This window comes from Pipistrellus kuhlii, unplaced genomic scaffold, assembly GCF_014108245.1.
Source record: "Pipistrellus kuhlii isolate mPipKuh1 unplaced genomic scaffold, mPipKuh1.p scaffold_m20_p_19, whole genome shotgun sequence".
Classification (NCBI taxonomy): Eukaryota; Metazoa; Chordata; class Mammalia; order Chiroptera; family Vespertilionidae; genus Pipistrellus; species Pipistrellus kuhlii.
The window spans coordinates 21,369,155-21,513,333 of record NW_023425504.1 but is presented as its reverse complement, the minus strand read 5'-3'; the positions used below and the strand labels follow the sequence as shown (position 1 = coordinate 21,513,333).

At 42.7% G+C, this 144,179-nt stretch overlaps 5 protein-coding genes across 15 annotated transcripts in view; 1 reads left to right on the top strand and 4 right to left on the bottom strand.

The window, feature by feature from the left end:
• STEEP1 (STING1 ER exit protein 1) overlaps positions 1 to 19,236 on the bottom strand; it is a 22,432-nt gene extending 3,196 nt beyond the window's left edge. The window contains exons 1-5 of the mRNA XM_036443575.2: positions 19,032 to 19,236; positions 13,980 to 14,097; positions 2,976 to 3,017; positions 1,505 to 1,643; positions 437 to 526 (exon numbers count right to left, since the gene is read on the bottom strand). Of these exons, the coding sequence (XP_036299468.1) occupies positions 437 to 526; positions 1,505 to 1,643; positions 2,976 to 3,017; positions 13,980 to 14,097; positions 19,032 to 19,155 (513 nt within the window). The 5' untranslated portion in view covers positions 19,156 to 19,236. The remainder of the gene's footprint in view (positions 1 to 436; positions 527 to 1,504; positions 1,644 to 2,975; positions 3,018 to 13,979; positions 14,098 to 19,031) is intronic.
• Positions 19,237 to 25,706: 6,470 nt separating this feature from the next.
• On the bottom strand, positions 25,707 to 26,263 carry LOC118722196 (40S ribosomal protein S11-like). Its single transcript, XM_036443576.1, is given in 1 exon segment — positions 25,707 to 26,263. A coding segment is annotated over 1 exon segment (477 nt). The 5' UTR covers positions 26,221 to 26,263; the 3' UTR covers positions 25,707 to 25,743.
• A 4,063-nt stretch (positions 26,264 to 30,326) lies between these two features.
• On the top strand, positions 30,327 to 40,941 carry UBE2A (ubiquitin conjugating enzyme E2 A). Of its 3 annotated transcripts, XM_045583572.1 has the most exons (7): positions 30,327 to 30,577; positions 30,723 to 30,803; positions 31,258 to 31,283; positions 32,340 to 32,372; positions 37,494 to 37,583; positions 39,219 to 39,307; positions 39,505 to 40,941. In XM_045583572.1, exons 1-7 carry the CDS (start codon positions 30,534 to 30,536, stop codon positions 39,631 to 39,633), a joined length of 492 nt encoding a protein of 163 aa, XP_045439528.1. In that variant the 5' UTR covers positions 30,327 to 30,533; the 3' UTR covers positions 39,634 to 40,941. The 3 variants fall into 3 exon arrangements, with proteins under 3 accessions (XP_045439528.1, XP_036299471.1, XP_036299470.1); XM_036443577.1 differs by lacking the exon at positions 32,340 to 32,372 and having other exon boundaries at positions 30,331 to 30,577; XM_036443578.2 differs by lacking the exons at positions 32,340 to 32,372; positions 37,494 to 37,583.
• Positions 40,942 to 44,034: 3,093 nt separating this feature from the next.
• NKRF (NFKB repressing factor) lies at positions 44,035 to 60,915 on the bottom strand. 3 transcript variants are annotated; one of them, XM_036443566.1, is made up of 4 exons: positions 60,230 to 60,365; positions 58,497 to 58,611; positions 48,033 to 48,163; positions 44,035 to 46,996 (listed from the first exon to the last, which is right to left on the bottom strand). In XM_036443566.1, the coding sequence occupies exons 3-4, from the start codon at positions 48,145 to 48,147 to the stop codon at positions 45,039 to 45,041; spliced, it is 2,073 nt and encodes a 690-aa protein (XP_036299459.1). In that variant the 5' UTR covers positions 48,148 to 48,163; positions 58,497 to 58,611; positions 60,230 to 60,365; the 3' UTR covers positions 44,035 to 45,038. The 3 variants fall into 3 exon arrangements, with proteins under 3 accessions (XP_036299459.1, XP_045439526.1, XP_036299458.1); XM_045583570.1 differs by lacking the exon at positions 58,497 to 58,611 and adding an exon at positions 53,839 to 53,923 and having other exon boundaries at positions 60,230 to 60,361; XM_036443565.2 differs by lacking the exon at positions 58,497 to 58,611 and having other exon boundaries at positions 60,230 to 60,915.
• Positions 60,916 to 66,737: 5,822 nt separating this feature from the next.
• On the bottom strand, positions 66,738 to 143,864 carry SEPTIN6 (septin 6). Of its 7 annotated transcripts, none has more exons than XM_036443572.2 (11): positions 142,895 to 143,196; positions 123,291 to 123,405; positions 115,152 to 115,347; positions 99,911 to 100,097; positions 97,142 to 97,303; positions 89,203 to 89,299; positions 85,727 to 85,895; positions 82,124 to 82,256; positions 78,363 to 78,553; positions 76,022 to 76,066; positions 66,738 to 67,802 (listed from the first exon to the last, which is right to left on the bottom strand). In XM_036443572.2, the coding sequence occupies exons 1-10, from the start codon at positions 142,922 to 142,924 to the stop codon at positions 76,063 to 76,065; spliced, it is 1,284 nt and encodes a 427-aa protein (XP_036299465.1). In that variant the 5' UTR covers positions 142,925 to 143,196; the 3' UTR covers positions 66,738 to 67,802; positions 76,022 to 76,062. The 7 variants fall into 7 exon arrangements, with proteins under 7 accessions (XP_036299465.1, XP_036299462.1, XP_045439524.1 ...); XM_045583568.1 differs by lacking the exons at positions 66,738 to 67,802; positions 76,022 to 76,066 and adding exons at positions 69,952 to 70,509; positions 143,846 to 143,864 and having other exon boundaries at positions 142,895 to 143,003; XM_036443573.2 differs by lacking the exon at positions 66,738 to 67,802 and adding an exon at positions 69,952 to 70,509.
• Positions 143,865 to 144,179: the final 315 nt, after the last annotated feature.

Here is a 144,179-nt window from a genome sequence, read left to right as displayed (position 1 = left end):
CAACTCTTCAGTAATCCAGGAGAGTTCAGGTTTCAACTGAAACCATTAAAAAAATAATAGATAACATCTCTCCCTCTATAAACATCATTATACTGAAGTACCATAAAGGTAATTGCTGCTATTGCTAAGGGCAGACTCAGAAACCATCAGAGCTGGACGGGAAGGGACCTGCAATCGTTGTAGTATTCAAACTGAAGAGGGATGAGGGATTTGCCCCTAGGGCATCTCAAAAACAATATAAAAAAAAACTGATTTAGTCCAACCCCCGGGTTCTCATTTACAGATGGTGCTAGGGATCCAGGGACACAGGAACTAGCCGGCATCACAGTTGCTTACTGGCAGAGCAAGGTCTATGAGCATTCTCTAATTATTATAGTTCTAGAGCCCCTTTCCTTTCCTGCCCCCGTCCAATTCCCTTGAGAGCCGAAGCACTTACAGCCTCAATCTCCTCTTCCTCTTCATCAATAGTAGACACAGTGACAGAGCTGAACTTGCCCATGTCTTTAGTCCGTTTGGTCATCATCACCTAGAGTCACAGAAGAGAAATCAGTGTAGAAACAGCAAGAGGCTCTGTGAGCTGTTTGCGTGTGTGGCGCACGTGGGTGCACACGTGTCTGGGTGCTGGGGAATGTAGTTTTTGGGAGTGGACATTCACCTTTTTTTTAAAAAAAAAAATATATATTTTACTGATTTTTTACAGAGAGGAAGGGAGAGTTAGAAACATCGATGAGAGAGTCATCAATCAGCTGCCTCTTGCACACCCCCTACTGGGGATGTGCCCGCAACCAAGGTACATGCCCTTGACCGGAATCGAACCCAGGACCTTTCAGTCCGCAGACCGACGCTCTACCACTGAGCCAAACCGGTTTCGGCGGACATCCACCTCTTTGAAACAGGGTGGTCTGTCTAAAAGTGCCAATGTGTTTATTTGCATTATATTTTTCTAACATTTTCCATCAAGGGTTTTTAAAGTATATTTAAAAATTAGCCTGATTCAGTCCGTTTTTAATTTTTTTCACTGGAAAAAGAAGAAATTGGAAGGAAATAAATGTGAATAAAAAATGATACAATTTCTAAGTTTACTTATAGGGCAGCTGTAGGAAAAAAAAGAAAACAATATTATGCACAAAAATGGCATTCTCTTAATAAAGAATGCTTTCATAAAGGACAATTTCTTGCACACTATAATTTAAAATTTAGGGCTAAATCCATTGCCATGTAATATATATCTAACCCTCACCCAAGGATTTATTTTTGTTTGTGTTTTTGTTTTAGAGAGGAAGGGTGAGAGAGAGAAACATGGATATAAAAGAGAAACATCGATTAGTTGCTTCCCATACAGGCCCGAACAGGGACCAAACCCGCACGCCAGGAGAGTGCCCTAACCAGGAATCCAGCCAGCCACCCTTTGCTGTACAAGATGACACTCCAACCAACTGAGCCACCCAGCCTGGGCAAAACCCATAGCTATGTTAACCAGTCTGTCTCCTTCAATGACAATTACCTTCTTAGGAGGCTCTTGCTTCTGAGTATATATATTCGTTTTGCCAAAACCCTGGCCAAACTTGACTACTGCTCCATCCACAATGAAGGTCACGGGGGCATTCTTTGGCTGGGACTGGTAGAAGAGTGGCAGTCCACACCTGGGAACAGGAGGGTGAGTCTTTGGGAGGCCTCAGAATCCGGATTTGCAAAGTGATTTGCAAAGTGTGCTGAGATTTCAGGAATATTTTTGTTTGTGGCATAAATGAATGGTGCGCTCTTTCCAGTGTTTCCCAAAACTACTCAGTAAGAATCACTGAGGGTGCCTGTTAAAATTGCTGATCAGATGCCTATCCCCCATCCCCAGAAGATCCTAATTCAGCAAATCTGGGGGTTGTGGCCTTGGAATCTGTCATTTTCCTCGGCATCCCAAGTGATTCTTATCACCACACAAATCTGGCAACCCTGGCTCCTGCTATTGATTGCTTTCTAGTCAAAGCAGCTGCAACTCTTCCCTGGTGACTGGGTAACTAGTTTGGGCGTTTTTCTAGTTTTGTTTGGTTTGGTTTTTGTATTGTCAAGAGGGTATGTAAAGGCTCCACTGCAGTGATCGGCTCACAAATGCCTGTGATTATTGAAACAAGATTAAACTTACTATTGTTTAATGTTCTATTCATCTAAAGCTGGAAATACGTGTATTTATATTGCATTAAAGAAACTTCTGAGGTCTGGGGTCCTATAGCATGCTTTATAAATGGACCTGTTCTATTTACCATAAGACCCAGCAAAACCACTTCAAGAGAAAAACACATGTTCCCACCAAGATTTATATTAGAATGTTCATAGCAGCTCTATTTGTAACAGTCAAAACCATTAACAACTCAAATGCCCTTCACCAAAGGGAGGGTGAGACAAGCTGGTGCAAAGGACTACTACTCAGCAATAAAGAAGGACAGGTTGCTGGTATACATAGCAACTTGGATGAATCCCAAAAGCATTATGGTTCATGAAAAAAATCAAATGTAAAAGATACAGATTGTACTAGTAAAACACATAATGTAGAAATTACGTAAACTTTTAGAAAAGGCAAAAGCCACAGTAACAGAAGGCAGATTGGTGATTGCCCAGGGAGTGGGGTGAAGAAGGGGACTAACTGCCAAGGGAACATGGGGTCCCGGAACTGTTCTGTATCATGATAGTGGTGGCATTACATGACTGCATGCTTCTGTCAAATGGTACACTTGAAAGGGCAAAATTTATTATATATAAATTATTCCTCAACTTAAAAAAATTATATCATGTTAAAAAACTTATTTTTGTGGCTTGCTGGTCAAAGCTATAACTCTGACTGGTCACACTGAGAAGCATATTGTTATTATATAGAGACTATGAGGATAAAGATACAACAGAGAATTGGATCCAAACAATTCTGGTCCTAACACATTGTTGACGCTACTTACTTATGCTCAGAGAAATCCACAGTTAATACTTACTTTGCACACTTCTTCCTGTACTGTCGTTCAATACCTTCAGGCCTGCACAAAAACGCAAGTTAAAGGAGAAAGATATGAACAAATCTCATAACCTATCAACATCACTATCTCATTTCTTCAAATGCTAAAAGGGCCTTTCGAAATTTTCCATTTCGCACTGACCAGTGTGGTTCAGTTGGTTGGGCATCATTCCGTGTACCAGGAGGTTGCTCGTTCAATTCCCAGTCAAGGGCAAATGCCAGGGTTGTGGACTTGGGCCCCAGTGGTGGCCGATGTTGTGCTCCCACATCAATATTTCTCTCTCTCCCTTCCCTTTCTCTATCTAAAAATTGGTAAGATTTCTTTAATTTTTTTTTCATTTCATAGATCAACTGGTTATGAAACTTGTATTGATTTTAAAGCATTCCTTCCTTCCACAAATATTTACTGATAGCAGCCAAGCATCTCCCTGACAGAAAAACAAGAGGAGCAGTTGTAGTCATAGCAACAACTTAGTGGCAATAATAAGAACAACAACTATAAAGGTAACTATTTATATAGCTTTTACTACGTGCCAGGCAGCTGTTCTAAGGGTACATGTGTTAACCCATTTGATCCTTACAACAATCCTGTGAGGTAGGACATATTATCATTCCCATTTTACACATGAGGGCTCCTAAGTTCAAAGTAATCACATGATTTTCCCAAGTTCATAGAGTTAGAAAGTAGAACAGGTTGAATTCAAGCCCAGGCCATCAGGCTCAAGAGCTCCCAGGACAGTGCTTTAGATAACCAATTCTTCCACCCACCATTACTTAACAGAAACCTGGCACTCATCCTTGATTCTTTGCTTCCCCTCATCTCCCACTCCTCTGCATCAGCAAATCCTGTGCATTTTATCCAAAAAAAATCTTAGCCCAGACAGCATGGCTCAGTGGTTGAGCATCGACCTATGAACCAGGAGGTCACAGTCTGATTCTGTCAGGGCACCTGCCCAGGTTGCAGGCTCGATCCCCAATGTGGGGCATGCAGGAGGCAGCCGATTAATGATTCTCTCTCATCACTGATGTTTCTACCTCTCTCCCTCTCCCTTCCTTTCCAAAATCAATAACAATATATTAAAAAATAATAAAATTAAAAAACCCCTTAAACCTGTCTACTTTTCTCCACCTTCCTGCCACCATCTTAGCCCAGACCACTGGTAACTCTTGCCTGGACTACGGTCACAGCTTCCTGACTGTATCCTCCCTATTCATCCTCCACTCAGTTTTATTTCCCAGAGGCAAATACCGTTTCTGGTGAGGTTTTTTTTCTTCTTCCTGTTCCTCCAAGAGATAGTGGATGATACAAGCAAGAAATCCTTATTTGTACACAGAGAAAATACATTTTTCTTTGCCTTTTTAAACAAGTGTAGTATATTTTAAACTGTATATCAATTAGTAAAACGTGTATTGACTTAAAAATATTGTCCAGCCTGGCTGGCATGGCTTAGTGGTTGAGCGTTGACCTATGAAGCAGGAGGTCACAGTTCGATTCCCGGCCAGGGCACATGCCCGGGTTGTGGGCTCAATCCACAGTTGGGGGCATGCAGGAAGCAGCCGATAATGATATTTCTCTCTCATCAATGTTTCTATCCCTCTCCCTCTTTCTCTAAAATCAATAAAAGCACATAAAAAAGTATATATATGATCCTTCCCCATCACCAATAAAGAGCTGCTTCATTCTTTACAAGGTCTGTACTGTATGCCTTTGTATGGATGAACCAAAATGGCTTTTACTTGTTGGATAAATTCCTAGAAGTGCATCTACTTTAAATTCTGATAGACACTGCCAACATCATTATCTCATTTCTTCAAATGCTAAAAGGGCCTTTCAAAACTCTAGAGAAGTTGAACCAATTTACACTCCCACCACCAATGTGAGAGTTCCTGTTTCCCTTCAGTCTCACCAACACAGCATGCTATTAAAGCACACTGCCAATCTGGCATGTAAAAAATGTGATCTCATAAATTGTAGTTCTTTTTTTTTTTTTTAAAGAGTAAAGCTAGGCATCTTTTCATATATTTAATAGGCATTTGTATGGGGTGGTGAACTGTCAGTCTCTACCTTTTGTCTACTGAGTCGATTTTATTATATACTAGTGACTTAGTGCACAAAATTTGTGCACATTAAAAGGGAATTAGAGGATATATTTTTTTAATATATTTTATTTATTTTTTACAGAGAGGAAGAGAGAGGGATAGAGTTAGAAACATCGATGAGAGAGAATCATCGATAAGCTGCCCTCTGCACACCCCCACCCGGGACGTGCCCTCAACCAAGGTACATGCCCTTGACTGGAATCGAACCCAGGACCCTTTAGTCTGCAGGCCAACGCTCTATCCACCGAGCCAAACCGGTTTCGGCTAGAGGAAATATTTTAATATTGCTATTTGCCTTTCTCTATAATAGAAGTGTCAAAGATGAAAGAAAATTAGTAAAATGTATATGAAAATTTCCCTCCTGTCAGAATCTGGGGCTCACTGCGGGACCCAGAGTCAAGTCCCTGCCCACCCGCACACGCCTGGAAATCACTCAAGACCCAGATCCAGCTGGTCCCACCCCCATCAAGCCCCACAGGGCAGGGAGCACAGCCTCAGGCCCCATGGCCTGCTGCCAGGTGGGGGGCGCAGCCTCAGGTCCCCCATCAAGTCCCGCTGGGCGGAGGTCACAGGCTCAGGTCCCCCACCCGACCTCAGGTCCCCTGGCCCGAGCACGGGAGTGCGGGATGGGACCTCAGGTCCCCCAGCCTTGGCACGAGGGTGTGATGACCATTTGCATATTAGCTCTTTATTATATAGGATTAGGAGACTTGCAAATATTTCTTCCCCAGTTTTACATTTCTCTTAGACTTTCCCCCCCACATAGAAACTTTAGATGCTTATGTGGCCAAATAAATAGTGAGAGACCTTTCCCATTCCAAATTCATATCTAAAATAAAAACTACGAATGCTTATTCTAGAATCTGCTTCTACTACTGTCTCACTCCAAATCAGTTTCTAAGTGCAGTCAAGAGTGACTTCCCAAGACACCCAGAATAAAATCCAAACTCCTTACCATGGCCTATCAGGCAGCAACTGGGCCCACAACTGGGGCCCTGCCTCATCTCACACATTCCCTCCCCCTCTCGCTGTACACTAGCCATGCCAGCCTTCCTTCTCTTCTTTGAACCAACAAGTGTTTTTCCACCTCTGACCTTTCACACGTGTTCTCTGCCTGGAATGCTCTTCTTACTACTTTGCCACAGCTGTGCCATTCTTACCTTTTTTGGACTCAGTTCAAATATCACCTAGTCATAGAGGCCTTCCCTGACCACCTTTTTAAAGAGGTTCTCGTGTGGTTCTCTGTATAAGCCCTTTGTTTCATGCATATGACCTTTCATAATCATAATTACTTTATTTTTTCTGTCATCCCACTAGACTGTAAGGTCCATGAGATCAGAAATCAGTGGAGACCACGCCTGTCTGTCTCACCACTCTATCCCCAGAGCTGAACAAAGCACTGGAAACAAAATAAACATGGAATAAATATGGGTTGAATTATTTTAAGAATTCAGTTTAGTGAGTAAAATTAAAACCATGGAAGTAAGTTCTTAAATGGAGGAATGTATACAGTATAATTAATGGAAACACAGAGGTTGGAGCTATCAATCTGTCTGAAGCAAGCATGGAAGGCTTCATGGAGAGGTATGTTCAAGCTGACAGTCCTGATAGAAAATGGTATTTCAGGCAGAGGGAATACAATGTGAAAAGGCAAAACAACACAAACTATTGAGAGAATTACAAATAAGTCTGTTACTAGCCTTAAAAAAAATCAAAGGAGTACAACAGATCTTACAGACAGAAAGATTTTAAGATCAATTGTATACCAACAAATTAGATTACCTAGATCCATGGTCGGCAAACTGTGGCTCTTGAGCCACATGCAGCTCTTTGGCCTCTTGAGTGTGGCTCTTTCACAAAATACCATGGGCTGGGCGAGTCTATTTTGCAGAAGTGGCATTAGAAGAAGTTTAAGTTTAAAAAATTGGGCTCTCAAAAGAAATTTCAATCTTTGTACTGTTGAAATTTGGCTCTGTTGACTAATGAATTTGCCGACCTCTGACCTAGATAAAATGGACAAATCCTAGAAAAGAATGACACAAACTACCAAAACTCATGGGCAAAGAAATAGAACATCTAAATAAAGCACAAGCAATCATAAAATAGATAAATGGGACTTGATTAAAATTAAAAAACATTTGTGCTTCCAGGAATACCATCACGAAAGTGAAAACACAACCCACAGAATGAGAAAAGATACAGTGGTGCTGCTTAGAGTGTTAACGCCAAAGATTGTGATCGCCACCTTCTTTAACACGTTGCCTCTCTGCTTACAAGTATTACTTATGCCAAATGTGCCCCCATTTGCTAACATCACTAAACTAGGGCACTGGCAATATTTCCTGTTTTGTGTACCCCATCTGGTTCCTGCCAGGATTCTAAATTCTACCTCAGAAATTAACTACAATAAAAATAACCCAAAGAAATCAAACACATGGAGACTAAACAGCATGTTATTAAACAAGGACTGGGTTACCAGAGAAATCAAGGAAGAAATTAAAAACATCCTGGAAACAAATGACAATGAAAACACAACAATCCGAAATCTATGGGACACAGCAAAAGCAGTTTTGAGAGGGAAGTTCATATCCCTTCAAGCCTACTGCAAAAAACAAGAAAAAATGGTAACAAATTATCTAACTCTACAACTGAAAGAGTTAGAAAAAGAGCAACAAGAAAAACCCAGTGTAAGCAGAAGGAAGGAAATAACAAAAATCAGAGCGGAGATAAATGACATAGTGACCAAAGAAACAATACAGTAAGAACAACAAAACCAAGAGCTGGTTCTTTGAAAGGATAAACAAGATAGATGAACCTCTAGCCAGGCTAACCAAGAAACAAAGAGAGAGGACCCAAATAAACAAAATCAGAAACGAAAGAGGTGAAATAACAACAGACCCCGCTGAAATATAAACGATTGTTACAAAATACCAAGAACAACTCTATTGCAACAAACTGAACAACCTGGAGGAAATGGACATATTCCTAGAAAAATACAAACTTCCAAAACTCAGTCAGGAAGAATCTAAAAATCTCAATAGACCAGTGACTTGGGAAGAAATTGAAACAGTCATCAAAAAGCTTCCAGCAAACAAAAGCCCAGGGCCAGATGGCTTCACAGGAGAGTTTTACCAAACATTCAAGGAAGAACTAAAACCTATCCTCCTCAGACTATTCCAAAAAATTCAAGAGGAAGGAACACTTCCAAACTCCTTCTAAATTCTACCTCAGCTTGAGGGGAAATATTCACCATGCAACTGACTTCTAGAATCCTACAGTCAGCCAATCTTATAAACTGGAGCTTTCAAAGTACAGGAATATCAAACAAAAGGGACTGTATATTTCCGAACGAGTTTATTTTCAAATACCTATGGCAAATTGAATTTTGTCAAGTTTATAAAAATTGATCCGGTGCAAGGCAGTGTTCTTACTCTCAAAAAGTTTATCTTTTTGAGATATTGAGACTCTAATGTAAATGAGACAAGGCTTTTAAGTGCTTTGATTATTAAAAAGTGATTAAATGAGCTGAAGAGTTAGACTCAGTAACCTTGCTGTCTTTCCCATTGTTTTAAAAATATTTTTTTAATTGATTTCAGAGAGGAAGAAGGGGGAGAGACAGAAACATCAGTGATAAGAGAGAATCACTGATCGTCTGCCTTCACACGACACACACTGGAGATCGAGCCCACAACCCAGGCGTGTGCCCTTGATCAGAATTGAACCCGGGACCCCTCAGTCCAGGCTGGCACTCTATCCACTGGGCCAAACCAGCTAGGGCTTTCCTATTTTTAATCTCTAGGAATACATGTGATAGGGAAGGCTGAAAACTAAACCAAACATTCTCCCTGATTGTGGCAGACAGCAGCCTCTAAGGTGGCCCCTAACGATCCTTGCTCCCTCGTATTGTCACTCTGATACTGTCCCCTCCCGCAGTGAATAGGGCTCACCTGTGACCCCAGTAGGACACTGAAGAAATGATAGTCTGTGACCTGAGTCTTGAACATGAAAGACATTGTAATTTCTGCCTTGCTTTCTCTGGGATGACTCATACTGCGGAAAGCCAGCTGCCATGTCACTGAGGTTACTCAAACAGCCTTATGGACGACCCCTGTGGTGAGAAACTGAGGCTTTTCCCCAACAGTGACACTCAGCCCCCAATCATGCAAGTGAGCCACCTTGAAGTGGAACCTCCAGCACCAATAAAAACTTCAAATTTCTGCACCGATAGTCAATCTGTTTATATATATATATATATTTTAATTGATTTTTTACAGAGAGGAAGGGAGAGAGAGAGCTAGAAACATCGATGAGAGAGAGTCATTGATCAGCTGCCTCTTGCACACCCCCTACTGGGGATATGCCCACAACCAAGGTACATGCCCTTGACCGGAATCAAACCCGGGACCCATCAGTCCCCAAGCCGACGCTCTATCCATTGAGCCAAACCAGGTTCGGCCAATAGTCAATCTCTTAACCTCAGCCTCATGAGAAACCAGAGCCACCCAACTAAGCTGCTCTTGAATTTTTGACCCAAAGAAACTATATGAGATGATGTTTCTCAGTTATTTTAAAAAAAAAATCAAGGGCATACAAGGCAGGCCATGACCAGATCATAGAGATTTTTAAATCTTCTGGCTTAGATTTTATCCTGCTAACCAGTATTTTTTAAATTGTGCTCCACAGTGCCCCTAAATGAAATCAGATAGGGTAAGGGAAGGGAGTCCTTAATGGGTTGGCCTCACCTCCTCCCAACAGAGAGCAGCTTCCCGATTTATACTTTTGGGTAAGAATTTAATTTTAAGAAAGGATTCACTGTCTAAAAATGTTTGAAAGGCACTGCTATAGGTCATGAAGAATCACTGAAAGATTTGAAGCAGGAGATTGAAATAATGTGCATTTGAGATCATTCAGGCAGAAGGACAGTAAAAGTTAAGGCCAAAGACCAGCGAAAAGGCCACTTCAACAGCCCAAGCAAGTGAAATTGGGTACCACAATGAAGGCAGGGTAGCAGGGCCAAACATGAGGAGGCACCCACAAGAGAGATTATAAGGTAGAACAGATAGTACATGGTGAGCGGATGTGTGCAGGGGATTGTGGGGGCAGGAATGGATGAGAGAAAGAGGACAGGCACCCAGATTTCTGCCTTGGGCCACTGCATGAATGGTGGCATCAGCATAGGAAGGGGGGGGGGGGAGAAGAAATTGTGTTTGTCTGATAGTTACAGAGACCTGACTGCAGTGGCTTCAACACAAGAGTTTGTTCTCATGTAAAACAAGCCTAGAGGAAGGCTCCTGGCAGTGGTTGAGCCCCAAGAATAGCATGGCAAGAGCTGTGCAATTCCTGTGGCCTTTCTTTCCCAGTCCCAGGGCGGCTGTTGGTGCTCCAATTATCAAGTCCATTTTCCAAAACAGCAAGAAGAAATAAGAGAAGAAAAGTTATTCCTTGGAAGCCCCACCCAACAATTTCTTTTCTTCTCTTTTTTTTTTTAAATATATTTTTTATTGATTTTTTACAGAGAGGAGGAGAGAGGGATAGAGAGCTAGAAACGTCGATGAGAGAGAAACATCGACCAGCTGCCTTTTGCACACCCCCTACCGGGGATGTGCCCACAACCAATGTACATGCCCTTGTCCGGAATCGAACCCGGGACCTTTCAGTCCGCAGACCGACGCTCTACCACTGAGCCAAACCGGTTTCGGCCACCCAACAATTTCTACTTCCACCCTTTTTACTTGGCAAAAGCTAAGTCACATTCAGAATATTAGAGGTGTTTTTTTTGTTTGTTTTGTTTTGTGGGGAGAGGCTGGAATATGTACTACAATAACTTTATAGACTCTAGTATTTAGGCTGGTATGAGAGCAGATTTGGAGTGCTGCTGATTGAACCAATCTGCAATATCTTCCACATTAGAGAAATAATGAGTTTGGATCTGAGGTAGAACATCAGGTGAGGAGGCAGAGTAGGCAGATATACAGTTCTAGGCGCAGGAGAAAAATGTAGGCAAATCTAGATTTTGTGAGTCCTCGGCATGTAAATGTAACTGATACCACAAAAGATGGTGAGAATGTCCAAGGACAGTATAAAGAGGGGGGAAAAAATCAAGGTCAGAGCCCAAGGGAAGACCAACATTTAAGGGCAGGAAGAAGAATACAGAAGACCTATAAAGCCAAAGAAGTAGAAGAACCACCACCAGAGCAATTTCACAGCACTCAAGGAAGGAGTCAGCATCAAGGAGGCACAAGGAACAAAGATAGAGACAGAAACTCACCCACTGATTTGTAACTGGGCGAGTGCTAGATAAGGGAAAGAGAGGACTAGGGAACAATGTTAAAGGAGTCCAGCCAGTATGGCTCAGTGGTTGAACACTGACCTATGAACCAGGAGGTCACAGTTCAATTCCTGGTCCAGGTTGCAAGCTCCAACCTCAATGGGAGGTGTGCAAGAGGCAGTTGATCAATGATTCTCTCTCATCATTGATGTTTCTTTTTTTTAATTTTTTTTATTTTAAGATATTGGTTTTTTGGTTTTTTTTTAAATATATTTTATTGATTTTGTACAGAGAGGAAGGGAGAGAGATAGAGAGTTAGAAACATCGATGAGAGAGAGTCATCGATCAGTTGCCTCTTGCACACCCCCTACTGGGGATATGCCCGCAACCAAGGTACATGCCCTTGACCGGAATCGAACCCGGGTCCCTTCAGTCCCCAAGCCGACGCTCTATCCATTGAGCTAAACCGGTCCCGGCTCATCATTGATGTTTCTCTCTCTCTCCCCGACCCCCTTCCTTTCTGAAATAAATTTAAAAATATATTTTTTTAAAAACCTCAAATTGTGGCCTTATCTGAAAAGAGGGTTGTTGCAGATATAATTATTTAAGATGAGGTCATGTAGATGAGTAGAATGTGCCCTTAATCCAATGTGATTGGTGTCTTTATAAGAGAAGAAACATAGGGACAGGGGCACACAAAAAAAGCCATATGATGCAGACAGATATGAGAGTGATGCATTTACAAGCCAAGAAATGAGAAGCACGGCTAGCAAACACTAGAAGCTAGAAAGGGACAAGGAAGGATCCTCCCCTAGAACCTTCTGAGAGAGCATGGCTCTGCTGACACCTTAATTTTAGACTTCTAACTTCCAGAGCTGTGAGAAAATTCATTTCTGTGGTTTTAAGCTATCCAGTTTAGCACATTTATATACTAGGATATCCCGGGCTTCTAGGTCAGCACATGGCACATAGTAGAAGATCAATAAATGAAATATTTGCTGAATGAAATGACGGACTTTTTAATTCACTAGGATTGACCTCTCAGTGGCATCGGGCACCTGTTGATGATCACCCTCTCTCCCCACACACACTTCTTGAAACTCTGTCCTCTCCTGTTTTCCACATCATCAAGTTCTTCTGGCTATGTTCCAATTATGATGTCTGCTTTTTAAATGTCAATGTTTCCCCGGATTGTATCTTCAGTCCTCTCTTCTTCTTGCTCCACAACCTTTCTATGTAATTTTATCCCTTCCCAAGTTTCAATTCCCCATATATGTCAAGCACTCCCAAAATTAAAACAGATCTAACCATGTCACCGCTCTGCTTAAAAAAGGAGATGGTGTTCAGCTGCCATGGCTCAGTGATTGAGCGTTAATCTATGAACCAGGAGGTCAGGGCCATGCCCGGGTTACAGGCTCGGTCCCCAGTAGAGGGTGTGCAGGAGGCAACCAATCAATGATTCTCGCTCATCATTGTTGCTTCTGTCTCTCTCTCTCCTTCTTCCTACCTCTCTGAAATCAATACAAATATATATTTCAATAAAATAAAAGATAAAAAAGGAGATGGTTATTGCCTGCAGATAAGACCCAAACTTGTCTGCTTCAGCATTTTATTGTCCTCACCCCAGGAGGCATGAACCTCTTCTTCCTGTAGCTCTTCCTGGGCTCTAGATACAAAGGACTACCGTATTTTTCGGACCATAAGACGCACTTTTTTCCCCCAGAAGTGGGAGGAAAAAGTCCCTGCGTCTTATGGTCCAAATATAGCCTCCACATATACTTTAAAAAAAAGATTTTTTACTTGCCCGGCTCTGTGTGGTCTCTGTGTGCTTGCCCGGCTCTAAAATGGTTCTAAATGCTGCTGTTTACTTTACAGGGTTGATTACATGTGTTTATGACTGTGATGTTGGGTTTTAATGCACATAAAATATTTTAGGACACTATTTGTTTCAGAATCTTTTTTTCTTCATTTCCCTTCTCTAAAAACTGGTGCGTCTTATGGTCTGAAAAATACGGTACTCAGATTTCCCCAGGACACATACCTGATGCTTTTAATGCTTTCACATTCCCTCCATTTGAAATGTTCCTCATTTACCTCATTTACTTTGTAAAATCCTAGTTCAAGGCCAAACACAAATGCCACCATCTATTTCTGCCTTTCCTGACCACTATTCAGGCAGGATGAGCCACTCCTATATGTCTTCCTGTAGCCTTTTGTTCACCATACCAGTATTTATCCCATCACAATAGGTAGTCTGTTTCCTCGCTGAGCCACAAGCTCTTTAATGGTTAGGATGGTACTTGATTAATCCTCATAGATGCAGTCCCTAGATCAGTGCCTACATATAGTATGCTCCAAGAGATTACAGGTTAAATGAACTCACTCTACTTTAAAAAAAAAAATTACAGCTCTCAAATGGCAAAAGGATCACATCTCAGCACCAGTTCAACAAAACACAATAGAGCTACTGCTGCATTAACAGAAATTGGAGATCTACCACAAACATCAATTATTGGGCCCAAAAGACCTGTTCAACGCTAGACAGAGTATTTATAGTCCTCAGACTATACCCCAACACAATAAGGAAATCCTAGACAGAGAACATCGACCTCTTACCTGCGAAGATACATCGTTTCCTCGTCTTCTGTGTTACAGAACTTGTGCGCATGTTTGGCAGCATCAATCACACGGGACCTATCCCGGGGCCTCATAGGCAATTTCTCCAGCTGACAGTCTGAAGGAATGAAGGAAGATTTGGTCACTAGAGTCACTGGAAAACACCCCAAGGCAATCAGAAGTTTTCAGTGTAATTTTTACTCAATTACTATGCTTATTGAAGCCTATTATTGAATTTTCCAACTAAAAATGACTTGGTATCAGGACACCTAGATTCAGTCCCAGTGCTGTTACTACCCTGGTGATCTTTGGCAGGTCACTTCTTTTTGTGGTCTTTTACTTTATTTGAAGGATGAATAGATTGCATTATCCCCAAAGTCTTTCCCAGCACTACAATTCAAGTTTCCTGATATTTCTGTGATTCAAGCATCATGGTACAGTTAGTTTGTATCACAATGCAATAGAAATAATCAAGCATACTCAATGCCTATGAGGAAAGCATTGAGAAAAGTGGATAAGTGCTTAGAAAAGGACAGTGAGGGTAGGTGGTATGCTATACATACTACCGTGTTTCCCCGAAAATAGGACATCCTCAGAAAATAAGACCTAGCGCCTGGAAAGATAAGACATCCCCTGAAAATAAGACCTAGCGCAACTTTGGAAGAAAAAATTAATATAAGACACTGTCTTATTTTCAGGAAAACAGGGTATGTAGATGACCCATCCCAGTTAGGGAAGTTTTAATACAAAAACACATGGTAAATAAATTATGTGCAATTATAAAGCAGGTGGAAAATTGATATAATGCCAATTAAGTACCTAAAGGATCACAGAGAAGTCAAGTGATCAGAGGGAATTGAGATTAACAGAGGAGAAAGAGGGGGTAGTTAGAGATCACCAGGTATTTTGCACAATAGCTGGTTGCTATTCACATTGACCTGTTAGAGTAGATATTTACTATTCCTAGTTTAAAGATGAGGAACTTGACCTGGCCAGTGTTGCTCAATGGTTGAGTGTTGACCTATGAACCAGGAGGTCATCATTCTATTCCCAGTCGGGGCACATGGCTGGGGTTACAGGCTCTACCACCAATAGGGACCGTGCAGGAGGCAGCTCATCTCTCTCATCACTAATGTTTCCATCTCTCTCCCTCTCCCTTCCTCTCTGAAATCAATTAAAATGTATTTTAAAAAAAATAGAAATGAGGGACTTGAGGTTTAGAAAGGTAAGATATGCCACACATTTAATAAGAAGCAGAACAAAAATTCAGACCCAACTCTAGGTGATCAAAAGAGAATTCATTTATTCAATAAATATGTGAGATTCCTCCATATATACTCAGGCACAATTCCAACAATGTGCTGGGGATTCAGTAAAGAGCAAAGCAAAGTGCCTGACCTGATTAATTTAGTCTAGTCGAGGAGGCAGAAAATTTTTTTTAAATATATTTTATTGATATTTTACAGAGAGGAAGGGAGAGAGAGAGAGCCAGAAACGTCAATGAGAGAGAAACATCGATCAGCTGCCTCCTGCACATTCCCACTGGGGATGTGCCCTCAACCAACGTACATGCCCCTGACCAGAATCGAACCTGGGACCCTTCAGTCCGCAAACCGACGCTCTACCACTGAGCCAAACCGGTTTCGGCAAGGAGGCAGAAAATTTAAAAATAATAATTATATAATGTGATCTTGGAGAATAAGTGCTAATAAAAAATTTAGACAGAATATTAAGAGGAAGAACAGTGATCTCAGAAAGTATTAAGTGCTACCAAGAAAAATGAGGCAGGGTAAGAGGACAGAGAGTGACAGGAGTGCTATTTTACATAAGGTAGCCAGAGAAAAGCTTTCTAAGAAAGTGACATTTTAGCAGAGACCTGAATAAAGTAAGGAAGCACTGGGGGAAGAGTGGAGGAGACAGACTAATTACAAATCTCCAAGTCCCTGCCTGGGGGCAGAAACATTTTGACATGAAGCAGAAGCATCACTGTGGCTGGAGAGCAGAGAGGAAGGGGAGGAATGTTATGAGATAAAATCTGAGAGGTAGCTGTGTGTCTGAGCGCACATGGCCTTTGAATGGACTTTGGTTTTACTCTCAGTGTTATAGGGAAACACTGGTTTGAAACAGGACTCTGGCTGCTGTGTAGAAAATACACCACTGGGGACAAAGTAGAGAGCAAGAGACTAATGTAGCAATCCAGGTGAGGGATGATGGTAGCTTGGACTTCAGTGTAGAAGTGGAGGTGATAAGAAGTAGTCCTATTCTAGATAGCTTTTCTAGGAGGCACCTGCCAAATTTGTTGATGAACTGGGTGGGTGTAAGGTGAAGAAAGGGAGAATTGGGCCGGGACCAGTTTGGCTCAGTGGATAGAGCGTCGGCCTGTGGACTGAAAGGTCCCGGGTTCGATTCCGGTCAAGGGCATGTACCTTGGTTGCGGGCACATCCCCAGTAGGGGGTGTGCAAGAGGCAGATGATCAATGATTCTCTCTCATCGATGTTTCTAACTCTCTATCCTTCTCTCTTCCTCTCCGTGAAAAATCAATAAAATAGGTTAAGGAAAAAAAAAAAAAAAAGAAAAAAAGAAAGGAAGAATTGGGCTCTCTACTCCTCCTGTTCATCAGACAGCCGTGCCCTCCTGCACAGCACAACCCTGAAACATGATGGTGGAGGTCAGAATGAACAGATTTGGCCGTATTGGGTACCTGTCACAAGGGCTGTTTTTAACTCTGGCAAAGTGGATATTGTCACCATCAATGACATCTTCATTGACCTCAACTACATGGTCTATGTGCTCCTAATTCTATTCATGGCAAGTTCAAAGGCACAGTCAAGGCTGAGAATGGGAAGCCCCTCTCCATCTTCTAGGGGCAATATGCTGCCAACATCAAAAGGGGTGATGCTAGGATCGGTGCCCTCTGCTCTTTCTTCCACCCACTGCAGGGACTCCCTTCCAGGTGCTCCGCTCAGAAATAAGAAGGTGACTTGCATCCTAATGGGCAACAGACACAGGCCAGCGGATATGGAGACTGCCCCGAGCCAGCTCCTTCTGCCTCATCTGATTTGAAGCCGGCTCAGGGACAGTCTCCATACTCGCCCCCTAATGTGTCAGTTGTGGATCTGACCTGCCATCTAGAAAAAGCTGCCAAATATAATATAAAAAAGGTAGTGAAGCAAGCAGCAGAGGGCCCCTCAAGGGCATCATGGGCTATACTGAGGACCAGGTTATCTGTCTCCTGCGACTTTAATAGTGACACCCACTCCTCCATCTTCGATGCTGGCGCTGCATTGCCCTCAATGACCACTTTGTCAAGCTTGTTTCCTGGTATGACAATGAATTTGGCTACAGCAACAGAATGCTGGACCTTATGGTCCACATGGCCTACAAGCAGTAAGAGCCCCCTGGACCACCAGCTCCAGTGAAAGGAAGAGAGGCCCTCAGCTACTGGGGAGTTCTCGCCCCAAATCAATCCCCCAAAATATTGAAAATCTCCTGATCTCCACAGTCTTTATCCCAGACCCCATGAAGAAAGGGCGGGGCTTAGGGAGCCCTACCTTGTCATGCATCAATAAAGTTCACTGTACTCAGCTGAGAAAGAGGGAGAAAGGAAGGGAGGGAGGGAGAGAGGGAGGGAGAGAGGGAGAAAGGGAGGGAGGGAGGGAGGGAGAGATTGAGATTTCAAGAATGAGTCTGAGCCCTATCCAGGTGTCTCAGTTGGTTGGAACATGGTCCTGTACACCAAAAGGTTTCGGGTTTGATCCCCAGTCAGGGCATGTATGGGAGGCACCCGATCGATGGTTTTTTTCTCTCTCTCTTTCTCTCTCTCTCTTTCTCTCTCTCTCTTTCCCCTCCCTCCTGCCCCCTCCTCCCCCTTCTTTCTCTCTCTCTAAAAATCAATGAAAACATATCCTCAGAGCCCCAGCCAATTTGGCTCAGTGGATCGAGTATCGACCCACAGACGGAAGGGTCCCTTGTTCAATTCCGGTCAAGGGCACATACCTTGGCTGCAGGTTCAATCCCTGACCCTGGTCAGGGTACATGTGGGAGGCAACCAATCTCAGTGTCTCTCTCACATGGATGTTTCTTTCTGTCTCTCCCCCTCTCTTCCACTCACTCTAAAATCAATGGAGGAGGGGAACAGTGAAGAGCAAGGAGTAGGGCATCATGAAATCAATGATATCTTTGAGAGGCTCTTTAGACATCCAAATAGAGACATGGAATTGGCAGGTGGAGTTTGAGAAGTGCAGGTTAAAGATGAACATTTGGGAGTCATAAGAGTATGGTATTCAAAGCTTGGGAATGGTTGAGATCACTTAAGGAGTGATTACAGGTTGAGAACAGGTCAGGGAACTGAGCCCCAGGGCCTTGCAAGGCCAAAGTATGAGACAGAAAAGGGAACCAGACACTCAAAGGAGGAAAAAAATCGAGATAGGAGGAAAATCAGAAGAGTGTAGAGTCTTGGGAGCAAATAAAGTGTTCCTAGAAGGATGGAGTGCTCGGATCTGTCAAATGGTGCTGAGAGGACTAAAGTGACCATTGATTGACCACTGGAACTGATAATATGTTCAGTTATTAACTTTGATATATATGGCTTAGATGGTGAGGTGGGAGGGAAAGCCTGTCTGAAGTGAGGTCAAGTGGGAAGTGAGGTTGCAGAAACAGCCAATATAGGCAACTCTTTTGAGAAGTTTTGCCATTTTAAAAAAGCAAAGAAATAGGGTGATAGCTGGAGGAGAATGTCAGATCACGGAAGGGTTGTTTTCATTTCGTATAAGAGCTATTTCTGCATCCGGAGGCGAAGTCAGAGGAGGGGAAGATACAATGTGTCGTTTTTCTGAAGGAGTAATTAGTTTTCGCGGATGTTTGGATGCAAAGTCAGAAACGCCGCCTTCCGAGGCGGGGATCTGTAGGGAGGATTTTGATGCAGAGGGAAAGCCTCTCAATCTTCAAATAGACGGCTCCCAGATCACAACAGGAAGAAAAATCACACTTCAGAACCGTAAGTTTTGCTCCTTAAAGCGCCTCCACCCCCCGCGCTCCACTTCCCCACTCACCCAGCACCAGAACCATCTGGCCACACAGACAGTAGTACACATGGAGGGGCTTCTCGCCGTCGTCATACTCCTCCCGGTCCCGGGTGTCGGAGCAGACAACAGATCTGGACACAACTTTAGGCATAGTTTAGAGAAATAGGGAAACGCAGCGCCGAAAAACAAGAGTCGCGCATAAATTACGTCAGAGACGCGCGCGTTGAGCCTTTCCCGGGCAGTCACACTAATCACGTGTCAGCAGCAGTCATGTGAACTTCCGGGTTGTCTCATTAGGCTAAGATGCTGGGGGGAGTGGAGAGAGGAGTCGTCCAGAGTCGCCCGGAACCTCCTTTGCCTTGCCTCTTAGCTGGGCTGCTTTGCTTGGGACACCCTTATTATTATTTAAATTATTTAGTTATATTTCTATACATGTATGTATATGTATATGCATGTACATGTATATATAAAACGAAGGACTATATTTACACAATATGCATAATACAGATTTTAGGTGTGCCTCTGATTTTTTTTCTTTGATTTTTTTTTTCATCTTTATTATTGAAAGTATTACATCCTCCTTTTCTGCCCATTAACCTCTTCCAACCCGCTCCCGACTGTGCCTCTATAATTTTAATGGCTATATTCAGGATTAGTACCTAACAAAGTAGAGATTTTTTAAAGCTGAGATGTAATTCACATAACATAAAATCGCCCTTTTAAGCGGAAACCGGTTTGGCTCAATGGTAGAGCGTCAGTCTGTGGACTGAAAGGTCCCAGGTTCGATTCTGGTCAGGGGCATGTACATTGGTTGTGGGCACATCCCCGGTAGGGGGTGTGCCAGAGGCAGCTGGTCAATGTTTCTCTCTCGTTGACATTTCTAGCTCTCTTTCCTCCTCTCTATAAAAAATCAATAAAATGTATTTTTTTAAAATCGCCCTTTTAAAATGTTTAATTCAGTAGTTTTTAAATATATTCACACAGTTATACAACCACCACCACTATCTAACTTCAAAAAATTTTCATCATCCCAAAAAGAAATCCTGTGTGGTTAGCAGTCACTCCCCACCTCTTTCCCAGCCCCTGGCAATCCCTAATTTACTTTCTGTCTCTATGGATTTGCCTCTTCTGGACATTTCATATGAATCAAATAATACAATATGTGGTAGTTGGTGACTGGCTTCTTACACTTAATGTTTTCAAGGTCCATGTTGTAGTGCGGATTAGTAAAAAGTAGTAATGAATCAGTAAAAAGGAACTTCATTTCTTTTTATAGCTACATAATATTTTCTTGTATGAATATAGTATATTTTGATTATTCATTCATCAGATATGAATATTTGTGTGGTTTCTGCTTTTTGGAGATAATGACTAATGCTATATGAACATTGGTGTACAAAGTTTTTGTGAGGACACGTTTTTAGTTCTCTTTGGTGTATAATTAGGAGTGGATTTGCTGGATCATATAGTAACTTGATGTTTAACCTTCTGAGGAACTGCCAAGAGGGTTTTCCAAAGTGCCTCTACCATTCCCATCAGGAATTCGATGGGGGAGAGGCTTCTGATTTCTTCATGTCCTCACCAATGATTCCTTTTGCCTGTCTTTTTTATCATGGCTATCCTGATGGGTGTGAAGTGGTATCTCATTGTGGTTTTGATTTCCCTTTCCCTGATGGCTAATGATATTGAGTACCTTTTTACATGTATTGGTCATTTATTGGAGAAATTTCTACTCAAATATTTTGCCCATTTTTAATTGGGTTGTCATTTTATTGTTGACTTGTACAAATTGTTATATATTCTTGTTACTAGACTGTAACCATATAAATTATTTGCAGCCCTACCTGATTTGGCTCAGTGGATAGAACGTCAGCCTGTGGACTGAAGGGTCCCAGGTTCGATTCTGGTCAAGGGCACATGCCAGGGTTGTGGGCTTGATTCCCAGTAGGGGGCGTGCAGGAGGAGGCCAATCAATGATTCTCTGTCATCATTAATGTTTCCATCTCTCTCTCCCTCTCCATTCCTCTCTGAAATCAATTAAAAATATATTTTAAATATATTTTATTGATTTTTTTTTTACAGAGAGGAAGAGAGAGGGATAGAGAATTAGAAACATCGATGAGAGAGAATCATCAATCAGCTGCCTCTTGCACACCCCCCTACTGGGAATGTGCCCGCAACCAAGGTACATGCCCTTGACCGGAATCGAACCTGGGACCTTTCAGTCCGAAGGCCAACACTCTATCCACTGAGCCAAACCGGTTTTGGCTAAAAATATATTTTAAAAAATAAATAAATGATTTGCAAACAGAGGCATCTTAATGATCTTCTTTGCCACAGGTGTAAGTGAACACCTTCCACTCTTCCTTTTCCCCTTCCCAGAAACTCTCCCAGAATGCTTTTTGCAGAGGACAGATCCTAGAGCCATCCAGAATAAGAATATTGAAACAGTTTACATTGAATAACTTCAATAATCAAAGTATTGACACCAAAATAGTGGATTTTTAACAGGGAACGTACTGAAGATAGCAGGAGTTTATGACTAGAAAATTGACAGGTTGTCAGGAAGAAGTGTACTGTTCAAGATATTTTGTACAAGATATAAAAGAAAATATAAAAGAAATATCAATGCAAGTTTTAAAGAATCATAGTGTTTGCTCCTTGGTCTTAGTCCAATGTCATCATTATGATTCTATGTTATTTGGTATTTATTGATCTCCTACTGTATGTCAGGCACTGCTATATACTGATTGTTTAGTAATCAATTACAAATAGTCTCACCTCCTCATGTGGCTTTGTTTAGTGCAAGGGTGGCTAAATTTTTTTTTGTAAAGGGCTAGAGAGTAAATATTTTAGGCTTTGAGGGCCAAGAGGTAAAATCAAGATCATATAGGTACTTGTATAACAAGAGAGAGAACAAATTTCCACAAATATTTTATTGATGAAATTAAAAATATAATAATTGAGTATAAATTTTTGTAATACAGGTCCACTAATGATCAGATTGGCATTCTTTAATGGATGGGAATAACATTTCACTTACTTAGGGTTCAAAGTGAGTGTTCTCTGTCATCAAAATTACCTGCAATCTCAATACATCTTTAAAGGTTTTCAAATTGCTTCATATGACCAAACTGACATTTTTAAGAACCTAAGTTTTACTTTGTAATAAAGTTTATAACTTGATTTCTCAAGAGTCAACAAGCTGTATGCACCTGTCAATAAAGGTATTAAATACTTTTAAAAACACATTTGCAAATATTCATCTATTAATGCTTATCTGTAATGAGAGTTTGTGTATTTCATCTTTGAACAAATAGAACAAAAATAAGTACTATCAAATACTGATACCCATCCACAGGCAATTGATTTTAATTGATCATATTCATCTCTTAGAAGGCATTTTGAGAATTCAATTAGATTCTTCTTTTAATATTTGCCTTTAAGCATGTCATTACATTGCAGAGTAATCACCTCCAATTGAAATTTAGGTGGAAGCTCCTCAAATGAACAGATTAATTTTAAAATATAGAAAGTTCCTTTGCACTTTGCATCAAGGTTCGAAAAATGCCACTGGAACTGTAATTTGAGCTCAGAAAATATATCCACTGCAAATTTGTGTGGGAATACAAATCTTGATTTTTGTTTTAACTTTTTACAGCACAGAAGTGATTAAAATAACTTGACATTACTTTTGATTCAAACAATATTAGTAGTTGTCAATGAAATGAATTTACTGCAATATAATTTTCCACATATAAGCAGTGGTTTGCCTTGTAATTTGGGGTTAAATTCATTAAGTAACATTATCAAGTATAGAGTAAAAACTAATTTAAAAAAACTTTCAGTATTCAATAACAGTGGTTGAGAGTGAACCTTCTCATCCAGAAAATGTTCAGTCTCAGCCCTGAGCTTTTAAATAACTTTTTATAAAACCACTGCTAAGCTAGTAAACTGCAGTTTGTAGGGCAAGTCACAATATTCAGCTTTTATTTCTTTTTTTCTTTTTAAAATATATTTTATTGATTTTTTACCGAAAGGAAGAGAGAGGGATAGAAAGTTAGAAACATCGATGAGAGAGAATCATCGATCAGCTGCCTCTTGCACACTCCCTACTGGGGATGTGCCCGCAACCAAGGTACATGCCCTTGACCGGAATCGAACCCGGGACCCTTCAGTCCGCAGGCTGATGCTCTATCCACTGAGCCAAATCGGTTTCGGCTCAGCTTCTATTTCTGACAAAAAAATTAATGAAACTGACAATGGTTTAATTCATGAGAGTGAATAAAGTACGTTGTTGACACTAAGGGTTGAATAATACAAGAGAGATCCAAATATTTTCCTGCAAAGTACCTGCTGTTTAATAATGAAATGAATAATCATGAGATTTAAACAACTTACATTTTCTCAAGCTTTGTTCATTTGTCCAACTAAGCTGTTTTCTGCTCTGTGCATATTTGTAAATTACATTAGCAAATTCTACTTCGGGTTGTATTGAATCAGGGTTTTCTTGATTTCTTTGGAAATGTTCTCATTGGTAGTTGTTCCACACAGACTACCCATACAGGTCAATCCTTACATCACTTTAAACTCAGCATTGACTTTTGAGTAAACACCTGAGCAGTATTGGAAACATCTGTGAACTCATCAAGAGTTAAGGAAAACCACTTGAAATTATTTGCCCTGTTTATGTATTTATATTAATTTGAGGGGGAAGAAGGAGAGAGAGAGAGAGAGAGAGAGAGAGAGAGAGAGAGAGAGAGAGAGAGAGAGAGAGAGAGAGAGATTTCTTATTCCACTAATTTATGAATTCATTGGTTGAGTTTTGTATGGGCTCTGACTGTGGATCGAACCCACAAACTTGGTATATCAGGACGACACTCTAACCAACTAAGCTAACCATCCAGGGCTGCCCTGTTTTTTTTTGTTGTGTGCATGTGTGTGTGTGTGTGTGTGTGTGTGTGTGTGTGTGTGTGTGTGTTTAATGACTATTGATGTTGCTTCCAATGTCCTTCAGTATTTGGGTCACTGTTCTTGTTGAAAGGTTAATAGTCTTTAAAATGTTTATTTTCCCTGGACACGTTTCTTTGGCTTCTGCAATCAAACACAATTTAATTAACTGATGATCAGTAAATGGCCTGCCTTTCTTGGCTAACAAATAAGCCACTCAGAAACTCACTTTGGCCAAAGCCACATTTTCATCTTTTATTTTTGTGAAGAATTCTGCTATGATAACATGTTCCATTTTAAACTTTCTAACGTTTCTATCCATTGCTTTCTTGTGAGTTGGGAACATTGCAATGAGTGCTGAGTTTGTTAATGTTCATGTATATTACAATATATTGTTTTAGCAACACTACAGTATGACTGTGTAATAAACAGTGCTTTGACATCTAATAGATAACCAAGTAGACTACACTTAAAAGGCTGATATTCAGCCCAGCAGTGTGGTTTAGTGGTTGAGTGTCAACTTATGAACCAGGAGGTTAAATTGGCTTCCTGGTTAGAGCAGATGCCTTGGTTTTGGGCTCAATCCCCAGTAGGGGGCGTACATGAAACAGCTGATCAATGATTCTCTCCCATCATTGATGTTTCTATCTCTCCCTCTCCCTTCCTCTCTGAAATCAATAAAAATATATATTTTAAAGAATGATATTAAAATCCACTTTTATTTTCTTGTTTTGAGATGATAAGTATGCAGTTCTAATATTTAAAATGCCACAATATGGTGATATTTCTTCAAGATGTAGAGGTGATATGAACCAGGAAGTTACGCTTCTATTCCCAGTCAGGGCACATGCCCAGGTTATGGGCTCGATCCTCAGGAGGAGGTGTGCAGGAGGCATTCTCTGTCATCGTTGATGTTTCTATATCTCTCTCCCTCTCCCTTCCTATCTGAAATCAACAAAAGCATATTTTTAAAAAGATATAGAGGTGATATTTCACCAAGTTTCAGTTTTTCTTTCTCTTCTCCTTTCTCTCCTCCCCTCCCTGCCCCCCTCTATCTCTCTTTCTCTTTCACTCTGCTCTCTCCCTTTCTCTGTCCTAGCAACTATAAGTGAACAGCATACTACTATGTTTTTTTTTAAAACATGTTTTTGTTTTTTATTTTGAGAGAGAGAGAGAGAGAGAGAGAGAGAGAGAGAGAGAGAGAGAGAGAGAGAGAGAAACAACAACATTAATTTAAGAGAGAAACACTGATCAGCTGCCTCCTGCATACCTCCTGCTGGAGACTGAGCCCCAAACGCAGGCATGTGCCCTGACCGGGAATCAAACCCTGTGACCTTTTGGTGCACAGGATGACACTATTGTCCAAAGCCACACTGTGACAATTTGTTTCCTATGTGATTCTCTTGACTTGTTTTCTGAGATTATTAGAATCAAGAAAGACCTTTTGCTTTATTTTCTGTTGTTTCTTGGTTTTCATTTGTACTACATTTTATCAACAGAAGTGATAATAAAATTGCTTGCCTCCACTGGCGAACAGAAATACAAACTCACAGCCTCATAGGCAGGAAATGGTCAGTTATCCAGTCTCTCCTTCCAACCCCAAATAGTTCAGGAAAATCACAATCCACTGTGCATTTTGGAAGTTGCATGAATGAACTTCTACAATCTCCCTAGTCATATACGCCTATATTTCACAGTCCTACTTTTATTTATTTATTTATTTATTTATTTATTTATTTATTTATTTAGGACAGAAAATAGCTTTATTGGTGGGGGCGGGGCGGGCAGCTTAGAACTTCTGGAACTGCTTCTTGGTGCCAGCGGCCTTGGTGACCTTGAGCACGTTGAAGCGCACCGTCTTGCTCAGGGTCCGGCACTCGCCCACGGTGACAATGTCGCCGATCTGGACGTCTCTGAAGCAGGGGGACAGGTGCACGGACATGTTCTTATGGCGCTTCTCGAAGCGGTTGTACTTGCGGATGTAGTGGAGGTAGTCCCGGCGGATGACGATGGTCCTCTGCATCTTCATCTTGATCACCACGCCAGACAAGATGCGCCCTCAGATGGAGACATTACCGGTAAAGGGGCATTTCTTGTCAATGTAGGTGCCCTCAGTGGCCTCCTTGGGCGTCTTGAATCCCAGGCCGATGTTCTTGTAGTACCGAGGTAGCTTCTCTTTGCCGGTCTCTCCCAGCAGGACCCTCTTCTTGTTTTGGAAGATGGTGGGCTGCTTTTGGTAGGCTCGCTCCGTCTGAATGTCCGCCATCTTCGCGCCGCTTGGGAAAAAAAAAAAAAAAAAAAAAGCCACAGTCCTACTTTTAGGAAAATTCTCAAATCTTTGCCTATAGACAATTTTTATGTTTCCTGAAGCTGCATTGCTAACACACTTTCAACTGAAAAGGACTTGGTTTCTTTTAAAAAGATAGATGGTAGGTAGGTAGATAGATAGATATATAGATAGATTTCAGAGAGGAAGAGAGAGGAGAAAGGAGAGAGGAGAGAGAGAATATCATTGATTGGCTACCTCCTGTACGTGCCCAACTGGGGATTAAGTCTGAAACCAGGCCATATGCTCTGAACAAGAAATGAACCTCCTGGTTCATAGTTGACGCTAAACCAAAGAGCCTCGCTGGCCCGGTCAGAGCATGGGTTTTGCCTCATGTCCTTGTTGTTGCTGTCGCCCTGCCAGAAACTGTGTGAGTTTTTCTCTTCCAAGTCCTGCTTTCATCTCTTTTGAAACAAAGTTGATATAGATCCTTTCCAGGAAACTTGTTCTAACCAGACCAAACCAATGAGTCACCTGCTGGATTCACATGCTTCTGCTATGTATCTTACTGCTGCTTTTGTAGGCAGAATTCTCCAATGCCACCTCCCCCCCCCCCCCCCCCCCGCCCCAGGATTCCTAGCTATTGATGTACACACACCTTCTTTCAGTTATTCAATCAGACACTAATTTAGGTTCTGCTTTGAGGGAATTTTGCAGGTGTAATTAAGGCTTCAAGTCAGATGATTTAAAAAAAATATATTTTATTGATTTTTTACAGAGAGGAAGGGAGAAAGATAGAGAGCTAGAAACGTTAATGAGAGAGACACATTGACCAGCTGCCTCCTGCACACCCCCCAACGGGGATGTGCCCGCAACCAAGGTACATGCCTTTGACCAGAATCGAACCCGGGACCTTTCCGTCCGCAGACCGACGCTTTACCACTGAGCCAAACCGGTTTCGGCAGTCAGATGATTTTTTAAAAATATACTTTTATTGACTTCAGAAGGAAAGGAGAGCGAGAGAGATAATCACTGATCAGCTGCCTCCTACACACCCCACACGGGATTGAGTCCACAACCGGGTCCTGACCAGGATCGAACCATGACCTCCTGGTTCATAGATCAACCCTCAACGGAAAAGTCATGCCGTCTGGGCCCAAGTCAGATGATTTTAAGATAGGAGATTATCTGAGGTGAGCCTGTCCTAATCAGATAAACCTTTAAAGTGAACTGGGCTCTTTGTGAAGAAAGACATTCAGAATGTGAGAGGGATTTGATGAGAGGAAAATTCTCTGTTGCTGATTTGAAGATAGAATAGGCCACATGGCAAGCAATATGGGAGACGTCTAAGAGCTGAAAATGGTCCCTGGCTGGCAGGCAGTGCGAAAATGGGGAGCTTAGTCTTATAAGAACACAGAACTGAATTTGGCCAACAGTTTGTGGTAATTTGTTCAATATCAGTAGAGAATGAATGCATTTTCTTTTCTAGATCATGCTTTTGTTGATTTCATATGTGTCCATGTTTCTAGGTGAGAGGAAAAGGTTTTTAAATTTTATTTTTGTCCCCCCTTCACACCACAGCCATAATGTGAAGTTACTGGGGAGATTTGCCTTGATCGACATTTTGGAGTTAATAGGGGATATAAATCCTTGGCATGAAGGTACCAGTTGTTAAGCAGCAACTACAATTACTACCATTCTCAAGTGTCTCCTACCTCCCATATTAGAAACAAATTTCTACACATCTGATATCTTGCGGATATCTTCATCTGTATGTCTCACCAGTCCCATGAACTCAGTAAATTCCCAAATTTCCTTTCCCAAAGCTGCCCCACCCCCTCCATTTTCTAATTGTGTTCGTGGTACCTTCAAACCTCCAGTTGCCTTTGAATTTACAACTCCAGCCATTGTTGACTGCTTCCTCTGTTTATTACACACACACACACACACACACACACACACACACACACACGTCACTCTGTTGCCAAGTCCTTTCCATTCTTCCCCTCCTTTCCATTTTTCTAAAAATATATTTTATTGATTTTTTACAGAGAGGAAGAGAGAGGAAGAGAGAGTTAGAAACATCCATGAGAGAGAAAAATCGATCAGTTGCCTCTTGCACATCCCCCACAGAGGATGTGCCCACAACCAAGGTAATGCCCTTGACCGGAATCGAACCTGGGACTTTCAGTCCCGCAGGCCGACGCTCTATCCACTGAGCCAAACCGGTCTCAGCCCCTCCTTTCCATTTTTATTGTCAGTGTCTCTCACCTAGAATATTTCAGGAATCTCCTAGGTGCTTTCCAGGGACCAGTCTCTGATTGGCACAGTTGTAATCATGTCTCTTCTCTGCTCACCCACCTTCCAAGAAATCCATTGGCTTGGCATTCAAAACTCTTCAGGACTTAACCCAGACCTACCTTTCTCATATTTTTAAAAACTTTTTTTAAAATAGTATTTTTATATTTATTGATTTGAGGGGGTAAGGAGAAAGAGAGAGAGAGAGAAAGAGAGAGGTGAAGGAGAGAGAGGGAGAGGGAGAGGGAGAGGGAGAGAGAGAGAGAGAGAGAGAGAGAGAGAGAGAGAGAGAGAGAGAGAGATTTGTTATTCCACATATTCATTGGTTGATACTTGTTATGTGCCCTGACTGGGATCCAAATGGGCATCCATGGCCAATCTGGATGATGCTTTAACCAACTGAGCTACCTGGTCAGGGCCTCAAAAATTGTTAAATGAGTATTTTGCCTACCTTTTCAGTTATTTGGAGTTAACCTTTAAAAATCATTCTTTAGGCTGAGACTGGTTTGGCTTAGTGGATAGAGCGTCAGTCTGCAGATTGGGGGGTCCCGGGTTCGATTCCGGTCGAGGGCATGTGCATTGGTTGCGGGCACATCCCCAGTGGGGTGTGTGCAGGAGGCAGCTGGTCGATGTTTGTCTCTCATCGACGTTTCTAGCTCTCTGTTCCTCTCCCTTCCTCTCTGTGGAAAATCAATAAAATATATATTTTTTAAAAATCATTCTTTAGGAGCCATGGGTCAGACTGTTGGACCTCAAAGGGAGGGTGGGGATAAAAGGGAGAGATCAACCAAAGGACTTACGTGCACACATATGAGCCTAACCAGTGGTCAAGGACAATAGGGGGATGGAGGCATGAGTGGGGGGAGTGGGGACTGGAATGGGGGGTTGAGGACAAATATGTGATACCTTAAAGAAATTTAAAAAATAAAAATAAATAAAAATAAATTTTAAAAAATAATTCTTTAAAACTATTATTGTTTTTGCAGGTCTGCATCCCAACTCTGACTCTTCCCTGAAATCTGCAGCTTCTTCCAATTACTTTTACTTCAGACCCACTGCGCTTGCAATTCTCTGCAGTCCATCGTTCTCAGACCTTGGATTTTTCTGCACATATAGTAGCCGTTTGGTTTGTTGAACTGCCAAGGGAAAATGTGGTTCCAGAACCAAATTGTGAGTGCCCAGAGCTAAAACCTCATTCTTGTCTTAAGCTCTCATTCTCAACCCCCCTCCCCCCACCACCACCACCTAGGACACACACCACCATCTTATTCTGCTTGGGAGTGATCATCGGCCTAAATGTTGGGACTCAAATCGCTCATATTCATCCCACAGAAAAGGGACCCACAGCCCCTTTCACAGTAGAGGCCAATTTACTGTTTGGATTTTCAGTGATTTTAACGGGGCACACACATCCTTCCCCCGTGTTCTGTGTCCGCAGGGAATGTGCATGCATTGTTCCCGCTTTATGAAAACCTGGTTTGCCTCCGCCCACTCCTCTAGTTGGAGATTTTATCCTTTCCCCCCCGCCCCCAGTCACAGGGAGCACTTTAAGTGATCTGGTCTTTTTTAAAAGAAAGAGAAAAGAAGATAACCGGGGAAAAAAGCTTCCCAGGATTCGTCTTAGACTTGACAAGTGGTGGTGAAGCCCATTCCAGCACCCAGCCCGGGAACTGGATGCTTCCTTTGGCCAGTGAGCCCGCCTCAGCCCGCGAGCCTCGGGCCGGGCTTTAATGACCTAAGCAACTTTCCTCCCACGCCCCCCCCTCCCGCCTTGGTACGGCCCGTCCGGCGTTCGACGTTCCATCCCCCCTTCCTTCCAGGTTGGTTCAGCCCCTGTCTACTCCGGGGTGGTGCTTAGCCGGCGCCAGACCGACCCTCGACTTCGGAGGGGCAGCGCGGTGCCGCTGGGAGCTTCCTCCTCGGCATCTTCGGCTTCTTCAGCCCCGTCGGCCTCCTTACCCTCGGCTGGGCCCCGCGATCTCGGTGTATGCCCCAGCGCTGACCCCGCTCGAGATATGTCTACCCCGGCTCGGCGGCGCCTCATGCGGGACTTCAAGAGGTAACCGGCGGGGACCGCGGCGGCCGCGGGCTGGCCGCCGGACTCAGGGCGGGTCCCGGGGCGGCCCGGGGGCCGGGGGGAGCCCTGGAGTAACCGGCAGCACCGCGGCTGCCCGGTAACGGGGCCCCTGTGGCTTTCTCTAAAGGTTGCAGGAGGATCCTCCTGCCGGAGTCAGTGGGGCTCCGTCGGAGAACAACATAATGGTTTGGAACGCGGTCATTTTCGGGTGAGTCTGCTTTCCGGGCGTTGGCGAGAGATGGGGGATGCTAGGCGGCTCTTCCGGCCCTCGGGGAGCGGCCCCTGGTGCGGGTGGAGTGGGAAAGGGGCAGTGTTGGGGTCTGGTGGGGCCTAGGCGCCTCCCCGGAGCCTGTGCCTCGATTAGCTCGATTAGCTCGGTTCCCGCTGCCTGGGGAACCGTTTGGGGTTCTCAGGGGGGCGGGGCGGGAATGGTGACGGTTAGGCGCGGCGGCCTGTACTCGGTTTCTGAGCCTGAAACAGCTATTTGTAGTGGCTTTCCATCCAAACAGCTATTGGTAGTGGCTTTCCATCCAGGAACCGGGGTTTTACCAGAGGGGGCGTTAGCAATGCTTGGCAGAGCCCGGAATAGCCATCTCCTAAAATGAACCAGGGAGCAGGGGACCCCTTAAACAGGAACTGACATGTTTTTCTCTGTATTTCAGGCCCGAAGGGACCCCGTTTGAGGATGGTAAGAGAGTTTCTTTACACACACCTTTCAGGAGCCTGACCATCTGGGGAAAGGGTTCCCAGTCATCCTGGAAGTGCCTCCTGCTTAGGAACCTGCTTCTCTCTAGCCTCTGCCTACTAAAGGCTTGAGTGGAATCCAATATGTGGCAGGTTGTTCTGTTGCCTGCTTGACTAGGATCACACCTTTTTTCTTGCTTGCTTCTTTAAAAAAAATCTGGGTAAGGCAATCCCTTTTTAAAGGAGCATCATAGCACTGAGGGTAAAGACTCCTGAGGTCTGGGCTGTGATCTGTAAAATTCAGGCCCCCATCAAGATACTGAGATAGTGTCAACCCAAACATGTGCTGATAGACTCAGAGACCATCTGGTTAGCATTCTACCACAGGGCAGGTACTGTGTACAGCAGGTGCTTAATAATAAAAGCTCTCAGATGTTGAATGGATGCAAGCATCCCTTGCACACAACAATCTAGTTTCTACAGTCTGGCATTGAATGCCTGTCAGCTTCGCTGCTTGGTCTAAAATGGTTTTTAGTGGCCAGTTTGAATATAATATTGTTTGTTATTTTAAATGAGTTTTCAGAGATTTAGATTTGACTTTTAAAATATTCATGTATTCATTGCTTTTTAAAGATTTTTTTTTTAAACTTCCTATTTTGAGGGAAATATAGATTCATGTGCAGTTGTAATAAATAATAATACAGACTGTGTGTATCCTTCACACACTTCTCCACCCCATTCTTTGGTAACATCTTGAATGACTATATTACAATATCACAAATAGGAAATTGACAATAATATGGTTTTATGTGCACTCAGTTGTGTGTGTATAGTTATTTTTTGAGAGTTTAAATCATTTAAAAGATGATTAAAAGTATTTGAACTGTTTGACATCTTTAATATTTGAGATGTTTTTTTAAAGAAAAGGATCTATTATTCTTTCTCAGTGACTTATCTTCCTTTAGTCATGTAGCATTATATACATATTCACATAATTCAGTTTGAAGGTAGGAACAAAAATGTTGTTGCAAGCTACTGACTACATACTTATATTGTCAAGTTGGACCACTCTTGGATGCTACCAGTCTACAAGGTAGGTCAATATCAACCAATTCTATAATTTGTCTCAAACACTCAGATTTCCCTAGGAGGCTGCAGACAGTCATCTAAGTACTTTTAGCTTCCTGTCTACCTTCATTCCATGGGTAAATAACACTGCTCTTCAGTCCTGCAATAAAAGGAAATGACAGCAGAAGAGAGGGGTCCTAAAGGCACACTACTTTGGTACAATAAATTATTTGAACTGATCCATAGCAAGACTTAATTTTGCTGTACAGCATTGGTACTACCCTGTTTCCCCGAAAATAAGACAGTGTCTTATATTAATTTTTGCTCCCAAAGATGCGCTAGGTCTTATTTTCAGGGGATGTCTTATTTTTCCATGAAGAAGAATACGGTACACATTTATTGTTAAATGAAAATAAAGGAAATTTATTACCTGTATACGGTACGGTAGTATGGTAGTTGTCAACACAAACCAGACAAACTGAATCCTACAGTATCAAGAATTTACTCATTTATTCAATGACAATCATATCTTCTGGAACATCATCATAACAATCCAATTCCTGAATTTCCTGGTGAATTTCTTGTGACTCCATTTCTTTCAGAATCAGTGGACCAAATCTCATGTTTAGTCTAGGGGGGGCCTTATTTTCGGGGGGATGCCTTATATTTCACTCGGAAGGAAACCTGTAAGTAGGTCTTATTTTCGGAGGATGTCTTATTTTCGGAGAAACACGGTAGTTCTTCCTTACTTAAGCTTTATGTGCAGATTAACTGTGTATTTGCTTTAGCAGGCTTTGTTTTCATTGGGTTCTTTTTGTTCCCTCCCTATTTTACTGACTTCTTTATCCTGGGCACAGGTTTATTAATAGTACATCACTTTGCCAAGGGGTGACTACTTAAATATTTCAAGGGTACTTCTCTTGTTTTAAGTGGTAACAATTGAAAAGGTACTTATGGAATCCATTATCTATCTGGACTTTCCCTCTTGACATTAATGACTCTGTTTTTGATGATGTGTATCTCCATGCTGGCATTACTGAAAGGAATTACTCAAGCTAAATGACAGTACTCTTTTCTGATTCATTCTGTTAGGCAGTCTGCTATCCAAGAATGCTTCCTCAGGTGTCTGCAAATATATTTGACTGACTGTTAATACCCCTCATATATGGTTAGGGAATTTACTGGAAAACACTGATTAGGGACAAGTAGCATAGTTGATTTTGCCCTGTTTCCAATGTATTAATATAAATTAATAGCCTCCAAACTATTTTTGCTGCTTCCTTGTAAACCGTTTGTAATGGAAGTTTCTGGAATAGCCAGGCCCTAGTTAAAGAGATGGAATCTTAAGAAAAAAACTCTGATTTAATTTCACACATTTGAAGTAAGAGGACAATGTTCCCAAGAGCTTATATTACCAAACAGAGCACTGGGGGCATGAGAGCAATGCTTCCTCATCAAAATATTTGGTTATGTATGCTCAATACAGAGGCTATGGAACAAAGCATTCTCCATCACATATACAATTTGTTAATAGAAATAGTAAGATAAGAGTATTTGTTTTTCATAATAGATGTATTCTTAAGAATTTGGGTGTTAGATTTTTCCAAAGAAAATGAATCACTTAAAACCCACTGAGGATGTTTTTAAGCCAAATAAATCCTATGATAGAGTACTTGAGTGTTATCTTAAAAATTAGAATTTTCAATCATCAAAAAATGTTTTAATGTACTTTGCTTTATTTTTCTCTTTGTTTTATTTTATCCATCACCATTTATCTCCCCTATACCCTCTTCCATCTCTACCCCCTCCCCCCCCCGAACATAGACACTGTTGTCTGTGTCCATCATTTTTACTTTGTTTTCCTTTCAGGGGTCATAATCTAATGGCCAAATGACAGGAAATGTCTGCAGAGGTGTTTCTTTGGCCAACACAATGTCTTTAAAAATTTGATTTTTTGAATTATCTGTAGAACACACACTATTTAACCATATCACTCCCTTATTGCTATACACTCAGTCATTTAACACATTTATATAATTTTCCTGGTTCCTATGTATAGATGGAGTGATACTTTCCTTAAAATGTTTTGGCCTCCTCAGGTTCTTGAGCAAAATCAGTACAGATCGTGTGCTATTCTGCGGCTTAAGTTTTCAGTGATTTTAAAGCCTAGCCTCCTAAATATTCAGAGATAAGCTCTAGCCTCAATTGCATGATATTAATTCTAAGATTTTACATTTCTTTAATATTTGTTTTGGATCTCAGGAATTGCATAAAGGTTATACTAAAGAGGTGCTGATTGTTTAATCTGGCTAGCAATATGAAATATACTTTCTTAAATATGTGCTTTGAATAAAATTTGGGTACGTTCTAATTTATATTCAAGTAGACATAGCAGATTGCTTTAGCTCTCAAGATATTAAATGAGCTGCTTTATTTTTTTATTTTTTATTATTTTTAAAAATATATATTTTATTGATTTTGTACAGAGAGGAAGGGAGAGAGATAGAGAACTAGAAACATCGATGAAAGAGAGAGTCATCGACCAGCTGCCTCTTGCACACCCCCTACTGGGGATGTGCCCGCAACCAAGGTACATGCCCTTGACTGGAATCGAACCCAGGACCTTTCAGTCCCCAAGCTGACGGTCTATCCATTGAGCCAAACCAGTCTCGGCTAAATGAGCTGCTTTAAACGACTTGACTCTTTTGTAGCTAGGTAAGCACCTTGTTGAACTTCTAGGCAGATATTAGGCAGAAAGCTCACGGGTTTTGAGAACCACACAACATAGATACTCAACTTGCATTTAACTGAGTGTTTGATGTAGATCACAAACAAAGTACTATTTAATATTTGAATCCATTAATTGTATATTTCTTTTTTTAAATAAATTTTTATTGTTCATATTATTACAAATGTTCCTTTTCTCCGCCCCACCATTGCTCTCCTCCACCAGGTTCCCACCCCAGCCTCTGCCCTTTGAATCCATTAATTGTATATTTCTTACTAAAACTAAAGCTTACTAAAACTAAAAATTTTGAGGTTTTTGCCTCCTTTAGCTGGGTATCAAGATATGAAACTAAAGGACTATTAATATTTATATTTAATAATATTTACATTTAATAATATCTATAAATAATAATATTTATAGAGCACTTATTTGTGTCACTGCATATTTTCCTCATTTAAACTTCACAACACAACAATGTTACGTGTTGGGTACTATTATTAACTCCATTTTACAGATGAGGAACTTGAGGTTTAGTCAAGTTGAGTGGCTTCCCCAAGGTTTCACAACTAGTCAGTAGCAAAGCTAGGATTTGAGCCTAGGTCTTTGTGACTTCAAAGTTCCACTTATGCCAGCCTTATGTGTTGTTTTACTACCTTTAGGTATTATATTTAATGGTGGTTTTAATTTAAAGTACGTGAGAGCTCCATCTGCTATGAAATCTGCCCAATTGTAGAGCAATTCCTTAATGATAAATCTCTTGCCTATAATTTTATCAGATTTCAGCATTGAGCCAAATGTTACACTCTAGATACATACAGAAGCTCAAAGTTTTGAACTCTCTTTAACACTGATTCCCACTTTTTCTTTTTTAAATATATATTTTATTGATTTTGTACAGAGAGGAAGGGAGAGAGATAGAGAGTTAGAAACATCGATGAGAGAGAGTCATCGATCAGTTGCCTCTTGCACACCCCCCACTGGGGATATGCCCGCAACCAATGTACATGCCCTTGACCGGAATCGAACCTGGGACCCTTCAGTCCCCAAGCTGACGCTCTATCCATTGAGCCAAACCGGTCTCGGCGATTCCCACTTTTTCTTACATATTATATCAATAATACTGAAAAGGAAGAATATGCTTTCTTCTCAAAAAAGGAAAGATTTATGACCAGGTGGTGATTAAGGGGAAGTATGTTCTGAAGGATTATAGCATGTTTATCCATTCCAAAATACTTTACCTTTTGTCCTTAGGGAGGTTTAACGATCATTTGGGTACTATTAATGGAAGCAAGAAGGAAATAAATTGCCCACTCTGAAGGAAACAGTACCAAATTATATCCTTATCTGAAGTGTGATCTATTATATTAGAATAAGTGATTTATTTAATATACCAGAGTAATATGGTAGAATATGCATCACCTTATACCAGATAGTAACTGATTTCACAAGTTTACTTGAAGAGATTTCATTAGGGAAAAAATAGTTGCCCAATTGTTTTCTTGAATTTATTAAACCAAATTAAAAATAATATTTTTAAAGGAAAAAATCTTCCCAAATCACATCATCCTACAATTCTTGAATGAGATCTATTTTATCCTTTTCTTATAAGTCTATAATCTAGTGTGCTTTAGGGCCTTCTGCTACCTTAGATGACATGTATTCAAGAAAAATAAATTCACCATTAGATAAATTTTCCGGAGACATGAATGTAATCAAATGCGATTTTTAAATTACTTCTGCCATTAATTCCCTCCATTAGTGTGAATGATTAAGTTGATTTTATAGTGAAGTACTTTGTGAGTCATACTTAAGGGTTTTTAGAGGGACTATTAAGTTTTTTTTTTGTTCACATTCAATTATATTTTCATTATAGAGTTGCTATTATATATGGAAAGGAATTAGTGAACACTTTAATGCCTATTCCCTTCTATTTTAAAAATAATTTGATTATTGATTTGTGTTTCTAGCATTGATTTTTGAACCTTTGTAATCCCATTCTCTCTAGTCCATTAAAAAATCTCCGGAGAGCTTACAATGGCAGTTGATTCAAATGGGCTTTTAAGATCTTCCAATTTTCAAAAGGAAGGCCACATTTTGGCTTTAGTTTCTTGTCATTTTAAGGCTGTCTTCAATATGCACAGTGGTTAAAGTTATCCTACAGGTAGTAATTTTTAGTTTAAGGGGCTGTGTTTAAGTTTGAAGGAAAATAATGTCAAAACAAAAAACAAATCACCTTTGGGTGGCGGTTCTTAAAATATCTATCCATTTTTAGAGCCAGTTTCTGGAGATGTATCCCTTAACCGGTCTCTCTCTTGGCATTATTTAACAATTGGGAAAAAGTCACATAGCATTAAAAACAAAATACTTCTGAACAAAGTGATAACTATGTTTTCTTAAACCTGTCTCTTCTAACTACAGGAACATTTAAGCTTATAATAGAATTCACTGAGGAATATCCAAATAAACCACCTACGGTTAGATTTGTCTCTAAGATGTTTCATCCAAATGGCAAGTATCACTTTTAATTCAGTATTTTAAACGACTGCACTGTTTATTAGGGAGGTGTTCCACGTTCCTATGGGTTTGTCTGTGGTACCTGAGTATTTAGGCATCCTGCTGTTTCCTGAAAACTGAACTTGTTCATGGTGTGCTATTGGGTCTTCAGCTATAGTCCCAGAACTAAAGCAAGGAAGCTACTTGGCCTTTGCTTGGAGTCTGAGAGCCTCCTGATTTTGATGATCTTTGTGTCATTAATGTATTAAACAAAAGTAAGGATGCTCTTGAGGCTTCCTTTTATTTTTATTTTTTTCATTTTTTTTTCAAAAATATATTTTTATTGATTTTGTACAGAAAGGAAGGGAGAGAGATAGAGAGCTAGAAACATCGATGAGAGAGAGTCATCGATCAGCTGCCTCTTGCACACCCCCTACTGGGGATATGCCTGCAACCAAGGTACATGCCCTTGACAGGAATCGAACCTGGGACCCTTCAGTCCCCAAGCCGACACTCTATCCATTGAGCCAAACCGGTCTCGGCTTGAGGCTTCCTTTTAATGTTAGGCCAGATTGGGGTAGTCTTAGGTTGTAATTTTTCACTAGTGTTTTTATTTTTTAATATTGGGAGGGAGGAAGGGAGAGGGAGAGAGAGAAAAACATGAGGCCTGGCTGGCATTGCTCAGTGATTGAACGTCGAACTATAAACCAGGTCACAGTTTGATTCCCAGTCAGGGCACATGCCGGGTTGCAGGCTCGATTCTCAGTGTGGGGTGTACAGGAGGCAGCCAGTCAATGATTCTCTCTCATCGGTGTTTCTGTCTTTCCCTCTCCTTTTCTGAAATCAATAAAAGTGTGTTGTTGTTTTTTAAAGAAACTTTAATAATAAGATAGAATCATCACTTGGCTGCCTCCTACAAGCCCCACCCTAGGGATGGAGCTCGCAACCAAGGCATATGCCTTGACAGGGAATTGAACCTTCTGATTCTTAGGTCAACTCTCAACCACCGAGCCACACCAGCTGGGCTCACTAGTATTTAAGACAATAGTTTCCAACTTTGGTTACAGATCAGAATTACCATGGAACATTTTAAAAAAATACAGATGCTCTAGCCCCAATCCAGACCTACTGAATATCAGATACTGTGGTTGAGGGCCAGGTATACAGTATTATATTGGAAAAGCACCGTTTTCTTTTCTTTTTTTCCCTAGCAGTAAGCCTATAGAACAGCTTGCCTTTTATTCAGGTTAATAAAATGTATTTTCCAGGTTATCAAATATTATCTTTATGCCAATATGAAATCTTGTGAGCTATCTTTTGTTATTTCATATAGGAGGTATAGGTTACTAATTTGATGGGATGAGTTTCTCACAAGTCTCTGGATGGTTGGGGACCCTGTTAGAAAATGTTTATGATTTCCTGGATAATGGGCACCCTTTTCAGAAGGAACACTAAGTATCTTCCGGTTTTATATTCTCTGATCCTGATTATTTCATTAGTCATGATTCTGTTTTTAGGAAAATAACTGAGGAGTAGCTGAGAAAATCTTGTTAAACCTCAAAAACAAAATATTCATTTGTTTGTCTTGATTATGCTGTTAAAACCGTATTGGTTTTGTTATGTTTAACATACATATTTCTCTGCTCTTAGTCTATGCAGATGGTAGTATATGTCTGGACATACTTCAGAACCGCTGGAGTCCAACTTATGATGTGTCTTCCATTTTAACATCAATACAGGTGAATTTTTCCTTCATGTAACTAACTGGCCTTTTATGTGTTTATATTAGCAACTGAATTGTTTTGAAAGTTATATCTTAAGGTAAAAGGTTGGTCTCAAGACCTCAGCCACCAGAATGTGTATATTTGTCTAGATACTAGCAAATATATATATATACTGCATCTAGGAACTGACCTTTTACAAATTGTCTTTGTAGTCTCTATTGGATGAGCCCAATCCCAATAGTCCAGCAAACAGCCAGGCCGCTCAGCTGTATCAGGAGAACAAGCGAGAATATGAGAAACGTGTTTCTGCGATAGTAGAACAGAGCTGGCGTGATTGTTGATTTGGGTGCAGCAAGTGAAGAGGCTGGGCAAATGAAAACTATATATTGATGTGTTTGTCTCCTTATTCTTCAGTGTCATCACATTTACTTCCATTAAAAGCAAAATAGTTATTCTGCTGTTTCCATCTTCCCTCGCCAAACTTTTCCTACCCCTTCTATCTTCTTATTGAACATCAAAAACACCCCCTATGAGATCAAATGTACTGTACCTGGGTTACGTGCAAAAATTATTAATGCTTAATTCCTTTTCTGTTGTATCTCACCTCCAGCTGTGGGGCAGTATTTTGTTAACGTACTTTACACTAAGTTCCTTAAACGAATTGTTATACAAGTGGTGCTTCTGCATAGCTTGATAACCGGGATGTTATTTTTAACAAAATGATTTAAGTGTTTCATCCTGGCTGAGACACTTGTGTTGGACTTAGAAGTGAACATTTGGAACATGGCCTATAGAAAACAGGGAAACAAATCCATATAAACATCCATTTGGAAGAGATGAAAGTTTTAAAACGCATTATTTCTAAGATCTAGCCAATATGCATTACAAGGTGGTTTTCGTTGGTAGGAAGGAGAGTGTTAAAGGACTCAGCCAAAGGAGTACAGTCACTGTAGTAACCGACACATCCCCTCCTTGCAAGATATTCACTGGACACACCCATGCTAAGTTTCAGACTACAGTCCGCCTTCTATATCTGCAGGTACCATATCCATGGATTCAACCAACCCCAGATCGAAAATATTTGGGGATGGGGGGAGTTTTGTTGATGTATACTAGGTAGTTAAGCCTCTGATGGTTGTGTCTGTTCTGTTGAATACTTAGGGATGAATGTACTGGAAGTCTTCCGAGTTTTACCTTTTAAAGAGGTGTGGGAGCAGAGGAATGGAAACAAATTTTTAAGGTGGGGAAGGTTGGTGATCCTTTAATCTTTTAAAAGTAGTGCTACCTTAGATGAACAAATTTATAATCTCCCCTCATTGTTTAGAGTTTTAACCCAATGAAAAGAGCGTGTCTGTGGCAAACTGTTTTCCACGAAAATCCTGAATTAATGCTGCATGCTTTAGTTTCTTCTTTCCTTTCAGTATTATAAGAACCTTAAAGTCAATGTTTGCAATCTTTCTTTGGATATTTATACTTTTAAATAGTAACCTTTTAAGTAGCAGTGTGGGACAAGGCTTGTAAATGTTTTGTCTAAATGTTCCATTGTCACCTTGTGTGCATTTATCACTCTTCTAAATCTAACTTTGCACAAGTAACCCATGTAAAAAATGTACATTTTTCAAAAGTTGTAAATAAAAATAAACTTAAAATTTTGTAGTCAAAGTATAATTATATTTTAGCTCAGTATGAACTTTTGGTATTATTGAAATCGTATATCTACTCTTTCCCCCCTTTGAAATAAACATGGTAAAAGTAAAAGTACAGATTCTGGGAAAAGAATAGATACTGTTAGAACCTTTTTTCCTTTCAATCATGAGAAATGCTTTATAAAAAACATTTTAACAGTATGTAAAACTTAAATAAAACAAAGCTACCTTAGCATTAATATTATGATCAATCAAAGGAATGAAATTGAGATAAAGAGAATAAACAAACCCAGATCTTTACCAGCACCCTCAGAGACCAACACCTAACTTCTTGTCCTGACATCCACCTCTTTTTAAAAGCCCTAGCTTAAAAACAAACAGTACCAAACTATTATAAAATAGTATTTTCAGTTCTGTGTAAAGTTTGGCAGTACAAGTATCCTCAAGTTATCTTGCTTAAACAAAACTCTTCTGAGAAACATCCTATTTCTTTTTAAATAGATAAGAACAGTGACTTTGTGGAAACTCCCCTCTTTACTTGTTTGGGGGAGGGAACTAAGTAAAATTAAATCCTTAAGGTATTGTACCCATTCATCAATTAAGACAATGGCACTTTAAGGAATGCTCAATGTGGGGTGAGTTCATTCGACACTGACCACATTAACTGGTTTGTTTCACTTAGCAGCAGTATTCTTATATGTACTTAAGTCCACTTCTGCTTCAAAGTAGAAACATTGTGTCTCCACTTGATACTAGTTTTAAATTTACTTTTTTATCCCATTGTGGCTGGGTATCTTATTGACATTGCTAACCACACTTTATTTATTTTTTTATTAATATATTGATTTGCCACAGAGGGGGAGAGGGACAGAGAGCTAGAAACGTCGATGAGAGGGAAACATCGACCAGTTGCCTCCTGTACATCCCCCACGGGGGATGTGCCCGCAACCAATGTACGTACATGTCCTTGACCAGAATCGAACCTGGGACCCTTCAGTCCGCTCTATCCACTTAGCCAAGCCGGTTTCAGCTGCTAACCACACTAAATTAAGGTGAAATCAGGAATGTGAAGATCAATTTTTTTCCTTTTGTACACCTGAGAAACATATTCCCAATTTCTCATGGGATAACCCTTTCAAAACCTTACAAGTCAACAAGCTGACCTCCCAAAGCAATCATACCCATGGTAAAAGGTACCAGAAACCATTCATTTGACATTTAATGCTAATTTACCTTTTTTCTTTACCATTTTTTTTTTTTTTTACAAATGCCTCAGCCTGCCTGCATATGACAATTATTTTAAAGTTAAAACAGGTTATGTGAGGTCCCTTTTAAAATGACAGATCTGAACTTGAGTCTTCAATTCTGCACCTGCTAATGTGTGGAAACGGGCATGATAAGGAAGAAAAGTTGTAATTAGAGTCCTTTATTTAGAACCCATCTCCAGCTTCAGGGGCTATTAACAGTCAAGTTTTGCATTGTAATAAAAAAGAACCCGACAGAAGGCATAGAATTCCATTCATTTTGCAGTCAAAAGGGAGTGGGAAATTCTAATATCTGTGAAACTGTGTGTGTGTGTGTGTGTAACAACAATTTCTTAGTATAATATTTAAGTAACTCAAAACTTGAAACTGCTCATATATTGTGCAAGGTTACTGTGTTAAAAATGACTATTTCAAAGGAAGGGAAAATATAGGAACCATTAGGGGACAAAACAGAATAGCAAGGTTGTCAGCAGCTCATTGCCAAACCCATTTCCCAGCATATCGATACAGTATGTTGTTTTCAGAGTTAAGCGATGTCACTCTATTTCCACATCAATACCGAAGCTGATCTAAGAAGTTGGGAAATCTTGCACCCTTAAATCCAGAACCAAATACATACTTAGCCCAATTACTTGGGAGTCTTAACTTTAGATACATTAACATTCTGCTCTGTTGAACTTACCTAAATAAGCCAGATTTACATGTAACATTACCCTACTCCGCCCCCCCCCCCCAAGAACAAACTAATTTTGGGAAGAGGAAAGAAATGTAGAGAGAAATGAATTTTTACATTCCTTAATCCCCAAAGCCATTCTTACTCAAGAGAACTCAAGGATGATTTTTCTAACTCACTAATTGAACCACAGCTTCTCAAGGTTGGTATGAGCCTTGTAGGTAAAAAAAACAAAACAAAACAAAAACACACACACACACACACACACACCAAAAACGATTAGCTTAGTTCCCTTTGCCATTAAAACATTAAGTGTCCAATAAAATGCACACCTCACTTCTCTTCCTACCAACATTAGGAATGGACCACACACTAGGCAGAGTCTTGGTGAAAAGCAAGTATATACTGTGCCAATCATTGTAGGTAACTAAAGGTTAAGAGATCCAGGTATAAAAGTTAATCCCTTTATATTTTTTATATATATATATTTTTTTAATATATTTTATTGTTTTTGTACAGAGAGGAAGGGAGAGAGATAGAGAGAGCTAGAAACGTCGATGAGAGAGAGTCATCGATCAGCTGCCTTTTGCACACCCCCTACTGGGGATATGCCCGCAACCAAGGTACATGCCCTTGACCGGAATCGAACCCGGGACCCCTCAGTCCCCAAGCCGACGCTCTATCCATTGAGCCAAACCGGTCTCGGCTATATTTTTTATATTTTTAAAATATTGATTTAACTACAATGGACAGCATCTTAATGTCAAATATAAAAAATAGGGTTAAAGAAATTATTGTGGGGCAGTTAATGTCAAGCACAGTGCTAAATGTTTTAAGATACTGCAAACAACCTAACTGTTCTAAATATTTCATTGGAGGTATTTAATATTCACTTCTGAATATCAATAGTGTGAATATTAATACTTGATTTATCTGAGATACAAAAACAGAATTAAACAGCCTGAGATTTGGTTGCAGTCAGCATATTGGTCCATAGGAAAAACCTGAGTAACTGATGAGCCATTCCTATCTGCTAAGTCATTTAAGTTCATCCATATGTGCTCTCGTGTTGAAATACTTTGTGCAAACACCACTTCCCCTCTCCAGATCCCCAAAGTGTCACCACTAGGCTATTGCCCAGAAATAAGCACACCACCATTTTGATCAACTTCGGCTCCTTTTTATTCAGGAAGCACACACATTCTTTTTATATACTTTCTTTTTACATTCCAGAAATAAGCGAAAATAGCTGTTTTAAATATGTTACAAAGTTGGCTTTTGAGCTCAATAAGCTTTTTGAGAGAGTGACCAGCCAACAGACCTTTTCATCAAAGCACCAATGTATCTTCAGTCTTTTACCAAGTTCTACCACAGCTCCGGCCGCCCTGGATGCGCCGTACATCCAAACCGCACGAAAGCTACAGCGGAGAGTTGCTGAGTCTCTGCAAGGCACCAAGAACAAACAGTTCCAGCTTCCTTTCTTCAGGTTAAACCAAAGTCTCTGAAAGTTTTCAAGTACTCTCTCAAGTAGTGCTCGTTCAGCATGAAGACTAGAATTTGTTAAAATTGATATATCACAAGGTACAATACACACTTCCAATATGCTGAAAACCACATAGTAGAAGTTATAAATAAGCGAACACTAAATTCACTTTAAGAAAGTTTTACATCATTTAGTCGATAAGGACATTTACACATACAGCACAAGTTACTGTTAAACATTCTATAACTGGCTTCACACAAAGATGAAAATAGATAATACAAAATGATCTGACATTTTAAGTGTGGAATTAAGTTTTATTGTTGTTAATATCAACTTTACATATTGTTGCGGGTTGCTGTGCTATGCCCTTCAAGATGGGAATTTCTTTCTCTAGGGTGAAATTCATTTGGATATGCGCTCTTGCTTTGTAGAAACTACTAAAATCTGAGGGACACAGCAATATCAAAGACACAAACAGTAACTGCACAATATCATCTGCTGGATTAAGCTAATACAAGTAGACATAGTTTTTCAGGTTCCAATATCTAATAAAGCTCTATATGAAATGAACAAGGTGAAACATCTTAAGAATGAATATATTCTGCAACTGGAACATGTAGCATTTCTGTAATTCACAGATATGCCTCATTAGGCATTTACAAAATAAATTAGTAAGATCTCAATTTGCTTGAGGCATCACAAGCTCATAATGCCCCACTTGGCCTTCCTGTTTGAGCTGATCTAGTAGGTCTTCCTTCCGTCTTTTTCTACCTACCACCAGGTACCTGTCATGGCCTACCCCGTGAGACTTACTCTTAAGACCATACTTCTGGGCGATTTGATGTATTTGCTTCCGCTCGTCGTTAGTCAGCTCTGTAGAGAAAGTCAAATCGCTGTGGCTCTCAGAGCGGGCGTAGTTTCTGATGATCTGTTCAATATCTCTCTTGGCAATTCTATTTACCCTTTCTACATCAAGACCAAGCCCTTCCCGCTTATGCTGCTCTTTGACAGAGATTGGCTCCCGAATGCCCTCACCAGATTTACCTAAACCACCACCCGTCCAGCCCATCTTTCTCAGCAGCTGATTCCCTATGTTATCTTCTTTGATTTGTTGTTTGTAAGCCTCCTCTGCGGAGCGGCCCTGAATCTCATTTCTTGAAATCACATCTTCAATAGCTCCTTTCTTCAAGTTGTTAATGACAGTCGGCTGGGTCTTTTTGAGGATTTTCACAGCTTCCCCGGCAGCTTCATATTTGACGGTTTTCTTCACCCCAACTGCTTCTGCAATGACTTCACTCTCCAGAATCACCTTGCATTTCCATCGGAGGCCTGTCATTCTTTCATAGACGTATTCAACGGTCATTCGGTTAAACTGAGCTGTGTCGTTCAGCGTGCACACAGGATTTGAAGAATTCTCGTAAACCACAAGATCCTTTATATCTTTCTTCTTGCCAGATCCCCTGGGTGAAGAACCTGTTTGGCATTGTGAACTTTTGACAGATGGGTAAGTGGGTTGTGTTTTCTGAAGGATTTTCAAAGCCTCGTCAGCAGCTGCATGTTTACTTGTTTTTTTGGTTCCATAACCTTCAGCTAGGCAATGATCTTGCAAAAACACTCGACAACGCCATGTGCGATTTGGCATCATCTCATATTTGTATTCAACTGACATTTTGTTGAATGAGGCAGAATTGTTAAGGATACCAATAGCATCATTTGCATTTTCTGTAAGGACAAAATTGGTCCAGTGTTTGGCAGAAGCATTATAAATTGGCTGCCCAGAGGCATCCTTAGCCAGCACCACCAGCTCTTCTGGCGGCTTCAGAGCTGGAGGAAAGTCATACGAAGGCATGCCAATCTGACACACCACAAGGTCCTCTCCATACGTGTGTTTGAATTTCCGCCGGATAACCCTAACTTCAATACGCTTCTGCAGGAGTTTTACAGCTAGCTCAGTAGCTCGATCCCTGGACCCATTCTTGCTGCCAGCATACCCTGTAGTTAAGTAGATATTTTGGCATCTAACTTCACAAGCATAACCATCTGTCAGAAGTTTCTTATTTTTGGGGATGTCAGCAGGGGGGATTTCTTTTAAAGGAACATATATATACTCAGGATTTGTCTTACATGCCTGAATACAACGAGTTAACATGTATGTATAATTAATTTTATCAGATCCGGAAGTCATCTCTGGATTAGAAAGGTTGCTCCAGATGGTCGCTGTTAATTTTTCAATAAAATACTGCTTCTTGGCTACCACTGACTCAGGAAATGTCTGTGATAGTGAAGGCTCAGGAGCCGACTGCATGTTTGCCTGCTGTAATGTGCTGCTTGGGGCAGGGTTCCCACGGTCAAAATACACGTTGGATGTTACAGGCTGGTCTTTTGTGAAAAGAAATCCTGCTGAATCACAATACTGAGCATTCCCATCTGGTGCACTGAAAGAGTCTTGAGTATAATCTTGGTAGTTTCTCGGCATTCTGGCAAAATGTGTTTGTTCATTTACCTCTTTTGTTTGAGAGCCATAAGGATCTTCCTGTCTTTCAAAATCTTTTGAACTACTAGCTACAAAATGTACAGGCTCAAAACGAGGTCTCACATGGAATTTGGAACCGGCTTGCTTTTTAGGAGGATTTTGACCTATAGAATGAGTGAAATTTACAGTTCATTAAAGACGGAATATTTCAAAAGAACCAAGCAGGAAAATAGTATCAACTGTATTATTTGCAAGCTGCATTGTTGGTATAAGATACTTCCTGTCACAGAAACTTCAGATCACTGAGGTGATGGAATTCAAATATCAATGTAAGGTTCCAGCATAAGGTAGGATGATTCCTGTCCTTTTATGTGTAAGGGAAGGGACTTGATAGAAAATATGCCTTTGAATCAAATATGCAGGTCACCACCATGCACGATGGTAGCTGTTTTTGCGTCTAATGAGTTATAGCACAGGAGATGTGTACAGACTAAGAAGTTGTTTCAGTGTTAATCTCATACCACCTGTGCTGAAAAGCTCCCTTAAGGACTGCAATTGGAACAGATGGCTCTACTGCAACACAGATGATGACCGGAAGCATTTGCAAAGCTTCTCTTTTTTGTGTGTCAGAGGTGAGTGACTCTGTGATGGTGCTTTACACATAGTGTGACTAAAACTCAAATAAAATAATTCTCAAAAGATCCCAAAGGTTTTCAACTTCAAAATCTTAGTTCTGACCTGTTATGCACCAAAGTGTTCGCTATATTTTATTTCTAGAACAAGCAACAGCTGGAAACTAATGTTTTATGAGGTATATCAAATTTAAAGCTATGGAAGAACTCTGTTGAGGCTATACCAGACACTAGAGCTTCTTCCCTAGAACAGTATTCAGTAGAAAGCTGGTCCATCTTGAACCCATCCAAGAGGATTTAGTTACTTAGATGCTCAAATGATCAGAGTATAAGGTTTTTCTATTTAGAGGGAGATTCATGGCGTGGAATTTAAGGATAGCATTATAGTGTGACTTCAGTTCTATTTAGCATCCTCAAAAAATACCCAACTGTGAACAACTAAAAGTTAATTATTTTACATTTGTATAAGATCCAATGTTATGAATGTTATACCACTCTCATATTGTCAAAAAAAAAAAAAGCCATGTTGTTTCTTCAAATCCCATCTTCCAGAAACAAGTATACTCACCATCATATGTTGAGAGGTGACGTTTATGACCCTTAGAAGGTTTGGACAGCATCAGATCATATGAAGGCATCTCCCCAATATCAATACCTTCAGCCATTTGGAGAATTTTTTCCATCAAGCGTGGGCTATACCTATTTAAATTAATATAATCTACCATTAAAACAGATAAGAATATAGTTTTTTAAAAAGCTTCTAAATGAGCCAATTTTATAACTGTTTCCACAGGACATTTTTAACAGAGTATCTTGGCTATAAAGCTGAAGAATCGGCCCTAAAATACTTACCTATCAAATGAGTAATTATGGTACTGTCATTTCAAGCCATATAAACATAAAATCAAGAAATTTAAGCCAATATCATCAATGAATCCACAAACAAGTGCCGGCAAGGATGTGGAGAAAAGAGAACCCTCTTGCACTGTTAGTGGGGATGCAAATTGGTGCAGCCACTATGGGAAACAGTATGGAGGGTCCTCAAAAAACTAAAAATGTGCCTGGCCGGTGTGGCTTAGTGGTTGAGCATCAACCTATGAACTGGTCACTATTCAATTCCTGGTCAGGGCACATGCAGGGTTGTGGGCTTGATCCCCAATAGGGTTGTACTAGGAAGCATCCAAAAGATGATTCTCTCTTGTTATTTATGTTTTTATTTTTATTTCTTTATTGATTATTTCTTTATTGATTTGTCCTCATCCCTCCATTCCCATTCCAAACCCCTCCCCACGTATATCATTTATGTTTCTCTCTCCCTCTCTGAAATCAATAAAAATATATTAAAAACAAAAACCTAAATATTTAACTGCCTTATAACCCAGCAATTCCACGTCTGGGAATATATCCAAAGAAATCTAAAACACTAATTCAAAAGAATATATGCACCCTTATGTTCATTGTAGCATTATTTACAATAGCCAAGATATGGAAGCAATCTAAGTGCCCATCAATAGAAGAATGGATAAAAAAGTGGTGATATATATATATATATATATATATATATATATATTCCTCAAAAATGTATATGCAAACTTTGAATAATTATAAAGGCAGGGTTTATTAAAATGCATTTCATTTTCAATGTTGAGCTATCAGCTGTTAAAGTATGTATACATTTTTTGGGACACCCTGTATATGCAATGAATATCACTCATCCATCTTAACATTTGTGATAGGATGGATGGACCTAGAGGGTATTATGCTAAGTGAAGTCAGTCAGACAGAGAAAGACAAATACCACAAGATTTCACTTATATGTGGAATATAAAAAAACAAAATAAATGAACAAACAAAATCGAAACAGATTCACAGACACATTAAGTGGACTCTTGGTGGCCAGAAGGGAGGGTGTATGGGAACTGGGTGAAAAAGGATGAAGGGATTGAGAAGTACAAATTGTAATTACAAAATAATCATGGGAATGTAAAGTACAGCATAGAAAATTCTATAACTATGTATGGTGCCAGGTGAGTACTAGAAATATTTAGAGGAACACTTTATAAAGTACATGACTGTTTAACCACTATGCTGTACACCTGAAACTAATACAAAATAATGCTGAATGTGCCTGGGCATGGCTCAGTGTTTCAGCGTTGACCTATGAACCAGGAAGTTAAGGTTCAATTCCAGGTCAGGGCACATGATTGGATTGTAGGTTCTGTCCCCAGGGTGGGGTGTGCAGGAGGCAGCCAATCAATGATTCTCTCACTCACTCTCTCTCTCCCCCCTCCTCTCTGAAATCAATAAAAAATAATACTGAATACAAACTATAATTAAAAAATAAAAATGTAAGTTCTTAAAAAAAGAAAAAAGAAATGTAAGCCCAGCTGGTGTGGCTCAGTAGTTGAGTGTTGACCTATGAACCAGATTCCCAGTTAGGACACATGCCCGGGTTGCAGGTTCAATCCCCTGTGTAGGGTATGCAGGAAGCAACTAGTCAGTGATTCTCTCTCATCATTGATGTTTCTATCACTCCACCTCTCTCTGAAATCAATAAAAGAAAAAAGAAATGTAAGCCAAGACCTTATCTTTAAGTTTGAATTGAAAGTATCCATATAAATTCATGACTGATTTTTCCTCTATGATATGTGTATATTATATGCAAATAATTACACTGATATATTTATTAAAGTACTAAGAGTGTTAAGAGCTGCTGGGTTGTTAACATCCAGATTGTGATCTCTATCATTTCCATGAAAAAGAATCAGAGTCCTGAGAGAATGGCTGATTCCAAGTCTGGGGCAAGAAATTTATAAGTTGAACCTGGCAGTTACTCTTATGCCTGAGAACAGGGAAGCTGTCAAAGACTTCAGGAATTGGATCAAATGGACTCAGAAGCCAACTTGAATAGCCTCCCACTGGCAAAATAAGCCAACTTGAGTATCAATAAGAACAATAACAGCAGTGAATTGAGACATATCAAATATGTTAAAAATCCATTAGCTCAAAAAGGTACTTACAAACTCATTATTAGTCACCTTTGGAGGATGGTAGGAAATCAAGTTATTATTCCGAAAATGGGTAATATTAAGGAAGAAAGCAAGTATTTATTTGTCAATTTCCATATAAATTACACCTCAGAGCAACTAAAGAGTTGATGAAGAAAATCTCTTTTACAGAAGCAGCCCAACTAATAAGTGTAGGGATGAAAGACTACTACCATTTTGCAACCCATAATGCAATAATAAATGATCATCAATAGCTGCTAAGCCTATTAGGTGAAAAGTTGATGGGGAAAACTCCCGAAATAGACCTGCACAAACATGCTCAAATGATTGTTAACAACACTACAAAAGCAATTCAACAGAGGAAGGATAGCCTTTTCAACGTATGGTACTGGAGCAAGCGGGCATCCACAGGCAACAAAATCTCAACCTACACCTCAAACTTTATACAAAGATTAATTCAAAGTGCATCACAGACCTCAATGTAAAATGTAAACCTATAAAACTTGTACCAAAAAAAAAAAAAACGCACAGGAGAAAATCTTCAGGATCTGGGTCAGCCAAACAGTTCTTACACTTGACAACAAAAGCACGATCCATAAAAAGAATAGCTGATAAAATGAACTTCATCAAAACTAAAAACTTTCACTCTCAAAAAACCTTGTTAAGAGGATGAAAAGCTACAAACTGGGAGAAATATTTGCAAACCACACAGTTGACAAAAAAAAAACTAGTATCTAATAAAAATGCCTCTCAAAACACAATAGTAAAGAAATCATATTTAAAAACAAAAGACATGAACAGAACATTTTACCAAAAAGGAAATACAGATTGCATATTAGCACACTGAAAACATTAACCACCAGAGAAATGCAATTTAAAACCACAACAAGATATGACTACACACTTTATCACAATGGCTAAAATAAAAAATAGTGGCAACACCCAATTCTGGCAAGGATGCAGGGAACCTGGATAACTTACACATAGCTGGTGGGAATGTAAAACAGTTTGGTCACTTTGGAAAAGAACTTGTAAGTTTCTTACAAAATTAAGCATGTAATTACATGACCTACCAATTACACTCTTAGGCATTTATCTCAGAGAAATGAAAACATGGTCATGCAAAAACCTGTACATGAATGTTCACAGCAGCTGTATTTGTAACAGTAAAAAATTGCAAGCCCTAACTGGTTTGGCTCAGTGGAAAGAGCATTGGCCTGTGGATTGAAGGGCCCCAGGTTTGATTCCGGTCAAGGGCATGTACCTTGGTTGCAGGCACAGCTGCAGGAGGCAGCTGATTGTTTCTCTCTTATCAATGTTTCTAACTCACTCCCCCTCTCCCTTCCTCTCTGTAAAAAATAAAAAAAAATATTTTTTAAAAATTACAATCAGTACAGATCTTATTCAACAGGTAAATGGTTAAACTCTGATATACACTGAGTGGCCAGATTATTATGATCTCTGAACGCATAATAATCTGGCCACTCAGTGTATATCCTATAAAATAAAAGGCTAATATGCAAATTTCCCCCTCGACCGGGAGTTTGACCAGCAGGCAGGCCGGCCAACTGCCCATGTCCCTTTCCCCTGGCCAGGCTGTCCGGACCCCACCCATACACGAATTCATGCACCGGGGATCATAATAATCTGGCCACTCAGTGTATATACACCATGGAACACTACTCAGTAAAAAGGAATAAACTATTGATGCACGCAATACTGTGTATGAATAGGAAGAAAATAGATATGGTTATAAAATGTAAGGGATTCTTATGGTATTGGAACTGTTCAATATCTTGACTGTGGTAACGGATGCAGAAACCTACACATGTGATATATATTGTATAAAACACACACACATAAGTACTAGTAATAGTTGGGGGAATCTGAGTAAAATCAGTGGATTCTAATAATGTCATTATCCTGGTTATATTATGCAATAATTTTACAAAATGTTATCATTGGGAAAACACTATTATTTATTACAACTACATGTGAATTTACAATTATCTCAATAAAAATTTCCATTAAAATATGACAGCTTACTTTTTAAAAATATTTTATTGACTTCAGACTTGTGCCCCAGATGTCCATATCACATAACAGGACAAAGAACTATCTATAAAGTGTACTTACCCACCAAATTAATTAAACCTGAACCTAATCAAGCCCCTAACTCCCATGAACATGTTAAAAACCAAGCTAAGAACCTAGCCAGCCAGCCCTAGCCAAGTGGCTCAGTTGGTTGGATTGTCATCTCATACACTAAAAGATTGTGGGTTTGATTTCCAGTCAGAGCACATACCTAGGTTGTAGGTTTGATCCCCCATCAGGGAGCAATGAGAGGCTCACCTTCTCTCAATCTCTCTCCTCTCTCTCTAAAAACAATAAAGACATATCCTAGGGTGAGATTTAAAAAACAAGAATTCAGCCAGCCAAATCCAGAATGAAGGAAACACTATGTGACAACCCAATTTCTTCATCAAATAAGTAAAATGAAAATAAAAGGAAAGGGGGACTGTTCCTAATTTAAAGGGGACAGATCAACTAAATACTATGTGTGAACTTTGTTTGGATCATGAATCAAACAAACCAACTATAAATATAGAGTTTGAAACAAATGGGAAAAAACTGAACCTGGACTAGACTTTGGATGATTTCAAGAAATTATTGTTAATTTTATTAAGTGCGAATAAAGGTACTGTGACTCTATTTTAAAAAATTCTTACTAGCCGAGACCGGTTTGGCTCAATGGATAGAGCGTCGGCTTGGGGACTGAAGGGTCCCGGGTTCGATTCTGGTCAAGGGCATGTACCTTGATTGCGGGCATATCCCCAGTAGGGGGTGTGCAAGAGGCAGCTGATCGATGACTCTCTCTCATCAATGTTTCTAACTCTCTATCTCTCTCCTTCCTCTCTGTACAAAAATCAATAAAATATATTAAAAAAAAATTCTTACTCACAGAGGAAATGCTGTCAAGATTTTCTTTAATATGCTCCAGACTATCTCCCACAAAGAACTGGGAGCAAAATAGATGAAATAAGGAGGACTGTTATAATTGCTGAAGCCGAGTGATGGGCACATGGGTGTTTATTAAACTCTTCTACTATTGAATGTGTTTGATTTTTCCATAATAAAGCGCTTTAAAGCACACGATTTTAAAAAGGATTTCTTAAGCAGTGGATTGGCTACTTGAAAGGATATCATTTCACTGCAGAGAAACAAAAATATGGGCTCAAGTGAAATTTTTATTATTAGGGGAATCTACTCACCCTTCCTACCTTCAGCCTGACTTTCCCAGCCTAAGACCAAAAAAGAGACTCCTGGTGGCATTTAGGAAGAAAGTTCTGAAAATAAATATCACACCTTTATATGAATAGATTCTGAACTTGAAGGAGGATAGCATTTTCCATTTTCAGCACAATAGTTTCCATACCCTCAGATGTCTTTCCTTGAAAAGCAGAGAAGTCAAGACAGGTTACTAGAAGTAGGCCCAGTTGTAATCTGCACTTCAAATTGTAAATTGCTACTGCTGCTGCTAACACCAGTATTTAAATGCCAAGAGTAATTTTATTTTCATTTACTCTTATCCAAACATAGCCTAAAATGTTCTATATATCACTTTCATTCAGATTTGGGAGTACAATTTCCAAGGTATGAGATGAAAATAAGAGATTATGAAAATGAGATAACAATCTACAAATCCTAAACTGGAACGCCACCTTTACTACCAAAATTGGTACTATAACCAAGCCACTCACTTTGAATTGCAGTAGAAATTCTCCAGGCCTTCAATTATAGCTGATTCCAAAAAGGGTATAAAACTGTAAATGGCCAAAACCGGTTTGGCTCAGTGGTAGAGCATCAGTCTACGGACTGAAAGGTCCCAGGTTCGATTCCGGTCAAGGGCATGTACATTGGTTGCGGGCATATCCCCGGTAGGGGGTGTGCAGGAGGCAGCTGGTCAATGTTTCTCTCTCATCGACGTTTCTAGCTCTCTATCCCTCTCTCCTCCTCTCTGTAAAAAATCAATAAAATATATTTTAAAAAAACCTGTAAATGGCAAGCATGTCATAATCCAGTGTGCATGAATGATGCATTTGCGGTTCACTCCATTCACACTCAACTTTTCCCTCGGTTTCTTCCAGCATTAGTAATGATTATACCTACTTACTGTTTCCTATTCAGTACACTTGCCACAAAATTCAACATAATCCATAGGCTACAAAAATAGACCTTTGTATAGATTGCCAGCACAGTCAGCTTCTGAGTCCTTTATTAGAAAGTCCTAATAATGAAGAAGCCCAACCAGCTCAAACAATAATGGAAAAGACTTTATAGTGCCTAACACTTGACTAAGGACAATGAAAACAGCAATCTGGAGTCTTTACTAAGACCACTAGGATTTCATTCCCATTTCTAAAATTCTCCAGAGAGTAGCTATCTAGGGGTAAAGAAGTGGTTTCACAAATTTGAAATGAACCAAGACAATAAAGCTTTCAGTACTCAGTTTTCTATAGTGTATTTTTTTGTAGTGGATTTAAAAGTAATACCTTTACTCCAGAAGTTTTAGAGCATCCACCTAGAAAAACACCTATAAACCCAGTCACTTATAATTTCACCAACATTTTGGAGGTTTATGTTTTATTCCTGTTTCTATATTTTCCATACTTCTCTCCCCGCCCACCACCTAATCACTATCAGATCATCTATGTTGATTTGCACTCTGGTGAGGGGTTTTTTTGTTTGTTCTCCCTCCCCCTCCCCCCCCATTGATTTTTAGGAAGAGTGGAAGAGAGAGATAGAAAACATCGATGTGAGAGAAACACATCGATTGGCTGCCTCCTGCATGAGCCCTGAACAGGGCTCAGGCTAGGGAGGAGCCTGCAACCAAGCAAGGTATGTGCCCTTGACCAGAATCAAACCCGGACCCTTTGGTCCACAGGCCAATGCTCTAACCACTGAGCCAAACCAGCTAGGGTTGTTTGCTCTTAATCTATTATATCATAAGCTTTTTCTCCATGTCATTACCATATGAGATTTAATGGCCATACAGAATTCTCTTTGGAGGGATCATGATGAAAAGTATCATTAAGGCAAGTATAATACATTTTAAGATACATGCATATTATATATTTAAGTCTGTTAATTTACCTATTTGGTTGTAAATGTTTACAAAAGAAAACCAAAAATCTCCAGCAGGTCTTTAAGGTTTTCAAAGGTAGCTTATTATGTACCAAGCTTTTGGAAATCAGGATGCTATTCAACTGTCCCACCATGCCTAGCACATAAAAAATGATTTCTAATGGACAAAATCATCTGAGTTCATGAACTTACATTCTTGAATAAAAATAGGTATACGTAGGTGCATATTTATGATATATGATGGCACCTGAAATTTAATAAATATTCAGTAATAGAGGCTTTAAAAATTTTTTTAATATATTAAACCAGGTCTACTAAATCCAAGTAAGAAAGCTGAGGTTTGAAAACTCAGCAAGATTAGGATTGCCAATTATAAAATTACTAGAGGCCCAGTGCACAAAATTCATGCACTGAGGGGAGCTGGTCCCTCAGCCCGGCCTGCACCCTCTCGTAGTCTGGGGAGCTCTAGGGGATGTCCAACTGATGGCTTAGGGGGAGTGGGCATAAGCCGACAGTGCGACATCAGAGAGGCTCCTGTCACTGCTGCTATGCTCGTCAGCTATGAGCCTAGCTTCTGGCTGAGCAGCACTTCCCTTGTGGGAGCACACTCACCACCAAGGGCCAACTCCTGCCTTGAGTGTCTGCCCCCTGGTGTTCAGTGCGTGCCATAGCGACTGGTCGTTCCGTTGCTTTGCACATTAGCCTTTTATTATATAGGCTTTATTAAAAACCATTCATAAAATTCCTAACATATATGAATAACAAAACCAGATTATTGATAAATCTTTTGAATGTTCACACTCCCATTTCATTAGTGATAACCGATGCCCTCTACCTACTATGCGCAAAGTTAGTTTTACAGCATGAGCCCATTGACATCTGCAAAAGCCTCACATCAACAAGGAAAAGAAGAGACGAATAATCAAGGTAGTAAAGCTGGTTGCATTTTAAGATACATTTTCCTGATTAATTAGTATCACATCAAAGATCAATAGTCCAGGATTCTGATTCTAATCCTGTCGATGAAGAATGATTGGAAAACTGAATGCTCCAGTTAACCAAACATTCTGCTTTATTAAATATATATATACATTTATCCATATTATGCAGATCCCTAGGCATTCATATGAATTATTATTTAAGTGCTAAAGATATAGTTGATTAGAAGACTGTACTAACTTTTCATAAGCCACAAGATATTTTTTTTCTTTTCCTTTTTTTTCTTGGGGTGGGGGTCAATCCTCACCTGAGGATATTTTTCCATTGATTTTTAGGAGGAGTGGAAGAGAGGAAAGACAGAAACATCAATGTGTTTGGTTGCCTCCTACATGTGCCCCAACCAGGACCCAGGCCAGGCAAGAGCCTGCAACCAAGGTATGTGCCCTTGACTGGAATCAAACCCAGGATCTTTTGGTCCCTAGCCACTGAGCCCAACCGGCTAGGGCACAAGATATATTTTAGAAATGGCTTGCAGAAAAAAATTCTTGACACGTTTTTTTTTATGAAACAAATAAAAAAAGTGAAGAGAAATAGTTTCAGCTATTTAAGCTTCCTAGTTGCCTAGACTATGATGGAAAAATGATGAAAAGGCAGATTGGAAACATTGTTTTATTTTATCCTTTATTATAAAGCAGTGGCTCTCATAGTATAATCTCTGGATGGCATCGCTTGATCATCAGCATTACCTCGAACTTGTTAGAAATGCAAATTCTGAAATTCGGGGGCCTCACCTCAGACCTACTGAATCAGAAAACCTGGGGATGAGGCCCAGCAATCTGTGTTTTAATAGGCCTGACTGGTGGTTCTGATGCCTGCTTATATTTGAGAACCACTGTTAGAGCTAAAGAGATAAAGTATTCAAATTTGTGCCTTGAGAATCCCCATTACCGCCAACAGAATGAAACATGCTTTGCCTTCCTCCACATTTGTGCCCCTCCCGGCTTTGTCTTATAATTACGAAATGTTTAAGATATCCTTGTCCGAGGAGTTACTTCAGAACTGAAACAGAACACAAAAAGTTCTGCCAGGTGGGGGGAAAATTGCAACAAGTTCCCTTCTTGCTACTGTTTACAACCTGTTCTTAAAGGCTGTAAGTTTAGAATAGGCGCTTTCACCATGTATTCTGCAGTTCCCTTGAGAGAAAGAAGAGTCTTCTGTCACAAAATAGACCATAAAACAAGAGCTCTGCCAACATCAACATCAACAGCACATAGATTTTCCCCACCTGAAGATGACAGCTAACACAAAGTGGAAGACTAAAGTGGAAGACTGCACTTGGTTCCTGGCTTCCAAAATTCTTTACTGCCTCTTCTTTTTCCTATATCTATAGTAGATATAATGCAAACATTACTTTTCTGTTATGCTATATATTTTTGGTGTTTTTTGTTTTTTGTTCATCTTCGTCTGAGGATATTTCCCATTGATTTTTAAAGAGAGTGGAAGGAAGACAGAAACATCAATGTGAGAGACACATTGATGTTTTTTATTGATTGGTTGCCTCCTACATACGGAGGGGCCATGGATGGAGCCTGCAACCAAAGTACATGCCCGTGACCAGAATCGAACCCAGGACCCTTCAGCCCACCTATGCTCTAGCCAGCTAGGGCTGTTAAGCTATTTGACAACGTTATGGCAACTTGTATCATCTGAACTGACTTAACTACAATGTAACATGGTGACTATAGTATATATACTATACACAGGTGATAGGCTTTGGCAAGTGTACATACACACATAGAATGCCCTGGAAGCTTGAGCTCTTAACACTGACTACCATTGGCCTGGCTTGTGTTTTTAATGCCCTACTTATGTATAAGGCTGCTGTTTTTGGAATGAAATCCTGATGCACAATAATGATGTGGTTTGTGTCAGTTACTTGCTTTCATTCCTGGTCCATCCTTCCCAAATATAGCAGGTGTATCTCAGTGGAAAGAGTATCAGAAGACTGTGGGACCTTGGAAAAGTCACTTAACTTCTTGGCCTCCATTGATTCAGCTGTAAAAAATGAGACACCACCTAATTCCCAAAGCTGTTGTATTAAGTGAGATACAAAAATTTTAAAATATTTTGTACATTATAAACCTATATTTATCCATTCACTACCCCATATTTATTGAGCAGCCATTATATAGAAGGCATTCTTCTAGGCTCTGAGAATAAAGGTGTGAACAAGAAAGCATAAACCCTTTCCCCAAAGGAACTTACATTCTAGTGGGAAGGTCAGATTTATTAACACAAAGGATATTATCCTACCATGTAAGATATTTTTTAGGATTCAGATTCCCCATGGCCCTCTTTAATATTAAGATCTATGATAAAGATACCTTTTTAACTGTAAAAACAACATTATTAAATGAAGGTCAATTAGATTTTTCTGACTTGATTAATAACTGAGGCTTCCCCAGTTGTAACCAGCTCCTCAAGTGAAATAATCATTACCTCTGGAGGCAGAAATTACACTAACCTAGAGAAGATAAAAAAAAAAAAACACATTAATTTTTGTGATGAGTTCAAAGTATCACACTGAATACCATGTTGGACAATTAAGGATAAAAGGGGATAATCCTATTTTTCTGTATCTGTTATAGTAATTTCTGGACCTGAATTGGCTGATTTTGATCTGATAATTTCCCAAAATATCTCATCCTTTCTAATAAAAAATTCACTGTGAGACAAGTGTGAAAAAAAAAAAAAGCCTCTCAGTAGATCAAAGGAATGATTAGTCTAAGACAGATTTGGGGGTTCTGAAATACGGGGTTCCTAGTAGCCCTGTTTTTTAAAAAATGCGTTGGAACCATACTGCAGTCTCCAGTCTCCATCACATGTGAAGAGCTTTCAAAGAGGCCTGTTCAGAATGCGCACTAGGTTTTAGAAAAAGGGGGAGGGGCAAACACACACACATAAACGCACACCTAAAATCTCACCCAATGCTAAATGTTAATCGTTCTGATCATAATTAAGGTGAAAGGAGGGCAACCCATTTTTATGGTAGATATATCCTTTTCTTTGTTTGCTTCCACACATATTATACGCAGATCCACAAGCAAGGCAGACCAGACCCTGCAGCTGAGACACCTCATACAAACCGCCTTCCCAGGAGGAGACAGTAAAACCCAGGTGGGGGGGCTGTTGTTTTATTTAATGGGGACGGAAAAACAGTGGTCAGGGGATTAGGATTATAACCGCAGCGCCCCCACCCCCGCGGACCCTAGAAACCGCGACTGTAGGATGTTCTCTGCGGATACCGCATCCTTGGAAGATCCTACGCAGGTCCGAGGTTCTGCTATTTGTCATTTCCCATGCCCTCCAGAATCATCACCACAATGTTCACCTCTATAATGGTGATGATTCCTCTTCCAAGCACACCTCTATCTCCATTCCTGGTCTTGAAGGGGTTTCTCCCGCGACCCCTCACACCCTTCTAGCCGTTATGTCATCATCCCCTGCCACCTCACTCGGCAAACCCCCTCCCCAAGACAACAGTGTCCTCCGGCATTTCCAAATCTCCAGTCCCTAAACCCTCGTCTGTATGTATCCTGCCCCAGTCCCTGTCCCAATCCCCATCCCGATGCCCTACCCCTGTTCCTTAACCGGCCCCGCGCACCTTCCTCACCTGCAGCCCAGGAAAACGTGGTTGGTCCAGGCGGCGGAGAGCGCTAGGAGCTGGTCGAGGGCAGCCCCGGGATAGCTGTGCAGGTGCCGGCAGATGAAGCTGCGTCGCAGAGCCCACTGCCAGTCACTTTCGTGGCTATAGCGCCACTGCTCCAGCACTGGCTCAGGCGGGGGCGGCGGGAGGGGCGGCAGCGGCGGCGGCGGGAGGGGGAGCAAAGGCGGAGGCGACAGGAAGTCGCCCCCCAACAGCAGACGTCCTCCAGCCATCTTCTCCGCCCCCAGGCAGGGCCACCGGGGAAGAAGCCAACTATGGAGCTGGAGCGAGTTGGATCGGGGGGCCGGTGGGAGGGACCGGGTGAGGAGGGGCGCGCCGTGGCGCGAAGACCAACTCTCGGGGGACTAGGGTGTGTGCACGGAGGGCGAATACTAAAGAGGAAAAGGCGCTCGGGTCCCGATGCCAGGGCGCGCGCCGGCTGCACTCCAACTCGTGGAGAAGCCAGGAGGGTGCCCACTGCAGTCTACGCGTATCGGGAAGCCGAGCCAGGCCCCGCGCTCCGCACTTCCAGCCACCCGCAGACCCACGCTCAGCGCGGGGAGGGGGGGAGACACCAGCACGCTCTGCTCCCCCTCCTCTGAGTTCCTGCCTACCTCCCCGCGTGCAGCCCAGCGGTAGCGAGCCAGTGCGCATGCGCTGCGGGCGATCCCTAACTTTCAAATCTCGTGGCCAAATATCGCGTGATGTACATTTCCCCCTTCTGTGACGACTACGGGCCTTTGACGCACTCCTGTGACTAGCGGAAGGAGGGGACTCTGGGAAGGAAATTTTGGGAGGTTCTCCGAGGTTCTGGAACATGTTTCCATTGAATTCCTGGAAGACGACCTCAGGTGATTGTTGGCTGCAATGACTCATCTGACACTTTCCCCTGTGTTTCTGAGCAGCATGACAAATGCGGTGTTTTTTGGGAGGGACTTGGGTTTGTGATGGATTTTACACTTTTTTTTTAATGTCAGCTCTCCTTTTCTTTAGAGGATAGCTTGAAAAGCTATGTTAGCTTTGCATTTTATTGTGAGAACAAAGGAGAGATTAAATACTTGCAAAGAAAATCATCCACAATGCCACTTCTCATACATATTCCATTCCAGTTGCTGACAAATAGACACCGTGCTTACACAGTTCTGATCATGATTGCAAATAATTTTGCATTTTCTGTACCAATTTAAAATGTGAAAAATATCACAAAATACAAAAGGGCCCTCAAAAGAGGCTTAAGAGCTGCACAGCAAAGAATGGCAAAATCACTGTATAGCTGAACACAACGCTCTAGCAGTGCTCCAGTCAGTTCCCTCAATCCCTGTCTGCCAACCTGTGATATATAAATAGTTCATCAATGAGTATCTGTCAACAGGAATTTACACAGCACTTGTGTGCTCAATACAGGATGGGACAAAGTAGGCTTACAGTTGTTTGTATGGAAAAGAATACAATAATAATAAACTGTGTTTCAAGTACTCACAACAGTAAGCCTACTTTTGCCCCATCCCGTACAGTAATAAAAGGAAAAAGAAACTGGGTTTTCTGTCATCCTAGAACTCATTACAATCTTGGTGGGGAAAAATAGTCCTGTATGAAACTCAATGTCCCAGTGGCAGCAGGTCCATTAGATGAGGTAGCTTTGACCCACTGCCCTGTTTCACATTTTAATGACACATTTTCATTATATGACATATTGTATGTGTAAGGTGTTATTGGATTGAGAAGAGCAGCAGATAACATCACTTTTCATACCATTTCATAATTATTTATTTCTGTGTTTGTCTTGCCTATTTCCTAGTGAGTATTATGTCTTTGACTCTATGGCAGGCATTCATGTTGACTGAAATAAAGACATTCTTTGAACCACAAGATCAAAAGATGATATGAGCCGAAACCGGTTTGGCTCAATGGATGGAGCGTCAGCTTGGGGACTGAAGGGTCCCGGGTTCGATTCCGGTCAAGGGCATGTACCTTGGTTGCGGGCATATCCCCAGTGGGGGATGTGCAAGAGGCAGCTGATCAATGACTCTCTCATCAATGTTTCTAACTCTCTCTCTCTCTCCCTTCCTCTCTGTACAAAATCAATGAAATATATTTTTTAAAAAAAGATGATATGAAGTAGGAAGCTTAGAGATCATAAAGTCATTGCTGTATGAGTGAAAAAATTAAGGCTGGAGAGGTGAATGACTTGTTGAAGACTGTAGAGGCCATAGCAAAGCTGAGATCATAATCTGGATCACTTGACTCCTCATCCAGTGCTTCTCCAGCCATTTGCCATTGCATTACCCTGTTGTTGTTTTTAAACATTTTTCTTCACAGCATGTATCATCTTTTTAACTCTTTAAAAAAGTTTGGTGAACAAAAAGATAGATACAGAGACAGTAAAGCAACAAACAGACTGTCAAATTACAGCAGGGAGGGGAGGGAGATCTGGGGGAGATAAGAGATCAACCCAAGGGCTTGTATGCATGCATATAAGCAAAACCAATGGACAAAAACTCTGAGGATGGAGAGCATGTATAGGAGTGGGGGGGGCAATGGTAACATATGTACACATATAATACCTTAATTAAAAAAAAGAAGAAAAAAGTTTGACTGCCCCCTGCCCAGTGTCAGCTCCATGAGAACAAGGAACTCACCTGCCTTGCTTTTTGCACCTATGCCTGACTACTGTGGGTACTCAACAGATATTTCTTGAGTTGAATGAATGAAATGAATAAATGAATGAGTTAGTGAGTGAGTAAAGGCTCTTTCCATTGTCCCGATCTTGTGAAATTCATTTTCTTGGAATCTATATTTTAAGCTGATTTATTTTACAGTTGGATTAATTTCAGCGTAAGCTGCCAACCTTCAGCAGCAGCAGCATTGTCATCAAAAACACATTGTTCCTAGAAAAAGATTTGAGAAAATAAAAGCTACATCCTCTTGGCTTTGATGAAAACATGTTCATCAGGTAGGAACATATAATTGCAATCTGACTTTTGAACTTGGATTACAAAATGAAAGGCAATGAAACTGATGTTAGAGACAGGCTATTTACTTTACAACAGCCATAACTGGACTCCATTTGAAATTTCCACTGTGGAATATAGTTTCATCTCTAGAAAGCAAAACAAAAATTTGCATGATTATCCATGACCTTTCAATAGTAATCCTTCTGATCAAAAAAATCCTTCAGCCAGCTTATCTCAACCCATTCCTTTTTTTTCAAGCCACATATTTCTCTGTGATCAGGAATTGAAACCCTAAGCTAAAGTAGATTATCTGAAAATGATTAAAGATAGGTATAGAAAGGAATGGTGATAAAAGCATCCATTGCAATCCTAAAACAATCCAGAAATCGGTAGTCATCCATCCTACACACACATACACACACTGACAGCTCTGAGCTTCTCTCCATGCCCTATCCCAGTGGTCGGCAAACCGCAGCTCGTGAGCCACATGCAGCTCTTTGGCCCCTTGAGTGTGGCTCTGCCACAAAATACCACGTGTGGGCGCACACGTACAGTGCGATTGAAACTTCGTGGCCCATGTGTAGAAGTCGGTTTTCGGCCTGGGCGAGCCTATTTTGAAGAAGTGGCGTTAGAACACTCAAGGGGCCAAAGAGCTGCATGTTGCTCATGAGCCACAGTTTGCTGGCCACTGCCCTATCGTATGGGGGATTCAGTGAGTGATCATAGGAGGAAAACTTGGAGACTGGTTAAGCAGCCCCCCATAAACTATCCCAGAAATCAGACTACCAAAAGTTCTTGACCAGTATACTCTGCACTACAATATTCTCTTGGGGAATGTTTACTAACAGATTAAAAGCAATAGCTAGGAGCTCCCACTGGTCAAATCTTGGTAATTTGAGTACAAAAATTATTAAGGACAGTAAGGAACCATTGCAACAATAGGAAACTATAAGTCAACAATGACACCAAGTTGACAAATAACAAGGGGAAAGGGAGGGCCCCTGCTTACAATAGAATATCATAAAATTTTATGGTTGTCAAGCTCAGACTATGGACTTTCTAAAGCTCAAGCCAAATAAGCTAAGAGGTAGTGGAGGAGTTGGAGGAGGAATACTGATGGAAGGTAGGTCTAGGTGGCAAAACCTCTGTACTACTGTTCAAATGCACAACTCTTTGAAGGGTTACCCACATTTTAAAAGAATGGTCTTGCAAGAAAGCTGTCCTTTCAGTAAAAGATTTATCTCTTGAAGTGGGGGCATTTCAGACAGGAGAGGACACTGCTTCACCTCAATGCTTAAACAGGAGCCCTAGTTGCTTGGTATTTTTGAGGGTCTTAGAGGCCCAGTCCTCTATCTAGAAGCAGTTGGGGTTCTCACCTGCTCAGTACCCCAGGAGCAGGATCTCATCGACACAGCAAGCCCCTGCCTCCCACCTAGAGCAAAACTGTATGCAAATTTTAGTTAATTACTCCCCACTCAACTTGCACTAAAACTTCATCCACTTGTCTTCATTTCTGATTTATTTTGACCAGCCAGTCGTTTCTAACACCTTTAGTCTGATGATGCATCAACAAGCACTAAAATGCGTTAGAGGTGGGGTAAGCACACAGACCAAATCTGGTCCCACTGCCTGTATTTGTATGACCACCATGCTAAGAATGCTTTTTACATTTTTTTATAGTTGAAAAGAATAAAAATAATAATTTAGGACATGTGAAAATGAAATTCAGGTATGAATGTTAAATTTCAGTGCATGTAAATGAACGTTTTTTTAAATATATATTTTTTATTGATTTCAGAGAGGAAGGGAGAAGGAGAGGGAGAGGGAGAGGGAGAGGGAGAGAAACATCAATGATGAGAATCATTGATCGGCTGTCTCATGCACACCCCTTACTGGGGCTTGAGCCCGCAACCGGGTATGTGCCCTTGACTGGAATCAAACCTGGGACCCTTCAGTCCATAGGCAGACACTTTGCCACTGAGCCAAACCAGCCAGGGCTGTAAATGAAGTTTTACAGCCACGCTCATCCTTTTACATACATATTATCTACGACTGCTTTTGAGCCATAGTAACAGTTGAATAGTTGCAGAGACCATCTGGCCTGCAAATCCTAAAACATTTATCAGCTGGCCTTTTACAGAAAAAGTTTGCTGATCCCTGGCCTTGAGTAATAATTGTCAACATGGGGCTATTTTGTCCTGCAGGAGACACTTGGCATTGATAGGAAACATTTTTGGTTGTCACAATTGGAAGTGGGATAGGGTGCTACTGACATCTAGTGGGTAGAGATGCTGTTAAACATGCTACAATGAACAGGTCCCTACAGCAAAGAATCATCTGTCCTCAAATGTCAGTAGTGCTGAAGTTTAGAAACGGTGGATTAAAGGGACCCAAGATACTTCTAGCAAAGAGGAAACTTCATCCTTAAATAAAGGGTACCGTTTGTGGAGCACCTGGGTCTTTAATTTACATAAGCTCATGTAGCCTTCATGGTCATCCTGCAAGGGAGTTGCTGATAGTCTCCTTTTACAGGGAAGTTTTTAATACAATTTTCCCATAGTGCACACGCTAGCAAGGCTGTCTGGCTGCAGAGCCTGTATTTTTCCACACCTCAGAGCCTGCAGCTACTCAGTGACATCAGAGGCTAGTGTTGTCTTACTCGGCTGCCCTCTAGTGTGCAAACTATGCAGACACAGGCCAGTGTCGCTTCCTTCAGGCCTGGGCACCAAGAGGATATGGACCACTCTTCTGACCCCAGCATCTGGCCATCTGGGATATGGAGCCAATGAAAGGAAACCCCACGCTTGCAAGCACTTATGAAAACTGACCACTCTCCCTCTTGCCCACTTTAATGCTAGGGGTGGGGACTGAGGACAGGAGCTTCCCTTCCTGGTGGACCCAAGACACAAAATACTGCTTGCTGTCTTTTGAGTCACAAAGAACAGCCATATGCATGACTTTTGGGGATGTTCACATCACAGGATTAAATGAGAGGAGAATCTTGTTTTGTAGGTTCTGGCACTTCACTTCCTCCCTCTGTTATCCTAGATTAGTGGTCGGCAAACTCATTAGTCAACAGAGCCAAATATCAACAGTATAATGATTGAAATTTCTTTTGAGAGCCCAATTTTTTAAACTTCTAACGCCACTTCTTCAAAATAGACTCGCCCAGGCCGTGGTGTTTTGTGGAAGAGCCACACTCAAGGGGCCAAAGAGCCATATGTGGATTGAGAGCCTCAGTTTGCCGACCACGGTCCTAGATAATAAGGAGCTCAACCAGTCAGATAAATCTATGCTAATAAAGGAAAAATAGAAGACTTCCTGTCCACCCCATCCCACTCCACTGTGGGAATTTCAAGCTCAAATAGAGGAAGGAGGGGGCACCGCAGCCCACCTAGGAAGGTTGCATATGGGCTCCCTGAGCCCTCCATACCATCCACTTGGAAGGCAGCCACCCACTCCTAAAGCAAACCATGTTGGTTCGAATCATCTTTAGATTTGAGATCAGATCACAGAGCCAATGAGCATTTCTTTGAATTTTATTGAAAACTGACATGGACATTAGAAAGGTATCAAGCTAAACAGTGCTGGTTTGGGGATGTTTTTCCTGGTGAATGAAAGCCCCAGAAGGGCAGTGAATGGTCACACTGTTGAGCAAAAAGAACAAAGGAAAAGAAAGGAAAAACAAACACGGATTCTGGAAAACATGCAAAGAGGCTCTCAAGAGACACTGGACAGTGGGATGGCGATGGTTGTAGGGCTATATGGGAAGGAGCACACTTACGTGGTATTTTGATGCAAGTTAAACCAACAAATTCAAGGCAGATTTATCAACATCAAAGCTCTCCAGCCAGATCCCAGGTTGAGCAGAAACCTCTCTCAGTACCCCAGCTAGCCTTGGAAGGTTGAATGGATTAATTTTGCTATCACTAAGCTTAAACCCCCTCCCATCTTTCCTTTCTCAACTGGTCGTTAAATCCATGCTAATAAAGAAAAAGTAGAGGATTTTCCCTCTACTTTTGAGTGTTAGTGGATCCATTTACCCCTTGGTGGGGGTCTGCAGAAAGTCTGTGAATGCTGAAGACGATACAAATGTCAGTTGACTTTCTCTTCCATATTCAGAAATGTTTACTAGTGGCTGTAGACAGTCAACCCACTGAACAGGAGAATTCATGTTTAAAAAGAAAAACAAACACTCAAACGAAAAATTGTGAATGGCACTTCCGCACCCACAGCTGTCTCCTGCCCCAGTCACTTACACTTGGGTGAGTCATCCTGCAGTTGTCTCTCTGAGGTTACACTTGGTCCATTCTCCAGCTCTGACGGTTCTTTGCCTGCCTTGTTAGGCTAGGACAAGACACTTCTACTTAAAATACCATGTAAGTCAGGAGAGAGCTTCTTGCCTGGACACAGGGACACATGAACACTTGCTGAGTGTGTAGTGTGTGTGTGTTTGCACACGCGCGTGGGGGGGAGAGGGAATTGGTTGGTTTCTGGTTTGAGACAATGTGGAACCCTAACTCTTCTATAATGGCAGTCTTCTCCTTTAGACTTAGTGCAGCTGCTGAAGACAAGATTAAAAAAAGCTGGAGAGGGAGAGAGAAAGAGAAAGAAAACATGAAATTAGCCAAAGAAAAAGGATATTCAAAGTAAGACAGGGCGAGGGGAAGGGGCAGTGTGAGGCAGAACAGATTATACTTGCAGAAGACAGGCTAGAAATGGGGTCACTGATGGACCATCACCACCCGGAAATCTGTTGACAAGGGTTTAAGAACAACACACACCAGTTTAAAGCTTCTTGTTTTAATTAAAAAACAAGCACACATTAACAGCCACGTGGGAATACCATATGATTAAAACGGGAAACAAAAACAAAAACTAAAGTGATCTGCACTGCAGCTAAGTAAAGCAAACTTCTTGGCTTAAGAAATGAGGTGTGTGCGTGTGTGTGCACACATGGGGATTTTTTAGGAGAGCCATTCCATTCCAGAATGGAAAAATAAAAGCACAGACCATTTCTAATGACGGGTTTTGTATCACCAGAAGTAAACAGAGTAGTTAGGGTATTTTTAAAAAACAGCAACAGCCTGGCCAGTGTGCTCCAGTGGTTGATCATCAACCTATGAACCAGGTAGTCACAGTTCGATTCCCGGTCAGAGCACATGTCTAGGTTGCTGGCTCGATTCGATTGCGCAGGAGGCAGCTGATCAATGATTCTCTCTCATCATTGATGTTTCTTTCTCTCCCTCTCTCCCTCTCCCTTCCTCTATGAAATAAAAAATATTTTTAAAAATAATTAAAAAATCAAAAACAGCAACACTTTTACTAATTAGAAAGCCTTTTCACTGAAGGGGGGAAAAAACTTTTCTGTCTTACAGTGAGAAAACTACCATTAATCAATATCACCCCAATCAATGCCATAAAATTTTAAAAAAGAAAGAAAACTATACAATAAAATAACGATTTTAATTTTTCTCAATGTGTTAACTTCCTGAAGGCGTTATGATCACTCACAGGTTAGATTTTTGTTTACTAAACTTTCTTGATTATGAGCATCATCTAGGGCACCAGTTAAACGTATGCATGCCTAGGCCCCATTCCAGACTTCTAGAAAAGCTGACCAGCTAACAGGTGCTAGTGACCCCTTCTGCCAGCAGAAGCCTCCCTGCAGGAGTTGCTCTGGGGTCTTCAGCTTTGCCCGCTCCTACCTATCCATCCTTGAATATTTTTCTATGGGAAAAAAAATCTCAAAGGCCTTCTAAGAGCAACTATGCAGCTTCTCTGAGCATCAAAAAACCTTGTCTCAGCCCTAGGTGGTTTGGCTCAGTGGATAGAGTCATTGGCCCGCAGACTGAAGGGTCCTGGGTTCAATTACAGTCAAGGGCACATGCCTCGGTCCCCGGTGGGAGGGCGTGCAGAAGGCAGTCAATCAATGTTTCTCTCTCATCATTGATGTTTTTCTCTCTCTCTTCCTTTACCTTCCTCTCTCAAATCAATAAAAATATCTTAAAAAAAAAAAAAAAAGAAAGAAAGAAAAAAAAGAACTCATCTCCAGAAACATGAACAGATTGAAGCCCTTTGTAAAATGGATCTGGAGTCAGGAGACACTGAGTTTGGCCTGGCTCTACCAAGAAACAGCACTGGGACCTCTGGCAGGTCCATTCATTTCTATGGGTCTCAGTTCTCTTATGAAAAAGTGGGGCCTGACCGGTGTGGCTCAGTGGTTGAGCATCAACTTATGAGCTAGAAGGTCGTGGTTCCATTTCTGGTCAGGGCACATGTCTGGGATGCAGGCTCAACTCCCAGTGGGGGGATTCCACTCTGAAATCAATAAAAATATATCTTAAAAAAAAAAAAGAAAAAAATTGGTCATGTCTGTCTTGTGGACCAAAATTTCTCCCTTGATACAAAAATCCCTGCCTAGGCTCTGAAGGTCTTTTAGGCTGCATGGCTTAAAACTTTTGAAGTTTTCAGAGCTCTTCATGCCTCAAGTACTTAATCTGTAAACAAATGCAAATGAAGGGGCTCTATTTGTGACACAAATAATTACCCGGAGGGGATAGAAACCAGTTGGTTGTTTTAAGTTTGGTATTTGTGCAGAAGCATCTGTGAAACTGGACTGGGAACATCAAAGATGCACTTAAGAAGCCTTTCTCTAAAAGGCTTGACAGCCCTAACTTAGCACCTCTATGATCCACTGGCTGAGCATCCAAGTTTTTTTTTTTTTTTTTCTTCAAACTGCTAAGCATAGAGTCTCCTAAAAATGCACCATGAGACTTGGATTTTTCAAGAAACTAGTTTAAGCTTTGGCAGCAACCCCTTCCTTTTTTTTGCCTGTGGCCACTAACAAATCAGTGACTCACCAAACAATACATATCAAAGCTGTACTCTTGCTTAACCAACAAGAAAAGGTAAAGTGTGCATATGTTTGCTTTTCATTTTTTCTCTTTTCGCTTCTGCTTATCTAATATTGAAGATAGAAACTCTCTTCCCACTCTTAACTCTTCAAAACGGCCTATTTGACATAGCCTTGATAGACTGTGTTTCCCTCAAAAATACCCTCAAAAAGAAAAAGAAAAAGAAATTCGTGGTCAGTGCGGGTGACACTGGAAGGCAGAACTCAAAAAAAGAGGTGATGCTTGGAGTGGAAGTACATGGTAGGGGCAGGGGACCCAGCTTCCTGGCACCGCGAAGGAAAGCTGTCAGTTAAAATAGGAACTTTGGCTTAAAAGGCTAAATGGAGTCCAGTCCAGCTGTAGCCGGGAATACTATTCAGTACACAGCCATAGATTACTGCAAAGGAAGGGCAGAGAAAGGGCGTGTTAGCCACAGAGTATTGCCAGCTCACCTCCAGCTCTCACTCTTGCACTGGCTAAACACCAAAGGCCACTGTGCCGGACAGTGGAGCACTCTACTTTAAAGGGTTTCCCAAAGCCATCACCAGAATTAGGACTGGAATATGTAAAAAATATCAAATCCTTAGACTGCAGATAAAATTAGGGACCTTCTGAGGATTAACACTTCTTTTCTCTTCTCCAGCTGAAAGATCCACGTCTTCTTATTGGGGGGGTACATGCAAAATACAGATTAAAACTCATCACATTCACCAAATAGACAGGAAGACTCATCAAAGCAGAACTGAAAACATTGATTCTTTGAGCATTCAGTTTGACAGTTTCTGATAAGGGTTATTGTACCTGCTACTGGCTCTGCTTTTGGGGGATGGTGTGGACCCTAAAGGAGATTACAGAGGAGATGCCCAGACACCTCAGAATTCCTTAAGCCCATCATTCAAGACACTAGGCAGGCAATAATATGCAGGTTTATTTCCCCTTCTGCATCTGTGGGGTACTCAGAGTTATAGGGAAAGGAAATTTATGCTATTTTCTTCAGCAGTCATTTTCAGGGGTGCGGGGCGGAGGACTTGGTGTAAACTAATTCTGGATTTTTAACACAGCTTGGGTACAGTTACCTTGAGTGAATCAAAACTGGAAAGGGCTGGGCTGGGGGACCAAAAGGAAAAGGCATCAAAGGATCTCCTTCTGGAGCCCTCTGAGAAGGAACTGTGGCTCTGTTGGGAGGTGGTGGATGCTCAGGGAGGCCCAGTGACTAGGGACCAATAGGGAAAGCCTTGTTGACTGGTGCTTACCCAGCCATGGTGGATGCAAATACTTCGGGGAAGCAAGCAGCCATCAGAGTTCCAACAGGTAAACTGGTGGTGGAGAGTAGCAGATAAAACCCCTGAACAAGTCACACTATGGCAAAGTTGGAGATGGGGAGTGACTGGCTGGGAACACTAGGAGGGGAAGTGGGATGCAGGATGCATCTCTAAGCCACAGAACTGCCGGCTTCTTAACCAGAGGCCAGACACCATCCTCAGACTCTCAGGCTTCTATAAACTGGCAGGAAGAGAGGAGAGGGCACGGGTTGTGTGCCCCGGTCGTGGTAAGGGGTAAAGATAGGGAGGCCCAGCTCTGTTGTGCAGGAAAAGTGCATCTACAGGAAGCCCAAACTGAAAATGAAAAGAGAAGTTGGGTTAATGAATGGGTGGATTAATATACCCAAAATAAGAAGGTTAGAAGAAAACCGCCATGGTGACTAGTAGACAAATTAGAATATATAGCTATGTTAGATGGTCTTAAGGTTCTATATTGCATTGGCTCCTGGGAACATGCTTTCTCACCCGTACCTCTGAGTGACAGCAGTAGTGGCATTAGCTAGCAAAATAATTGTCAACAGTCTCAAGAAGACATTCTCTCCTTAATTACTAGGTCCTGACTAATGTCCCCCACCCAGACACCTTGTGCAGGAATACCTTCAGCAAATAGCCAGGTGGCCTCAGGCTCTCAGCTATTAATTGCCTTGTCCCATAGGGGAAGCAGAGGAGGTTGAGGGTTCACCTCAGGTAGCCTTTGGAGTAGTCCCAGTCAACTAAGTGGTACCCTGGGACAAGCGCTGTTTGAGATGTGTCTGGTTCAGACCACAGTTATCTGAAAAACTGAACTACGGAAATCCATTATTGGTTTGTGTTCACATAGCACTTTGACCTTTTTTTTTTTTTTCATTTAAATTTCATCCTTGTGACATAAACAGGGCAAGTAGTATCCATCCCCATTTGACATATGAGGAAATTGAGACACAGGAAAATCAGCTGTCTTGCCCAGATCACAAAGAAAAAGATGCAGCCAGCCGAAACCGGTTTGGCTCAGTGGATAGAGCATCGACCTGCGGACTGAAAGGTCCCGGGTTCGATTCTGGTCAAGGGCATGTACCTTGGTTGCGGGCACATCCCCAGTGGGGGTGGGGGTGCAAGAGGCAGCTGATCGATGACTCTCTCTCATCGATGTTTCTAACTCTCTATCCCTCTTTCTTCCTCTCTGTAAAAAATCAATAAAATATGTTTTTAAAAAAAGAAAAAGAAAAAGATGCAGCCAGAATCAGAGCCTGAAACCCTTAGTTGTTTAATCACACCACAGTATCCCTGAGAATGCCTTGGCTGTGAATCTAAGCTCCCTTTTTTTTTACCTGAAGAATATATTTATTCCATTAAAGACTATTAGATATTTGGGAGGGATAGTTAAAAGCATACACATACATGAGTATATACAGTCAGTTTCTCAGAATGAATACATCCAAACACTTCAACACCACACACACACACACACACACACACACACACACACACACACGAATAACCATATACACTAAGAATTTGGAGTTCTACATTCTTAAATAGTTTTTCCCCCCATATGTTTTTAAATTGATTTCAAGGAGGAAGGGAGAGGTAGAGAGTGATAGAAACATCAGTTATGAGAATCATTTGATCAGCTGCCTCCTGCACGCCCCCAATTGGGGGTCGAGCCCACAACCCAGGCATATGCCTTGACTGGGAATTAAACCACGACCTCCTGGCTCATAGGTTGATGTTCAACCACTGAGCCACACTGGTTGGGCAGGAGTTCTACATTCTTGTTCCAGTTCTGCCACTAACTCACTCTGTGATCCTTGTTCAAATCTATTAAATTCCCTGCTCCTCTATGTATTCATTTTGTCAACGGAAGATTATTTCTTCCATACCTCACATGACTGTTGTAAGGCAAAAATGAGATATCATGTGGAAAAGCACTTTGAAAAGTATTAGAATGTTATATGAATACTCCTTTCTTATTTTATTCTTTGCCTAATTCCTAGGGGAAGGGAAACCTAAACTACACAGCAACAGCCTATTTTCTGTGCTTCACAGGAAAGCTGATATATTTTGATACACGTACACTCTTCCCTATACTGTGTACCCCCAAGAGTCAAGGGCCAGTAACCATTCAGATATAGTATCACAGCTGTGTCCAGGTCACAGGAGTTATTTTCCATGACAGTTTCTGACTGCTACAAGTAGTGCCTCAAGCAGTTTCAAGATCAGTGAGTAACAGTAAGCCTCACTCAGTTAATGAGAGGTAGACTTTGCGATCCACCCCATGAATGAGGGCTCTGGGGAGGGACAGGCTGCCTTTGCTGCTTTCAGATCCCAGGAAGTCAGGGCTTCCCTCCCCTATTTGGTTTGGAAACGCTTTTGTGGTCTTCTGGGGAGAAGCCTGCCAGAAAGAAACAACCTACTTGGGTTGAGGTTGGCTGTTCCCGCCGTTTGCTAATTGCCTCTCACCTATAAAGGAAGGCTTTAATGATAGTTTTGCCAGAATTCATTTTAGTAATGGCCACTAACAATGGTTCACTCAGGGAAACCTGAACCAAACTGTGTCAAACCACATTAATTCAGTTTCAGTAACTGAAAGCTAACGTACCAGAATACAGTTTCTCCTCTCCTCACTGACAATGGGGAACGAAGAGGATACACATGAATTGCGCTTCTACAGGTGTCAGACCTTTTGCAAGGCGCTGGGACCACAGCAGAGGACAGACACTCTAGGAAGTGATAGTCTTCCTTAATGGAAACCTGCTGTTTAATTCTAGTCAACTACCAGGGGCTCTAAAGACTTGCCTTTAAGCTAGACAATAAATCTTTTCACTGTTCTTTTAAGGTTGTTTCCTTTGGCCCCCTTTCATGGGCTTATGTTTCAGAAGCCTCTATGGACTTCCTCTTTGGAACTTGCTTGAAAATAGGATGTTTTGCCAGTTGCCCAAAGTCCCCAGTGCAATAGCTTTAGCACTATTTGGTGATGAATAGCAGGCTCTCCATTAGAATCATAGACTAGCCATGGCTGGTTTGGTTCAGTGGATAGAGCGTTGGCCTGCGGGCTGAAGGGTCCTGGGTTCAATTCGGATCAAGGGCACATGCCAGGGTTGTGGGCTCAATCCCCATTGGGGGGCATTCAAAAGGCTGCCAATCAATGATTCTCTCATTGATGTTTCTAGCTCTCCCTCTCCCTTCATCTTTGAAATCAATAAAAAGGTATTTTTTTAAAATCATAAACTACATTGGTGAATGGGGAGAAGCCCTCTCAATATTTTATATTCCCTCCCTGATTCAAACAAATCAAATGTAAAAGCAATTATGAGACAACTGGGGTATTCTGAACATGGACTAGGACTTTTATGTTAATGATTTGTTAATTTTGTAGGTATCTTAATGGTGGCATTGTGGTTATGGTGTGTGTGTTTTTTTAAGATGCATGCTAATGTATTTGCAGATGAAATAATGTGGGTTTTGCTTTATAATCATCCAGCAGGTTTGGGCTAAGAGATGAAATGGGATTGACCCTGTGCTGACAGTTGTTTGGGGGCCAAGTTGTGGGTATCTGAGGCTGCACTGTGCTACCTCCCTCTTCTTTTGTTCCTGTTTGAAGGTTTCTATGGTAAAGTTTAAAAATAGTAATAAGCTTAATATGTTAACCATATTCATTTTCCCTCCCTATCTACTACTTGAGTCTAATACAGATAGAAGGTGCTTAATCATTGCTATAATCAACCTATAAATTACATGATGCCAGAGACTGCTTTATCCTTTTCTGTAGATACAGCTTGCAGCCCCCAGGAACCCATCTTATCAAAGGTAGGTGTTTATGAAGCTGGTACTTGTAGAATTAAATGTAAGGCACTTTTCTATAATATCTGATAGCTCTTCAGTTTCTTCCACTTTCATAATGGTTTTGGAAAGTTACATAACTAAAGGAAATTTGAGAATTTGAGCCCTCTGGATAAAAAATAGACACCAGCCTGGCTGGCATTGCTCAGTGGTTAAGCGTTGACCTAGGAACCAGGAGGTCACAGTTCGATTCCCAGTCAGGGCACATAACTGGTTGTGGCTCGATCCCCATTGTGGGGCGTGCAGGAGGTAGCGATCAATGATTCTCTCCCCCTCCCTTCCTCTCTGAAATATATATATTTACATATATTAGCCACCAGAGGGAAACAGAGAGGCAAGTTTCTGTTATTTTGGAACATTCCCAACCTGGAGTTCAATGCCACTGTGACAATTGCAGGACAGGGCTGCTGGACCCAGCAGTTTCCCTCCTCACTATAGCCTAGTTAATTTTGAAACTAATAATTAAGGCTCTTTAAGGAAAAAATGGCCAAAACTGAACCTCAAATATTAACCCACTTATGCTACCCAGCTGTTTAGGCAGCAGAAGTCTGAAAATACTTGGCTTTTAATCAGGCAGGCAAGCACTGCACATGTACCGGTACACTTGAAACCACATCCGTCTACTTAATATTCTAACTCACAAGAGGAAACCAGCTAGGACAATGAAGTAGCTTCTTTTATGATGAGATATGTGTCTTGAGGGGTGGGATTTGGGGAGATGTGTTCTAGGAGCCACTGCCAGTTCTATTTAGAGTTAATAAAGCTTACCAGGACCCTGGGTCTCATGCAGCATGCAGCAAACAGCAGAGTTAACTGTAAAATAGTTAAGAGCTGATGAAGGTGGAGTGAGCTTGAAGGAGAAATAATGTATTATGAGTTCACACCAATAATGAAGAGTTAGAGGTCAAAGGAGATTAGGAGGAGTAGGAGGGGAGGGTGGGACGGTGGGAGGGTACGAAGGGGGGCTGGTACTCGTTCTTAATCTCTTTAAGGGCAGCCAAAGGAAATTCTAAATATGTGACTCTGTTATATCCAACCACCATCTCTCCAGAAGAAATACTTATCATCTCCACTTCTATTCTCATACCCCACCACCTCCATCATCACTATGGACTAGAGGGACACAGGTGTCATGATGGGTCTTCCAGAAGTTAGCTGACTATAAGGAATTATATAAGAAGCCCAGGCCGGGGGCCACCTACACTTCTGGAAGTAAGAAAGAGGGCGATCTATTTGGTCAGGTTTTCACCCCCTGAGAATATAAAGAGTACCTCCACCAACCCCAAATATTCCTAGAGACTGTAGAGAGGGTCTTCTGTCTGGAACTGGGGTGATATCAAGTAATTTGAGGCAACTGGGGGAAAACTTGGTCTGGGATAAATTTCTACTCACCCCCGAATAGAGAATATTTAGAACTTAGTGTTTGTTAGTGGGGTCTGAACAAATGAATCTTCTAATTCCTACAAGCAAGCTGTTCAACTACCCCAGGGATCGAGTTAACAAATACCAAAGGGCTATGAAGGCAGCAGGTTAGAGCTGGGAGACAAATTTAGACCTTTCTGATCTTAAAAATAGGAATCCATGCCTGCTGGCACAACTGACATACTGTGACTGATCAGTTAATATGCATTGTTTCCAAAGAGGCTTCTTTTCTGGCTAGTTGAACTTTATCCATTAAGTAATACCAAAAAGAGTTCATTCGTCAGTGAATTTGACATATAGTGTTATGGTCCACTAACAAAAATCTTTATACTAATTGGTGAAAATGTTCAAATTATATTATGAATAATGAATAATCGAATTGAAAAACTGAGTGTCTTCAAATATATTTTAGTACTGTACAAAAATCACAGTTTTATTCCTAAGTGATGAGCCAGGCTCTGAGGAAAGGAAGAAGTTCCCTCCTGGCTAATATCCAATAATTGAGCCCTGGCCAATTTGGCTCAATTGGTTGGAGCATTGTCCTGTGTACCAAAAGGGTTACAGGTTCGATTCCCAGGCAGAGCACATACCCAAGTCATGGGTTTGTTTTCTGGCCCGGGCATGTACAGGAGGCAACCAATTGATGTTTCTCCCTCACATCTATGTTTCACTCTCACTCTAAAAAAAATCCAATAGTTGGATCAGGAACAAGTAGGTAAGAACAGAGGGCAATGACCATGGACATCTTTCAGATCCTCGGTATCTTTAATAAGGACATTGCCTAACACTCCACCTGAGGGATTCCCTGGGCACACAAACAACTTCAGAGCCCAAGGGACCACTGGGCTTTTTCTTGCTGTTGTATAAGTTCTGTCAAAAATGCTTTTCTCTTCTCTGGTTCTGGGATGAGGAATGGGTTGGGTCTGGATAATCAGCCCACATGGTAACCAGGAGCCCATGCTATCCTGCCTTACCAAATACCAGGGGAGAGAGATAGATTGTAAAATCATTCCCCAGGTTGAGGATGGGGCACCTAGAATATACCAACATCTGAAGGCTCCCCACCAAGTTCTTAGTTGTACCCCAGGCCAGGGACAGCTAAGTAGTCAATGGGATGGACAGTAAAGAGGTGAGAAATCAGACCTGGGCTACAGCCTTCAGCAGCAGCAGTTAAATTCTGCTGGCTGCCCCTAGTGAGAACTGAGGCAGAGAGAGGGTTGGCCTGCAGGCACGAGAGTTCACCTCAGGTATGGGGCAAGCAAGCGAGCGAGCATGCCTGGGAGCCCAATTGATTCCAACCTCTTAAACTCTCTCCCACCACCCTCTATCTGCCCTCCTTTTTGTTTATCTATTTCTTACAACTTTGTAGTGTTTATTGTTTCCGCCCTTCTTCTTTCTACTCTCCCACATTCCTTTTGCTTTTCCTGTCCTTTCCCTCCCTCTCCTTCTGAGTTTGCAGGACTTTCCCACGCAGGCCAAACAGAGGGGGCTGAGCTTCTGGGACCTACTCTCAATTGTCCAAATTCAGGAAATCCGAAAATTGCGTGAGAACACAATAGACACCCAAACTGGTCTGACAGCCCACAGCTCACCTCTCTCTGCTGCCCATCCTTCAGACCCCTCACCCTCCAGGTCCTGCCCTGAGGAGCAGAGAGAAGCCAACACCCCAGAGCAACCTCGCACTTACTTTTTCTTCTCTTTGTCCCTTTTCAGAGTCTGTGAGCCTCCAGCCTGGGAGCCCTGGGACTGGAGCAGCTCAGCCGCCGACTTTCTCTGTTTGAAAGCGTTCACTTCATCATCCAGGGATTTCTTCTTATCCTCCAGCTTCTTCTTCTCATCCTGGTGTAGTTTCTTCAGACGGTCAAACTTCTCATGCAGCTGGCAAGAAAGCACAGGGAGTTTGGGGGGAGTCCCCTGTCAGCAGCTCCCAACTGAGTCGAGTCCTGGGCGACAGGGGACTAGCAGGGTTGCAACCCTTCAGGAGCCTGGGAACTTAGGAGACATTTCTGCTAGAGACAGCTATGATGGCACCAAAGGTCTCCATGTTCTGGATAGTCTCCTTCTTCCGCCGTTTTACCTCCAAATTTCTGCTCCTGAATATGGTCACGGAACTGTGCATTCTGCTTAATAAAACATTTTATCTAAAAGAGTCACCACACACGGTTAGTAATAATCCTATCCTATGTAATAAAAGCCTAATATGCTAAGTGTCCAACCATTTGTTCAATTGTTCTACCAGTCTCTATGATGTGCACTGACCACCAGGGAGCAGATGCTCCGACCAGTAGGTGAGCTTGCTGCTGAGGTCCAGCCAATCGGGACTGGGGAGACAGGCTGGACACACCCTGGAGCCATCCCTCTGTCTCTCCCCAGCCCAATCATGAATGAGTAGGGTCCCTCAGCCTGGCCTGCGCCTTCTCACAATCCAGGACACCTTCACATGTGTCAAACACAAGGCCCGCGGGCCAAATCCGTCCCGCCAGGCCTTGCAATGTGGCCCGCACCGCGCTGTCATCACTGCACTCCGCTGCGTTTCCATCACAATGACAATTTATGACTGTTCAGTAAACCATTCGGCCCGCGATTTAGGCTGGATTTTAGATTTTGGCCCCTTCTCTGATTGAGTTCGACACCCCTACTGTCGGGGAGCCAGTTTCAGCCTGATTCCTGCAGGCCAGGCCAAGGGACCCCACCCATCTCTGCAACAGGCCTCTAGTATCAGTTACAATAGTATAACATCTATTGAGTGCTTATTGTAGGCCAGGCATTGACTTTTTAAAGCACTTTATATGTATTAACTCATTTAATCATCACAACACTCCTATGAGATAGTTTCTGTTATTATCTGTAATTTATGTGGTGACAGAAGTTAAGGAATTTGCCCAACCAAGATCCATCCATTATATAGAGGATTATAGAGTGAGGTCTCCCAGCATGTCTTGGGTCCTGCCATTTCTTATCCTCTCCAGTCAGGGAGGACCACCATGGAGCACAGAGCAAACTGAAGCAATGCCAAAGCTGTTCAAAGGAAGTGCTTGGCCCTAGCTGGTTTGGCTCAGTGGATAGAGTGTTGGCTTGTGGACTGAAGCGTCCTGGGTTTGATTCCAGTCAAGGGCATGTACCTAGGTTGCAAGCTCAATTCCTGGTCCTGATCGGGGCACTTGCGGGGAGGCAACCAATCGATGTGTCTCACATTGACATTTCTCTCTGAGTCTCTCCCCCTCCCTTCTACTTTCTCTAAATATCAATGGAAAAATATACTCAGGTGAGGATTAACCAAACAACAACAACAAAGGAAATACTTGTTCTTGGACATGAAAGGAGATATTAAAAAGTTTTATAACATGGCATAAATGTGGAGACCTCAGCCTTGACCAAAGAGAGGTTTAACTATCCCTGAATAGAGTCAGAGACCAGCAAGAATATCCTGGCATGCTATTGTAGTCAGTGGATCAAGAGGTAGAAGTGGGGCCCAGCCAGTGTGCTCAGTGGTTGAGGTTGACCACTGATTGAACCAGGAAGTCATGGTTCGATTCCAGGTCAGGGCATGTGCATGCATTGCAGGCTCAATCCCTGGTAGGGGGCGTGCAGGAGGCAGCTAATCAATGACTCACTCTCATCATTACTGTTTCTATTTCTCCCTTCCTCTCTGAAATCAATAAAACTACCGATATGTATTTTTAAAAATAGGTAGAAGTGGTATGTGATAAATTACCCTGAATAGTAAAGCAGACCAAGCATAATTTCACTTTCTTTTGAGGGTTCAGGAGATGTTGGGATTCTGTAGCACTTGCAGCACACCATGAAGGTATTTGGGATTGTCACTTGGTAAGGGATGGTGGATGACAGACTCGCAGGGTAAGCCAGCTTTTATTAGTCATTTGGGGTTGGGGGATGGAAGCTCTGCCAGTCAGTTGCTTCCACTTGGCTTTTGTCCATTGGTTTTTCATTCATTTCTCTTTGAGGTTCCTTTACCCCTCCTCCTAAAAGTACCGGGTGATATTTTTCTTTTGAAAAGTAAAATTGAAGTAAGATCAACAGCCTTGTCCTGGACTTTGTTGATAACCCTAGAGTAGGGGTGTCGAACTCAATCAGAGAAGGGGCCAAAATCTAAAATCCAGCCTAAATCGCGGGCCGAATGGTTTACTGAACAGTCATAAACTGTCATTGTGATGGAAACGCAGCGGAGTGCAGTGATGACAGCGCGGTGCGGGCCACATTGCAAGGCCTGGCGGGACGGATTTGGCCCGCGGGCCTTGTGTTTGACACATGTGCCCTAGAGAGTCACAGCAGATTACAGGAAAAAGATACTTGGGCAGTAATTAAGTGCTTCCCTTCATCATAGGCTCTGAGGCCCAGAGAGTGAAGCAGTTGTTAAAGTCACCAAAACTGTAGCTGCGGCCACTTTAATCAGGCAGCAGTGGGTGCATTGGTAGGGGACCTGGAATACAAGGCAACAGTTGGAGGACTAACTGCACTCTATTAGGCACGACTTCAGTAATGAAAACCTCAGGGGGATCATCAAACTTTAGTTTACATACTCTCTAGATGCGCACAGATGTTTTTTTAATGCCACCATGAAATGGAACAGAATATCCAAATGACTGAGGAAGTGCCCAGCTGTTACTGTTTTAGGTTTCAACAAGGTACCCAGGATTGCCTGGGACCATCTTTCCCCATGGCCGTCAGAGAGCAGTTGGGTTGGGGCAGAACAGCCAAGAATCAGTTTGCACCTGACCTCAAGTGGCTACGTGAGGTCTTTTGTTGCTGTTAATCCTCACCTGAGGAAATTTTTCCCACTGATTTTTTTTTTAGAGAAGAGAGTAGAAGGGAGGGGGAGAGATAAAGAGAAACAATGATTTGAGAGAGACACGTGCCTGACCGGATCAGGGATGAAACCTACAACCAAGGTATGTGCCCATGTTGGGAATCGAAACCGAGACCCTTCAGTCCACAGGCTCATGTCTAACCACTGATCCAAACCAGCTATGGCAAGATCTTGACTCTTGAGCAGTGCTGCCCAATAAAACTTTCTGTGGCAATGGAAATGTTCTTTATCATTCTGTCTAATATGATAGCCACCTCAGATTAAGCATTTGAAATGTGGCTAAGGTGACTGAGGAAATAAGTTTTAAACTTGTTTATGTTTAATTAATTTCCGTTTAAATAGCCACATGTGGCTAGTGGCTACCATATGGCAGTGCTGCTCTAGAGGATTAAGTATCACAGAATGAGGAAACGTCCCGGTCTTGGGGAATGAGGGATCAAGGAGACAAAGATGCCTCGCAGCTCCCCCTGTGCCAGCCGAGGCAGGGCTATAGATGCTGTGCCCCATTTCTTCCTGGAGGCTGCAAGGCTCTGGCTGGCAGTGCTCTCAGGGCAGAAGTTCCTGCCATGCCCAAGCTCAGCTTCCTTTTCCTTTCCCCCTAACACCAAGCTCCCATTTACCTCTTTCTCTGCCTCCTTGAGTTCAGCTTCTTTCTCCTTGACTCTCTGGACGAACATCTGTCTCATCTCCTCTTCTTTTTTCTGGAGCTCCCCTAGGAACTCATTCCTTTTGGCCTCATACGTCTCCTGCAAACTGGGAACATTGTCAGGTTAATTCTCCTGCCTTTGGAATGGCTCCTATTGGATGAAAACTGACCCCAATGATCCTCCCTGGGTTCCCCCATCCTCCTCTCTCTGATTTTGGGAGGGGTGCAAACACAGAACCACAAAGCTGTGGGCAGCTGGCTTGGCATGTGACAGCAGAATCACAGAGCAGCTTGAGGGTGGTGGAACAGTCCTGGTGAACTGGAGAGATATTTAGAACTGGGAGTGACTTAGAACATCTGTCTCTATGCTCTCATTTACAGGTGAGGAAACAGGCCCAGAGAGGTGAAGAGACTTGCTCACGACCACACAGCTAGTTAGAGGTAGAACTGGGACTGGAAGCTGGGTATTTTGTCTTTTACTCTGGGATCCTCCTATTCCACTTTGCTGCCAGGCCCTGGCTCTGAAATTGACCACGTTAATAAAATATTGCAATACACACTTGATGAGACTCCACTACCTGCTAGACACAGGACTGAGTGACACGAATACTAGTCACTCAACATCTAGAGCCAACAGCCACTGGGCCTGCCATCAAAGAGCTTACACTAGTGGGAAATGCCTGGGCTAAGTCTCCCTGCCACCAGCCTCGGCTTAGTTTAAAAAAAAAAATAGGAGTTAGCCTGGTAAAAAAAGAAGGAATTGGGCTCTGAATAGAGCAACATGTGCAAAGGCACATGTGGAGAGAGACTAGCATACTCAGGGAGTCAGGCACAGATCCACATGGCTGGAGAATCTAGTGTGAGCTGCGGAGTGGTGGGATAGGAGGTCCCTGAGTCTGGCAAGAGAGAGCAAGCGTTGGATGCCATATTAGACTGGGACATTTATCTATACTGTAAGGTTTTAAGTCAGAGGTCTGACTTGACCCAACTTGAAAATGAGAAAGAACACTCTGGCTTTCGCATAAAGGACAGACTTTCCAAAAATCCAAGTAAGAAATGGCAGGCTCTTTTTTTAAAAAATATATATTTTATTGATTTTGTACAGAGAGGAAGGGAAAGAGATACAGAGTTAGAAACATCGATGAGAGAGAGTCATCGATCAGCTGCCTCTTGCACACCCCCCACTGGGGATATGCTCGCAACCAAGGTACATGCCCTTGACCGGAATCGAACCCGGGACCTTTCAGTCCCCAAGCCGACGCTCTATCCATTGAGCCAAACCAGTTTCGGCAGAAATGGCAGGCTCTTAATATTAAGAGCTTGTGAGGAATGGGGGACCTGAGAGACCTGGAGGAACAATAAGGGAGACAGAACTCCCAGGACTTGGGAGGACTCAAAGATTATTCCAGTTTTTGGCTCAGAAAACCAGGTGAATGGTGGTACCGTGAGCTGCGACAGGGAACACTGGAGAAGTATGGTTAAGAGGGAGAAGTTGACTTAAATTTTAGACAGCCCGCCTTTCAAGTATGCCACTTATGGAATGTCTGAGTGAAAATATACAGTATGCACTTAGCGCAATGGGTTTGGAGCTCTGGGTTTGGAGCTCAAACATAAGATTTTAGCTTGGGATTCATCTATTTCTGGGTGGTAATTAGGTCAGTGAGAGGAGAAATAACCAGCTACAAAGAGAATAGAGGTGAAAGGAGCAGAGACCCTAGAAAAGAATCCTGGGGCACAACATTTCAAGTAAGCTGAAGAAAATGAGCCTGCTGATGAAGCTGAAAAGGAGTAGCAAGAGAGATAGGACTAAAACCAGCCAGACCAGTGCTAGAAAAGCCAAAGGAGAGAGAACTTTGGGAAGGAGGCAACAAAGGAACATCAAATGACGAGATTTTGAAAAGATGGGACTTAGCCCCAACAGGTGTGGCTAAGTCCCATTTTGAGAATGTGTGCCCATTTTGAGAATGGGCAGGAAGGTAAAGAAGACACCACAGCAATAAAAATATATTTAAGCCCAGCTGCATGGTTCAGTGGTTGAGCATCAACCTATGAACTAGGAGGTCATGGTTTGATTTCTGTTCAGGCTTGCAGGTTTGATCCCCAGTAGGGGGCATGCAGGAGGCAGCTGATCAGTGATTCTCATCATATTCTCTCTCTCTCTCTCTCTCTCTCTCTCTCTCTCTCTCTCTCTCTCTCTCTCTCTCTCTCTCCTCCCCCTCTCCCTTCCTCTCTGAAATAAACAAAAAATATAGTTTTAAAACCATATTAAAAAAAGAAAAAGATGGGACTTAAAGGCCACACTGTACTTGGCCATGAGTGTGTAATTGCTGTTCTTGGAGGGAGGCATTTCAGGAGTGTGGTAAGATCATTAGTCAAAAAATAAGAGCAACTCTTTCTCCTTCCTGTCAAAGCCGAATCTCTTGACAGAGCAGAGGCTGGTGAAGAAGAGCAGTTAAGCGTGAGTTTCTTTAGGATGGGAATATTTACATGCAACATTAAAAGGAGAAGGCAGAGAAGTGCAGAGGGTGAAGATGCAGGTAACAGGTGTTCAGGATGGAGCAAATGAGGAGGGGAGGGGACTAGAAGAACAGGTAGAAGCACACCTCTTCCTCCACAGATGCGATTAAAGCTGGTGGAGGGGAAGGACAGAGAAAGCTAAGGAAGCACCCACTGGAGAGACAAGCATGCATTCCTCCAACCCCAAGAGCTCCAGTGGCCCTTGTCTGCGCTGAGGACTGAGTCTGCCCCTCCAAAACCAAGCAACCCTGAAGGACTGGCTATGCTTTGCTTCCTGGCCGGGTTTCCACTGTGAGCAGGTACTGTGGATCTCTGACAGCCTTCTTAGCCTACAACCTTCCCTATCACTTGCTTATGAAGGCCTGACATTTCCTAAAATAAGACCGAGCCCTGGTAAGGGCAACACATGGTCATTTAAAATGTGAGGCTTATATCAGACATCGTGCATAGAGATCAGACACTTGGGGGACATTGGCTCCTATTAGCATAGTAAATGCATTCAGAAGCATTCCTCTTCTCTGGAAGCATTTTAGATTCTGATTTAAGAAGTATGTCAATGACAATTAGCATCCTTGGGTCAAAACAAAACCTGCACTTGACGGTGAATGAAGAGCCTCAAGTTCACCAGAGCATGTGCAGTGACTGCTACCTGAACCCGTCTGGTTTTGAGAATGGGCAGGACGGTAAAGAAGACACTGGACATCTGACAGAGCAGCAGCAGCCTGATGAAGAAAGTGGAGCATAGAACAGGGACAAACTGCTCCAGCTCAGGGCCTCCTCTGGTATAGCTGGCTGCAGCTGCTGTGTGTACAGAGTGAGACCATTGGCCTTGCTGGGCCTCTAGGCCTCCTCCATGGCCCACTGCTTACCAAGTCCGCCTGGCCACAACTCCCCCAGGAAGGCAGAGAGGGACTGGCAAGTAAAACTGGCAAATGACTGAGTCCTGACGTTCTTGGTCTCAGCTCCTGTGTCTGATTCCCTTGTGGATGCTCTAGGGGTAAAGCCTCCATACCCCCTGGGTTGGCTCAGCTGAGTTTGGCAGAGGTGGCATGAGAGATACCTGAAGGGTTTGCTATCGGGGTCAGTGTCCTTGAAGCCCATCTCCTCCAGCTTGCAGCGGCGGTACAGCTCATAGTGCCGGCTGTGGGTCTGCTCCCGGAGGTCCTCCATGTTGACCCGAAGCAGCATCTCCCGCAGCTTCACAAAGTCGCAGTGGGCCTCATTTTCAACTGCATAGTAGGGGTTGGGGGGTTGAAAGTATATTGAAAGGAAGGCTTAAAGAAGCAGATATGGTCAAATAAGCCCAGCCGATGTGGCTCAGTAGTTGAGCGTCGACCTATGAACCAGGACATGCCTGGTTGTGGACTCGACCCCCAGTAGGCGGCAAGCAGGGGGCAGAGATCAATGATCCTCTCTATTATTGATGTTTCTATCTCTTCCCCTCCCTTCCTTTCTGAAATCAATAAAAATATTTTAAAAAAGAAATGTTAAAACGAGAAGCGAAATGTCTTACAGCAATACGGCCTTTCAATCTATATACAAAGTTTTATGAATTTCCCCCCTAATTTCCTTTTCTACTGATAAAACAAATGAAGTTACAAGAATGACAGTCATGGAAACTGCAATGCCATTAAAAAAATAATAATAATTAAAAAAAAAAAAACACCTACGAAGACATTCAGTAGCACCTCAACCCCAATTCACCAATCAGACACTCACAAGAGTTTCTGCCCTGCACCATTCTTAAGACAATGACACACACATGTTCAGCTATCTGTCCGGTAAACATTTGTGGAATCTCTGTTCCCAGTATTGTAAGAAGCACTGAGAATCCCGAAATTAAGGCATGGAGTCTTGCCCTCGGCAGTTTAGCGGAAGAATAGATGCAAACAGACAAATACAGCACAATGCAAACATTAAGAAAATAATAGTATATAGCCAAGGTGCAATGCAAGCCCAGAAGAGAGGGGCCTAAGAACTCATGGGAGAGTGAAGGCTTCACCAGAGAGGCAACCGCTATGACGACTCTTCAAGGAAGGATAGTAATTTATCAGGCAGAGGAGGAAATAGTCTTGACAAGGTCTCAATGAGATCAGGCAAGGTTAAGTAGCTAATAAGTTGCAGGGTTAGGATTCCAATCCAGGGCATCTAAAGCAGCGGTCACCAATCTTTCGGACCTCACGAACCACCAGTTGGTGACCTCTGACTAAAGCATAGGTGTCAAAGTCCCCAAAGAATAAGGAGGAAGAAGTAGGACTTCAAGAGTTGACAGCGACAAGGAGGGGTATGGCCCATCTGGATGGCAGAAGCTTCAAAAGAGGTGTGTTTTATTGCCTGACAGCAATAGTGACCAAAGTGGACCCCGCTTTCCAGCTTAAGTGGACAAGCCCTCTCCTCAAAATGGTGTGGCAAAGGAAGGTCTGCATTTGGGGCAGTGGCCAAGAAGGACAGAGATGTGGACCAAATAATAGCAATGTGGACTTCTGGCTGGAACATACGGTTGGGAGCAGTGCCCCGCCACATGTATCCAAGCATGGCTGCACTGTGTCAGAATGGGAGTGGCTAGTCTGACCATTGGGATGGGGGGGGCTTGAGATGATGAACAAACACAGTCACCCATACCCTGTCTTGCAGGGTGTGGGAGAAAGTAGTGAGGGCAGGGAGAGGGTCCAGGATGACAGCGTGGGGCATAGTTGCAGCTGACTGTTTTGCAGTCAGCAGAGTAATCTTTCCAAAGCCCAAATTAACTCACATTTCCCCTCTGCTTAATGCCCATTCCCTTTGGGATAAAGCCCCTCACTGTCATAGAACATAAACTAATATGAAATATTGCATCTGTCAGGCAACTTTTCAGGACCATCTCCTCCTCTGTTTCCAGACAATGACCCCTGGTGGCTGGTCAGAAGGCGTGACTCTAAGGCCCCTACATGCTGCCCAGACAACAGCTTCTTCCTCACAAGAATACAACAGTGAACCCTGACTTATAAGAAAAAATGTTCAAAAACCATTTTGTTGGTTAGGTGTGGAGTAGTCTAAGTCGGATAAAGTCACTGGAACCACACCTGTTAGCTTCACCTAAGGTTCCTGTCTCTCAGACCACACATTCATTCCCTCTGTTGGACTGTCGGTTTAGAAACTATTTGCAAATGTTCCTAGTGGACCAGCTCCAGCCCCAACTGGCAGAGAAGATCAAAACCTGACACAGTTTTGATGACCAGTCTTGTCCTAGCCACAGCAAATTCCACTACCGCGGCAGGGTCTCTGATGTGCCCTAGCGCATGCCAGCCTTTGGGTGGGATATGGACAACTTCCCACCAGCTTTCACTGGTTTGCTCAGCGTCAGGGATGAGTCTGCAGTGAACCAGCCACCCTGTCACACATGGTGCCCCTGCAATCACAGACCTAGCTTACAGCTGCAGACTCAGGAGCACCTCTTCCACCCTAGTCCTAGGCCTAGTTTCATGTACTGAATTGACTAGTCTGAGTGTAACTTCACACTCATCAAAGCAGACCACAAAAGGAACCTTCCTGATTGTATATACATTTGTTTTTAAATTGCAAAATAATCACACATACAAAACGGTGCATGAAATGTGCAATTTAAAGAATTTAAAAATGAATACCAATGTATCCAGGGCCTTGGTGAAACATTACCAGCACCTTAAAAGCTTCCTCCTTCCCCACCATGACATACAACCTGACTTTTGGGTTTATTATTCCTTTGTTTTTCTTTATAGTTTTACCACTCACATATGAATCCCTAAATATGTATATCTTGTTTAGTTCTGTCTATTATTGAAATTCATGTAAATAGAATAATACATGTATTCTTCTATGACCTATTTCGCTGCTAAGACCTATTCTTCTATGATCTATTTCTGAGATGCAATCATGTAGATGTAACTATAACACATTCAGTATAATATCCCATTATATGAACATTTCAAAAAAATTTTTTATTGATTGATTTTCAGAGAGAGAGGAAGGGAAAGGGAGAGAAACATCGCTGTGAGAGCAAAACATTGATCAGCTGCCTCCTGCTTGCCCCCTATTGTGCACTGAGCCCATAACCAAGATATGTGCCCTGACCAGAATCAAACCAGCAACCTTTTGATGCATGGGATGATGCCCAACCAACTGAGCCACACTGTCCAGGGCCATCTAATTTATTTTTAATGGATATCTTAGCTGTTTCTAATTATTTGCTATTATGAACAACTCTGCTTTGGACATTATTGTAAATCTCCTTTTGTGCTAGGGCAAGTACACATGCTCTCTTGCACACTCCTTCCCACCTTGCTTGAGGTACGTTTATTTTTGTTTTGGGAATGCTTTCTCCATTGGAGACAAAGAGAGCCCACTCATGGCAGAGAATCCAGAAGCCAGATTTTGCCTGCTGGCAACTCCTATGGCTGCTTGAGGCCCAAGCTAAAAAAGTAGAAACCTGGACAAGATAGGGATTGGTCAACCAATGGCTGGGGTCAAGCAAAGAGACAGAGAGAAGGAGCTTCCTTCTCCCAGTCTCCGGAGACTCACCCTGCACTGTGCCCCAAGGATACTGCCGGGCCCTCATCATCTTGTTGCCTATCTTCAGTTCTTCCGTGCTGCCAACAACAGCAAAAGGCAGGTGGGCCTGAAACAGAAGGCAAACAAAAGCTCAGAACTCCAAGAGGAAGGCAGAGCTCCCACAATACAAATGCTGCTCATCTCCTGGGCCTCAAGCCCTCACACTTCAGCGTCCCTCACTGTCATCAACAAACAAGAGGCACTTCTTAAGCTCCTGGGGTGCCTGGGGATAAGAGGCCTAGTTCAAACTTCTGCTGTTGAAATTCACAATAAAAGGTAACAATGAAATGGCCAAATGCATAGGGAACAAAGACAGCAAATCAGCAGAAAAATAAGCAGATACACAGATCAGCCAGCTTCCCAGTATTCACAGTTGCTGAGGGAAAGAGCCTTCGGAAGGTGGGTGAATGGGATGAGGGGGGCTGTGGGGACCATGAGGCTAAAGGAGAACAGTTGTACTGGGATCACTGGCCCTCCCCCTTTCTTAGAGTGTGAGAGCCCTGAAAATAGGTGTCTACTGAAACCACACTGCTGGCTGAGCTATATGCTTTTTGTTCTTGTCCTTCTCTGGAGGAAGAGCTCACACTGAACTCCTGAGCCTAGAAGTCAAGTCCGTAAGTATCCACATGCCCATGATTGTGTTGGATTGTTTTAGGTGCTGTAAGGGAGACAATGGAAATAAAAGACATATTCCCTCACCCTCTAGGAGCTTACAATCTTGTTGAGGAAGCTTGATTTACATGCCCCAAATCATATAAGACAGATTATGACCAAGGACTCAAATGTATGCTCTGGTGTCTGGCACATAGTAAGTGCTTCATCAATACTCCTTTAATGATAGTGGCAAGGCCATGGGAATCGTAGAAAGGAAAGAAAGACCAAGTATGAAGAGAGGTCTGAGCTTGGTGCTTGCAGGGGGTAACAAGGAGCGAGGACTGGCTAATTAAGGCTTTGTGGGTCAGAGAAGAGGCAGCCTGTGTGGGGCCTGGAAAAGCACCCTTCTGCAGGGAGCTGGCCAGGTTATAAGTGTTGAGTGACTGTTATGCCCAGATTTCAAGATCGCCAAGGACCAACAGGGAGCCGAGTTCGATACAAAAAACAAAAGAGCCTTTATTCAAACTGGAGTCTGGTCTCCCTGCCTCTACCGACGCAGCGGCAGATGCAGCGGCAGAATGCAGAGAGCCCCGAGCTCTGAAAGTGTGGTCTGTTTATAGGGTTTAGGGTTGGGTGGTGGAGTGATGCTCGGACCACTGAGTTGGCTGGTTCTGATTTGTGGGGTGAGGCCAGGGTCCGGTTACGCTGGGTTACTTCCCTCTGCATTTCTATTGGCTGATTTAAGGGTGGGTTGGGTAATTGATACATTTTATACAAGATGGAAGACATAATACAAAACGGAGTCAGTCCTGCTCTGCCCTTGAAAGTAAGCCTACATGCTGGGAAGGGGCCATGAGACCATAACTCAAGGCCTGGCCTGGTGTCAGCACTGATAACTCTATCTGGGGCACAGTCCACGGCCTCTCTGGAAGCAAGCTCCAACACTCTCACTCTCTAACAGTGACCACTGGCCAAATGGAAGCACTGAATAAATAGTGTTTACAGACCAGGTGATTCCAAGTGGGGCTTTACTTAAAAAGGACTCTACAAGGACAAATAAAAAGTCCACTGGAGCTGAAACCAGTTTGGCTCAGTGGACAGAGCATCGGCCTGCGGACTGAAAGGTCCCAGGTTCGATTCCGGTCAAGGGCATGTACCTTGGTTGTGGGCACATCCCCAATGGGGGTGTGCAGGAGGCAGCTGATCAATGTTTCTCTCTCATGGATGTTTCTAACTCTCTATCCCTCTCCCTTCCTCTCTGTAAAAAATGAATTAAAACAAAACAAAATATATATATATATATATATATATATTTTTTTTTTTTTAAGTCCACTGCAGCTTTCTTAGCCTGCTTCGAGAAACAGGCCTTGATTGCACATATTTTGATCCATGGCTCATTCTTCCATTCTGTAAATATTTACTGAGCTCCTGCTATGTACTAGGCATTAAAAAAGAATACACAATTTAAAAAGTTCAGAGTCTGCCCTTGGAGAGTGCACAGTCTGATAGGGGAGAAACATGCCAACAATGATAACACAGTAAAGTCCAGATTATAAACAGAGGTTCAAGGTCTGAAGGGGCACAGAGGAGGGAGCAGCTAACTTCTTAGGAAGTCAAAGCAGGTTTCACAGTAGGCAGTAGCAATTGTGCTAATAGTATTGTAGCTATTGAACTGATATTAGCAGCAGCAATTCACACAACTCTATGTACTACATATCAGCTGCTGTATATTGCATTATCTCATTGAATCTTTACAATGCTTGAGGTAGGTATTTTTAATCTTGTCTTACAGAAGAGGAAATTGAGTTTGAAAGACTAAGTGACTTGCCAGCAATCACACAGTAGTAAGGGACAGAACAAGAGGTGGAATCCTAGTTTCTCAGACTTCAAAGCCCACCCCTGCTGGTCTGCCACACCCATTTTGAGGTTAAAGCAGCAGATGAGGTGAGCACTCCAAACCCTAGGATGAACTGCTTGTGCAAGGTCAGATTATAAAAGGCTGTTCAATTCTGGGAAACCCACAGCAAACATTTTTTGTTTATTTAATTTGTGCACTGATCTCAGAGCCAATCCATTTTCTCCATTCTCTTCTAGCTCCACACCCCAAGAATGTTCTCGGGAATGGAAAAACACAGGACTTCATCACGAGCTCAGCTCCAGGACATCTGCTAATCCCCCGAGGTGCTTGACCATCCAGCTGAAGTGGCTCGCCCCCATCCTCTCTCAACTGCTCTCAGAGTAGCATCTCAGGCCACCCCTTCCCACTCTGCTGACCATCCCTGAAACAGGGACATAGGAAAGAGGGGATGAGGAGGTTATAGATATGGAAGATGAGCAAGGGATAAAGGTGGAAAATGTTTCATCAGTCCTACTAGGGGAATGAATGATCAAGAGGGTCATTGGGGCTTGGGTGATGTGGCTCAGTGGTTGAGTGTCAACCTATGAACCAGGAGGTCACGATTCAATTCCTAGTTGGGGCACATGCCCAGATTATGGGCTTGGTTTCTAGTGTGGAGTGTGCAGGAGGCAGCCTATCGATGATTCTCTCTCATCCTTGATGTTTCTGTCTCTCTCCCCCTCTCCCTTCCTCTCTGAAATCAATAAAAATATTGGGGGGGAAAGAGGGTCATTGGGTATGCATGTGACACATGGAGCATTAGGGGGCCCCTGAAATATCAAAAACCCTGACCAAGTGCCAGAGATCTCTGACCTCTGCCAGCTGGCTTTACCAGGGGGTCATCTGGGTACAATCATTCTCACTCAGGGACCCAAGATATGTCAGGAGCCTCAAACCCACTCCCAAACCCTTTCCAGGAAAATGATGCCCTTCTTGTAGAGCCCCAAAAGCTCATGATACAAAAGAACCAGGGGGCAGTGATAGTGGAGGGCTAGACTGAGGGAGGAGGTGAGAAAGAGAAACCACACTGCATCATTTTCACACATCCTGGGCTCTCAGAGGAAGTGATGGAGGAGGAGGCTGTGTGAAGTGGGAGGTATTCCTCTGGGCTCAAGAGAAAAGAAAAAAAATAATAACAAGGAGAGAATAAAAGCATAAAAAATGTGAGTATTCCCCTGGGCCTATTATTTTTATCTCCAAAAGACATTGTTAGTTAGAATGGCAGGGTCGTTTGCTTCCTCTCTTCCTTAAACTGCTGTTATTTTACTCCTCCCCATTCTAAAACGCATAGCCCCGGCCCAGGCAGCTTCAGAGGGCTCGGGAAACCTCCCATGGCCCTCTCCTTTGCAATTGGCATCAAAGTCTGTTCTGATAAGTATATGCAAGGATATAATGTCTCAGTGCTCCCAGGCAGATTTCTCTTGATTCTCCCAACAGTGCTACAGGACAGTTATTATCAATCCCATTCATGATTTGGGAGAACTGCACACAGAAGGGTTAAATGAGTTGCCTGGATCCCTAACTCTCTGAGCTTTAAATGCCAGCCTCTCCCAGTCATCCAGGGCTGCTGGCACTGTGCCTCCAGGTTAAATGGCATTCGCTCGAAATCAGCTAACCTGTGAAGGTAAGGAAATCATGGGGCCAGGCTCTGGCTCTCTTTCTGCTGCTCTTGAGAGACTAATGGCTATGACAGCCAGAGTAGAGTCAAAAAGCACAGAGAGAAAGGTACTCCCTTCATACTCCCAGGGGTGACATTGGGTATGTGTAGGCCCAGGGAAGAGACTCTGATGGATGCAAGACAGTGCTGCGGCTGAAACAGCGACAGACTCCTAAGGGGACTCCGTGGATCTGTCTCACCCAGAAGACCTCTAATGAGGTGCCCCCAGAGGTCAGATACTCCGGTTTCAGAAAACTTCAACAAGAGAGAGCCTCAAGCTTCATCTTGTGAGTCTAGCTCCAGATTCACCACCTTTCTTGTCTCGTGTCTACCTTCAATTCCTCTTGGCATATTTTAAAGTGTTTGATGATCCAATTGGCATGAATGATTCTCTCCTAGTTCCACTACATCCATTATACTTTGGGAGGGTAGATGATCAGTCCCCTCGGCCTGGTGAAATAGAGACTGTCGGGGCCCTTTTCTCCTTGTCTGACAATATCCAGTTAGGCATGGCTTCCTCCCAGGGCTGACAGACAGTATGTCCCAGTTGTGCTGCTGGTTATGTTTGCCCCCATTTCAGGCTCCTATGGCGACTGAGCAAGAGTATTGCCTGACTCTCAAGTCAGCCCTTGATAATTCCCACAAAAGTGTGTGCAAACGATGAAAGGGCACTGCTGCCTCCGGAGAAAGGACAGGCTTGTGCCTGTGGGTCTCCCTGTGATTCTACAGGTCATCCATGTGACCAAATGGGGCCAAACCCAGGACCTCACAAGTGGCCACTCAAGTGAGCCAAGTAGAATAATTAGGTCTTTTGCCTGGTCCCTGGCCATGGTTTGAGCCATACAAAGAACAACACTGAATTTGAACAACACAGCAATTTTTAGTATTAAAGTCTGCAACCTTGAGAGTGATCAGAGCATGGACTGAAAGTAGCATGCCACGAGATCTCTCACTACTTTGCTCCCTCAATCTGAAACCAGGGTTTTCAGAGCCACCAGAAGTCAAGGGGGCGGCTGAGAACTCACTATTTTCATGCCGTGCCATGAAATGGTGGGCAAGGGAATGGCTACCCGGTCCTCTCCTCTTAGGCAAGAGGCTTCTCCACTTTTTCTAACCCAGTTGCCATGGTAACTGGCTGGGGTGGCTGAGGCTGTGGGGCTGGCCATTGAAAGGCCAGCACCCATTCCTCCTCCTACCCAATCCCAGGTTTCTGATGATGCAGCTTCATATACCACGCTTATTGGAAGGCCCTGGGGACTTTTGACACAGTTGTAATAGTGGCAGGCAGGCTAAGCAATCCTATGTATATATTGTATAGCATCCCATCACAACACACCTAACACATAGCATTTACATGCATGACCTCACCCACAGGCATGCCCAGTTCCAGGCATAGCTGGAAGCCACCCTCTCTTTCCCACTCAGAAAAACACGGTAGATTATCAGGGAATGAATGCTGAGTGATGTTGTTATAGGGATAACCCTAAACCCACTAAACCTCCAGTTATAAAAAAAAATAATGAATCATGGGAATGTGTACAGCATAAGAAAAATAATCAATATCATTATAACTAGAGGCCCAATGCACAAAATTTGTGCAAGAGTAGGCTTTCACAGTCCCAGCTGCCTTGAGGCCCTGTTGCCCCCACCCCCCACCCATTGGTCATTCTGGAAGGTCGTTCCAGAAGGTTGTTCCACCATCTGGTCTAATTAGCGTATTAGTTCTTTATTATATGGGATAATTCTGTATAGTGACAGGTGTTCACACCATAAGGAATATAAATGTTAAATCACTATGTATGTTATACACCTGAAACTGATATAAATTTCTATGTCAACTATAAGTTTTAAAAAGGGAAAATACTTAGTTTTTCAAAGTGAACTACTGGCAAACTTTGGACTATCATAAAAAGAACCCCAACCCTTCACAGCCCAAACAGTGTGCTTGAGAACGGTTGCTTCATAGCATGGGAAGTTTCCAACCCTGGCCGTGCCTGCCCCAATTCAAACAGGAGGACAAGGCTGAGCTGGGAGCAGAGACTAAAATGATTCACAATGTAGTGACATGCAGTTTTGTGTGACACTTTGAAATTTCAGAGGACTCTTAGCCCCTCTCCATTCTTAGGAAAGCAACCCACAAGCCTGAAAATTTCCTGGTGACTTAGGGAATGCATGTTTAAAGATGTCTATGAGGTCCTGTGTTCTGAGGTGACAGGTGCTTCCAGACATCAGTGCCAGTGACATCAAGTGACACTTCTCTCTGGGCTCCCATTTTTCTTCAGGCTTGGCACCCTTTCAGGTTTTCTCATTGTGACAGAGCCTGATTTCCTTTCAAACTTCTTGAGAAAATAAGTACAAATCTGTTTTTTCAATTTTTTTTTCTTTATTTTTTTTTAGTGCTCACGACTGGCTATAACTTCACCTACCACAGTCCACATAGTCATCCTCTTAGGCCAGATTTGTCAAAAGTGACAAGGGACTTCTAATAACAGCCATATCTCAGGTGTACTGATAAGCAGAAAGTCAGGCAAGACAATGACTTGCTGCCCCGCTATGCTAATTTGTTGGCCAATTCATAGGAGGTGGCAGCTGAAGAAATAATGATAACTTACCGGGGCAGCGGCAGCAGGAAAGTTTCTAAAAATGGTTTTTATTACAAGGCTTTCCTGAGTTTGGCTATACCCAGGCATTATGTCATTAGGAAAAACTGATGCCTCTCAGCAGAGAAAAAGAAATCTGTTCCCAAAGCAGAGGCTTTCCGCAAGCTATTAGCTGTCTCCTTGAAATCATAACATTGAAGATTTCACAGCAACAGCGTCAACACATTGTAAAGAAGCATGAGGCGATGTTTGACTCTCTGCCTTCTTCATTACTCACTCCTCTAGTGAGAGGGAGAGGGGGAGGAGAGGCAAGATGGCAAGTTGCTTTTTTAAAAAAAATCATTGACACTTAATAAACCAAAGCATAACCCTAAAACTTTAAAAATAATATTCCTCTAGTCACAAGAAAAATTGGGGGCCATATAGCATTTTTCCTCCCAGGAGCAGAGGGCTTGATTATCTGAGTACAGATTATCCCCGAGTCTCCAAAGCCAGCCAACATTTTTAGCTTTGTCTTCTTTCACCGCATCAATTGTCAAGGCACTGTTTTGGTCAGAGACAAAGAATGTTTGCCCTTTCCAGCAGTCTCTTGGAGCTGCCTGGCCTAGACCAGAGCCAGCATCAAAGAGGAGGGTGGAAAGGGAGATCTAAATCTCCCACTCCAGACTCTTTCTGGAGTCAGTTAGCCTTTCTATCCTTCGGTCTCTGGCTGTTTATCTCTGCATCACTGAGGCTTTGAAGCAGCAACCACTAGGAAAGAGGAGCTATCTCATCCTGGATTCTGTCTCACAAATACTCAGCCCATCCAGTGTGGCTCAGTGGTTGAGCATTGACCTATGAACCAAGAGGTCATGATTAGATTTCCCATCAGGGGCATATGCCCGGGTTATGGACTCAATCCCCAGTAGGGGTTGTGCAGGAGGCAGCCAATCAATGATTCTCTCTTATCATTGATGTTTCTATCTTCTCTTCATCTCTGAAATCAATAAAATACATTTTAAAAATTAAATATTTAAAACAAACACCTGATACTCAGATAACCAAGAGTTGACTACACTAAAATGGATGGTGAAAATGTCTAACAGCTATTTGGTGAAATAATAACAAGAATAAAGAAAAGAGCAAATGGCTAGCATGTTGAACCCCTGGGCTCCCACTCACATTCATGGTTCCGTTGATCTCTGCCACCGACTCATCATCTGTAGGAAACTGGTAGATTTGGACCCCATTGCTGACAAGCTCGCTGGTGATTTTGATTTTGAACTTCGTTAGCTCACTCTTAGAAATGGCATCTGATTTGGCAATGATGGGGATTATGTTCACCTAGGAAAGGGAAGAGCACAGTGGGAACATTGTTGGTAATTTGCAACTGATGGCAGCATGGCTTAGGACTTCCATCAGTTGCCAGTGGGAGAAGCTCAACCCAATGGTCTAGGACTGGCCAGCTCTGTAGCCAAATAATATAATCAATGACAATGAGTGCTTACAAAGTTCTGGGTGCTGAAGTAAGTGCTTTAAATAGATTAACACAATCCTGATCATAACCCTCTCAGGAGGTATCATTACCACTCTTTTACCAATGAGAAACTGAGGCATGAAGAGGTTAAATAACTTGTCCAAGGCCACAGAACAGGTAAGTAGCAGAACTGGGATCCAAATCCAAGTTTAGCCTTATTCCTAAGTCCACAATCTTAACCATGAGCTGTCTACCAGCCCAGATCCAAATTGATGAACTGTGTGATATCTTCATATCAAGGTCACTGCTCTGGTGATTTGAAGCAGAAAGATGAAAGGCTGGAAATCTTTGGTTGACAGGGGGAGACATGGACACTCCTTACTAATAATAAACTGTCCCAACTGGCCCAGTGCATGCCAGCCCCAGCCAGGGTGATGGAGACCCACGTGGGATGGTAGGAAGGGGAGGCTCAGTGAAGATGCACACTTGGCCCTCTTTCTGGCAACAAACACTGATAAACCACCCCAGTTAGGCGAAGAAGACCCTCTCAGGTGCCAGTATGATCGGACATATTAAAAAACTAATGCATATAAAATGCCATCACAGTGCCAGGCACCTATAAAACATTAGGGGAAAATGCACTAGCTGCCTGAGGCTCGTGGTTAATTTCTGCATAAAACAAGCAAGCAGAAATACCCAATTTCAAACAACAGAAGAAAGGCTTAATGCTCCCCCAAAAATTAAAGCCACCTGAACCCCAATCCTTGAAATTCCTCCAAGAAGGGACAAGGCTTTTACTGCCGGAAGGTAAAAGAAACTTGAAATGTACGTGGCTTAGTGAAACAGAATGCCCCAAGCTAAGGTTCACATGAAGAGCAAGTCAATCCTGCCAGCAGCATCCAATGGGGTAGCATGGACGGTGCTGGGACCCTGAAAGGAGCTCTGGAAGCAGGGCCTGGGACCTTTAGACTTGGAGGACAAATTCTGCCTCCTTTGCACGTTGCCTAGGGAGCACCTCTAAAGGCTATTATCACACAGTGGACCTTGGAGGCACCTCCCTTGAAGTCTTTTTTGGGAGGGGAGGGGGCCAAAGCCCTTGCCAAGGTGGAACAGCAAGCAGAGCCAATTCTCCTCACCGCCTTTCCTCACACCTCCATCCACACACTATAAATATGCCAAAGACTGTTTACTTAACCTGCCCACTCAGCAGGCCACCAGCTGTGTGGCTCTCCGCTGCCCTATACAGGGCATGCAGGGCGTGGTGGCATTTCTAGAGCAGCCTCTTACTCATGGGCAGTTAGCTCATTGCTGCAAAAAAATGAAAAATTGCTTCTAATTTTATTATAGCTGATTTTCAGTTTTTCTAGTGGACGTGCTACTAAATAACTGCACATAAATTATATTTTTGCTAAAACAACAGCCTTGGAGTCAGAGAGAGCTCAGTCTGAATTCTCTGTGCCTCCATTTCCTCATGTGTAAAACGGGAATAATAATAGTATACACCACATTGAATAATTAAGTGAAATAAAATAATGTCTATAAAATGCCATCACTTTGTCAGGTGCCTATGAAACATTAGAGAGAAATGCATTAGTAATTAGGTGGGTTTTTTTTTTTTGTTTTGGTTTTTTTTTAAAGAATTCCATGGTTAAGTCTTTTGTACAGCAAATAATCCTCTAACATGAAGAATCACTGTCTAATTTATATCTGGAGTGGGATTTGCATTCTTCATTTTCTCTTAAAGTGGGACAAGCCCAGTTCCCGCAGCCATCTGTTCCAGGTATAGAGGCAACGGAATTCAGATCTGTGGCACCATGTTCTGTTGCCCTCATACCTGAAACAGATGGCTGTGTGGTGCCACAGATCTGAATTCCACTCTAGACTCTGCCAATAGCCAACTAAATGACAGTGGAAAGTTACTTAACCTCCCAGAGCCTCGGTTTTCTCCTCTGTAAAATGGGGGATAATGACTGTGTTTGACTCATAGTATTGTTGTGAGGATTCATTGAGATGCTCCATGAAGTACTTAGCACAATGGTGGCACATGAGAGCTTAACAAATGTTAGCTGCAATTCGAAAAATCAGTATGATAATCAGAATAATAACTTTCAATGTCAAGTTTGCATGTTTGATTTTAGTACAGGTCAATTAACATATGGACAAAGAAAAAACATCTTTCCAAAGTCTGAGCCCCAAGACCGAGACAGCCATCTTGCTTACATGTACCTTTAAGCCCAAGAGGGATCAGGGCAGAAAGGTGGTTCAGAGCAAATCTGTGCCTCCTGTTGGGAAAACAGAGTATTTGGCACAGGCTATGGATCAACAGCACCATCTTTATGGAGGGACAGGGAATAAGGGAGAGGATGAAGAGGCCATAAAACCTCTCCTGGAACTCACTGCTACTTTGCATGAAAGACCAACAAGAGTGATCCAGCTTGCCCAGCCTCACCCCTGCCATCGCTCTGCCTCCATACCTTACTATCCAGCTTCTTCATTGTCATTAGGTCCAGAGACTTCAGGGAATGACCCGTGGGGGCGATGAAGTATAAGCAGACATGGATGCGAGAGTCGTGGTAGGTGTGCAGGACCCTGCGGATCTTCAGCTCCTCCTGCAGGTAGGCTTCGAATTGGGCATCGAGGAATTCCACGATGGGCTTGTAGCTAAAGGGAAGAGTAGGGAAATAGCCAGACCACTTCAAAAATGGGGATTTCGATACAGTCCCTTGTAGAAGTTTAAAATGTCCTTGGTAATTGACTCTCCCCATCAAGCTGGATTTCTCTGTCTCCCCTCAGTGCACCTCCAATCTCATCTGGCTGGTCACCTCCTTGATCCTCACATGAACCAATCTTATGCCCATCTGTGCACCTTCGCTCTGAAATGCCCATTTCTCTCTTCTCACCACAATACTGCCCTTCCAGGCCCCAGGGCCCAGTTGAATGCCCATCTCTTCCATACAGCCTTCCTAATTATGCCAAAATCCCTTCTGTGCTGGGTACCCAGTGGTGGCCAGGACCTCTCCCTGACCCTGTTGCTGGGGAATCCCACCAGAACTCTCTGGGTTTCGCTCAGTATTGCAAGATTCAATGGCGCTCACCACTTGGCTCCCCTAAGGTCCAGATATTTTTTCAGTTCCCATTTCCTCCAAGGTTGTGAATTTAAAATCGAAGTAGCCCTTGCCAGTTTGACTCAATGGATAGAGCAAAGGCAAACCTGAGACCCCCAAGTCCGATTCGGGCCAAGGGCACATGCCCAGGTTGCGGGTTTGATCCCCACTAGGGGGCGTGCAGGAGGCAGCCAATCAATGATTCTCTCTCATCATTGATGTTTCTATCTCTCCCTCTCCATTCCTCTCTGAAATCAATAAAGAAATATATATATTTAAAAATAAATAAGTAAATAAAATAGAAGTAATTGGTCAAATTTTGATAAAGATACTCTCCCCACCACAGCCTTCACAAGTGTACCTCCCCCAAGCTCACTGAGTCTCCTCCATATACAGCCCCCCCCCCTTGTGGCCCTCAGGTCCTGCCAGGACTTCTTAAACAACAGCTCCCTGTCCTGGGAAGCTTCTCACTTCTCCCTTGGGCCATTCCTGCAGTCCCTGTGGCCTCTTTCTGCTCTACCTAGGTCAGCTTCACTTCAGCCCTGCCTCTGTTCTCATCTCCCTGTCTCTGCTGTCTCTTCATCTGGGGCTATATGAGCCCGGGACAGTGAGTCTACAGATATCACTGCCAGAAGGGGTCCTCATCAAAGGAGGAGTGGGCCCAAGCAGCACCTCCTACCTGCAGCAGCCCCCAACCTGAGCCTTTTTGAAAGATCCCCCTTTTAGAGAAGAGAAAATAGCTTTATAAAAAAGAATAACAGCTCTAGATGGTTCGGCTCAGTGGACAGAGTGTTAGCCTGCAGACTGAAGAGTCCTGGGTTTGATTCTGGTCAAGGGCACATGCCCAGATTGAGAGCTCAATCCCCAGTAGGGGGTGTGCAGGAGGCAGCCAATCAGTGATTCCCATCATTGATGTCTCTGTCTCTCTCCCTCTTCTCTCTGAAATAAAAAAATATATATATTTTAAAAAGAAACACAGAATCTTAGATTCTAGGAGTTACATACAGAGGAGAGACCCAGATGCAGGTTACCTCTAGAGCCCCAGGAAAAAAATCTAAAAATAGAGTCCTTTCTTCCTTTGATCCCTCTGAGCCAAATATTGTTCTGAAGGGTAATAGCATCAAAGAATCTTTTGCTTGCAGAGAACCTTACAAGATTCCTGAAGAATTAGGAGTGAGGGTGCAGGGTGCATCCCTTAGACTCATCTAATTAAATTTTTGGTGATCGGCTGGTTTGAATAATCTAATCATGGCACTACTTCATTTTTTTATCCATTACATAACTTTTTTTTCTTCAGTGTTTTACTCATCAAAAGGGATCAGAGGAGGAAAGAAAAGTGTGCATTTTTTGCTCTCCTCCCCTGAATCTCTGGTGATACCCTGGGCCTATCTTTCTGCTGTTGCCTCTAGCTCTTAGGGTCTCTGAAGGGGTGTATGAATTAGACCAGCCAAACTAGCCAATCAACCAAGAAGACTAAATAGGTGATTCATCTTTGTCTCATCAGTGTTCAGCATGGAATCTGAGATAGAGTAATGGCTCTGTCCTCGTTCCCAATAGCTCATCTTCCCATGGTAGTCATCTCTCCCACCCCACTCTTGTGCTCACTGGACTTTAAAACACGCTAAACAAGATCCTGTACTCCCATAAGCAACCTCTTCACAAAATGCTTCCTTCCTCTAAGTCAGTGGTTCTCAACCTTTCTAATGCTGCAATCCTTTAATACATACAGTTCCTCATGTTGTGGTGACCCCAACCATAAAATTATTTTCGTTGCTACTTCATAACTGTGATTTTGCTACTGTTATGAATTGTAATGTAAATATTTGTGTTTTCTGATGGTCTAAGGGACCCTGCTAGTGGTTCTCAACCTTTGGGTCTCACTCATTTGTGGATAATAAAGAACTATAATCTGATGAACAAAAAGATAGATACAGAGACAGTAAAGCATCAAACAGACTGTCAAATTACAGCGGGAAGGTTAAGGAGAGGTGGAGGAGATAAGAGATCAACAGAAGGACTTGAATACATGCATGTAGGAATAATCAACGGATGCAAAACATTGGGGGGTGAGGGTATGTATGAGAGTGGGGGGGCACAATGGTAAGATATGTATACATATAATACTTTAGTAAAAGAAAAAAATTAAAATTAAATATATATATATATATATATATATATATATAGAGAGAGAGAGAGAGAGAGAGAGAGAGAGAGAGAGAGAGAGCGCTTCACAGATAAGAAAAAGCTAAAGGAGTTCATCAGCTGAAACTGGTTTGGCTCAGTGGATAGAGTGTCAGCCTGCGGACTGAAGGGTCCTGGGTTTGATTCCGGTCAAGGGCATGTACCTTGGTTGCGGGCACATTCCCAGTAGGGGGCATGCAGGAGGCAGCTGATGGATGACTCTCTCATCGATGTTTCTAACTCTCTATCTCTCTCCCTTCCTCTCTGTAAAAAATCAATAAAAAAAAAATATATATATATATATATATATATATATATATATATATATATATATTTTTTTTTTTTTTTTTCTTTTTAAAAGGGAGTTCATCACCACCAAACCAGTATTACATGAAATGCTGAAGGATCTTCTTTAAGAATAGAATAAAGTCCTAACCAGTTTAGCTCAGTTGATAGAGTGTTGGCCTGCGGACTCAAGGGTCCCAGGTTCATTTCTGGTCAGGGGCATGTACCTTGGTTGCAGGCACATCCACAGTAGGAGGTGTGTAAGATGCAGCTGATTGATGTTTCTAACTATCCCTCTCCCTTACTCTCTGTAAAAAATCATTAAAAAATATTTTTAAAAGAATAGAAGAAAAAGATAAAACATATGAACAATAAAATGGCAATAAATACATACCTATCAACAATAGAATCTAAAAATCAAAATAAATGAACAAGGAATCTTATGAACAAAATAAACAGATGAATAAAATAGAGCCTGAGGCATGGAAACATGGAACAGATGAATCTCAGAGGGAAGGGGGGTGGGCAGGAAGAGATTAACCAAAGATCTTATATGCATATGTGCATTACCCATGGACACAGACAATAGGGAATGGATACCTAGTGAAGGCCTGGGGCAGGGCGGGATCTAGTGGAGGAGGGCAATGAAAAAGGGAGGACATCTGTAATACTCTCAACACTAAAGATAAAAAAAAAAATTATATCAGCACAAAAATAGTCTATGGCTTTCTGCATGTTTATTTTAAAATTGGATACCTTACTGAACAATTGTTCATTAGAATTGTTTTCCAGTTGATTACCTTGGGTTTGCTAAACAGACATATTATAGAAAAATAATAGTTTTATCACTCAGTGAACACTTCAATTTTCACCTTTCTTGATAATGTTGAAGTCCCTTCTTTTTAAGAAAATATTTCTTTTTTTAAATATATTTTTATTTATTTCAGAAAGGAAGAGAGAGGGAGAGGGAGAGGGAGAGAGATATCAATGATGACAGAGAATCATTGGTCAGCTACCTCCTGCACGCCCCCTACCAGGGACCAAGCCCACAACCCAGGCATGTGCCCTTGACCATAATTGAAACCAGGACCCTTCAGTCTGCAGGCTGCCGCTCTATCCACTGAGCCAAAGCAGCTAGAGCACCAATCCCTTCTTGAAATACTGTCCTCTGGCTTGACTGCCACCGTTATATCCTACTTCTATAACTCTGCTTTCTCACTTACCTTACCTTGGGCTGTTTTTGAGCTTCCATCCTGGACCCCTTCTGTTGTCCTTCTACACATTACATGTATACTATCCCTGAGTGGTCTCACTCTCATGGTCTCACTTATCATTGTCTTTCTATTACACTTCCTAGACACCTGGACATCATCCTAGTATCCTTCCTCCCCCTTGTGCCAGTTCTCCACCAACAAAGCCATCAGAGGCTCCCTGTTGGAAACCTGCAAGACTTGGTCACAGACACTGTACTTGAATACCACCATTTTAGGCAAAAAAGCCAAGTTACCATAAGGTCAGGTCTTCTAGAGCAATGCCAAAAGTGACAACAGCTAATTCACTCTATTACCATCTTCCAATCACCTCTTCGTCCTTCTACGGTATATGCATCCCTAGTCTTCTCTATCTTCTATGGGCTTGTCCTCCTGTAGCTCTCTTCTTTCAAAAACATTTCCACTGTGCCCTCTGAAATTCCTGTACCATGATAAACAAAATTGCCTACATTTTTGCCACTCACAGCACAAGAGTGTGGTTCTTGGACAAGTAACATTAGTATCATCTGAGAGCTTGTTAAAAATGCAAGATCTTCAGTACCCAACACAGACCTGCAAGATCAGAATTTGCATTTTATTAAAAGCCTCCAAGGTTTGCGTACAACATTAAACTGAGAAGTGCTGGCCTATAACACCTGCCTCTTTCTAGAATTTGCCTACTTTCCTCCCTTAATCGAAGCCTCATTCTTCCCTGAGGACACCAATACCTGGAAGGGAAGCCTCTTCAGTGTAGGAATCCCATTCTCCCACAATTGGTGTATGTTGGGGTCACTAGGATGGGCATTCATGGGGATCCTCAGAGCCACTTTTAGACTGTTACTTCTCTACCTCAGTATAAAGCCTTTTCTTCATTTGTGTCCTCTTAAATCTTCTTCTGGTAGCATCTGACCCATAGTCTTTCTCCGCATTCTGGGTGATTGCAATGTGCTTTAGATAACCCACCAACCTTCAACCTCTTAATTCCTTAATTGCCTCAACTTCACAACCTTTAGCTCCATCTACTCCAGCCACCTACACACCTTACAAGCCATATCAGTTTCACCCGACATACTCTCTCTAAAATAATACCCCACTATGTGACCACAACCTCACATTTTTCAATCCTCTTAATCCTGATCTTTCACTCCATAGAGTCCTCTGGTACCTTGACCTCTTCTTTATCTCACAAGATATCAGCATCTTCCTGGCCTCATCACTTTCTTGGCCTAGGCTCAACCCCATATTTGATTACCTGAACCAGGTTTTCACCAACAACCTCATCCCATTGTACCCCATCTTCTATCCTACTTGCCTAGCAAAACTGCTGTGCTGAACAAATTTTAGGATCTGCTCTCTCTGCTGCTACATCACTGCTGCTGAAGTTGGCTAGAAACAATCACAAAACTGTAGGTCTTGGCACCACTATAAATTCATAGCCTCCAACCTTGCATAGGCTTTTAGAGTAACATGACAATCCATTTACTCAGCTCTCATTGGCTTCCTTCCCATTGCCTTCGTGGACCATTCCAAACTTTTACTACCTTCCTCAAGCTCCAAAACATATTAATAACCTCTTCAATCTCATAAGATGATCTTACCGCCTGTTTTACCAATAAAATTGAGGTCATCAGGCTCACACTCCCCCAACTTCCTGCCTCACTCCCTCCCCTCTAAAAAATGAATCAACTCTTCCTGGTTTCTCTCTAGTCTCTGAAAATAAAGGTACCCTCAACCTGTCCAAGGCCTGTTACCCCTGTGCAGTTGATTTCATTCTTTTCATGCTCTTAGAACCTTGCTTCATCTATAAGCTCCTCACCTTCTACTGACTCCTTCCTCTCAACTTATAAACATACTTGAGTCTTCTCTCATCTCCAGAAAACAAATTCCCTCAACCTAATCCTCCTCAACCACACATTTCTCTCCATCTACTCCCCTGTCTGTTTTTTCATTTAATAGTCAAGTTTGTCTTCTACACCTATCACAGAGCCTGGCCTATAATAGGTGCTCGATAAATATTTAATGGGTGGGTGGAAATTTTTAAAATTATCTATTTGTTTTATTGATTTGAGAGAGAGGAAGAGGGAGAGAGACACAGAGAGAAAGACAGAGAGAAGGACAGAGACATCGATGTGTTGTTCCACTTATTTATGATTTCATTGGTTGATTCTTTTATATGTCCTGACTGAACCCAAAACTCTGGTGTATTAGGATGATGCTCTAACCAACTGAGCTACCTGGCCAAAGCCTAATGTATTCTTTTAAAAAATTTATTTCTCATTCATTGCTGAACACATTGTAGACATTTTCTACCCTCATCAGCATCCTAGTTAACACATTAATTGAATACTTTGAGTTTTGAATGATGGAAATTTAGAAGTATTGTCTTTAATACTTTATTTTCCCCATCAATATATATATCATGCATTCATCATATATATACTGAACACTCACTACATGCCAGTTGGCTAACTTGTATTCATCCTACAAATTGTCAAGTCTTAGTTCAGCCATTCCTGATCACATCCTCTCCCCTCTCAGCAACCTACACTCTATCAGGCTTGGCCAGTTGCTACCTTTCCTATTCCTACAGCCCCCTTCCACATGCCTTTGTTATTATATTTAACATACTATGTAGAATTCATATATGTATTTGTCCCCTCTTCTAAATTGCAAGTTCCTTAACTAAAGACTGTGCCTTATTTCTTAGTATCCCTGGCACTTGACACTGTACCTGTCACACAGTTGACACTTAGTATTTTATAAAGTGAACCAGATCCTCCACCTCAATTTAGTTACTAAGTCTTGTGGACTCTTTCTCTCACACCTGCCCCCTCCTCTCGATTCTCAAAGCTTTTGCTCCAGTACAAGCCCTCATCATCTCTCCCATCCCAACCTTGTCTTCCCCTAAACATTGTTTTAGCTCTTTTTTCTCAGGTCAAAAAAGCTTGAATGAATAGTCTACACTCACTTTATCTAATTCCTTTTTTAGAATTTCATTCTTTTTTTATTTAATTTTGTTACTTTCCATCTTTTTTGTTTTCTTTACTGATTAAGGTATTACATGTGTCCTTATCCCCCATGTCCCCTCACTCCCCACTCATACCCTCACCCCCTCTGGTGTCTGTGTCTATTGGTTATGCTTAATGCATGCACACAAGTCCTTTGGATGATCTCTCCCCCTTACCCCTTCTTTATTATTTTTAATGATGCAAGCAATACATATACCTATTCTCCCCTCCTCAGAGGTAATACTATTTTCAGTTTGTTGGTTATCATTGCAGAACTTTTATATCTATATCTATCTATATATCTATATCTATCTATCTATCTATCTATCTATATTATATATATATATACATACATATATATATATATATATATATATATATATATATAGAGAGAGAGAGAGAGAGAGAGAGAGAGAGAGAGAGAGAGAGAGAGAGAATATTTGCTGTTGTGTTGGGAAGGGGCAGGTTTACACAAATGACATCATGATCATACTATCTTGCAACTTCTTTTTTTTTTTTTTTTTTCCATTTAACAACATTCCCAACAGCATATATCAATAGATCTACCTCCTTCTTTTCAACTACCAAATACACGTCCATGGTATGGCTGTATTATAATTTATTTAGTTGCTCTATTGGTGGAAATTTAGGCTGTTTAAATTTTGTAAATTCCATAACAAATGTTATGGTGAACATCCTTTTTGTATGCTTTTTATGAACATGTGCAACTGTTTCTCCAGGCTATACACCTAAAAATGGAACTGTTGGATCACAAGTTATTCACATTTTACATTTTAATAGATTCTGCCAAACTTGCCCTCCAAAAAGCTGCATCAGTTGACATTCCCAGCAAAATTAATGAAATTACCTGGTGTTGCCCTAACAGGTTTGGCTCAGTGGATAGAGCATCAGCCTTCAAACTCAAGAGTCCCAGGTTCGATTCTGGTCAAGGACATGTACCTTGGTTGAGGGCACATACCCAGTAGGAGGTGTGCAGGAGGCAGCTGATTGATGTTTCTCTCTCATCGATGTTTCTAACTGTTTACCCCTCTCCCTTCCTCTCTGTAAAAAATCAATAAAATATATATTTTTTTAAATTTCTGGGTGTTAGTGGATATATTTTTATCTTTAATTTTTGCAAATCTGATGGTTAAAAAAATGTTGTGTTCCATTTTGCATTTCTTTAATCACTGGTGAAGTCAAGTAAGCATCATTTCATATTTGATTGGCCATTTATATTTCCCTTCTGTCAATGATCATTTTATTTCTCATTGAATTGTACAATAGAAGCTTTTTTTACATTTTATTTATTTTTTAAAATATTTTTTATTGATTTCAGAGAGGAAGGGAAAGGAGAGAGAGAGAAACATCAATGGTGAGAGAGAATCATTGATCAGTTGCCTCTTGCATGCCCCACGGGGGGATGGAGCACATTGAGCCTGAAACCCAGGCATGTGCCCTGACTGAGACTTAGTTCACAGATCAATGCTCAATCACTGAGTCATACCAGCTGGGAGCTCTTTTACATTTTAGAAAGCTCATTTGTCTGTTATATAGGTTACAAATATTATCTCCCCATTTGTACTTTGTTCTTACTTTTGTTTATGGTATCTTTCAATATACAAAGGGTTTTTTAATGGATTTAAATTTGTCAGTCTTTTCTTCTACAACTTTTGGATCTTGTGTTACAATTAGAAAAGCCGTCTATATTCCCAAAGTTATAAAAATATTCCTTTACATTTTCTTCTTATATTTTTAGAACTTGTTTTTAATCCAACTGGCATCGATTTTTGTGAATGATGTTTGTGTGGGAAGGTTCATCTTATTTTTTCCTAACGGATGACCTATTTTCCCAGCACATTTTCTTGAATAGTCAATTCTCTCCCTGATGACTTCCTTATGCTAAATTCCCATATAAATATGACTTTGATCTTGGAGTCACTTTTCTGTTCTTTTCTTCTTTTTGCTATTCTGACACCTTTACTTCTTTATCTCCCACTCACTCACAGCAATCTAGCTTCTACCCATAATTTCCCTGGAATTATTATTCCTAAATGTGTTAATGGCCTTCTTGTTGCCAAACCCAATGGATATTTTTCAGTCCTTATCTTCCTGGACACCTTTTATCATTTCTTCCTACATGCTACATGATATAACTCTCCCTTGATTCTTCTACCAATAACAGTCATGATTATAACAATATATTCTGTTCATTAGTTACTCTGTGCCAGGCACTATTTAACCTTTTCATATGCCATACATGTCAACTGTGCCTCACCACAACCCTTTAAGGTAAATAGTCATATTATCATCATCCCCACTTTACAGGTGAGAAAACTGAGGCATAGAGAATTTGTATCTTACAGTAGTGCAAGCCCTGACAGTTTTCTTTTTCTCTTTTGTAATACAAGTGCCTACCTTAAACTTTGATGGCCAAGACATCCACTTCAAAGTTAGCTATCTGAATAAACACATCACCAGCCACTTAAAGATGGAGAGCTAGGATACCCCCACCTCTGCCTTAAGCTCCTTTGTTTTAGGGATCTTGATTAATTTCCATAACTGAGCTTTGGGACCCCTAGTTTTTTCTTTTCTCGCACTTTATTTTTTAAATTCTCATCTGAGGATATTTTTCCATTGATTTTTAGAGAGAGTGGAAGAGAGAGGGAGAGACAGAAACACCAATGTGAGAGAGACACATCAATTGGTTGTCTCCTGCATGCCCCCGACCAGGGCTGGCAGCCTGCAAGTGAGGTACATGCCCTTGACGGAATAGAACCTGGGACCCTTCAGTTCACAGGCTGACGCTCTATCCACTGAGCCAAACTGGCTAGGGCTCTTCTCCCACTTTAAATTCCTGCTCCTATGTTTTAAATTCACCAGTAAAGACTGAGCCCACAAAACCTTAGCCCCAAACCCTCAACTTCAATCAAAGCAGAAACCTAGGTCCATATGCACCCTCTCTTTCTTGCGGTGTGGCCAGTGTGCCCTGTGCTTTCCAGGATCTGTGAGTAATAAACCTCTCCCCGCCACCAAAAGTTTCCCAATGGTTAATGCAGAGGGTGAGGGTGTCTTCCAATCATAAGAAGAATCACTAGGGCCTATCCAGCCACACCACTGGAGCTGAGACTGGCACAAAACACTTGTCCAAAATCCCTGGGCTAAGAAGTGGCAAAACGAGATTTGAACCCAGATCTGTCTGAGACCAAAGCCTAAATTCCTAAGCCTATCCCCCTCTCCAGCCAGTCCTTCTATCTCCCTCTTGGATTCCTTTTTCTCCAGAATCTTTTCAATGGTGACTTTCTCTAGGAAAAATAAATGATGCATTCATCACTGCTCCTCTGTTTATCCATGCACCCTGAGTAAAGCAGGCATCCTGATGCTCTCTTCCCATGTAGCTACATTGACATCTGTATGTCCAAATGGCCCTGTCTATATGGAGAAAACATTGGGGGTTTTTAATTACAAATCCCTGGAGTTTACTCCACCTCTGCTCTCCTGCCATTTCAGGGAGGCTTTCCATTTCTACTTATTTTTTAAATATATTTTATTGATTTGAGAGAGAGAGAGAAAGAGAGAGAGAGAGAGAGAGAGAGAGAGAGAGAGAGAGAGAGAGAGAGAAAGAGAGAGAGAGAGAGAGAGTGAAAAGCATCAATGATGAGAGAGAATCATTGATTGGCTGCCTCCTGCATGCCCACACTGGGGATCGAGCCCCCAACCTGGGCATGTGCCCTGATCAGGAATCAAACGGTGACCTATTTCCAAGGTTGATGCTCAATCACTGAGCCACACCAGCCAGGATCGTTTCTACTTATTCTGGTTTCTATTGCAGGAGTCCCCCCTTATCCATAGGGAATATGTTCCAAAACCCCCAGTGGGTGCCTGAAACCACAGATAGTACTGAACCCTATGTATACTGTGCTTTCTTCTCTGCATACATAGCTGTGATAAAGTTTAATTTATAAATCAGGCACAGTAAGTGATTAACAACAGTAACTAATAACATAGAACAATTATTACAATATACTGAAATAAAAGTTTTGTGAATGATATCCTCTCTCTCTCTCTCTCTGTCTCTCTCTCTCTCTCTCTCTCTCTCTCTCTCAAAATATCTTACTGTACTGTATATATTATACTCACCTTTTCACTTAAAGGAAGCACTTAACAACTTCTCTTTGGCATATCCAATTGCCAGCATCACTACTCTTGTGTTTTAGGGCCATTATTAAGTAAAATAAGGATTACTTGAACACAAGCACTGCAATACAGAGAGAGTCCATTTGATCACTGAGGTGGCTACTAAGTGACTAATGGGAGGGTAGCAGAGACAACATGGACACCCTGAACAAAAGGATGATGCAATCCTAGGCAGAACAGAGAGGAATGATGCAAGATTCCACCATACTATTCGGATAGTGTGTAATTTAAAACGTATGAATTGTTTATTTCTAGAAATTTCTATTTAATATTTTCAAATCATGGTTGACTGAAGGCAGTTGAAACCACAGAAAATGAAACCACAGATCAGGGGGACCACCGTATTCAATTTTGTATGAGTATGTATCATATTTATAATCAGGAAATACAATTAGGATGATATAAATATAATGGGAGTAGATTCAAATATAATGGGAACCTCTAAGGTGTTGTATCAGTTCAGTCCTCCCAAACCACCATCAAGGCATTTTCCAATGTTAGATCTGCTAAATATATGTTACTGAGAACTGAAAGAAATTTAACCGAGAACTTAAGCGATGTGCAGCTGAGATTAAGCACTTGTACTGTGACCTGACTATCCCTTTTCCAGAGGATCTAATTCATTCTTAACCAAATAAGATTAGCACAAAAAACAAGCCTATAAAAAGCAAAGGTGTCCTTTGTTTAGAATTTCAAGTGGAAAACAGAAAGCAGTTCAATTTTTAAGAAACTAAATATATTTATTCAGGCCAGCCAGTGTAGCTCAGTTGGTTGAGCATCGACCAATGAACCAGGAGGTCATGGTTCGATTCCCAGTCAGGGCACAAGCCTGGGTTGTCGGCTCAATCCCCAGTGTGGGGCATGCAGGAGGCAGCAGATCAATTATTCTCTCTCATCATTGATGTTTCTCTCTCTCTCTCTGTCTCTCTCTGTCTCTCTCTGTCTCTCTGTCTCTCTCTCTCTCTCTCTCTCTCTCTCTCCCTTCCTCTCTCTGGAATCAATAAACATATATTTTATATTTATTCATTGTAAGGAAATGAGTATGGCTGTTGTAACTTGAAGGGAGAAATAGGAGAACTTGGGATTCAGTTCATCTAAGAAGCAATAGAATCCTGAAAGAATGAGCAGACACTGCTCAAAATGATAAATGGCCTTGTCTGGGATGAGCACATATGATAACCATGTAACTTCCAGTTAAATGCAGATGGTGCCTGATCCCCCACCCTATTCCTGGCCCCACCCTACATCTCAACCTCATGTCTGAGCTCTCCCCACCCTTCATTCACACACCATTAGCAAATACCACAGACCTCCTCCTATCTCTCTGCTTATTCCTGAACTTTCTCTTTTAAGATGTCTTTTCCTCCATCTGCTGACTTAACAGCATGTTTTCATATTTAGCCTAGTGTTCATTTTGCTCAACTCTAATCCCTAGGTGATCTTACATGCATCTGCAGTTGGGACATATCACCCATACCTTGTTAACTCAAATCTCTATTTGCAGTCTAGCCCCTTTCCTGACCTCTAACCCTGTACATTCAGCTGCATATCACTGAAGGTCATCAAGTGTCTCTCCATGGTCCACAGACAACTCAAACTCAATATGATCAAAACAGAAGTGATTCCTTTAAAAGCGTATCATCTCTTACTCAGTTTTGCCACCCTTTGTCTACTCTTCAAAGCTGAAAATCTGGGCCTCATTCTAAATTCTTTGCCTTCACAACCCCGCTGCAAGTCCTATTGATTTTATCTACTCAATATTTATCAAATCTGTCCCCTGGTCCTATCTCAGCACTGAGTGGTGATATACACTGAGTGACCAGATTATTATGATCTCTGAACGCATATATATTAGAGGTCTGGTGCATGAATTCGTGCGTGGGTGGGGTTTGGCCAGCCTGGCCAGGGGAAAGGGACACGGCAGTTGGCCAGCCTGCCTGTTGGTCGAACTCCTGGTCCAAGGGACAATTTGCATATTAGTCTTTTATTATATAGGATATACACTGAGTGGCCTGATTATTATGCTTTCAGAGATCATAATAACCTGGGCACTCAGTGTACTCTGGCCTAGTCCAATTGGGCCAATAGTCTCCTAATTGACCTTCCTACTCTCCAGTCTATCTCAAATACCTTCTTCAAAGGCCAATTAGATTACATCATTTTGCTTCTAAAAACCTTTCAATGGTTCCACATAGGCACATTCTACAAATCCCTTAGGACTTGGTTACTGCTACGTCTTCAGACTCATCTCCTTTACTTTTTCCCAGCTTATCCAAGCACTAGCTCAGAGGCAGACTCGGGTTTGTTTGTTTGTTTTTTGTGAAGTTTTAAGCTTATATGATTTGAAGGGCCCTCCAAGAAAGATAACATAATATTATGACTAAAAATTAGTTACATGGCCTAGAAAGGGGACTGTGTAAGTGAGGGCCCCTAAGCTTAAGTTTTATTAGCTTCATAGTATCTCCATCTCTGGTCTGTAAACAAAGCAAGCTTCAGTTCCCTAGAATATGCCATAATCTTCTACATCTTTTTGCCTTTGTACAAGCAGTTACCCTTGCCAGGAATGCCCTTCCCTCCCTGCCCTTATCCGTATCCATCTGGCAAAACAGTTCATTCTTCAAGGGTGAGCACAGGGACAACTCCTATGTGAAGGCTCCCCTGACCTCCCCACATGGAACTGACTGTTCTCTCCTTTGTGTTCTCATTGTAATTTGCCCTTTACCTCCTTGTACCCTGTTCTTTACAGAGCATATCACTCAATTGAACTGATTTGTTTAAAATCAGTCTTCCTGCCGAAACCGGTTTGGCTCAGTGGTAGAGAGTCGGTCTGCGGACTGAAAGGTCCCGGGTTCGATTCTGGTCAAGGGCATGTACGTTGGCTGCAGGCACATCCCCAGTGGGGGATGTGCAGGAGGCGGCTGGTTGATGTTTCTCTCTCATTGATGTTTCTGGCTTTCTATCTCTCTCCCTTTCTCTCTGTAAAAAATCAATTAAATATATATATATATATATATATATATATATATATATATTTTTTTTTTTTTTTTTTTTTTTTTTTTAATCAGTCTTCCCTGTGAGTGCCTCAAGGGCAGAGACAAGGTCATTCCTGTTCAGATTGTCAGGGCACAGAAGTACCTGACACAAGATAGGAGCTCTGTTGAAACCGGTTTGGCTCAGTGGATAGAGCGTTGGCCTGCGGACTGAAATGTCTCAGGTTCGATTCCAGTCAAGGGCATGTACCTTGGTTGCGGGCACATTCCCAGTAGTGGGTGTGCTAGAGGTAGACAATCGGTGATTCTCTCTCATCGATGTTTCTAACTCTCTATCCCTCTCTCTTCCTCTCTGTAAAAAATCAATTATATAGATATAGAGATAGAGATAGAGATAGATAGATATAGATATATATATATAAAGATAGGAGCTCAGTAAATACCTGCTAAATAGAATAGAGATCTCACTCGAGCATACTAGAAAGACACCCTTCTTTTTGTAAAATGCGTAGAGCAGAAAAGTTGCTGTATGCAGGGACCCTGGGTGGAGGCGGCACTTATGAGGGATTTGCTGCCTGCCTACACCATTCTGAGAAGAGGTCTAGACTGGACCATGACATCTGTGGTCTCTCCAAGACCGCTGTGGGGAGCTATTCCCCGTGGCCTCCCACCAGCCTCCCCAACCAACTCCCGTCCTTACCTGTCCTCCTTGTTGATCTGGTCCCCAAAGCCCACCGTGCTAACAATTGTGAGCTTTAGCCCCACGTGGCTCTCCTGGAGGTCATAGGTATTGGACCGAAGCTGGACACCTGGCTGTGTGTGGGTGGCTGGCTCCCCCTCGAACTTAGTGTTGAACAGGGTGTCCATGAGAGTGGACTTGCCCAAACCTGTCTCTCCTGAAAAGCAAAAGGATAAATTATGGTCCATTCACATAGTGACCATGAAGCCATTCCACATCATGTTTTGGATGCATATTCATTGACATGGGAAAGTGTACATAAGACACTAACTGGACTGTTTGATCTCAGTTAAGTGGAAAAAAAAAATTAAAGGAACTGCACCAACATATTAGCAGTAGTCATCTCAGGGTAGTGCAATTGGGGTAATTTTCCTTTTATTCCTCATTTTTTTGTTATGTGAAAATTGAGTACACATTGTTTTATAGTTAGAAAAAGAAACTGTTCTAGGCAATGATGGAGAGGTAGAGATATGCCTAGAAAAAGACTGGAAGGAAATACAATATTTTCTTACCAATGGGTATATGTGGGTGGTGGGGTTATATGTGGTTTTCATTTCTTTCTTTATACGTTTCTCTATTTTCTGAACTTTCTGCGACGAACATGGATAGCTTTAGTAATAAGAATTAAAAGCTTATTTTAAATTTTAAAAGAAAGAGACAGCAGCCAAAACCTGTTTGGCTCAGTGGATAGAGCGTCAGCCTGTAAACTGGAAGGTCCCAAGTTTGATTCTGGTCAAGGGCATGTACCTTAGTTGCAGGCACATCCCCAGTAGGAGGTGTGCAGGAGGCAGCTGATCGATGATTCTCTCTCATCGATGTTTCCAACTCTCTATCCCTCTCTCTTCCTCTCTGTAAAAAATCAATAATACATATATTATATTTTCAATATATTATTGGGAAAGGGACAGCAGTCTCTCATCAAACAAATATCCCTTCAGTCCCCATGTCACCTCCCTTACAGGACCAGAGTGCTCTGCAGATGCCCGAATGAGTGTCCCAGTGGGGAGACTGTGTCCTTCCGCTTCTCCTCCCAGTGGGTTGAGCAGTCAGTGGGACTATTTTCAGCTAATGAGGAGGGAATTTAGCAGGGCACAAATTATTCTTCCCCTTAAATTTCAAACAAACCAGTCATTTGTTTGTTTAACTAACAGGCTGCAGGGTACTAATAAATGAAGCCATTGAAATTTCAAAAGTCTTGACTTTCACACCAAGTTAACATGTGGAGGAAGAGCTACAGGGACTGCTAAGGTTTGGGAAGCTATTTCTGGAAGACCTAAGGGATGTCAAGCCACTGCCATAAGCCAAGGAGTGTTCAGAGAATGAGACATTGGAGGGAAGCTGGTGGCACGGGAGTTAAGCCAGATGTTAAGCCACAAACTGGGCTGGGTATTACAGCTGTTTTCAGTATCTTTGAATCCAGGCTGTTTTTGGGTCCCTGCCCCAAGCAATTCAGGAATACAAGATTCAGTAATTAATTACCTTTGATTTCCCTTTGACCACCTAGACTACCATCCCATTCTGTTATCATCACTCCTCTTCTTCCCTCTCTCTCCCAACCCTTGAGATGTGAGCGTTAACTGTCTTTACAGTCAAGAGCGGGTTTGCACTGTACAAATCCTCCCTGTGACTAACAGCACGTATCTGCACTGCCTAATTGCAAATGGTCCATCTCCCTCCACCCCTGAGTGTGTCTAGCTTTGGATCTTCCATGACTCTTTTCTCCTAACTATGAATGCAGGAGGTGCTTTTTACAATATCTGAGAGCTTCTGCATTGTGGAGAAATTGGGGAGGGAGGGAGGGAAGGAGGGAGGGAGGGAGGGAGGGAGGGAGGGAGGGAGGGAGAGAGAGAGAGAGAGAGAGAGAGAGAGAGAGAGAGAGAGAGAATTTTATTTAGCCTCAGCCAGCTATTGGGGCCCCAGCCCAATTCCATAGCCAGGTCTGACTAATGGGGTTGATTGTCAGGGTGCAGAAAAATGATTCCTCACACAGATCATATTTCCAGCCAGGGTCTGCTATACCTATTAGCAGCAAAGATTCTCCCAAGAAGAGGCCTCTTTGTTCCTCCCCAAAGAAACAGGAAGCATTTTGGTCCCAAGAAAAATGTGGTGAGGTGAGGCCTTTGCAATAGAAGGTGACAGACTTGGCCAAGCAATGGAATGTATCACCCCCTCCCAGCCCAAGGGCTGGGGGGGGGGGGGGGGGTGGTTAGCTAACTACAAATGGGGCCGGCACCTCTGAGGTGGAAACACAGGGTGGTTCCCACACCCTAACTCGTCCTCCCTCTGGGCACTGAGATTCAAGCTTCATTTTAGCCTGTCTTTGTACATTCCCATCTCCACAGCCTCTTCTGTTCCGTGAACTCTTTGCTGAATGCCTGGCAACAACTAGAGAGTGGTGGGTCCTGCCTCCCCATCACCCAGAGCTGGCTCCCTGGCTCTCTGATCCAAAGGATTCTCAGAGAGAGGGGAGGGGACAGCTTCCTGTACTCCAGAGAGTGCCTAGCTCGGCTCACACAGGCCTCAGAACCAGGACTACAGGGTGAGGGATCCACCCTGTTTGCACAGCTGAAGAAATAGAGGCCTGCAGGCAGGCAGGGCAGGGCAGCGGGGAGTGGCAGCAGGGAAAATGACCATCCGAATGCCTGCCAGCACGAATGGGCTGTGGAAACCATATGCCCAAGGATGAATGTCTGGAAGAAAAGAACCCATGGGTATCTAGGGAATTGTGATAAATGCAACATGAGAAGAGGACAGAAAATCAAGTGAGCTTGTTCCATGTTTATTGAGTGCCCCCATTCCAGCTTTCCCATCAATGTGGAGCCTGGGGGTGAGTAGGGTAGGCCCTCTCTCTCAATTGCTGGCACAGGCTCAGCCTGAACCTAGGAATATGTCCCCTCCCATGCTGCCCCAGGCCCAGTGTTAAGTGGGAGGGAGGGCACATGTGGCTGAATTCAGATCAGGTCAGCAGATTCCACGCCCCTGCAGGAAGGTGGGGACTTGGCAGTTAGATTCCAGTAGGAAACCTGAGGAGTCCCTAGGGGTCCATTTCCCTCTCTTCCTCCCTCCTCATAACCAAGCAGGGTTTAACCCTTTTTAAGTCATCACCATCAGCCAGGAGGATTTCAAATCACTGCAGATAGTACTCTGGAAACACCAGATTTAAGAAAATAAACAAACAAAATCCCACACATATAGACACATACTATGAAATATGTTTTTTTCAAACTATACTCCCTGGGATAGTCCAATGTTGACCGCTATACACTGAATTACAATAAAAACCACTGTTAACAGCCCTGGCCGACGGTGTAGCTTTGTTGCTTGGAGGGTCGTATACACCAATGGGTGGCAGGTTCAATTCCCAGTCAGGGCACATAACCATGTTTCAGGTTTGATCCCCGGTTGGGGCAACATTTGAGGTCTCTTACATCAATGTCTCTCTCTCCCTTCTTTTCCCCCAAATTTTTTTAATGAAAAAAAAAAAACACACACAAAAAAAAACCTGTAGCCCTTTTCTTCATCTGCTGTTAATATGTGTATCCTCTGGCACCTGTGCAATGAAGTCCTTGCCAGTGATGAAATGCAGACCCGCAGCCAAGCCGTCACTAAAAGACTGTGTGGTCTGAATGGAGCCCTTTCCCCTCTCTGGGCCTCAGTCTCCTCCTCCATAAAATGAGTAGGTAAGAGTAGTAATAATAGCTATCACTTATGGAGCACTTACTATGTGCCAGGCACTGCTGTAAATATTTCATATTTTCTTATTTAATCCCCCAAATGAGCCTAAGAAGTAGATATTACTATCTGTCCTTAATTTACAGACGAGTTAACCAAGTCAATTCCTAGCAGTGTGCATTTGCTTCCATTCTCAGCCTCTCTGCACCTGACCTTCCTCATCTGTATAATGTAAATGAAGTAACTGGCCCAAGGTTACAAAGTAGTTAAGTGGCAAAATCAGCTTGTGAATCAAGGCAGTCTGAACTTGGAGCCCATGCTATAACCAATATGCTCTAGCACATTCCATAGGCATGATATGTTGGCTCATTCAGTTATTGAAAAAAAAAATATTTACAAAGCCTTTAATAGGAGCCAGGCACCATTTTAGGGGCTGGAGAATACAGCAGTGGACAAGACAGCCCCAATCCTTGTTCATATAGAGCTCAGTAACATGGAGCTAAAGTTTCTTACAGCTCCAAATGATGGAATAAACCAAGAGAAACATCCCTGAGTTCAAAAGGGAGGAGTCCAAAAGGAAGCTCTCCAGGAACTCCAGTTGGCCAAGGGAGCCTGTGGACAGGGACAAGGTCATGCCTGGCTCGGTGACCTTGATTTTTTTCTCCTTCCTGATCTGGCAGAGCACACTGCTGTGCAGGAGCCAGCTTGCCCAGCTTCCTGCAGTTCTTCCTAAGCCCATGTGCAGTGATGACAGGTTGGCAGCAAAAAAACCAGCTTTGGTGGGAATAATGACACAATGGAAATCGGCAAATGCTGTACACCGTGGCAATTTTCTCCTGAGCGCAGATGGTAAAACACTGACCAGCACACCGCTGCTGGCAACCTGTCTTTCCCAATTGACCCCTGACCTTGATAGAATGCTAGCTGCCCTTCCCCTCCTCCTTTAGTGAACCTCAATCCTGCCTCTCTTGTATGCTTTTTCCCCAAGTTCGACAGACCCCAGTTGTGTCTGGAATCCTGAGCAGCGTCAAAGTAAATATTATCATTATGACTCTCTGTGCTCCTCACAGGCATTACTGTTGCTGGCACATTCAGAGGGCTGAGTCGTTTTGGGGCTCTTTCCCAGCAGAACATTTGTACTGCTCTCTCTGGTGGCTCCTCTGAGGCCTCCTACATTATATCTAGGATCATGGGATCCTAGCAATTTGCAAAACTAAGGGACCAGTAGATATTTTTATTAGGAGAGGGAAATCTCACCCTGCTCAGTAATTATTGTCCACCCTAGAGAATTTATTGAGAAGGAGTCTTTCGTTGTTGTTGTTATTGTTGTTGTTAATCCTCACCTGAGGTTATTTTTCCATTGATTTTTAGGGAGAGTGGAGAGAGGGAAAGACAGAGAGAAACATCGATGTGAGAGAAACACATTGATTGGTTGCCTCCTGAATAAGCCCCAATCAGGGCCAAGGCCAGGGAGGAGCTTGCAACTAAGGTATGTGCCCTTGACTAGAATCAAACCCAGGTCCTCAAGCCGACACTCTATCCACTGAGCAAAACTGTCCAGGGATAGGAGGGGTTTTAATATGCTCACACCCATGTGTCTAGCCCTCTAAAAAATAATCACTGTAGGTGCCATTTATTGATATTCTGACATATAAATTGGGCTCTGGATTCATAAAAATTGTCTCTCCCAATCTCATCATACACACATGCACACACACACACACACATGTACATGATGGGCACCCACTCTGCTGGGCTTGGACCTATGTTCAGCAGCCCAGCACCAAGATAAATAACACTGTGCTAAAAATACCCTAGGTCTCGGTTAATAATAGAAGCTAGTGTTACCATAATTTTACACTTAAACTGCCTTATTAGAAAAGAAAAGAAATCCTTTGGGAGAACATATTCCAAGCCCAAACAGTCATTAGGGGAGTAACCCTGACAAATATGCACAGGCGGTAGGCAGGAGTGAAAGCATGGCCACCGAGGCCTGTGAGAGAAAAGATCAACTTCAGCAGCCAAGCTGCAAACCCTTCACCAAGTCAGCAGCAGCACCAAGCCCCTTGGCTGAGCTGAGATTATAGCCTTGGAGCCACTCTTAGCTGCTTGTGACCTTGGCCCAAATTGTGGGTTCTCTGAGCAATGACAGGGTCTCAGGCACAGTCTGAGAGCAGAATGCATGAGTTGTAGGCTCTTTAGATCAAGGATGAAGAATGAAATTAACTCAGTCCAGGCTGGTGCATTGAATGGTTGTACCTGCTAGGCTAAGAGGGGAGCTATTAGGGCAGCCATTTTCTGAAACGTGACATGAGGGGAAAGAAAGAGATAGGGTGACTGCTTGGGAATGAGGGTCTCCTTCCTACCCTTCCCCTCTTGGAGGGTCTCTCCCAGGCAGTTAAGCAAGGCTAGCCCAGCAGGCACACTGAAGCAGTCACAGCTGTACAATGCCTAGGCTGGAACTCAAGGACAGGGGTTTACTATTTCTCCCCACTTGTTTGCCATGACCTTGGCTGCCTCTTCCTCTGGGCCACTGGGGAGCCTGTGACCCACATGTCCAATTACCCGACACATCCACCCTCAGAGAGCTATTCTTGTTTACATGGCCTCTCTCCTGAAGCTTTACTAGCCCACCCAATTGGTTGAAAGGTTGCTTGGTGTGGGTATGTCATTTCACTTCTCATCTCCTCGACTTCAGTACAGGTCATACAGAGCTCTGGGAGGAATGCCAAGAGAATCTACAATAGTATGTTTGTGCGGAAATTTTCGGTAATCAAATATTATGTAAGATAAGTTGGCCATCAGCCAAAGATTGGAGAGATCTGGCAGCCCTCATATTACATGTGATAGCGTTTCATCTTGATGTCAATCACCGTGACTTCTATTTATGTTGTATCCTTCTCCTAATAGCAAACTAATCATAACCATCAGAGGATTTCTGGCATTTGATGAATTAACAGCCTAGATCTAGACTCTAAGACCCATGATCTGAAATTTGTGAAGCACTTATTTTGTGAAGCTGGTGTGTGGGAGGGAGCCATCAAGCTAGTGAGTGAGCCTTGCTGACTGCCTGCCGTCCATATTTAGAAGTGACTTTGTTGTACTCCACTTGCCTTTGAGTGTGCAGTTATTCTCCTATAGAAAGTGATATGGAAGAATGCTGGGGATGGAGAAGAAAATGAATGACCTTGGTTAGAAAACTTTACATTAAAGAGTAAAATATCCAATTTAAGAGTGGCTCAACATGATCTTCAACATGAATGAGTTCCCCATAAGCTCTATACAAGAATAAGAAAAGGTAATTGTCAGAGGTATTCTAGTGTTTCAACCAGCATGAAAACGAACTTTATTATGGTATATAATTATTAAGGTTTGGAAGTAGGTCAATGAAAATATGTAGCTATGCTCTACTGCACTGTATAGTGAAAATTATATGCTATGATCGTATTTGCAAATTTGGGATTTTTTTAAGGTCTAAGGAGAGATTCTTAAAGAATGTCAAGGAACTTTGTTCCTCATATTTGGTTGGTGCTTGAGTTTTTAAAATGCTTTTTTGTTCTCAAGACATGTTGCTAGCAGCAGTTAGAGAAGTGGAAGGCGGGACAAAGGGTCAGCTAGATGTGGGTCCTTGTCCTGGCTCTGCCACTTATTCTGTGTTGCCTCAAGTAAGTCCTTATCCTCCCCAAGCTTCTGAGTCTCCATCTGTTCAATGAGGATACAAATGCTACTCATTCTGCTCACTTCATAAAGCCCTATTAAGGACCAAAATTGCTAATGTGGGAGTGTTTGAGAAGCATAATAAGTGGTTCCTGTGGGCTTAACTCATTCATTCCTTTCATAAACATTATTGAATGCTCTGTGTGCTGAGATTAGCATATCAGAGGTGAGTAAGATGTGGTTTTCCACATTTGAGACTACAGGTCCAGGCAGAGATATACTTAAAGGGAATAAAAGAACTTTGCACACAGTTATGTGGTCCCTGCACTTGAGTTCCCAACTGTAGCAAGCATAGCTGGGCTGCAAAGGAAACAGACAGGCCCAACCCACTACCCAGCATCTGTATGCATCTTTCTGCAGCCATTACCTCCATCCCAGTTCTGCCTTGGCTCCCATTTTCTGCAATCAAAACAAACCGACAGCAATAGCTGAGCCAGCAAGCTCTCTTGCAAAATTTCCACAGGGTATCACACAGCTCAGTATCCCTTAAGGTATGACCCCATATTCTGGTCTGACCAGCAGAAAATGTCATTAAAAAAAACAAAAACAAAAACAAAAAACAAGCAGAGGACAAAATAAAAAATCGGGGGAGGGACACTCTTACAAGTACATCAGAATGACGTACTATTTAACCTAATTACCTGCAAAGCCACATCCAGCTATTAAGTATCTATATTCTGTAATAGAATTTTCTGCTGTGGAAATACTCACCCACACACATGATGTTGAAGCAGAAGCCCTGGCTGACTGACTTATTCACCAACTGGTCCGGCAAGCTGTCAAACCCCACATGGCCAGCCAGGGGGAGAGTTCGGCAATCTTCACCCTAATTTGGAAGGCGGGGGGAGGGAGAAAATGAAGATGTACTTATAAGCATTCTGGGTCTCACTTCTCCATCCAAATAATATGTGTGTTAGGAAGTAACACCAGCCCATGCTCCTGTCACCATAACTCCAGGCAAAGCAAACTGCAGAGGCACTTATAAGGGGCAGGAGGGCAGGGGCAGGGGATGCGACTGCTGGCAGCAGAGGTTCACAAACGTAGTTAAATTCTCAACTCACTTACAAGCTGGATAACCTCTCAGAAACTCTACTTCCTTCCCTGTCATAAGAGATAAATATTACTTATCTTACAGGTGATTGGGAGACTCAAATGTGCTCACACATGTAACAAACTTAGAACAATGCCTAGTACAGACATACGTGTTCAGTAAATATTACAAAGGGATTTCAATTACTCCTCTTTCTAGGGCAGTGGTCGGCAAATTCATTAGTCAACAGAGCCAAATATCAACAGCACAACGATTGAAATTTCTTTTGAGAGCCAAATTTTTTAAACTTAAACTTCTTCTAATGCCACTTCTTCAAAATAGACTCGCCCAGGCCTGGTATTTTGTGGAAGAGTCACACTCAAGGGGCCAAAGAGCCGCATGTGGCTCGCGAGCCACAGTTTGCTGACCAAGGCTCCAGGGCATTTTAGGGATCTACAATGGTAGCACCGTGTAGAGGTTAAGAGACTAAGCTTTGATAAAATATGGAAGCAACCCAAATGCCCATCAATAAATGAGTGGATAAAGAAACTGTGGTACATATACTCAAAGAATACTATTCAGCCATAAAAATGAATGAAGTCATAACTTTTGAGACCAAAAAAAAGTATCACGTGACCTCACTTATATGTGAAACCTAATGAACAAAATAAAGTCAAAATAAACTCATAGATACAGAGAACGGACTGACAGCTGGGTGAAAAAGGTGAAGGGATTAAACAGTACAGATTGGTAATTACAAAATAGTCACAGAGATATAGATTACAGCATGAGGAGTATAGTCAATGATATTGTGAAAACTGTGTGTGGGGCCAGGTGGATACTTGAAGCATCAGGAGGGGCACTCTGTAAAGTACATGATTTTCTAACCACTCTGCTGTACATCTGACACTCATACAGAATAATGTTGAATGTAAACTGTAATTGAAAAATGTTTTAAGTGGGGGGGAGGAAAGAGACTAAACTTTGAATTCAGGCAAGAGTCCCACCTCCTCCACCTTCTGAACTTGGACAAGTTACATAACTTCTCAAAGCGTCCCCATCTGTAAAATCAGGAACTTAATAGTTACTACCTCATAAGACTGGTGTAAACAATGGAATACTATGCTGCCATAAAAAAGAAGGAATTCTCATCATTTGCAGCAACCTGGATAGAACTAGAGAACATCATGCTGAGTGAAATAAGCCAGTCAATGAAAGAGAAATACCACATGGCCTCACTCATTTATGGATATTAAACATTATAAACTGACAAACCAAAAGTCAGATATAAAGACAGTAAAGCAATAAGCAGACTGTAAAATTACAGCGGGGAGAGTAGGGAGATCTGGGGGAGATAAGAGATCAACCGAAGGACTTATATACATGCATATAAGTACAACCAATGGACACAAAACTCTGGGGAGGGAGGGTATGTATGGGGGGGCAATGTTAAAATATGTGCACAGATAATAATTTAATAAATTAATTAATTTAAAAAAAAAGACTGGTGTGAAGATTAGATAGGCTAATACTCTGAAAGCACTGAGCCAGGAGTAAGCATGCAGTAAGCATTCTATTATCAGTAACTGCTGTTCTGATTTCACTGGGAGGTTATCCTTCCACTCAGACATCCCAAATAACATGTGATACTATGGCACACTGGGAGAGAGAGAGAGAGAGAGATAGAGAGAGAGAGAGAGAGAGAGAGAGAGAGAGAGAGAGAGAGAGGCCTCCTTGCTTCCTCTGGTCCCCTTGTCTCTATCAGGATCAGCCAAGCCATTTGCAGCTCTGGAAAGCAGAGGGCCTTTGCTTCTTACTGTTAAAGGTTTTTACAAAACAAGGAGAACTTCAAACTGGGGCAAGCTTCCAAGGAGGGGGGGGGGGGGACAAAAGGGGCCTGCATGTACTTAAAAAAAAAATTAGTGTTAACTGCCAATCCAGGCAGCAAGGAAGGGGAAAAGGGAGGAGAATGAAAGTTGAAGACAGCCAAGCTAGACAAGAGGGGTGGGAAGCTAGGTAAGCAGTTAGAGTTTTTGTTGTGTGGGGCTACATTAAGATTTCCATAACCATAAGGATGCCAAGAGTAATCCAAGAAGGACATGGTTAGTGCCAGGAGACCTGCACCAACATCGCAGGCTGTGAGCAGGCAGCTCTTAGCCTGGACTGGGCCTGCTTTAAGACTAGGTGCATAAGGGTACACTTCACACTGAGACAGATAGGCTGCATTGGTGGGGAAGCCTCACAGAGGCTGACATTGTCAGAACTGGTTCCCAGACAGCCCCTTCACCCAGCTTGGGATCCCACTCCCATTGGTGCCATCAGATACTCCAAGAGTGAGAGACAGGGCTAGGTGCCAGTGACTGCCACCTGACAAGTTCATTACCCTCACACATCTCACCCCACTCACAGTCCCAGTAGAGTATTCTTGGAACACAACCATCTGCCATCATTCAATCCAGGCTGGAGTATTCCAGGTCCCGGTGGGGCACCTGAAGACAGCTGGGTTTCCTGAGTGGCCGACATCACACAGGGACTTGTTCTATATTCACCCCTTTCCACACCCCCTCACCTCTTTCTCATTCTTTTTATTAAAGCAAACAAATAGATCTATGTTTCCCTCTGTTCATTCTTGGTCCTCAACACTGCAGGGAGACAGGGCTTAGGAGCCAATATGCTTTCTCGATGGAGCCTCCTACGTAGCAGGCATCAGAAGTTGGGGAGGACTCAGAGTTGAGATTTCCTGAACCATATTTTATCACCCCTGGATGCCTCTTCCTGTCTCCAAATGCAGCACCATGCTCCAAGGCCTCTGGTTCAAGTGCCAAAGACAAGGAAAGAGAATTTTCAAACTGAAGACAGTGGAGGACAGTAGGGAGAACACCATTCCTTATTCTGTGTGTGTGTGTGTGTGTGTGTGTGGTTGGTTGATTGGTTGGTTAATCCTCATATGAGGATATTTTTCCCATTGTTTTTCAGAGATAGTGGAGGAGAGGAGAGAGGGGGAAAAGAGAGAGAGAAACATCAATGTGAGAGAGACCCATTGACTGACTGGTTGCCTCCTGCACACGCCCCAAACAAGGGTGGGTTCAGGGCTCAAACCCACAACCCAGGTATGTGCCCTTGATTGGGAATCAAACCTGTGATCTTTCGGTGTGCAGGCCGATGCTCTAGCCCACATGTGTCAAACACAAGGCCCTCGGGCCAAATCCGTCCCGCCAGGCCTTGCAATGTGGCCCGCACCGCGCTGTCATCACTGCACTCCGCTGCGTTTCCATCACAATGACAGTTTATGACTGTTCAGTAAACCATTCAGCCCGCGATTTAGGCTGGATTTTAGATTTTGGCCCCTTCTCTGATTGAGTTCGACACCCCTACTCTAGCCACTGAACACACCAGCCAAGGCCATACCTTCTTCTTTTTTTTTCATCCTTATTGTTCAGATTATTACAGTTGTTCCTCTTTCTTTCCCCCTTAGCTGTCCATCACCCAGTTCCCACCCCATCCCACCCCATGCCCTTACCCCCTCACTGTCCTCATCCATAGGTGTACGATTTTTGTCCAGTCTCTTCCTGCACCCCTCACACCCCTTTGCCCCGAGGATTGTCAGTCTACTCCCTTTCTTTGCCCCTGATTCTATTATATTCACTGGATTATTCTGTTCATCAGATTTTTTATTCACTTGATTTTTAGATTCACTTGTTGATAGATATGTATTTGTTGTTCATAATTTTTATCTTTACCTCTTCCTTCTTCTTCTTCCTCTTCTTAAAGAATACCCTTCAGCATTTCATATAATATTGGTTTTGTGGTGATGAACTCCTTTAGCTTTTTCTTATCTGTGAAGCTCTTTATCTGACCTTCAATTCTGAATGATAGCTTTGCTGGGTAGAGTAATCTTGGTTGCAGGTTCTTGCTATTCATCACTTTGAATATTTCTTGCCACTCCCTTCTGGCCTGCATAGTTTCTGCTGAGAAATCAGCTGACAATCGAATGGGTGCTCCTTTGTAGGTAATTAACTGTTTTTCTCTTGCTGCTTTTAATATTCTTTCTTTGTCTTTTGCTCTTGGCATTTTAATTATGATGTGTCTTGGTGTGGTCCTCTTTGGATTCCTTTTTTTTTGGGGGGGGGGGGGAGCAGTTCTCTGCACTTCCTGGACTTGTAAGTCTATTCCTTTCACCAGGTGGGGGAAGTTTTCTGTCATCATTTCTTCAAATAGGTTTTCAGTATCTTGCTCTCTCTCTTTTTCTGGCACCCCCATAATTCTGATGTTGGTATGCTTGAAGTTGTCCCAGAAACTCCTTACACTATCTTCATATTTTTTGGATTCTTTTTTCTTTTCTGGATGGGTGTTTTTTGCTTCTTTGTATTTCAAATCTTTGACTTGATTCTTGCAATCCTCTAGTCTGCTGTTGGATCTCTGTATATTATTTTATATTTCAATCAATGTATGCTTAATTTCTAGTTGATCCTTTTTCATATCCTTAAGGATATCACTAAATTTATCAGCCTTTTCTAGAAAATTCTTGAAAAACCTTAGAATTATGGTTTTGAATTCTATATCCAGTAGTTTGCTTTCCTCCATTTCTGTCATTTGTGATCTGTTTCTTTGTCTCCGCATTTTGGCTGCTTCCTTGAGTTGATAGAGTGGTTTTGTGTGCTAAGTGTCCTATAGGGCCCAGTGGCTCAGTCTCCCTAATTACCTGAGGTGGACACTCTTGGTGCACCCCTTTGTGGGCTGTGTGCACAGTCTTATTATAGTTAAGCCTTGATTGTTGTTGGTATCACTGGGAGGAATTGACCTCTAGGCCAATTGGCTGTGAGGATCAGTTGTGTCTACAATGGGAGAACTTCTGTGCTGGAGACACTTTTATGAGACAAGACTTGCTTCAGTGGGGCTTTGGTGCTCACTGAGTCAGCCCCCATAAGGATCTGAGGAGTTGTAATCTGGATGGGCCTACTCTGACCCCTGGGTACACTGGCTCTTGGATCTCCAAGGAGGTGCTAATTTAGCTCTGCCTGAGGCCACCCAGCAGGAGCTACAGATAGATCTGCAGATTTCTCTTCTTTGTTAAGGTTTTGGAAGTGCCCAGATGAGGCCTTATTGTAAAACAATGCAAGCTGCTGTGAGGCCTTGGACCTTCTTTTGGATATTCTGGGTCTCTCTGACTCAGCTGTAGTTTGATAGGTAAGTTTAGATTTCAAAGGACCAGGCCATTCATATGCAAAATCCTCTGCACACAGCTTGGATGGGGTGGAGTCTCAGGGTGGAGCAAACAGCAATGGCTTCCCCTCAGCCCTGCCCTAAGAGGTCCCAGATTCTCAGTGTCCCTTGGTAATAATTGCAAGCACCTCTGAGAGAAAGCTGTCCTCGTGTTACGCCCACTGTCAGAGAGTCCTGGGACTATGTATGAGTCTGGGTCCCCAGAGTCTCGCCCGGAACTGGAATTCAGAGCAGTTGGGAGCTTATGTCTCCCTCCTGATTGAAAAAGCCAGCCACATACACAGTTGATAGCCCTCTCTACACACACATCTCCATACCTGCCTTCCATACCTCCTCTGAGTCTCAGTGTGTTTTTCTCTTTCCTTCTAGTTGTAGAATTTCCACTCAGCCAGCCTTCCTCTGGTTCTGGATGATGTCCGTTTTGTCTTTTAGTTATAGTTTTGTAGTTGTTGTGTGAGGCGGCAGGTTCAGGTGTTTACCTATGATGCCATCTTGCTTTCTCCCCCATACCTTATCCTTAAAGATTTACTTTATTGTCAGAGACTGACCAAGCACTTCATATGTGCCCACCTATTACCTGGTACCTAGCACAGTGCTGGAAAATACCCTAAACAGCAAATGGAAGGATATGGGCTTTATTCCCTAGACCAGTGTTTCCCAAAGTGTGGTACACGTACCCGCAGGGGTATGGGAAGGGTTTGGTGGGGATATTCACTGCACCGTGCTTAGCTGCTCCTAATTCTACGTTCTTATGAGTACAAGGGGTACTCAGCATTACGAAAATTATAGAAGGGGTACACATATGTCAAAAGTTTGGGAAACACTGCTAGACCATGCTGTTTGGGGGCATACAGGTAATTCTTTTGAAAGATCATTCAGTAGCAAAGTGCTTCATTGATTGGAGGAGAAAGAGAGAGTAGGGGCAGAAGACCTATTAGCAGATAGCTCCAATAATGTTGATCTAGTATTGAGACAATAAATGCTTGCTGAAATGAACTGATCTGACTTGTGACTCAGGAGGAAAGAACAAATTTAAGAGATGTCCTAAAGGGATGAGCCTCGATGAGTGGGCAGAGGGAGTGAGGGAGCAATCAAAGCTCAAAGTATTCTAAGCCTGGAAGCTTGGATTGATTACATTGTTCAACATACACCCCTTTGGACCATGGCCAGAAAGAGGGAAGCCAGGAAATGGGACTTGTTTAGTGGGAAGTCGATAATCTGGTTTTAAATAAGCTACTACTAAAAGAAATTACATTGATCAGGTTTTTTATTTTATAAAAGTAATCAATGTTCACTGAAGATATTTTAGAACATGGGAAATTATAAAGGAGAAAAGTACAATCATCCATATCACTCTCCAGAAATACTCACTGTTAATATTTACATGGATTTCCCTCTAGTTTGTATACGGTGCGGGGGTTTTTATTTTGTTTTGTTTTGGGGTTTTTGTTGTTGTTGTTGTTGTTGTTATTGTTTTACAAAATAGGGATAATTTTGAATAATCCTTTTCATAAACTGACTTAATAACCTTATACTCAATATAGTGTGGATGTTTTCTTGAGTAATTAAGTATATTTCTTTTTTAATTTTATTTTTCCTTTACAGTTAACATTCAACACTGTTTTATATTAGTTTCAGGTATACAGCATAGTTGCCAGACAACCACATAATATTAAGTATACTTCTAAAACTTTACTTTTATTGGTCACATAGCATTCCACTGTAGGACTCTACAAATTTTATTAACCAGTCTTCCACTGCTAGACATTTAGGACGCTTCCAAGTTTTCAACAATTATTTTTCTTATAGAATGACATATCTCTAATTATTCCTAGAATTGAAGCCCATTGGGCCCAAGGACTCACACATTTGAAAGACTGTGGTACCCATTGGAAATCACTCAACAGAGAATAGCACAAATTTCTACTTCTACCACAAATATATAAGAGTGTCTGTTTACTCTACATAAACCAACACTTTGAATTTCTGAAGCTTTTTAGCTATTGTGCATTGCATCACTGAAAAATGGCATTAAGTCATTTAATTTGCATTTAATCATTATTTTTATTGTTCAACTATATATGTATATTGTGCATATGCATACCCACATATGAGTTGCCTGTGCATGTCTTTGCCCAGTTTTTTTAAATAATAGGTGTTTGTCTTTCTCTTCTGAATTTGTAAAAGTATTTTATATGTTACGGAAAACAAGATAGTTTTGATTTTATGAGAGATACCAGGAAAAGAAATTCAATAAGTACTTAATAACATGGGATTGTAGGCTCCAGGAGAAGTCAGGACTGGGATATAAATTTAGAAGTGAAAGGTATGAAACTGGTGTGTTCACCAAGAGGTAGTACAGGGAGAAAAGAGCTAAAGGTTGAATATAGGAAATGCCCACAGGTAAGGAATGGGAAATTGAAGAGGATTCTGCCAAGAGGAGGAACTGATCAGGTAAGAGATGACCCAATAGTTTTCTATCACCAGAGGCCAAGGTTGCAATCAGAAAGAATTACAGAGAATTAACTGTTTATCTGGACTTGGTGAAGGTCACTGGTGATATTTAGAATCCTTGTTTCTTCTGTATCTTTTTACCCACTGTCCAATATACCTATATTAACTGGAAGGTTAATGTGAGTTTTTTTTCTTACACAGCAAACTTTTTGTTTCAATGCCTGTAATTTAGAAAACTTCAAAAATGTAGTATTTGTGTATATATGGTTCCTGCTTTAGGAACTCCTGTCTAGCAAGTATCATTCACTCTTGCTTTAATGACTCTTATAAAATGTAAAGGTCATCATTATGAATACCAGTCCTCATTGTTCAGAGCTAAATATGCAGAGGTAAAAAGGACAGGACATTGGACTGAATGTACACTGATCCCTGAATAGCCTTCTGGAAATTTCTTCCCCACTCCCTCACTAAAACCTCTGATATATTATCTCTTTCCTCTTTCTCCATAAGGTGGCCTGATTAATGGAGGTTCTCATTACTTTGTTTTTATTTTATTTTATTGTTTAAAATATTACAAATAGTACTACACATATCTCCTTTTTTTCTCCCATTGACCTTCCCCTAACCTCCCCTACCAGTCCTCGTTACTTTGACTGCAATTACAATTGAACGTTCCCCGGATTACAATGTTCACAAGAGGAGATGGAACTAGCAACTTGGCCCAGCATGTCTGACACTAAAACCTCAAGTTATCATTTTGAGTAGCAGGTGGCACCAAGATCAAGTTTTGAACTGAGATGCTAGAAAGGCAACAGTAACCAAAATTTTAAATGGCCCATCTCCACTAACCCTGCAACCTCCCCTCGGAATCTATTCTACAGAAACTCTACATCTGCACAAAGACCCATGTACAATAAGGACATTCATTATGATACTGTTCATAATGCTGAAAAATTAGATGCGGGGGGGAGAAACGTAAGTGTCTGACAATAGGAAAATATTTAACTAAATTCTGGTACAGGCCTATTCTGGAATATTCTGCAGCCATTAAAAAGAATTCGGTTGGTCTATAAGTAGTAATGTGAATATCCCCAAGACATATTATAAAGTAGATAAAAGAAGTTCTAGAACAATAAGCACAGTATAAGCCCATATATAAAAAGCACATAAATGTACTTGAGTGCATAGAAAGGGGACTGGAAAGAACCCACCAAACCAAGAACTATGGCTACCTCAGGGGAGGGGAATGGAAACAGGGGCTTACTCAGGAGGTAGTCAGTATGCTTCCGTATTGTTTATGTTACAGCTTGAAATGTATTCACACACTACCTATGTAATTTTAAAACATCTTTAATACAAAGAAAGGGAGTTCTCAGTTTTTCACCAGGAGCAATTAAGAGGCAGAGTCTGAGAGGAGCTAAAAGGAAGACAAAATGAAAGAGCGCTCCTGAGAACTGGGAGAGCCCCACTTCCCTCCCCAATTACACTTCCTCTTTTCTCCTCATCTGAAGTCACTTGTGGTTTTGAAATCCGTTATACCACATTTCATGTCATAGGCAGAAACACTGCTCTCTTTCTCTTCCGCCTTCACCCCTGAGGACACACCAATTTCATTTTTTAATTGAGTAGTTGAAGGTTCACATTATAAAGAATGACTTATGGTGGTTCCAGTTGTGCATCTTTCTCCCACTGCTGTTATTCTGCAAATAAAGAGTTCCAGCCTGGTTGCAGTGGCTCAGTGGTTGAACGTCAATCTCTGAATCAGGTAGTCAAGGCTCCATTCTCAGTCAGGGCACGTGCCCAGGTTGCAGGCTGGATTCCCAGTAGTGGACATGCAGGAGGCAACCGATCAATGATTCTCTCATCATTGATGTTTCTATCTCTCTCTCCCTCTCCCTTTCTCTCTAAAACCAATAAAGATTTTTTTAGAGTCCCATAAACACCCAAGTGGGCAAACCCCATGCCCCTCGATCATCTGCCCCTCCTCCCAATTCCTGATCAGGCATATGCCTAGGTTGTGGGCTTGATCCCCAAAAGAGGAGGTACAGGAGCAACCAATCGATGTTTCTCTCTTTTCCCATCAGTGTTTCTATCTCTCTATTCCTCTCTCGCTAAAAAGCAATAAAAAACATATTAAAAACAAAAACAAAAACAAAAAACCTGTGGTACCAAAGTTAGTAGCTGCTATTCTGAAGGATGAGACCAAGGCCAAAAGTTTGGAACTCGTTGCTGATGACTGGGCTTTCCCTAAACTTTCCCCTCTAGCCTTTGCATGTAGATGTTAGTAAAGGACAGAAACACTAAAATAAGATTCTCCCCTTGTGTCATTACTGGTGGGCCTCTCTCACACCTTCTTTTTCTCCATTTCCATTCCTATCCCTGATGACCAATCTCTGATAGAACCTGCAAATCTTTAGAACAATCAAAATCAGTGAATAATTCAATGATGCACGATGGGATATGAAGCAGCTGATTAAAATATTTTCTAATAATATTTAATGACATGGGAAAATGATTACCAAATACTGTCAGGCAAAAAAACAACCCACCAACATTGTATATACAGAATCATCCCAATCATGGGGGGGAGTATATATGTATTTTTAAAGGCTTCAAATAATACAATAAGATGCTAACAATGGTTACTTTGGGTGGAGGGGCTGTAGGTACTATTGCTTTCTGTGTTTTCCAAATTTTCTGCAATAGGCATATTTTACTTTTATAATTAGAATTAAAATGTTGGGGTTTTTTTTGTTTTTTGGTTTTTTTTAAGTTCTATGATGATACTTTCCTGTGCAGGAAAATGGCCTCTGATATTATAGCAAAATCTTCAACTACAATAAAAAAGGTGCTTTAAATACAGATAATCAGAAAATTCAGGTGATTGTTCTGCTTTCAGCAGTTTTACTATAATATTAAACACTAGAGGCCTGGTGCACAAAATTCGTGCACTGCGGGGGGGGGGCATCCCTCAGCCCAGCCTGCACCCTCTTGCAGTCTGGGACCCCTCAGTGGATGTCCGCCTGCCAGCTTAGGCCCAATCCCTGGGACCTGCTCGCTTTTTACCACTTGTCTTGCTACTCCTTAGCAGCAGGCTTACTGCTCACTACTTACCACTCAACTGCTCCTTAGAGCTGCTGTGGAGGCAGAAGAGGCTTCTGGCTGAGTGGCACTCCCCCTGTGGGAGCACACTGACCACCAGGGAGCAGCTCCTGTGTTGAGCATCTGCCCCTGGTGGTCAGTGTGCATCATAGCAACTGGTCGTTCCACTGTTCAGTCATTTGCATATTAGCCTTTTACTATATAGGATTTTACCATTAATACAAAAAGCCTACTATTATTATTATATACATAACATTATTATACAGTGTAACTTATTATTATAAACTAGAGGCCCAGTGAACAAGATTCATGCACAGGGGGAGGAGGGGTCCCCTCAACCCAGCCTGCCCCCTCTTGCAGTCTGGGACCCCCCACTCCTTACTGCTTGCCTGCAGCAGAGGCAGGAGAGGCTCCCGCTGTGAGCCCAGCTTCTGGCTGAGTGGCACTCCCCCTGTAGGAGCACACTGACCACCAGAGGACAGCTCCTGTGTTGAGCGTCTGCCCCCTGGTGGTCAGCGCATGTCATAGCAACTGGTTGTTCCACAGTTCAGTCATTTGCATATTAGGCTTTTATTATATAGGATATTCATGCAAACCGGAAATAAAATCACATATCCCAAAACATGTAGCAGAAAGTCTTGAAACAATCAAGTGGGTGAAAACCCTATCTGTTGCCTCCACTATTGTCAAGGGTGTTGATGCCACTGTATTATCAGCTGTAAGAACCACAAAAACACTGATAAGTTCCCAAAGGTTAAAAAAACAACACTCTAATGTGCCTCACACATCAAATGTCAGGATTTCCCTCATGCTGATTAAGCCAGGCTAAGAGGAAACTGACAGCAGTAGCAATGCCCTGAACTGGGAGATAGCAATTTGGGGGCTTTGCCAAGGAGAAATAAAGCTGCAAAAGCTGCCGAAACCAGTATGGCTCAGTGGGTAGAGTGTCGGCCTGCGGACTGAAAGGTCCTGGGTTCGATTCTGGTCAAGGGCATGTACCTCGGTTGTGGGCACATCCCCAGCGGGCGGGGTGCAGGAGGCAGCTGATCAATGATTCTCTCTCATTGATGTTTCTAACTCTCTATCCCTCTCTCCTCCTCTCTGTAAAAAATCAATTAAAAAAAAAAAGCTGCAAAAGCTGGCAGCAACCCCTTAGGGGCCCCAGAAATGCCCTTCAGTGGGGAACAGCTTAGAGGACCCAGGGGATGCACAAAGGAAACCATCCTCACCAAACAGAGAGAAGACCCTTTTTTTTTCTTTTGGCAAATCCAGTAGATGAAACTCTGGAGTGGCTTTTCATTCTATAAAAGGATTCACAGCAGGATTCTATTAAAGAGCCAGCTTTCCTTGTGCATTTAAAATGGGACTCAATAGACAAAAATTCAGCTGTCATGTATCTTTATAAAAACACAAAGGCTATATTTACATACATGGACAGACAATATCTGAAGGGTTGTTTCTAGTCCACTTATAGGGACCCTGCTGAGCTAAAAGCCCAGACTTGCCTTCTCTCCAACTCTCCCCACCCAGCTCAAGGAGTCTAAGCAAGGAAGGGGTGGAGTAACACACTGCCACCTCATTCATAAAAAGAAGTGGGCAAAGACCTAACAAAATTAGTCTGGAGAGCAAGGAAACATAAGAACCATACAATAGTTGAGCTGGAAACGCCCTTAAAATCACCTAGTCCAGCCCTCTTGGTTTACCAAAGGGGAAACAGAGACTCAGAGAGAGGAAATTACTTGTCTGGAGTCAGAGTGATTTAGTGGCAGAGAGTGCTGTTAGGGTCCAGGACCCTGTCAAGCAGACTGCCACTCTCCAATGGAAAAGCTGCCTCAAGAGGCAGATTCAGATTTTCACTCTGCCAAAATTCCGGGACATTTGGGCTTGTGGCTTGATGCTTAGTAGCGGGGAGAAGGGTCACAGAACACGACCTCAAAGCCAATGGGCTCACCAAGGTGACTATGGCCCACAGAAGGCAACAGAGACCGTGAATGTCATGGAGGGCCTTTTGCTCCTCTTCTGCCTTCTCCGTCCCATTTCCCTCCTTTCTGACTCCATCTTAAGCCTAGGCCTGGCCAACCACCTAGCTCTGCTCGAGAATCCCAGGGCTACCTAACCCACAGGCCAAATTCTTAAGTAAAACATCTCCATCAGTACAGGGGCGACCCTTTGCTCAGAGTGCATCAACTTTCCCACAAATACCAGACAGATTCCCTTCAAGCTTGGCTATTTAAACTGAGTTTTCTAGGTGTTCTGGACATTATTATCTCCGATCTATTTTAAAACACACACACACACACACACACACACAAAGGTTTACTCACAGGCCTCTGGATGAATGCCCAAGTGTCCTCTGGGGAGCCTGAATTGGCCTCTGCCTCCATCTGGTCTCGTTTAAAGGGGATCTGAAAAAACCTAGTTCCTGCCTCAGCGCCAGTGCTCAGAGCTAGGGGCCTCTGCTGTGAAAGGAAACTCAAGGCTTACCTCACACCTCATCAAGGGCCACCATGGGCCCAGAAATCGGAATTCTGTCCTATTACCCCAGTGTCTTTGTTAAGGGTCAGAGAGGGCCCTGGAAGGAGAAACCTGAGCCCTGAGCCCTGTCCTTGAAAAGGCCTGTAAATCTTCTCCTGTCACCTTTAAGTGAGTGGAACGGATGACCCAACTCCAGGGCCAGCTGAGAGCACACTGCATAATTCAGCAGATGGCTGCCTCTAATGAGAAGATACTGAAGGAGAGGATAACATTATGTCTCACCCTCAGGAGCATGTGGCCTCCTTCCTCTGTGCAGGCAACAGAGAAACCCACGGTTTCAAATCCCAAATCGCGGCGGCAGAAGCCTCCTCCTGCCAAACCGAGGAGGAAGGGTCTGTGTTTCTAATTTATTCTGCCCCCCTCCAGTTGTTACTTAAAATAATCCATCATTACATAGCTGGTGGCTCCAACGTTTGTATTTAAAGCAATATGGTGAAAAAAAGAAAGAAAAAATCCATGACTGTGCTATCTGGATTAAAGCTAAGACTCATTTTAACATCAAGAGTCTTCCAAGCACCCAAGTATATTCTCCTCTGACCTCCAAGAGTGTGCTGGGGGGACAGGCACAGAGAAAGAGGGAGAAGAGGGGACATGGCACAATTTTTATTTCTTAGAAACATCATGCAAAGACCAGAGGTTGTTTTTGCGTGTGTGTGTGTTGTTGTTGTTGTTTATGAATCTGTCATCTGTTAGGTGTTTCGTTGTTTTATCCACTGACCAGCAATACCACTTTGGACAAAGTCACTTGATCTCCGTGTACCCATAAAATGAAGAGGACAATAATACTTGTCCAGGAAGCTGTTGAGGAAAATGAAATTATACAGATGGAGATATTCTGAGGTCTTTAAAAGAAACATGTTACACTTATCCATGGTATTCATTTGCTTTGCTTTTCCCTCTCTTTCTTTTTAAAAAAAATATATTTTATTGTTTTTTCAGAGAGGAAGAGAGAGGGATAGAGAGTTAGAAACATCGATGAGAGAGAATCATCCATCAGCTTCCTCCTGCACACTCCCCATTGGAGATGTGCCCGCAACCAATGTACATGCCCGTGACCGGAATCGAACCCAGGACCCCTCAGTCCGCAGGCCCACGCTCTATCCACTGAGCCAAACCGGTTTCGGCTCTCTTTCTTTCTTGAGTGCAGTTTTAATGTTCATGCAGTAGATACCCTTATCAATTGTTCATACTAACATGAAACCCCAGCTCTGATAATCCAGGAGGCCAGGCAAGTCCAGAAATCAGTCCTATTTCACCCTGGAATACCTTTTTCCAGGGTACTAAGCTTCCTAATAACTTTTGCTCCAGCTAATACAACGGGTTCACTCCCTTACAGCACACAGAAGGAGGGGCCTGCTAAAAAAGAAAAAAGAAAGAGGAAGGGCCTGCTGAGTAACAAAGCCAGCAACTAATAAAAATATTGCAGCAGAAACTACACAAAATAAATGCTATGCACATGACAGCAGGTCAAAATCTCATTGTGTTTTACAGACAAATCACTCAGCTCTAATGCCGTTTTGGAGTAAGAACACTGCTAACACACATTTCCGGGATTTAGGATAGAAAAAGGAAGCGGGCTTATTCCTGCCTCTCATCTGGAAGTTTGGAGAGAGCAGCATCCTATTTGCCTTGGCCACACTGGATCCCAGCACCTGGCACAGGGCCTGGCAGAGTCGCTGCCCAACAAATACACACATTGAAGAAATGAATGAAAACAAGTGTGTGAATTAACAAAGGAAATGTTCCCAGCCCAGTAGCAGAAGTGAGATCTCACCCATCTTCACACCTACCCTTTTCCTAGTTGAAGCCTTTCCGGTCCCACACCACCTCTGCTGGATTAGGTCCCCTTGAATGGATTCTCACAGCAGGCAGCAGCTCTCTTGTGCAGAACTTACCACATGGTAATTATATACTTACTGGTGTCTGCCTCTGCTACCAGACTGTAAATTCCCCGAGGGAAGGGGACAAGTGCATTTTGAAGGGGGTGTGCTCTATAATCCCCCCTACTTTTTATTTTGAAAAGTCTTAAACATACAGAAAAGTTGGGAAATAGTAAAATGATCAGGCATATGCTCTTGGCTTAGATTGAAGAAGTTTGAATATTTGGGGCCATATAAATTTTTTTCAGTGCTATATGCCCAGTAGAGGTAGGAGTGAATATTGAGGCTTGCTGCCCCTGTTTATATTTTTATTTTTTTTAAATATATTTTATTGATTTTTTTTACAGAGAGGAAGGGAGAGAGATAGAGAGCTAGAAACGTCGATGAGAAAGAAACATCGACTAGCTGCCTCCTGCACATCCCCTACCGGGGATGTGCCCGCAACCAATATACATGCCCTTGACCGGAATCGAACCCGGGACCCTTCAGTCCGCAGACCGACGCTCTACCACTGAGCCAAACCGGCTTCGACCCTGTTTATGTATTTTTTTTTTTTTTGCAATAGGTCAAATTTTATTAGGCTTAAGAAAAAAATGCTTGCTAACCCAGTACAAATAATTCATTCAATGGAAAATCCCAGTAAAAGGAAGTAGGGTCATATTTATCACGAAGTTGGCTATTTGTGATGCAGCCCACAGAATTACTTTATTTTGTATTAAATATAGTGGAATCTAACAGAGATTGTTGCATAAAAATTCAGATTTACAAATAACATAAAGACATTTTTATCTGGTTCACAAGGTTTGTTTTACAAAGAACTCAGTTCAGGTTTTCTTAGATGAAGTGGTTTTTCCATTCTGTATTTTAAGAACAACTTGTTTTTTATATGTCTTTTTAAGGTCCTGTTTATATTTTTAGTGTGAAGCGGTGGAGATGGTTGAGGCAGGGAGCTTCAAGGGGAATCGAGGGGAAGAGCGATTTGATAGCAAGCCCAGAGTGCAGCCACCTGCAGGCAGTTGCCCTAAGGCACTCGTTCCCGGCCAAACCCAGCTAGAGCAAAGTTCGCCCCTGCAAGGTCTTTTACTGGGAGAAAGACCATTACCTGGCTGCTGCTGGGAGAAAGCATCATTTCCCACATTTTGGATTGTTTCAAGCCAGAACCAAGGTTCTTTGTATGGGTCAGCACTTAGAGGCTACAACTCAAAACGCAACACTGAAAGGAACAGCTCAAGAGCCAGGAAATACAGCCTCTGGGGCCTGCACTGTGCACGGTGAGGTTACCTTGGACAAGTCATGCATCCTTTCAGAGTAGGTATATATTAATAGCAGCCAAGCCACCTCACAGACAGGGGTTGGAGGTAGGGACAGCCCAAGAATCTGCCGTAGTTTCCTAATTATTGTGTCCACGATTTGTCTCCCCAAGTATACTGTAAACTTAAAAGTCAATAACTTTATCCACTACTCTTTTTTTTTTGTAGAGTTGACCAGGGCTAGCCATCATGTGGGACACTTAGCAGTCAATCAGATAAACACTTGTGGTCACAACAGAGAAATCATTTTGTCATGCACAGTCTTTGTAGTGTTCATTCAAATGGGTTGGGACTGCACAATGTACAGGAGAACTGAACTTGCAAGTTGCACGCATGCCCAAATAAGGGCCCTACCCAACAACTCTAGGGCCTGTTTTAGTCTAGCCAGAGTGACCCTCAACTGACTCTGGAAAGAACACACACGCACACACACACACACACACACACACCCCACATACCAGAGGACTACTTGCATGGCGCCTTGTCTCAGAACTCACTAAACAGAACTCTTAAGCCAGGCACGCTCAGGTTTATTCTCCAGTCTTCTATTCCCAACCCCTGGATGCACGTTCCCTGGAAGAAACAAACTGCAACCAGAAGGCCAAGGTCTCCTGAGTTAATCCCATCTTTCCCCCGGTGAATTACAACTTCTTGCAGACACAAAGGAGAGCAGAGAGACAAATGACACATTAAACAAGAGCTTCACTGGCTGGGGGAGGGGGACATGGAGAGTGACGTCAGGTTTCCCAGAAACCCATTTTTCACGATAACAAGGTCTCAAGTGCTCTGCTGCTCTTTGAGCTTCAGAATCTGACGTACAATACAGTACAGCAAGGACAGCCAGAGCAAACTGTAGCCATGCAAAGGAAACTAAGTGGCCTTAAACCACTCCACCCCCATCTGCAGAACAAAAGGATGCCTGGTTGCTGGAGCTATGCCAACCTTCTAGAACGTTCCCCTTTGCAGCATCTGCCCTGCAGTCCTAATCCAGGCAAAGGGACTGGTGAAAGCTCACAGACAGGTCAATGCAAATTAATTAGCTGACAAGAAAAATCATTAGCATCCTTTTTGGTCACTAAGGATGGGACAAATGTAACCCAGGAGGCCAAAATGCAGGTAATAAGGGGGAAAAGCACTCTGGGCACTCTGAAAACACTAAAGTAATAGATATCACAGTGTTAATCTTGGGGAGAAGAGAACTCTCTCAGTTTCTGTTATCCCAGTGCATCCTATCTACTCTGAGTCCTTCCACATCGTGACTATATAAAAAGCTCCATCTGGGGTCTGCAGAAGTTGGAGGAGGTTTCAAAGAAATCACTCTGCCCTTCTAAACAGGGACAAGAGGGTGAAATAAATTTATACATATCTTGTAAACACTTGGATTCTGGATTCTGATTTTGAAAACAACTATACCAAATACTTAGAGGCTTTTATGTTGCCCTGGACTTGTATTGCACAGACTATTTCCCTTAATAAGTAAACACAAGGTTTTAAAACGTGTGTGTGTGTGTGTGTGTGTGTGTGTGTGTTAGAGATTTTCATCAAATAGAATTTGGTGTCGTGGGATTTGAACTCCCTTTATTTCACTCTCCTTCCTGGTCTCAGGGTGCTGGCAACTGTGGGCTTCTGAAAATTCCAGAAACCCGTGGATGAATAGAAAGGCTAGCTTGTTCCCCCAAATGGAATCATCCCTTTCCTTTGCAACCAAACTTCTGATCTAAAAACAAACAAACATGGGGCCTCGGGTTACTTCAACATGATTTCTGTGTACACCTCTGGCTAGAAAACTTCAGTTCTTTACATGAAGATTTTTCTCCCCCGAGTCTGTTGCCAACAAAAAGAGAGAGGGCACCATTTTTGCAAACCTCACAGTTCTTTTCCTGAGTTCCCATAGAAAGAAGCCAGCTGCACAGATCTGGGTACTCAAGCCCCATAACACGGAACACGCGCCCCTACAGACCCTGGAGGCCCGCACAGCCTGGGTCAGGTGCTCGGAACGCTGCCACCAGAATACGCAGCCAGCCACCTCCAGGCCAGGGGACTGCACCCCACACAGAGGCACAGTTGGGACCCAGAGGCACACAGCACAGGCAGAGAGGCGTCCGAACATCACCCTGAAGGTGAACACACACAAGAGAAACTGACGGACTCATCCAGGGTCAGAGAGCAGCGGGGCGCCGCCACCCGCCCGGGAGGCACGAGTGCGCGCGCGTGCACCCAGACGCACACAGAGCTGCACACTCACAGACGCAGTCACATATGTAATCCATATGGAGAGTCCCTCCCCCAGCCAGTCACCTCCCCGCCCCCCTCACCACTCACCAACTCCTGCCCCAGGCTAACCCCAGGCCCGGGTCCCTCTCCCCAAGGTGGCCGGGTCGCAGCGGGCAGCTGCGCGCAGGGGCGCGGCCCCGCGGCTCGGGGAGCCAGGCCGGGGCGCCGGAGACGAGGAGGGCTTGGCGGCTCTCGCAGCCATTCATTCGGCAACGCCCCATCGGCGGGACCGCTGCTGCAGCGAGGGAAGCGGCGGCGCTTGTAGCAGATATTGGGCAATTCAAGTTCAGCCGCCGGCCCGCAGCCTTGGCCGCCCGCCCGCCACCACTGTGGTTCTCGGGGACTGGCCGGGCGACCGAGCCGCCGATCGCGGGAGCAGAAGTCCCACCGCACCTGGACTCCGGGATGCTGCTCACTGCCCTCCCGGCGAAGGCGGCGGCGGCTAGGTCTCCCCTGCCCAGCCCAGGCCCTTGGCCAGGGTCCTTGCCACCCAAGCCCCGCACTCACCACCTGGCGAGCTATGTCGGTCGCTGCCATCCCTCCAACTGCTCCTGCCTCCTCCAGGGCTGCCTCCGGCGCCTCCTCAACGGGAGATCCAGCACGGGAAACAGGAGAGCTCCTCCGACAAAGAGAAAGTGTTACACTTTGGGCGCGACCAAGTCCTATGGGGGGAGGTGCAAGGGAGGAGCCCCCTCGCCGCTGCTCCAACCCCGATCTCCCCTCTATCTCCCACCCCCTCGGAAGTGGGGTCTGGGGAGCGGACGGATTTAATGAGCCGCTTCCCCCAGCTAGCGCGCTCCCAGTTCTCCCTGCAACCCCAGACGCTGGCCTCTGCAAGGGAGGCGGGGGCTCCCCTCTGTGACCACGTCCTGCCCCACCCCCGCCACTGGGTTCCATGGTACGTCCCGACCTCTGCTGAATTGTCACACCCCCCTGCTCTCGCCTTACATCCCGAGTCTCCCGACCCCCAAAGGCTGGAGGGGAGCCCCTGCCCCTCCCCCTCCCGCGCACAGCTCTGCGGCTGAGCTCCGGCCGTCCTTCCCTCCTTCCCCCAGGCCCCCTGGACCCCTTCCACCTCTCCACCGAGATATCAGGGTGCAGGGGTCCCAGCGCCCGCCACTGGAGTCTCGATGCTCCACCACACCTGACACCCGTCCTCCCGGCCCCCATCATGGCCCGGGAGTGCTGCTGAGGCCGGAGGGGGGCAGCTGCTGCGGCACCTCCGTAGTGGAGCTTAGAAAGAGGGTGGTAGGGGGAGCCGAACTGCCGCCCCGCAACTCATCTGTGACCAGCGGAGTCCGAGGCCAGTAGTGCAGAAATGGAGCGCCCCTTTTGCCCTGGGGTTTCTAAGCCTCCGGTCCTGTGGGCTGCAGTTTCCTGGAGCCAAGCCACCACCGTTGGGTACTTAACGCAGATGGGCCCCAGGCCTCCTCTCCCCAGCCAGCCCAGACCGCCTACCCTCGCCCTCTCTTGCCTGGACCCTTGGGGAGTCAGAGGAGGTGCTTGGGGATGAAGATCCCAGCTCTGTGGAGCCGGATAGTGGGCAGCGAGGAGGAGCTACCTCCAGTGGCTGTAAGCCGCCCCCTGATTGTCCCTAAACCTTGGGTGAGCCCAGGAGAACCTCCGAAAGCAGAGGCTCTGCCTGTCTGATTTCCTTCTCCTCCTGGCCAGCCACCGCCGCAAGTCCCTTCTCTTGCCCTTGGCACCTCTCCACCACTGCAGCCCTGATGCCCCCTTCCCTCCCACCCTCACCCCAGGAGCAGCCCCTGGCTAGTTCCCTGAGACTGGGGAA

Bases quoted from the DNA above. Each gene is read 5' to 3' on its own strand.
- NKRF (XM_036443565.2), bottom strand. From the start codon at position 60,495: ATGGCTGGAGGACGTCTGCTGTTGGGGGGCGACTTCCTGTCGCCTCCG. The intron at 48,164-60,229 runs GTGAGGAAGGTG...TAATTTAAATAG, and splicing joins CACGTTTTCCTGGGCTGCAG to GTATAGCCCACGCTTGATGG. The intron at 46,997-48,032 runs GTGAGTATACTT...CTCATTCTATAG, and splicing joins TCACCTCTCAACATATGATG to GTCAAAATCCTCCTAAAAAG.
- SEPTIN6 (XM_045583568.1), bottom strand. From the start codon at position 142,924: ATGGCAGCGACCGACATAGCTCGCCAGGTG. The intron at 115,348-123,290 runs GTGAGTATTTCC...TTTGCTTTTCAG, and splicing joins CTTCAACATCATGTGTGTGG to GAGAGACAGGTTTGGGCAAG. The intron at 70,510-78,362 runs GTAAGTGCGAGG...CTTCCTTTGCAG, and splicing joins AGGGACAAAGAGAAGAAAAA to TAATCTATGGCTGTGTACTG.
- UBE2A (XM_045583572.1), top strand. From the start codon at position 30,534: ATGTCTACCCCGGCTCGGCGGCGCCTCATGCGGGACTTCAAGAG. The intron at 31,284-32,339 runs GTAAGAGAGTTT...TATATTGTCAAG, and splicing joins AGGGACCCCGTTTGAGGATG to TTGGACCACTCTTGGATGCT. The intron at 37,584-39,218 runs GCAAGTATCACT...CTCTGCTCTTAG, and splicing joins TAAGATGTTTCATCCAAATG to TCTATGCAGATGGTAGTATA.